Source organism: Eupeodes corollae, chromosome 3 (genome assembly GCF_945859685.1).
Source record: "Eupeodes corollae chromosome 3, idEupCoro1.1, whole genome shotgun sequence".
Classification (NCBI taxonomy): domain Eukaryota; kingdom Metazoa; phylum Arthropoda; class Insecta; order Diptera; family Syrphidae; genus Eupeodes; species Eupeodes corollae.
In genome coordinates this window covers 70135602-70255456 of record NC_079149.1, presented here as the reverse complement: position 1 = coordinate 70255456, position 119855 = coordinate 70135602, and the positions used below count along the sequence as shown (strand labels likewise).

The 119855-nt window shown below is 32.5% G+C and overlaps 4 protein-coding genes and 1 long non-coding RNA gene across 8 annotated transcripts; 1 reads left to right on the top strand and 4 right to left on the bottom strand.

Moving 5' to 3' along the window:
- Window positions 1–243: 243 nt before the first annotated feature.
- LOC129949396 (tyrosine-protein kinase receptor) lies at window positions 244–32914 on the bottom strand. Its single transcript, XM_056060831.1, has 13 exons — window positions 32098–32914; window positions 17956–18985; window positions 16793–17003; window positions 16241–16726; window positions 9556–10045; window positions 9301–9488; window positions 9059–9236; window positions 8698–8998; window positions 7894–8629; window positions 7626–7833; window positions 6956–7559; window positions 6677–6877; window positions 244–6398 (listed from the first exon to the last, which is right to left on the bottom strand). Exons 2-13 carry the CDS (start codon window positions 18688–18690, stop codon window positions 5517–5519), a joined length of 5220 nt encoding a protein of 1739 aa, XP_055916806.1. The 5' UTR covers window positions 18691–18985; window positions 32098–32914; the 3' UTR covers window positions 244–5516.
- A 16769-nt stretch (window positions 32915–49683) lies between these two features.
- LOC129952049 (uncharacterized) lies at window positions 49684–50416 on the bottom strand. Its single transcript, XR_008782262.1, has 3 exons — window positions 50212–50416; window positions 49968–50151; window positions 49684–49912 (listed from the first exon to the last, which is right to left on the bottom strand). It is a non-coding gene; the product is annotated as an uncharacterized LOC129952049 (long non-coding RNA).
- Window positions 50417–51934: 1518 nt separating this feature from the next.
- On the bottom strand, window positions 51935–77509 carry LOC129949373 (serine-enriched protein). 4 transcript variants are annotated; one of them, XM_056060797.1, is made up of 10 exons: window positions 77349–77509; window positions 76829–77089; window positions 76343–76521; window positions 76110–76268; window positions 75007–75045; window positions 67123–67240; window positions 66719–67050; window positions 66508–66648; window positions 66302–66351; window positions 51935–66133 (listed from the first exon to the last, which is right to left on the bottom strand). In XM_056060797.1, the coding sequence occupies exons 2-10, from the start codon at window positions 76869–76871 to the stop codon at window positions 63343–63345; spliced, it is 3852 nt and encodes a 1283-aa protein (XP_055916772.1). In that variant the 5' UTR covers window positions 76872–77089; window positions 77349–77509; the 3' UTR covers window positions 51935–63342. The 4 variants fall into 4 exon arrangements, with proteins under 4 accessions (XP_055916772.1, XP_055916768.1, XP_055916770.1 ...); XM_056060793.1 differs by lacking the exon at window positions 75007–75045 and having other exon boundaries at window positions 66035–66351; XM_056060795.1 differs by lacking the exons at window positions 76829–77089; window positions 77349–77509 and adding an exon at window positions 76688–76822 and having other exon boundaries at window positions 66035–66351.
- A 9466-nt stretch (window positions 77510–86975) lies between these two features.
- On the top strand, window positions 86976–100982 carry LOC129949815 (uncharacterized). The gene is made up of 9 exons (XM_056061474.1): window positions 86976–87094; window positions 87159–87477; window positions 87610–87729; window positions 87799–87878; window positions 90704–90869; window positions 90926–91025; window positions 100313–100402; window positions 100459–100617; window positions 100800–100982. The coding sequence occupies exons 1-9, from the start codon at window positions 87022–87024 to the stop codon at window positions 100848–100850; spliced, it is 1158 nt and encodes a 385-aa protein (XP_055917449.1). The 5' UTR covers window positions 86976–87021; the 3' UTR covers window positions 100851–100982.
- Window positions 100873–119101, bottom strand: LOC129949814 (putative fatty acyl-CoA reductase CG8306). Its single transcript, XM_056061472.1, has 9 exons — window positions 118730–119101; window positions 107916–108360; window positions 107709–107854; window positions 107531–107640; window positions 107266–107458; window positions 101767–101904; window positions 101579–101698; window positions 101254–101511; window positions 100873–101198 (listed from the first exon to the last, which is right to left on the bottom strand). Exons 1-9 carry the CDS (start codon window positions 118735–118737, stop codon window positions 101060–101062), a joined length of 1557 nt encoding a protein of 518 aa, XP_055917447.1. The 5' UTR covers window positions 118738–119101; the 3' UTR covers window positions 100873–101059.
- Between the last annotated feature and the right edge of the window lie 754 nt (window positions 119102–119855).

The window sequence follows — 119855 nt, the reverse complement described above, 5'->3', positions numbered from 1 at the left end:
AACTTGCCTTACTTTCAAGTCCGTAATGTCGCTTGAACCTGCCCATTTAAATACTTTATTTGATATAACAATGGGCGGGATCAGACAATATAAGAGACATCATTTGCAGTCAACTGCATTCTTTGAAAGTAGTTTTTGATAAAGGCAAATAGTTAGTTTTTCAAGTGTCATACATTTAAAAACTTGGAACTTTACATCACTAGACTCTTTCTTCAGTTCTTAAGAAACATTACTGTCGGCAAGGTACGCCCTAATTGCAGTTTGTATTTTGTATTGCAAGGAAATATTATTAATTTCTAATCAAACAATTTTACAAAAAAAAACATTGAATGGAATTGTCCAGGAAATATGTACATAATTATAGAGTAATAAAGTTAAGCTCTCAGTTAAATTAAAAAAAAAACATGATAAACTGTCATTTTGACATAATTATACTTGACTTGTTAGTTATAAGGACATTTTTCTTGAGTTACTTTCCATTCAAATTTCCAATAAAGTTGCCTAAATTGGAAAGCAATTTTTTGGCAGTTGGCAAATCAGTCTCTTATGTCATCTGAACCTACCCCATAACAACAGTTAACAAAAGATAGTACATAGTTTGAAAAAGAATAGATCTCTTCTCTTGATAAGGAAAATATTTATTGCCACGTGGGATTTGTGTAGCACGTAGTTTTCTCCTAAACATATTTTTTATTAATTCAGAGGAAATAACAAACCAGAATTAGCTGCAACTTTTGAAAATTTGTGAAAATTCAATTAATAAAAATTGAACACACTAATTACAAGTATTATTGTATGTGCACATATGTAAATAGCCAGTATGCAACTTGAACTTCACTTCTCTTCCCAGATCTCAGGAAAGCTCTTTCAAATTGGTGGTTTGAGCATGGAACTTGCTTTTGATAATCAATATTTTCAATCTTCGAGATCCAATTGTTTAGTTTTTGTATTTGAAGCATCTTGTGTTTAGGGGCTTAAGTAGAACGAACCAAATTCTTTGAGTTCAATGTTACAAAACAAATAAAGTTCGGTGAAGCTTGTGAACAGTGGACTTTCGTAAAATTAAAAAAAAATCTTCCTTATTTGTTTCTTTGTTTCTAATGTACTTAATAATATTTATTTTGTTTGAGCTTTTTTCTTCTTGTACTACCATCATCGTTCATTAAAAAAAAACAAAATTTAAGTTTTCTTACCTTACCATTGAATTATTTAATAATAAGGGTATAGGTAAGCAAATACAATATAATCTTATAAACACTATAAAACTATGTTTTATGTTTGTTTCTTAAATGTAATGCATACTTATTATGTTATTTTGTTTTTACAATTATTTTTTTTTGATTTTAATATTAAATAAAAATATTACACATTTTTTTTCTTTTATTTTACACAACAGATATTGACATTCACAATCAAAATATTATCTATTATTATATAGGTATTATTTTTAACTGAAATTGATTTATTTATTTCATACTTAATCTTAAAGATATATATATACTTTGAGTACATATATATATATACATATATATATAAATATATACATATATATGCATATATAATATACAATGTGTTAGCTCGTTCAAATATTTGTATACATTGCTCTTGTTCATTTGTACCACAAACAAGTCTGTTGAATTTGGATATTTTAGAAATACTAAAACAAAATTTTCTACCAAATTATGTTTAACGTAAAGAATAAATTCAAACATTTGTGTTTTGATTTACAAATTTTTTTTGTAAGAAGTAAAAATAAACATACATTTTTCTTACCATTAAATGTCTTTACTCTACAAAGTTGGGATTCATTCAAAGAGTCAAATGGTTACAACATATTTCATTTCTACACTATTAAAATTGAAAGCGGTTATTCAAGTAAAAAAGTAAGGTTTTTAATAAATAAAATCAATTCCCGCAAATAAAAAATAAAAATAGATTTTATGTAAAAATAAAAATCACTACCAACACCTAAAATTATTTGAAAAGTTAACTCTATAAAAAAGCTTATCAATGGTCGATTCAGACACCATAAGTAACTTCATTTGAAGTCAACTGCTTTTTAACATAAAGTTTGATCAAGGCAAATTTCAAGTGTCATAAAATTCAAAGTCGGAACTTTACTTAACTTATGAACGAATTATTATGATGAGCTTTCATTGGACATTATAATTAGATTAATGTCCAGATAGCCCTTATGACTGAACCGTCCGTTCCGATATTGTCATTTCAAATAGACATAATTAATATCACATATCTGTGAGAAAATTAATTCACAATGTACATTATAGGGTGAATCGATTCGATATGAAACAAAAAAATCGTAAAAAGAAATCGGTCGCGGTTCAAAAGTTGTATACAATTACCAAATCCAAAATATTTTTCAAATTGAACAATTTTTAATACTGCCCCAAGTCACTTGAAATTTAAACAGACAATATTAAAACAAAATTACAGAAAATGTGCCTTATTCCGCTTAATATTATTTTATTTGAATCCTATAACAAGCAAACTGTCAATATTTTGCGTTACAAGCTATCACTACACTGGACTTAAACCGTTTAAAAAAATTCAAATAGAACGCAGTAGCAATACATTTCCCCATTTAAAATAGTCAAACATATTATGCTTCATTCCTTTCAAATTTGTTGTATTGTGTTGTGCTTTTGTTATGTCCGGTTTTTGGTAATGCACAAGATTTTAGATCTAATGTCTTGCCGACTTAAGAAGATATTATACCATGTTACTTGTGTGTTAGTTGCAATAAACACAATCAATTTAAAAATTTGGCTACCGACACTTGTGAGGAGATCTCCGAAAAATTATTAAAGCTCTGGCAGACAGCTTCGATCCCGTTCAGTTATAAGAAAGATAAAGTAGTACCACGAAAGTTACAAGAATTTACTTAAGACTTATAAATCAAGAAAAGCTTTGGATTCATATCAGAAGAACATTCGGGTTTTTAAGGACGATGCAAAATCTTTATTAGATATACATATGTAGCTGCTTGTAAGTGTGATGATTTTTTAGCATGTAAATGTGAAAAACAGCTAAAGTTCCAATATTGTAGATACCTTTTTCATAGACCAACGAACCAGGCGTAAAATGGGCACTGGGAGCTTAGATGCTAAATTAAAACTTGAACTAAGAACACGAATTGACCCGAAAAAGAAATTATGAGAGTAGAAACCAAACAAATCTCCATGAACCTAAATTCCCAGCTTACTGAAAACGAGTTTACTTCTGAAGAGGAATCAGAATATCAAATTCAAGAAGAGATTTTATCACATATGGAGCCGTCAACATCTTCGGCAGGTCCAAAGAAACTTTCAAAGTCATCGATGTCTACTGTCGGTCATGCTCTTGATAGATACGGTATTTCAGACAAGGCTGCAGCAGCAATCGTTTCTGCAACACTTCAAGACATTGGTCTTATTACGAAGGAAGACACCGACAATGTAGTAGACCGAAACAAAATAATAATAATATGTATAATAAAATAATAATAATAGGGAAAGGGGTATTCTAGCCAAGAAACCTCTGTTAATAAAAGAATTATTTGGAGTATACTTCGATGAACGAAAGGACAAAACACTTTCCATGGCTGATTCTTCCAGACGGAAAATGCTTTCCGAGGAGCATATAAGTCTGGTCAAAGAGCCAAACTCAGAATATATGGGACAAATTTCCTTATCAAACGGAAAAGCATTTACCGTAAGTCATGAAATAAAATATGTCAAATGCTAAAGATCTGAGCACCGATCTATTAATTGTAGTCATTGCAACGAATGTCTTTCCAAAAACAACCCCGGATCAAAACACTTGCATAAAACTGTACTTCTGTCGAAATATATGCCAGAACACTTGTAAGCTGTGATTGATCCTGTAGTTCCAAGGAATGGCTTTTTTGAAAATCCTGAAAACATTCTTCTTACGATGTTGGCAGACGAAAGGAAATCAATAAACTTGTTAGCCTTGCGAAGGATTTTGAAATGAAAAGATGCTTTATATTCTGGTTCAAGAATATTTAAAGTTCCGGAATTTAACTTCAATTCTAAGGACTACATTGACATCATTGCTTGGAAGGAGTTGAACGTTACATCATAAAAGAATGTATAAAAATACCAGACAAAATTTATTCAATGATGTTGTCTATTCTAAATTAATTTCCCTGTCACATTCAAGCTACAGAAAGGTGTATCAAAATTGTTACAGAGGCCTCAGCTGCAGTATGCGGTACAACCAGAAGAGATGGGTTCATCAGAACTACACTTGAATCCTGCAGAATAATGCCTATTTTTATTTCAAAAAAAGATTATAAAATTGCTCAATCCTTATTTTAATAACTTTGAAAGAAAATATTTAAATAAGAATGTTGTTTGTTTCTTTCTTTAAAGCGTATTAAAACATGAATAAAAAATGAAATAAATGTTTTCCTTTATTCCTTCACATAAAATTCAACTTTTCAGGAGGCTTGGAGAGGTATACAATTTTTTTTTTTCGAAAAGTTTAATTATTTCATTTTGTTTTGATGGTAACAACTTTCTATCAATGGCCGAAATCGAAAATAAAAAAGAAATCGATCCACTTTTGTACATATCAGCTAAGTTTCCAAAATCAAGTGCAAAGAAATCGAAATGCAAATTGAAAATCTAGAGAAATTGTTTTCAGGGTTCTATCATTCGATCGATTTCATAACTTCAAATTCTTTTCGAAATCACTTCAAGGGAAATTAAAGCAGTTGATATTATAGCACATCAGTCAATATGTTTATATTTGTTCTGTGTTTTGTAAAAAAATAAAAAATTCGAGTGAAGTGAAATGTAGAACCATAGCTTAAGTTTGTTGGAAATGTCAGCCTTAATATTAATTACGGCACTCGTAAAAAATCCACGTAAACTTCGATCAATTTTTATAATGTCAACGGTTAAGTGGTATTTTATGGTATAGACTCTGCAAAGTGTTCATTACGATTTATCTCTTACTTCTGCCAAGTTGGCAATACGGGCCATTCAACCTATAATTTAAAAAAAAAAATACTTGTTTTTCTTCTAATATTTAGGAAATTTCATCATTTTAAGAACGTAGTTATTATGCCATCCCAACAAAATTGTTATGTTCAAGAGAACAATGGAAGAGTGGTCTTTAATAGAAATGGTCCGTTCATATACACTCTTTCCTCATCGAAATTCTATGAACAATAGTTAAAAGTTAGCGTGTTTGAATCTGAACTATTATTACTTTCCAAATAATTTGTTTTAAATAAAATAAAAAAAATTGTTTTAAATTTAAAAAATATCCATTCTACCAACTTATCATGTTATTTTTGTTTCTATGTATCTGTTACATTATATGCGCGCTTTTTATGTTTGTTAAAATTTAAATATTTTCTCTTTCTCACTCAAAAGTTGTGTATTAATTAATAAATAATTTTTTTTCAGCTTATAAACCTATCACTCACAACATTCCTCTATTAAGACTTAATTAAGTATATACGTGTGGTTAATATTCTAATTTTTTCAACAACTTATTTCGGAATGGTTGTCCTTACCCAAGTTATACCGGTCATTAAAGCCCTGTATCGTGAACGGAGGCGCAGCACTTCCATTCATGGAGTGGTTGGGCACGGTATTAGAATCGTAGTTATTTGCCGTGCTTCCAACAACAGATCCGTTCATTTTTTCTGAGGGAATCTCAGACTTAACGGAGTTGACCATTTGTATATTGGCATAGGACTGTTTGGTTGCAGCTGAATTATTAAGATGCATGCCCTTGGATAGCGCCGATGGATCAAGCGTTATCCCGTCTAGCTGGGTGAATGATAATGGTGGCTTGATTGTTGTTGGAGTAGGTTGTGGTGTGTCTAGACTTATTAATTTAGGTCCATCTGCATCATCGTCATTGCTATTGTGCGTTGCTGTTGTAGTTGACGACAGAGGAGGAGAACGATGAATATTATTATTATTTTGACTTGTGCTCTGTGAATTGAGCTGATGATTGTTGTGATTGTGGTTTGCCACTACGGATCCATCATCTGTTCCGTTTATGCTGAGCTTTGAATCATGCGACGATGAGAGCAATGGCTGATCACTCTTGGAGTTCGGCATTATAAAAGATGTTTCCCAGCAGCCGTTTTCGTCGGTATTGATTGGTGCTGATGGAGATGTTACCACAGGTGGCGTGCATGTAGCCATGCTTTCGATAAAAGTGACACCGGTTGACTCTTGTAGTAGACGATCGGCAATAGAACGAGGACCAGGTAGTGGTATGAGATAGTCCGATGAGTGCGGCACTTGCAGACAGAAGTCGTCATTTCCCGGTGGTCGCATTATAGTTTGATCATTCTCTGCCGATGGTGGTCGGAAAATGCTTGGTAAGGGTAAATTAAGCATATCTTCGTCCTGAAATAAAGTCCAATAAGTAATTAAACTTTGATATAATATTTAAAAACAATGATTTAGGTAAAGGGCACATTCTATATTTTTTATCTTTTGCTTAATTATTGGTTTGATTTCGATATATTTTATTAAACAATTCTTCGGGGTATTTATATTAAAACAAAAAAATATTAAAATGAGTTTAAAAAATAAAATATTTTTTTTTTACCCAGAGTTAAAATTGTATAAGATTGCATTCATCCTTAAGGAGACAATTCAATCAAATAAATAATCCAACATACCTGTACGCAGATGCTCAGTCTTTCCAAGATATTTGAAAATGAAGGACGTTCTTCTGGAGTTGGATTCCAGCACTCAGCCATTAGCCTATAAATTATTGCTGGACACCCTGGAGGTGCGTCTAAGCGACCACCATTAGTCACCAAGTGCATAACATCTCTATTTTGTAGTCCAGTATATGGCATCAAGCCCAAACTGAAAACCTTTATAAACACAAAAAAAAAAAAATTGTTTAAGTTATTTTCTAGATTACATTGTATTGATTTATAATAGGTGCTTACCTCCCAAAGAAGTACACCAAAAGACCAAACATCAGTTTTTGATGTAAATATTCCATCAAGAAAAGCTTCTGGTGGCATCCATTTGATTGGAAGCATAGCTTTTCCACCCTTTCTATAGTAATCACTCCGATAAATATCTCTTGCCATACCAAAATCAGCAATTTTAACTACTCGTCCAGGACCTTTACTACTGAGAAGACAATTCCTAGCTGCAATGTCACGATGTATAAAACGTTTGCTCTCCATGTACCGACATCCTTTGGCCACGTCCAATGCACAATATATCAAATCTTTCATTATCAATGGCGATGGGCGCTCTGGTTTGTTGCGTCCTTCGCGAAGGAATATTTTTAAATCACCCCCGGCCAGTAGTTCAAGAATAATAAATCGTGGGTGTCGATCAAAACAAACACCAATAAGATGAACAATGTTGGCATGATTAAATTTGGCCATAATTGCAGCTTCCATGAGGAAATCAGCTTCGGCTTGACCGGTTGACATCTCGGGCAATGTTTTGACAGCTACTGGCATCTCAACTGCATCGCCATCGCGGTGTCTATAAAGACCTTGGTACACTTCACCAAATGCACCCTGGCCTAGGGCTCTAAAGGAAAGTGAATGTTTGAGATATGTGTCTTACTTTAAAAGTATTGTGTGAAAAAAAACTTACTTCACCAAGCGCAAGCTTTCTCGAGCAACTTGCGGAAGACTCTTCACTTCAACGCTTCCATTAAGGAGACCGTCACAACCATAGTTTGGATTAAAATTAGGTAAAGCTGGATCATCGGTGTTATGACGAAGACGACTTAGTTGCAGATCCTGCTCCATGAGCATCTTATGGCGAATTGACGCCTGTTTCTTTCTCTGATATCGGTTATCTAAAAACAAAACAAACAAATTAAACCCAATTTTGAAATAGTTAATTATTGAGAGCTTACATAAAATAAGAATTAACGAGCTCAATGCAGTTCCTAACATTGCAATAAGAACTAAGAAGAGTGTTACCAAATAGTGCATTGGTATACGTTCATCAGTTTTCATTTCACAAGCAGTACTATTATCCTTCTTAAGATGCCAACCATCCGGGCAGATACACTGAGTTCGAGCTCGAAATTCATCTAGAGCAATGCACCGGTAATCACAGCCACACCCTTCGATTGCTGGGATGATAATGACTGAACCAGCACCACTATTTGCGCCTTCATAAATTATGTTCAGGCCTTTTAAACTCCGTGCTGTGTTAATGTACGAAGTTCCACCCTCTCCATTAGATTCGTTAAGATACACATCGCCACCAGCAAAACCACCTCCACCACCTCCGGTATTACAGCCTCCACCACCACCGCCAAAACCACCTTGACCATGGTTATTTACTGGGCCATTGTGGCTCTCCTGTCCTTCAGCGTAACAAGAAAGGCCTCCACGACCGCCTTGCAAGAGAGCGGCTCCATATCGAGGGCTTAGTGCTGTGTCTTCTTTTGCTCTCCAACCACCACCGGGACCGGCTGTTTTTTGACTTATGCTTTCTCCGTGTATTTGTCCTGATGCACCTGGTCTTGCTGGATTTGGTGGCTGTCCATGCTGGAAATCCTCGTCAATGTATCTTCCGATTCCAAGACCACCACCACCACCAGCAACAATCAATGGTACTGCCTCATTTTTTGCGGAGTTTAACTGTAATTTAAAACAATATAAATTAAAGCCTCTGACAAAAAAAAAATCGCTGATTGAATTCGTCTTACCAGAAACACGAAAGATCCACCACCACCTCCTCCGGCTCCATTTTCAATGACTATATTCTTCACCATATATGCTTTAGAATTAAAGCTGTATCTACTCAAATCATCGTTTATCTCACTATCAGACCGACAACCCTCATCTTTGAAATTCAACGATTTTATACAAGCGTTTTCACCTTGTTGCCCAACCAATATGTACAGCTCTTCATTTTTATGCAGTTCAAGAACTGACACAGCCATTGCACCTCGGGAAGATCCAACTCCACCTGAACCTAGCCCTCCACTAGCACCCTTAGCGATAATTCTAATAAAAGTAAAGGATTAACCACTTCAAATAAAAGATTATAATTTTGTTTGAACTTACGTGTAATGGCCTTCGTTTGGAACCTTCCATTTCTGCATTCCTTTGTATGTGCTTTGATCTTCTATAACTCGAACTTCTTTCAAAACATGTGATTTATTATGTTGTTTGTAAAACGCTTCGCATTGTGAAGCTGTCGGACCTATCATACCCCGTGTATCGCAAGTAGTAAGTTCCATATCTGAAAAAAATCGTACTTAGTAGATAGTCCTACAAATGTTTTTGAGAATATTTAAAATGTTTACAGGGCTTATATTCAAAATCTGTATGCGATGGACTTTTCATATTGTACCGCACGTCCCAATAGTCGTAACCATTTAAATGCTCCTTCGGTATATTAAGGCCAAAACATTCTGGACTCAAGGAAAAATCATCCATTGCTACATCTGAAAAAATCCTCATACCCATTCGAGCTTCAAATTGGAGATAGTATCTAGACAAGGCAAACAATGTTAATTTCATGTTACATACTATATAATATTTAAGTGCTAGTAACTTACTTTGAAGTTATATTTGGGAGAACATATTCCGATCGCAACCAATCTATGCCTTGATTTTTTGTACTCCACCAGAGGGTCGTTGTTATGTTTTCCTTCTCCTTCATTTCAACTACGGAAAGGTTTATGCTTCCAGGATTTTTACCGAACTGATGAATATAAAACCGAACAACGCAGGAATTCCGGTATGGTGAATTGGCATCACCATGAACCATAGGTGGTGGGTTAAAAGTCTTACTGATCATGATGGCATTACTAGCAAAACCTATTAGTGATCCTTTTTCTGAATTGTTTATGTGTTGATTCATATCGACTAGCATGTAATATCCGGTTGAATTGAGTAAATGCTGATAGGTGTGATCGCTATCTGGTCCAGTGTCATGTGTTGGTGATGATCCTGTGTAACGTGACCAAGCGAGGACAGTTTTACCCGAATCACGCCAACCACACCAACCGCTCTCAAAGTCACACCGCCCGCCATATGGTATTTTGTCTAAAAAATAATTATGCAATTAACTACAGTTTATAGAAATTAATTGAATATATAGGCATGCAGAGTACACTATGTAAATAATATAGTTTGGATATTTGCGTATGTACATTTCAGTGAAGGTTTTAATAAGTTGTAAATTCAAGCAATTTGTTGTTATTGGATTGAAATTTGTAAAAGTGAAATTTTTTACAACTTGTGAAACAGTGTGTCTTACTTTCTTCAGAATTGATCATTACTAAATGTTATAACAGTTTTCAAGACATTGAAAACCAATGTTATTTAAAAATAAAACATAATTTCACATTTTTTAACTTCCCTTAGGAAGTTATTGTAGTCGGTCCGATTTGGAGAATTGAAAACGTTGACATTACTCGACGTTTCCAAGTCCTCAGAATTTAAATAATTAAACATCAGTACGTTTGGCAAGCTTTTTTCGTTTTTCATATCTCAAGAACCAGTAGAGGTATTGACTTCAAATAAATTTTGTTATACAGATAATAATTCAGAAAGATGCAGAAAGAACTCTCAAAATATCTCACGAACCAATTACGCTAGCTACTTGAATTACATTTTACATTATACATCGGTGTGGTATCGAACTGATATAATTTTGAAAAACAAATCAATCAAAGGTTTTTTTATAAGTCAACAAAAAAACTTGAAAAACTTATTGTCACATAGAATATTTTACGAACAAAAAATGATTTTATCCTTAAAATAATTGTATGCGACAAAGAATAACATCTGGTAAAATATTAAGAAAAATCGAATTGACAGTTTTTTACTAAAAACAAACATTACTAAAATTTGGTAAACATTGATTTTCGACTTTGATATGTTTTTAAAAATTAAATATATTGGCTTTAAACTATATTTATCTTATAAAAAATGTTGCTTTCAATGCGCAGTAAAATAAGAGAAAAATCGAATAGAAAGATTTTTTTAGAAAACATAAAAAAAGCATTACCAAAAGCTGGTAGAAATTGATTTTTGAATGAAGAATCTTTTCTTTTTGAAAAGATTCTAGTTATTGGCTTCAAAACAATTTCATCTTACAAAAAATTTTGTTTTTAAAAATCATTGCAATTTTATAAAAATAAAACAGTCAGTGTTTTCATAGAAACTAAAATACCCAAAATTGGTAAAAATTGATATTCAATTCTCGATATCTGGTGAATAAATAACGATATTGTCTTCAAAACTTCAAATGATTGATATTCGATTATCGATATCTCGTGAATAAATGACGATATTGCCTTCAAAATGATTTCATTCTGTGCTAAATTTTATTGTGAACTTAAGATATTGTGCTTAGATCTAATCTAATATGCATTTGTTTATACAAAAATAATTCTTTTGAAGATGCTACTAAAATTGGTCAAAATTTTTAAATTAAACAGTTTCATCTTTTAGTGCGTTTTTTTGGTATTCCTTATGTAGTACAGTGAGAAATCGCCAATAAAACGATCCGCAGTAGACAGATTTTGGTATTTAAAAATTGGTACCACTGAAAGAAGATCTGTCAGAATAATAATTAAAAAAACACACACAAATAGAAGAAAGTTTTTTGAAAATCAAATGTTAAGATTAACTTACCATAAAAAACTAACTGAAACTATTAAAATAGACAATTTTCAAGAAGAAATGGTAAGAAAACATCTTTAAATTGAGATTCTATAACAAAAAGTTGATTTAACAATTGCTTCAAGGAGGGGCTTTGTTCGTAGACTACTACATTAACATGTGGTGTTGAAGGGAGCTTGAAGATCACCTCAATTCTGTATGTATCTGAATCGAGTTGAATTTGCGAAGACAAACCTGTGTGGAGGAGTTGGTTTTATAGATAACGCATTATGCGCTGTTTATTTGCATGTTTGTGTACAAAAACTATAGTTTTGTTTTAATCAAATTTAAAAAAATAAAACGCACATGAAGTAGCTAGCATATTCTTCTATATGATGCACTTTATAAGAAACATCTAAACATCATTTTCATTTTAGAAAGTGCTGTCAAACTTAATCATTTTTAATTCTTCTTGTGCAGTGGAAACAGCGTAAATATTTATTTGATCTTAACATGAGATAAACTTTTAGTGAAAACATAGAAAAACTTAATTATCTTTTCTATTCTTGCTAAGTAAGCCCAGTTGGTCTATTTTCATTAACAGAACTAAATAATATCAACCGTAACAGATTTTTTCCCCAATGAAAAACACATGATTCCAAATGCAAAACTACTCAACGAACACAGCCATCGAGATACAATTGCAATATCAATCGTACCAACATTTAAGAACGAAATCACATAAGATCCATTCGAGACTCGTATAAATGTCAAAAACCCATCCCTAGTAAGATTCTACTCTAACTTTTATCGCTAGTATTCATACTTTGGATATTTTGTTTGTTATTTTTACTACACTATGGATAGATTTTCCAATAAAATGCGTGTATTCAAAAAATGTTTGGTAATTTTTATTTTTTTTTAGAAGAATTCAACTGACAATTTTTTTTAACAAAACACGAAAATCTACAAAAACAATTAAAAACTGATAAGAAATGGTTATTTAATTAGGAGAACAAAGAAAGATATTGACCTCAAATTAATTATCTCACACAGAATATTGTAATGAATATTTTGTTAAAGGTTTAAGTAAAACAAATCGACAGGTGGGATGGGAATTTATCAATGCGGGTCCCATCCCAGCTTTTTTTATTTTACAAATAGTCTTAGTCTTTTATAATTCAAGAGCAAGCCAGTAAATTTGTTTAGTAGTTTGGGGTAGTCTACTTGATGTTCCCAATAACGTAAGTTATTGCCAGCTAACTTTGCTGGTACCCACTGACTTTTAGAGGATGTCTTGATAACGATTCTTGATAATCCACGACTCATATCACTTTGGTGTATATAAACTTCAAGCTGAGTTTGGAGTAGTTTTTAAATTGTTCAGTAAGAAAAATTTATATTGCTTCACTTTAAGTCTTAAGAGAGATACAACATTTTGCATAATTCGTTTTTACCTTGTTCTTACAAAAATATCTAATTTAGGAAAATTAAATAAAAAATGTCCTTTCTTCTAATACATTCCTAAAAATCTGAACTTTGGGGTAGAGCATCTGTTATATGAAAAGCAAACGTTTTGATGGGGTGAAGTGCTTTTTAAAAATTATTGTACATATTGCAGTTCATGCTAATTTATATAAAAAAAGATTTTTATAAATCTGTTAAACTAATATTTTTCAATGCATCATTTTATTACGATTGCGTTTTTTTGGTATTCCATATATAGTACAGTAAGAATCTGCCAACAAAACGATCCGAGCTTGAAGCTCGCCTCAATTCTTTATATACCTGGACCGAGCTGAAATGAGCTTGATTCGCCTCGATTCCGGTCGGGAATCGCAGTCGAATCAAAATTTGCGAAAAAAAATTGTGCGGAAAAGTTGGTTTTACAGGAAATGCATTATGATCTGTTTATTTGCATATTTGTTTACACAAAATATAGTTTTGTTTTAATCAAATTACAAAAAATATATATATACATGGAGTAGGTATACTTATATATATACTAATCAGTTCTTCAATGTTTAACACGAATCAAACTATCTTACTAGCACTTTACACATCGAAAACATCGGACCACTATTTGCATTTTAGAAAGTGCTGTCAAACTTAATCATTTTTAAATCTTCTTGTGCGGTGGAAACACCAAAAAGATTTATTTAATCTAAGCTGAGATAAACCTTTGGTGGAAACATAGCAAAACATAAATATCTTTTCTATTGTTTTCTCTTGCAAAATAAGCCCAGTTAGTCCACTTTCATTAACAAAACTAAATAATATCAACAGATTCCAAATGCACAACTACTCAACGAACATAGCCATCGAGATACAACATTTGAGAACGAAATTAAATAAATGTCAAAATCTCATCCATAGTAAGATTCTAATCTAACTTTTATCGGTGTTATTCATACTATGGATATTGCTGTTATTATTCGTGTAAAATCCTTCTATACTATGAATAGATTTTCCAACAAAACACGGGTTCATTTTTATTTGTTGCATCCCAATATAAATAAGCTCATTAAAGTCCAGCGGTCAGCAGGTTGTGCATCACAGGAGCACTTCGCACAACACCAACCGCAGCACTGGAAGTGCTTTTAAACCTAACACGTCTTGACATCTTCTCTAAAAAGGTGGCTGCCAACTCATGTGTAAGGCTTAGAGCCACCTCTCAATGGACCAGTAACAATACTGGACATACTACTATTCTAGACAATTTCAGATCTATTTCAGATCTATCCCAGATCGCTTAGACTATACCACCCCAAAAATGGTATTTGGTAAAAGATTCCATGTGTCTATCCCTTCAAGATCCTCCTGGGAAGAAGAGGGACCCCTGGAAGACGATGCGGTACACTTCTATACTGACGGTTCAAAGACCGATCACGGAGTTGGAAGTGGTATCTTTTCAGAACAACTGAATCTCAGTCTATCCTATAGACTTCCCAATCAATGTAGTGTATTCCAGGCAGAAGTAATGGCAATAAAAGAAGCACTATCCTGGCTCAAAGAAAACGTTATATCTTGTAAGGATATACGAATCTTCTCAGACAGCCAAGCCGCTCTTAAATCTCTCGCGTCTGTCTCCACAAACTCTCAAACAGTCCACGATTGTCAATCATCTCTGAATGAGATGACGGAACAGTTTAACATTCACCTCATTTGGGTGCCGGGCCACAGAGACATTCCGGGAAATTGCAAAGCCGATGAGCTCGCCAAAAACGGAACACTTCTGCCTTATGTTAGACAAAAACATAACATAGGAACACCACTTGCTACATGCAAATATCTTCTCAAGCAATATGCTCTAGAAACAACAAATGCTAGATGGTCACAAATTACCACCTGCCTAGCAACCAAGCAAATATGGCCACGTATTGACTTAAAATGGTTAAAAAGCTTGTTATCACTGACCAGACAAAGTATAAGCTCTACAATTGGAGTAATAACGGGACACTGCCTCATAGGAAGACATGCTCTGAGGCTAGGGGTCTACACAAATGACTTCTGTAGAAGCTGCATGGACGAGGAGGAAGAGGAAACTGTCCAACACCTTCTGTGTACATGTCCAGCACTCTCCATTAGAAGGAATTACTTCCTCGGTAATCCCTTCTCCGATAACACCAGTGAACTGGCAACGATTGACACAAAACGTCTCTCTAACTTTATTAAAAGTACAAAATGGTTTGTTTAAATTCATTACTCTCCCATGAGTAACCTCATTAGTGGTATCACAATGGACCCTTGAGGTCTACGTGTGTCAATGACATCTGGACAGCCACTCCAACCTAACCTAACCTATCTCAATATAAATATTGAAGTATATCAAATATTTGAAAAAAGGACCAACATCTTTTTCTTGTAGTTCAGTTTGTTTGTTTGAGTTATTTGGTTAAAATATCACAGGAAGTGTTTAAAGTGAAGCTTCAGAATTGTCGAAATTTAACCAAGTGAATATCTATTTTTTTAGACAATTTGTAAATATGAATTCAGAATGTCTTCTAAAATATGTGAATAGAAAGAATGTTCACAGACATATTGAGATCTTATATCTTCAGATTAATATCACACTATTTTGCAATTAATAATGCTCTAAAAGCTTTGTCAACTAATTTCTTATTATTTCTTAGCTTGTTTATCTTGTTTTGCAGGTTTAGAAATTAAAATTGCCCTTGTAAATGCATCTCAATACTTCCACCAATTTGTATGTTAAATATTGATTTAAAGAACATTATTAAAACATTGTATATAAACAAATATATGTAACATATGTACATCCATATGTACGTATCTTCCTTATGTATTTATTAACAAGAAAAAGAGATAAAATGTTTAAATTGTTGCCATTGCCACTAATCTTATTATGAACCCTCCTTCATTTATAAACCCTTTAGTCAATGATGCAACTAATGACTCTTAATAGTGCTATTTGATATCATATACATATCACGACACTTTTTGTGAGAAATATCGAAGCTTGACTAAAAGTGTTGTATCAACATGCATAATCATATCAAAGAAATGCCTATTAAAAAGGCCAAGGTTCATTGATAGCAAGCATCACATCAAGCAGCAACGTTAACTTTGAATTTATAAGCGATCGATACAAAATTCTATTAAAAAACTTACCACAATTTTGCAGTTCATCTTCAGCATCGTCACAGTCTCGATTAATGTCACAAATTCTTGGTAAGGGAATACACACGGGAACCTTATTCATCATGCACTTCACCTGTGAGGTGCTGCATTTTTCGCTTTTAGTTCCTTCTGGAAAGCAATTTACCATTCGCAAATTATCAATAGCTACATGAGCTCGCTGTGAATCGCTGAGATTAGGAACAATTTCGAATGCAATTCGAAAATCACGTGTTATGCGCCCGATACGGTATACTTGATGTTCCCAATAACGTAAGTTATTGCCAGCTAACTCTGCTGGTACCCACTGACTTTTAGAGGAGTGTAATGTCTTGATAACGATTCTTGATAATCCACGACTCATATCACTTTGGTGTATATAAACTTCAAGCTGACATTTATCCATCGTGGTGCTGAATTGTGGTGAAGTGAGATTGACTTGGACAGTGTTGGGTGAAAGACGAGCGTACAGAAAATGTCCTATTATAAATATATTTATATGTGGTTAAAATATATTTAAATAAAACCATTCAAAATGAATCCTACCATTAGCATCTCCTTTGGAATCTGCAATTGGACCAGGCATTACTCCGGTCATGTTTTTCTTTGCTAATTCAGTGCCTGTAACGATTTGAAAACCATCGCTTAAGTTTTCTGTCCAGTTCCATGCGCAAGGAGTTTCAAAGGTGCACTTGACACCCAATAAATCTTCCATTTCTGATGACTGAGTACGTTCAATTTGTGGCTCATATGCGTTCTGAAATAAATTGATAAATAAATAATTTTTGTATTATTATTACTTTATTGGTTAAGTGACAAATAATAAGCTTTCTTTTTGGATCCAATTGATGCCGCTTTTCATTTTAATCTTTTTTTCCTTCACAAGTTTTATAATTATGAATTATACTGACTTTTCTTAAATGGCAGCTTAATTTTAACTGAGCAAAAATAGTTCTTGCATTTAAGAGGCGAAAATGTTGAGGAAAAAAGAACAAGTCAATATGAAACCAAGAGTTTCAAAATTTCCATTCATTAGATAAAAAATTCATGAATGCATTTATTTTAACAGTTAAAATCCGCATTGTTAAATGTTAAATTAAAACGATGTCGTTGCTTTTTCTATGGAATTTTAAAGCTGAAAATATTCCGCTGGACATCGTTCAGTTTATGTTGTTAATTTTGGATAAAGCTACCTGAAGATTTCGAAAGATTTGCGATGATTTTTTTAAACCCATTGAATAAAAAATTTATTTTTTTCTTAGTAAAAATTTGTCTAAAATTTGTCTTGGTCTAAAAATTTGTATGTATATCCATAAGGCCTTATTTTGAATATACGATGACTTAACGGATAACCGCATACATTTGTCAAAAGTGCAAAACGCTTAGCAAGACGATGAAGCATCTTCCCATTTCCGACGATAAATTGAACCAAATGGCAAATACAATTAAATCAGCGTTTCTTGATAGTGTAAAAGTCAGTTTATTTCCGGCTTACATTGCAGAGGAAATATAATTATAAGAGTCTATCAGTCTATCATTGCACCTAGATGCAAGGTTATCATTTCATCCCCAACTCGGTGAAGACAGAAGAAGAAAAATAAGATGGTTTTACACAAAAAAGGAAAGTGCAAGGAAAGTTCCCATTTCAAAACCACAATGCCATCATTTGAAGAAAAATTAATAAAAAGTTAAAGTTGTTTTATACTCACGTATGGGGCTAATTTTATGCGTTCTTTAATCTTTTTCATTGGATTCGCATAGATTCCATCAATAGTATCGTCATTGGCGCCATTTGTCGGATCGTCACTTTGCCGTTCGGCATCTTGCTGATGTCGTTGGCTATAGGCTAAATTTAGAATTTCATTCATGGAGCTATTCTTCCTGCCCCGCAGTCTTGATGGTCTATTGTCAATAGGCGATTGCGGTGGTATTCGCGTTGTATATATTGGAGCCAGTTGATTGATTTCGGGGAACCTTCCAGGAGTACCCGCACCAGTGACACCAACACCCATAATATTTCCAACCGAAGCAACTTGTGAGTAGGACAGTTCAGGTTTCATCAATTCCTTGCGTAAAGAGTCGAATGTAGACTGCCTCTGCTGGTTCTGTGGCCGCTGCTGGTAAAGTAACTGGTCTCTACGCCTATTTCCCCTTCTCCCAGGCGGGAGTCTCGTGCTTCCCAAATTTTGCAAATCATCGAAGTTAATAAGTTGATTTACCGGAGGATGAAGCAACGTTGTCTGAGTTGTTTGCGAGTGCAGCGGTTCTCGAATGGACCCACTGTTTCGAAGCTTCTGTCCCAACGCATTTCCATTATGTGAAATTGAATTAGAAGAGTGATTAAAAAGTGGACGCTGCCCGCATATAAGATTAGGCATGAAAAACCAAACGATTATGAGATTATACAGAGGCATTATGTCATGAAATAGAACTTGGACAAACATTAAAATAAATGTTTGACACAATATGATGATGTTGGTTTCTAAATAAGATATTGTTTATTTTCACGTTGAATTGTATTGATTATTGTGATTCAGGGGAAATGTTTAAGTATTTTTTATTGAGAGATTTAAACCACCACTTTTGAATTTGCACTGGTAAAATTAATAGATGCTTTAAATTATGAAGTTTTTCAAAAGTGTCCGTATAATAACGGAAGCCTTGTTTTCACATTTTAAGTCCATATCCGATTTGTTTGATTTTAGATTGATTTCAATTTATCTCGCAGTGATTAGGTACCTGAAACAAAGAACATTTCATTTTAATCATTCTATAAATATTACACATAAAATAAAATTAAAGAAAACTATGTTAAATGGTTAGTATGTTCACAGGGATTCGCCTTGCATGATTATTACAGAATATATATGTACATATCCTCAGTTGTGTTTTTTTTATAAAATTTGTTTAGGGAAATTTAAGTTCATGTGCATCTATATAGTTTCAGTTGTTACGTGTGGACTAGTAAACAGCAGATTTCAACTAATTTGAGCCTTTGAAAGATTTGTAAGAATCAACAAAACAGCCCTAAATCTAAGCTTTCCGAAAATTGGACAATACGTTTATTTGTAAATACAATCAAGACATATAGTATTAACAGCATAAAGAAGATTAATTCGTTAACAATTTGAATGTAGATAACAAACTAAATCAGGGCTAAACAATTTTATATAGATATTACCAGCCAAACTTTGTACCGTCTAACAGTCCGTTAATAAAAAGACTAAACTTAATTTAATTGTTTTTCTTTGTTGTATTTAACGTAAAAAGAGGAATACCTGAAAAATCGTGCGATATTCGTTTCATCTTCTTAGAGTCTTGGGTCAATCCCTGCCTGTGCCACCTTAATTTAAAAAAAAATAATAATAATTTTCGCGGGTACTACCTTTTGCGAGGAATTGACAAATCCTTCAAGAACAATTCTTGTCATGAAAAAGTGCTTTCTTTAGCCGTTCGGATTCGGCCTAAAATTGTAGGTCCCTTCCATTCCTGACAACAGTACTCGCACACAGGAATGGTTGAGAGTTGTAAGTCACTAGGCCCTGGTTCACAACGGACTGTTGCGCCACTCAATTTAATTTTAATTCGTTTCATTACTTTCAGAATTTTGAAAGATTCTTGTTCACAATTATTTTTTACCCAAAAAGTTTATATAAATTTTGACAACAAATATGAAAGAATTTATTTTAAATTCACAAGCAACTAAACCAAACACACCACAATTACGTTCTCAAAAAGACAGGACACTTAAGACTACTTTAGACAAATGGTCCTAGTTCCCACCGAGTGGGGCTAAGTGGTCTTAGTTTTTTCTTTCACACTTTCTTTGTATTTAACAGAACCATTATTTGAATATTATTTATAGAAAAACATACAAATCACGATTAAAATATAGAATGTTTTCAGAAAATTGAGTAAACTACTTCAAAAATTGGTCTAGTCATTTGGGAGAAACATAGTAATTTGTATATATTCGATGTATGCTTAGACAAATAATTATTCTTTTAAGGGTACTTCTGCTCTCTCGGGATACTGTCAATTTCGCTATCGCGAGCTCTCTGCTAGAATATTGAGAGTTTTCTTGCTGAGGGCATTCTCATAATCCTGTCTACTTGATAGATTTCTTCTGCTAGCATATTATCATTTCGCCATGTATTCTTACAGGCGAAGGGTTGCATCTGCTTTAGTTATAGGAACTGTTCTTAACAAAGAAAAAAGAATTTAAAAAAATGTTGTGTCAAACATTGAGTAGATCTGCGTAACTAATTCGGTGCGAGGTCTGTTCTTTCAAGATAGCTTCAAATTGAACATTCTCAACAGTTTCGAAATTTTTGCCGTTTTTTAGTTAGTGAAATTGAAATTTCGATACAAAACGTTAGACCCATAATTTAAAAAAAAGATATTCAATTAAGGGAAGCCATACTAATACGCGAGCGTATACTGGTAACTGGTAAATGGACACCCACCTTAAGGTTGGAGAAGAAATTAGCGATAACTAGCCAGTTTGGCCAATTACATGTTGGTATGTATATCGCTAACATTCACTCGTTAGAAGAATTGACCTTTTTTTAATCATTGAAGAACGTTCTTTCGCATGACTTATGCTTCATATTGAGAAGCCCCATACTTTCAGCATTACCGTTTTTCGGGGTTACGAACACAAATCTTTATATTCATAAAAAAAATTATTTGCATTATTTATGTGATGCTAAATTATTTGGATTTTTAATTAAAATTAGTTTGAACACTTAAATTATGTCCATAGGCAACGTGTCCCATATTAACGAAATTTTTTTTATTTGAAAAAGTACTATAAAACATGACGGCAGACTTGGGCAACACATTTGTTATTGTTAAATTAATTCAGTGGCCAAATAACTTTAATATATTTATTTGAAATTTGAAGTAAGTTCCGCTTACTTATGCAACACTCAAATGCAGTCGAAACACATTTGGCTCAGTTATTAGATGAATCTATGAATTTCAAATAATATTGTTTTAATTTTCATTATTGTTTAAATGTCCGCGAACTCAAGGCGGAATAACAAGTGAGAGTCAAGCAAGAATTTTTAGAAACACAGAATATTAATTTTTCAAAACTCATTATTTTTTTTTACTAATTGTTTTATTTAGAATGAATAAACGCAGTGCGAACAATTAAGAAAGGAGGATAGGATTAGAAAGGAGATACCGTTGCACATTGGTTTTGAATATCTACACTTTGAAATAAGTGAAAAATATAGGGCGCATTCACAAAGCTAGTGGTAACGTAGTCAAAATTCAAATAGCTTTGTGAATGCAAAATTGCACTACAAATGCAAAATTGCACTGTCATATAAATGACAAATACATACAATATACATATATATGTATATAATAAGAAAAATTTGTGTTTTCAGATAATAGTTTAAACAGTTCTTTTCTTTTTAAATTCAATAAGACCAAATAGAAAATATAATAATATTGATTTATATTTGTATTTAAATCCAGAAAGATTCATTTCATTTTGAATTCTTGTGTAATTACCAAGCAGCTGATTGTGAAACGTATGCCAGTGTGCACTAACTTTGTAGTTGAAATTTTTACACTGCGTCGGAGGGGAAATTTCAACTACTTTAGTAGTTAGATTTAGCCAATCAGAATCCTTTGACTTCGTAGCCACTAGCTTTGTGAATGCGACCATTGAGTCTGGTAAAGCGTTCCACATTCGTGTAGTGCGACTAAAGAACAAATCACAATGCTCAATAGTACTTCCGAAATATGGGGATTAAGGGTGAACTCATGAGCATTCCTAGAAGTACATTATTACGGTTGAATTGTTAGAGGGTGATGATATTGATAAAAGAATAAAAGACATTTAACCTCTCGGCGGTGTTTAAGAGAAGCAAATCTCTTAGTAATAGAACCATCACCCATCATTTTCTGATTTTTATTTCAATTCTTTCCAAAAGATTCAGGAACATTATTAGAGCCCCAATACGATAATTTTACTCGAGTTTTAGACGAATTAAAGCTATGTACGTTAATTATGATTTATTAAATTCTACACGATGCTTAATAACCCATTGGACATGCTGCCAAGATCACAATTTATTGAACTTGTTTCATACGCTGCCGATGGTAGCCCATATCCGAAGAACTAGGATGAGAATCTAAAACCAAATATGAAAAGCTGAAGGTATTGTCATCAGTGAAACCATTAAAAAAGTAAGAAGTTTTTGAGCCAAAAGATAATTTATAAAAATGAGGAAGAGGGTCGTTGACAAAATTGAGCCCTGAGTCACGCCAACATTTTTTTTGTGGATATCAGATTTGAACCTAAATACTATTTGAATTAAACGTCGAAAGGTAATTTGTAACCCAACAAAGAAGAGATTCATCAATCGTTAAGAGAGCTTGATGCCAAACTCTTTGAAATGCCTTTGAAATATCAAGTGCTATAATATTACTTTCTCTAAAACAATGTTATGATTTGTTTTATTGTTCAGTAAGAAAAACGATTTGATCACCAGTGGACCTATTGCCTTTCAAGTTTCTTAGTAAAAATGCTAGTTATTGTCTAAGCCAATACAAATTCATGTTGCTGAGTCAAGTTAAGTTAATATACCGAAACAAAGAAAGATGTGATAATAATTTCATAAATACAAATTGCAATGATTAATTTTACGATTTTCTTAATTTAATTTTAAGAACAGTTACTACCTTCAAGCCATTCGTCAACTTGTTAAAAAATTTAATACATAAAGGATTTTCCAATAAGGACTTAGCATTTTTTTTTGAAAATAAAATAAAAACCATTTTAAATATATCAAAAACTTTATAAAACATTTATTAATTGAACTGAACTTCGTTCATGTGGCCATCGCAGCAGCGTTTGGTCGATTCGTTGGACTCAATTTTTGATGAATCGGCCTTTATTTCCTGTTTAATGTTGTCCCTGAGCTCTTCCACTGTCATTTGGCATAAAACCAATAACTTAACTTAGACTAAAATAGAATAGCATAGAGGCGTTAAATCGTACGGCTTCAATTCTTGAGTCAGCTTGTTCTTGTAAGGGTGTTTCTCAAAAGCCTTAAGCAAAATAAAACATAATGTGGTGTGATCTAGGGTCAATTTTTGGGAATGCGGTAAGATTAACTGATTTGTATCGTTTCGAAATCACGCATTGGCTATACAAATCGGTAATCAGACCGATTTTAATGTACGGTGTGGCAGTATGTTGGACTGCTTTAGATAATGCTATCAACTGAGATAAATGAAATAAAGTCCAACATTCAGCTTGCCTATGCTTTAGCAAATGGCTTCGCACGATCCTATCTGCCGCACTGGACACCTTACTCTACCGAACACCTCTTGACATATTTAGAAAACAAATAGCTGCAAGCTCTATTCGCCTCAAAGCTTCGTCGCAGTTCGTGCATTCGTCAATCCGTAATTCTTAGGTATTTAGAATCAATTCCAAAAGCATACAGACTACACCAACAGCAATTCGACAGAAATTTCCAGATTTCCTGGAAGATGGGTGCATCCATTTTTAAACAGATGGTTCAAAAACAATAAAAGGGGTTGGTGGAGGTGTGTACTCTGAACGACTGAAATTAAGTCTCTCATTCCGACTTCCCAATCATTGTAGCGTGCTCCAGGCGGAATTTTTGGCGATAAAAGAAGTCTTGTCCTGGCTTAAACAAACGTGATATCAACATCTGATATCGTATTTTCTCCGATAGTCAGGCTGCTATCAAATCTCCGGACTCTGTCTCTACAAACTCTATAACAGTCCATAACTGTCGATCATCTCTTATGGAGATGGCATAACAGTTTAATATTCACCTTTGCTGGGTGCCGGGCCATAGAGACTTTTCAGGTAACTGTAAGGCAGATGAACTCGCCAGGAACGGTACAGTGCAGCAGTAAACTGTTGCTAATGCAAGACGCTACGAAGAAGGCAAACACACGGTGGAACAACATCACCACGTGTCAGGTCACAAAACACATCTGGCCAACAATAGATTTAAAACGTTCAAGGTGCTTGCTCTCTAAGCAGACCGCATATAAACTCGATAAAAGGTGTCACAGGGCAGCGATATTTCTGACGCTTCGATCAATCCGTTTTCACCTCACTGACATGGCAACATCCCACAAAGAATGAAGACTCAAGAAGAAGAATTATAATAATTGGAGTTCGCTCTTAAAGTTGCCATCACTGACTGTGAATTTCGGTGGGAAATTTGTAAAATTTGCAAAAGTTTCTCATGCATATACGATACAAATTTTGTGTTTACTGAATAAATTGACAATGATAAGTGAAAGGGTACATTCACAAACTAAATTCAAAGTTGTCAAGTCCCTATGGGAACACCCGATACAAATCAACTTAAGCTATTTACCAATTTATATTGTTTTTAAAGTAGTTTACTTCACAATCTTGTTTGTGATTTGAATTTTCATTTTAAATAACATTGAAGGTATTTAAAATAAAAATTTAATGAGCATCCTTTGCATAGAAAAGTACTTCTTTTTCTTTATCCTGTTAGCATTATTTAACTTGAACAAAATAAATTGTTTATAAATGCATCCACCTTGACCAATGAGAATTTTTTTTCTTTACTTAAGCCTTAGTTATTCAACAAAATCAGCTTGTGATGTAATTTTATGTGCTTCTTCTGCGAATATAAAAGCTAACAAACAGTTTACCAATAAATTGTATATTGACTATTTAGAAAAATATATAAATTAAACCGTAGTCTTAAATTAAAGCTACTTTTTCAACTTAGTTGGCTATAAGACTATACCTAAAAGAATCCAGTAAGTTTACTAGATAGGATTTTGAGGAACTAAATGAATTGCCTTTTTAATACAGTACTGAAACCTTATTTTGAAGGAACCCCACTGTTAAACAACCAACAACGTCCATATAACATACATTTTTATACACCTGTCACCCTAGATAGCTTCTAGTTTGAACAGAAAGATATTCTATTCTGTTTTATCCACCCTCAAATAAAAAGATATGATTTTCCTCCATTCCATCTACCCTTTGAATAGTAAAACATAGCAAACAAAACTCTTCACATATCCCTAGCTAAAGCGAGCGAGGAATTTGCTTCCTCCCAAAAACATAGCCTTAAGCATCAGCAAAAAAGGACACTCTTAACATTACACTCATATACTAGAGCTTCCAAATACAACACCAACAACAACAACAACACAAATACAGGAATACAAAATATAGAGCTAAAATCATGATGATGAGGAAAGCGAATGTTGGGGAGGCTACCACCGCCGCGCCGCATCTAGAAAATATACGTGAAATTAATTACACGATTCTTTCTTTTTTTTTACAAATCTACTACATACTACATAGGTAGGTACTACAAATAGATACAACCACACATTTTGCTAACAAATGCAAGTTGAAATTAGGAAGAAATGCAAACATTCAGGACAGATGAAGAATTAAGTCCCAAAATCATTTTGTAAATTTTTTAAGGTGTTCAAGGGTTCATCAAATAATTCAGCTATGATGCTTTTCCACACACAAATATACAAACTAAAGAGATAGACCATAAATTAATAACTTTTGGATATGAATTTAATGTGTTTCCGTTGGCACAAGGACATTTTTATTCAAGTGTCTTTTATTAATTCAAAGAATCTTTTGACCATACGGGTACCTTAAAAAGATTGAAAATTACTTTTCTTCAATTGAGACTGAGGCGAGAGGCGAGGCAAGGCAAGGCGAGACACATGGATGAATTTTCTTTCGTAATATTATATTATACCGATACCGATTAACCGAACAGTTAAAAAACACACACACATTTTTTAAATGAATTCCAAAAAATATATTCACATCACAATATAGGTACGATTATGTACATTTTGAATGAATTTACCGTCACATCTTTTTCGAAAACCAACTATATTTTTTGTTTTATTATTTTAGATTCATATTTTCTGGGCGTCGTACATTTTCACATTTAACAAAATTTCTTTTACACATTTGTATAACGTTGTTGTTGTTGTTGTTGGGGATATTATTTTATTACAGGATGCTACTGCGTCAACAGGATAGGATAACATACAATGAAGTAGATATAACACTGACATTTTTGCAAATATACATACGTACGTATACAGAGACAAACTTAAAGCTGGGTATTTGATGCTAATGCTAGCCACCCAAAAACGGCAACCCCATCAACATATCTAGTAGCAGAGTACAGCATCACCCGAAAAGGACACCAATACATGGAGAGCAGGACAAAGAATGAATAGAAAAATCCTTAAAATGGATCCATTCCTTGGGACAAAATTACGTTTTTTTATTTTGAAATTTTCACCCGAAAAATGTGTTAATTTTAACTAAATTTCATAACTATGACGAACTTACTTCAAGTTTCTAATAGTTTTTTCACAATTTATGAGGTTTTGAAAATATTATCCGATAGAAAATGTGGTTCGATTTTCTTCAGAAAAAACTGCTCGAGCTTAAAAAATAGGGAGAGGAAAAAACACTGGTTTAATAATATGTAGCTACATATGGCGAATTGACGATGGCAATGGCGAAGATGAAATCAAGTCCTGTGGGGTGGATGGAGTTCTCTCATTTAAGTTTGCGTCTCCATAAAATTTCACACGAGGTGAAATTTGGAATTGTGGGATGTGAGGTTGTGATTTGTGATTGCGAGAGATTAAGAGAGAGTAAATGGGAGCGCAGCCTCCGATGAAAGAAGCTTTCCTTCTTCAGCGAAGAAATATCAAATGTGACTTTCAAGTCCAAGTTCTTTTGGGAGAAAGAATCTCCGAAGTTTAATATTTTAGCGAGGAATCACATTGAGGCAGGTATAGGAATCGGAATAGGAAGAAGTTAAAAGGGTGTATTTTGGGCAAGGGTGCGTCTCTAGTTAGTTGATGCCAGATGTACAGATGAATATTGTAGATTGAAAGGAAATATGTATTTAATTTTGTTTTTACGGAGATAGCTGAATGTATCTGGCTTTCCGTTTTTGGTGGTAATTCAGTTAGATTCTGAGGTGAATTTAATAAAAACGTTCAGTTGGATAAATTTAAAAGCTGGCATTCAAAGAGGAAAATAATTTAAAAATGGGTTAACATGCGTAGGTAAAAATGTATTTGTATATTCGATGTACTTAAAGGCCATGCGATTTAAGTATCGAATAAGGCCTTATTTAGTTGATAGAAATACTGTTCATTTCCAAGAAAAAACATTTAAGGTATTTCTTTAATAAGTTAAAAAAAATTATGATAATTATTCATTGTAATTTTAAATAAAAAAAAAAGATGTTTGGGAATGATCTCGTTACCAAATGAGATTTAGTCAGAAAATAAATAACGAAGTACAAATTTAAAGTTATATTAATGCCCAGAAACTTCAAATCGATACCCACCATCTCTTTATCGATTTTGAAGCCAGCATCTACAGAACTTTGCAGAGCAATGTCTAGTTTTGACATCGCTGTCAAACTTATTCGTTTGTGCAGAATTGCGATGGAGAATGCACGCTGCTATAATTATCAAGGTCGGAAAAGATCTCACCGATGCCTTTGATGTCAAAAAAGGTTTTAGACAAGGCTATGCACAGTCATGCGACTTCTTTTACATCGTTCTGAAAAGAATTGTATAAAACTCAACCTTCAACACTTGAGGCACAATCTTTTAAAGGTTCATCCACAATTACACGGATATGTCGATGATATTGATATAATTGGAAGATCAAAGCGTGATGTCAGTCGAGCGTTTTTGAGCATTGCGACGGAAGCGAAGAAGAAGGGTTTAGTGGTCAATGAGGGCAAGACCAAATATGTGCTGTCATCAAAAAAGGACATTGAACGATGACGTCTTGGGCAAAACGTCACCAAGGGGGGCAGCTATAACCTTGAGGTAGTTTTGGACTTTGTCTACCTAGGCACCGCTATAAATTCAGACAACGACTTAGAATAACTCTTGCAAATAGCTGCTTCTTTGGACTTAGAAGGCAATTGAGTAGTAAAGTCATCTCATGCTCATTATCTCAGTTCTCATTTATGGCGCTGAGGTCTGGTGATTGTTTGGTCGCGTCTGCATAGATTGAGAGTGGAGAAGAAGATACAACGACAAACAGTACGGGCTATACAAAGAAACTGACCTGGTTAAAATAGTAAAATTCCAACGACTTAGATGAATGGGTAATGTAGAGCGAATCAACGCTCAAGCCCGGAAGGTCTTCGATTCCCATCCCGAGGGACGGCGCAGTAGCGGAAGAACGTTACACAGCGCATGCAAGTGATAGAAAACCTTAACCAACTGCGTGCGAAACTGGAGACAGGTACTTAGGGATCGAGATGGCTGGAGACGCATGTTGGTTGAGAGCCAGGTTCACTGGGATTGTAGCGCCTTAAGTAAGTTAGTAACTTAAAGCTAAAACAAACAACAATTATACATAGGCAAGTGCTTATAATGCACAGCAGACATTTATTCCACACATATCTCAAGGAAATTAGTTTATAGATTATGTCCTTTGTTGTTATAAGAATTTTTTTTATTTTTTGTTTGTATGTGAGTCGAAATGCAAGAAATTCATATAAATTCAATAAAATCTTATCGAGGCAACTTCACGTATAGATATTGATGAATGCATACAGAGTGACAATCATTTAATTTCCTTTAACCGTAAAGCTAGTACGAGTATATCGAAATGTCAAAAATGTCTTTACTCTGGGAAATTTTCATAACATTACAATAATTTAATAGTTTAAAAATAAAAAGTGCAAAATCAACAAAAACCGAAACTTTGCATTACGGTTTTCAAAGGCATTTAAAATAAAATGAAAAAAGATGCTGGACCGCGACCCATACCGATACCTTAACATTGGCGAATTTTAAAATTTATAAATAAAGATGAAATGAATAATTACAGACCTATAAGCCTTGTATCGACAACCTACAAACTTTTCTCGAAGACAATATATGCAACAAACAAACAAGCAGTGCATAACAATCAACCACGAGAGCAAGAAATATTCAGAGAAAGCTTCTCAACTATTGATCACCTTCAGACAATCAACCACCTAATTAAAAAACAAAACGAATTCCAAAAAACGCTTTGCCTGGAACACAGTGGCATATGGAAACACTCTAAAGAATCAAAACATTTGCCCTACCCTTATCAGGATGTTCAGAAACATGTATAAGAAAAATACCACTAAAGTAAATACGGAAAAAATAGGAAAAGAACAATGTTGAATCAACTCTCGTTGTCTTGAAGACAGGATAGACTATGTTTAAACTTGACTAAAACAAAAGTAATGACTAATCATACAAAAGCGGACATCTTATTGGCAAATAGACTACGTTGAGGATTACGTGTACCTAGGACAAATTAAACCTTTTAAAAAACAAGACGAAAAAAAAAATAGTCGAATCGATATAGCATGGAAACAGTTTTGGAGCTTAAAACAAATACTGAACTCTAACCTTTTTACTGTCAACCTTAAACCTTAAACTAAAGTCGAATCTACATAATAAATTAAAGAAATGCCAAACTTAAATAGAACGAAAACTTTTAAATATACGACAAATACAAAGGATTAGCACCTAGGAAATAAGAAAAAGAACCACATATTAAGAATCGAAAACTAAAGATGGACAAAACTAGTTACAAATGGACATTAAATGATAAAAAGAAACCAAATAGACGGCCAAAAAAGGGACTGATGAAAGAAAAATATTTCGAATTGAATATTAAAACTTTTCTAATTAATTAAATGTACATAATGTACATAAATTTTTCTTGCTTTAAAATGCTAGTTTGTTTTCTGGGGAATCATTCCATGATTTCCAAAACGATAATCGTCAAAACGATTATCATTAGCGATATCGTCAATAATTTGCTTCATGTAACTTTATCACTATCGTCTCGTCAATCGTTTTCAGTATAAGATCGTTCAGTATATTTCAAATACTCTTATACTATAACTGAAATGTCAAAATTGACTCAACGACAAATAATCCTTGTTCGATAACTTGAAAATGTTATTAAATTTTTTTTACCTGTGGGAAATTTTGAAAATTCGCAAAATATATCTTGTTAATAAACATTCCAACTGTTTTGTGATGTTAATATAATTGTTAATGTAACTTTTTGTGCTTTTATTTGCTGCTGTCGACGATGAACCTATAATTTCAAAAAGAAATTGTTTGTATATCTGATATTGTGAATTAATTAATATAATTATAATTTTGAGTATCCATAGGTCAGTAACACAAAATCGGCTGCAAATGTTAATAAAATGTACGGATGAGCATTCTGTCCAAGGGTACCAAGATGAGACTCCATTTTATGCACAGGGGGACAATACTTGGCTTCCAAAATATTTGTTGTTCCCGAAACTATTTTGGATTAGTGCTCTGTGCAAGAGCGATACAAAAACCGTTGCATGTCAAACATAGAAAGAAGAAAGATCCCTTATTTCTATACTTATGTTTTGTATATACAAAAAATACATATGGGTTAGAAGAGATAGAGGGTCTGATTCATCTATTAATTTTCTTTGTAGATACTAATTATATTTTTTTGATTTTTTATATTCGTTTAGTAAGAATAACTTAACATTTTTACTCAATTAGCTTAGTTATCAATAGAAATTAATAGCAGACGATACCTGATTAGCTATAGAGCATACGCTATCGTTTTGACGATATCACTTTGAGGATTATCGTCTTACGTGAAGTGAGACTATCGTCGAAACGATATCGTCTGACGATAATCGTTTTACGGATTGACCCTTGTATTGTATCCAATAAACCAAGATCTGGAAGTCCAGGGAAGATTGATCGCCGTACTGAGAATCGATTGGTAAGAAGTATCGTTAAAGAACCTAAACAAAGTGCTCCTGTTATTATCGGTAAATTGAAATCAGCAAATACAATTCACGTTTGTTCGCAGGAAATAAGAAATTTGTTGACTAGAAATGGATTTCGATGTCGTGTAATTCGGAAGAAGCCGTTTATACAAAAAGTAAGTAAGAAAGCTAGAATGGACTAAAACTGGAAAATATAGGAAAGGATAATTCGTTTTGGGATCAAGTTCTATTTACGGACTAAAGTAAATTTAACATCTTTGGCTCAAATGGTCGTCCAATGGTTTAGAAAAAAACAAATACTGCTCTGAATAAGAAAATTTTTAAACCCGCTGTGGAGCATGGTGGCGGCAATGTAATGGTGGAGGGAAGTATGGCAGCTACCGGCATTGGAAACTTAGTTTTCATTGAGTATATCATGGATAAATATGAGAACTTATAATAAAATACTCAAGGAGAATTTTCTGTCAAGAGCTCAAAAAAAAATTTATATTCGAACAAGATAATGACCCCAAGCATACGTCGTTAAAGCAATTTCAAAAAATAAATTAAATATGCTTTTGAAAGAGATCAATACAAAAATGGAGTGTAAGGAAAATGAGAACTGCTTTAAATTTTTAGTGCTTGCTTTTGAAATATTGTTTAAATAAATATTTTATCTCAGAATCAGCAAAAAGAAAACTGCTATAATACTTTTCGACTTTGTGCACATTAAAATAGTCTAGAATATATGTTTCTATTGCATTTGTTAGAAAATGAAAGCATTTAATATATTATTGCCTAATAGGTAAGATTTAGATGTTATTTCCATTTGAAGTTTAATTTAATATTAAATTTATGCATTTCAATGTGTTAGTAGTTACTGGCAATTTCATTATTTGCATAAATATTAGGAGAGTTCCATCAGAAACAAGGCTTCTTAAAAACTTAGTGTGCACTTAAAAAAAAAGTAAACATTCTTGCATCGAAAATAAAATATTAGATATTCACCAAAATTGATTTGTATAATTTCCTGCATAAACTTTTATGCCATGAACACATATATATGTATTTGTAGTGTATCAAACTAAAAAGATAATTTTAATAATAAAATACTACATGTTATGACACTTTTTCATTGAACTTTTCTGTTTATATTAGTATGATGTTGAAGAAAGTCTATTTAAATTATCTACGACGCGGGCTAGATCTGACAACAATTATTTTCTTTTTCCAATTCGTACATCTCTTTCACTTCGTTTAGCATTAGTTAGGCTAAGGTTTATTTTCCAACAAAAAAATTGCAATTCCTTATTGCTTAATATTCAATAAATAAATCGTCAGGAAAGGTATCCATAAAATATTTACAAATTATTTTTTACACAATGCATTACCCCGTATTACACAAATATCGGACAAAATATTCAAAACGTTCCGGAGATACAAAATTTAAAAATTGTATTTAAAATTATAAAAACCAATTTACTCAGAGAGATGATCGGTATTCCAAAAACGGATCAACGTTTATAATTAAATAATTAAACATAAACGTGAAATGAGCACAACACCGAGTTTTATCAAAGCTGGTAATTATTTGGATTTTTGCTTTGGATAAATGTTTAGGACAAATATACAATTTGAAGAGTAGTCCCCCGACACAAAAGTAGAACTAAAATTGTTGGTCTTGGTTTTGTCTTGGTCTCGGTTTTCTTCAATCAGTAGTGATCGCATATAGCACTTGAGACAAATCTTCCATACGCCAATGATGAGCGCGCAGGATCATTTTTTAAATTCTTTTTCTTAAATGCGCAACATGTAAAGAGATTAAACCGAGAGATACAAGATACAAGACACAGCATCCGTCGGCTTCGTTGTCGCGTCGTCGTGCGTCCGAGCATCGAACAGACATTTCTTCTGTGAGAAATTAAAAATATACTGAGGAACTACCGTGTAGGTTAGGTACATACATATATCTATTTTTATTGATTAAATCTTTTTGCTGTTGTGGTCCCGCTCGCTCTATTTCGAGAAAGATTTTTTAAGCGTGCGCCTTCTTTTATAAAATGACAGTCACATTACGATACGACAACTACACGAGATCTCTGTAAAAATAGTTTGAATTTGGGAACGTCTTTCCATTGCTTTTCTTTTTTGTACGAGCTGTGACTGTGAGGCTTGCAGTGATTGATGGAGATGTAGTATTGTGTATGCCGATTACGAAGGCGATGCTATGAGATGTCACATATTTACATGGTATATTTTAGTTTTCATTGTTTTATTTTACTTTAATTAAAATGAGGATATTTGCATCAACGTTTTTTTATTTTTTTGCGCGATGTTTAATTTTGAATAAATAATGCTGGAGTGCGTAAATTTAACAGTTCCAATGGATTTGTGGAATATTAAGTACAGTTCTGAAGTTTGACCTTATGAATGAAGTCGTAAAACCAAACACGAGTAGAACCAAGATAAGGCATCATAGCATTTGGACTTTAAGTAAAAACAAAAAATTGGTACATTTTAAGACTAGTATACCGGTTGTATTGGATCTGGATTGCCTCAAATTTGTAGCTGATATTCTGTATGTTACACAAACTTCGTACTAACTTCATTGATTTTTTCGCACTACTTATTAATTTGTATGAATGTACTAATTATTAAACAATATGTCCTTAAAAATTTTGTCATCTCATAACATCCTTTTTAATCCACATTTTTGATTAAAACTTAACTATATATTCTCTTCTATCTTAAAAACAACTTTTTATCTTTTGATACTTGTTTTCTTTTGTCGCTGATAATCTCTTTGATTTTTTTATAAGTTTTGGTTGTTAAACTATATTTCCAACTGAAATTTAGATAACTTAATTCGATCAATATATTTTATATATGAAGTTATTACCCGTGTTTTTTGGCATTTTTTAAATAGTATATTAGAACATTCCCAAGAAAAACATCGGCAGTAGCCAGATTTTTGTATTTAAAAATTGTTAAAACTGAAAGAAGACCTGTCGGAATAAAAATAAAAAAAAAAACACAAATAAAAGAAAGTTTTGTGAAATCAAAAGTTAAAATTAACTTCAGCAAAAACAAAACTAACTAAAACTAATAAAATTGACGATTTTCAAAAAGAAATGGTAATAATTCATCTGGAAATTGAGATTCTATAAAAAAAGTTCATTTAACAATTGCTTCGTAGAGTATTACATTAACATTGTGGTGTTGAGAAGAACTTGAAGCTCGCCTCAATTCTTTATATACCTGAACCGAGATGAAATGAGCTTGATTCGACTCAATTCCGGTCGTGGATTAAAGTCAAGTCAAAATTTGTGAAGAAAAACCAGAGTGGAGGAGTTGGTTTTACATGGTCTGTTTATTTACATGTTTGTATACAAAAATATAGTTTTGTTTTAATCAAATTTAAAACAAAAAATTGATATTCAGTTCTTCATTGTTTAACACCAATCAAACTATCTCCCTTGCATTTCATTAGAAACACTATTTGCTTTTTAGAAAATGCTGTCGAGATTAATCATTTTTAAATCTTCTTATGCGATGGGAACACCAAAAAGATTTATTTAATCTAAACTGAGATAAACCTTTGGTGGAAACATAGCAAAACTTAATTATCTTTTCTTTTGTTTTCTCTTGCACAATAAGATCAGTTAGTCCATTTTTACAAACAAAACTAAATAATATCAACAGTAATAGATTGATTTTTTTCCCCAATAGAAAACACATACATAATTCCAAATGCACAACTACTCAACGAACACAGCCATCGAGATAAAAACGCAATATCAATCGTACCAACATTTGAAAACGACATCACGTAAGATCCATTCGAGACTCGTATAAATGTCAAAAACCCATCTATAGCAAGATTCTACTTTAACTTTTATCGGTAGTATTCATACTACAGATATTGTTTTTGTTGTTCGTGTAAAATCCTACTATACTATTCATATAGATTTTCCAACAAAACACGGGTATTGCAATCGGCCTGATTTGTCGAATTAAAAACGTTGTCATTTCTTGACGTTTTACTAGAATCTAAATGAAAGATTTTTTGGGAAATATATGTAAGTGTGTGTGTGTTTCCGTATGTACGTTGAGTGAGTGTTTTCTTACTATAGCAATCTAAAAAAGTGATTATTTTAGTTAACCCAAAATATCTCACGAACTAATAACGCTAGCGACTTGAATTAAGCTTTATATTACAAATTGTGACGTGACACCAAACTGATATAATTTTAAAAAGAAAAATGAATTATAGCTTTTTTATAAATAAAAAAAAAAAAAAAAACTGACAAATATTATAGTCAAATTTTTTTCTCCAAAAACTAAGAGTAATGATTTTGAAATAAGGTATTTTGATAAAAAATAATTGACAGTATTTTTTACAGAAAATAAAAATCTAAACTAAACATTACTAAAAGTTGGTAAAAAATGATTATTGACTCAAATATAAAATTGTACGATATTGGCTTCAAACTAATTTCATTTTATACAAATTATAGTTTTTGATATTTAGTAAAATTTATATAAAAATAGTACGCAAATTGATGATTTCATTCTGTGATATATTTAGAAAAATCCAATCTCTCCATTTTTTTAAATAAGAAATAAAAAATTTCAAGTCATGCTACTTAAATTGGTAAAAGTTGTTTTTTACTAAAAAGCATGTTTCAAAAAAAATGATTTTGAAATTAAACTATTTAATCATATTCACAATATTGTTGGTAGTTTTTAGTTAAAAAAAAAGAAAAATTCAACTGACAATTTGTTTATCAAAACACAAAAACTTACAAAAACAACAAACTCTGATAAGAAATTGTTTTTGACTGAAGTATTAAAAGAACAAATTATTCAAATGTTCTTAACAATATTTTTTGTGAAATATTGTTATGAACGTTTTGTTAAAGTTTTAAGCAAAACAAGTTATCAGAGTGGGTTTCATTCCATCATCTTTTTTTTTTTAAATTGGTGCAAGGAAAAGAAAAAAGTAAGTATTTATGTAAACGTTGAGATTGTAATTTGTAGGACATATGTAAAACATAATAATTAATAGCCAATTTCTCTGCTTGTTCTTGAGAAAATAGGCATCCCAAACGTTAGAGTATGAACAATTGTTCGTATTTCTCTAAAAATGATGTCCTTGAAAGGACTCTCGTCAAAATTTCCTATTCTTGAAATTAGATCGATTACAAATAACTTCCGTTAAAAAGTAAAGCAAAACACATTTACGCAAAGTTATTGTTTTTAATAGAAAAATTATTTATCAAGTAGATTTATTTTATAAAATTCAGCAGAAGAATAAAAAAGCTATGTAGTAACTAATTCAGACCTGTATATACAGGGTGATAAGTGTAAGGTGCACCAAAAGGCTAGTAGGATCATATGATGGATAGGTTATTTATTTAAAAAAATATAAGTTATTAAAAATGTTTTTCTTTAAAAATTGGAACATGGCGATTCTGCCGTCTGTCGAACGACATTTCATAACAATATACTCTTTATATGCAAGGAAGTTAACATTTAATAATAAAAAATTTATAAAGAATTTAGAAACTCTGTTTGAAACTTCAATTGCAATAAATGGTTGTAGAGCTATAGAAAACTATATTGGTGTAATTAAGAGCATATTAAAGTTTTAAACAAAACAAATCGACAGTCTGGATGGGAAGTTATCAGTGTGAGTTACTGTGAGTTTTTTTATTTATAAGCGGTTGATCCGAGATCTCCAATAAGGATTTCATAGAGCCGAGTTGGGGGTAGAAAGCTCGGTTGAAAATTAAGCCTTCGAAGCTCCTGGTTGATGTCTGCTGGTTCTCCTTTGTTAATAGGCTACAGATTTGTGAGAGATCAGTTCGATGCGTCATAGAGTTAAATTCAGGATTTGGGCACGGGTTCTAAATATATTACTTACTTACTTAAGGTGGCGCTACAGTCCTGTGTGAACTAGGGCCTCACCCAACAAACTTGGGTGAGGTCACCTTCCACTTGTGCGCTCCACCTGATCCGCGGTCTTCCTCTACTGCGCTGACCTGTGGGTGCGGATTCGAAGACTTTCCGGGCCGGAGCATTGGTTTCCATGCGCTCTACGTGACCCAGCCATCTTAGTCGTTGGACTTTTACTCTTCTTGCTAAGTCTACGTCGCTGTACAGCCCGTACAGTTCGTCGTTCCATCTTCTCCTCCACTCCCCTTCGATGCATACGGGACCGTAGATCAATCCGAGGCTTGTTGGTGCTTCGCAACTTTGAAAGCTTTTACGTGGCCAGGAAGTCACCCCGACGCACAACCCCTAACCTGGAGGGCCAGATATTAAGTATAACTCCAAGGATGGGGAGCCGGATAAAACCGCTCCTTACAGGCCTGGGCTCCGAATAAGTCGAAGAAGCCCTATAAGGTGTTCACTAAGTAGTTCAACCTTACTGGAACTGTAGACGCCACCGTTGATTCCATCTCGGGAATTCCTCCGCTGCCGTCTGGATAAGGAGAGGTGCCTTAGTGGAAACACCTCTCCCCACCTCTCTCGTTTGCTGCCCTCAACAACTTTCCACTGGGGTTGGAACCCAATCTCCAGTTGAGGTACTAGGCACCCGATGTTCACCACGTGGAGGTGAGAGTAGGAGTTGATAGACAGAGGTTGGTTTTAAGAAAAAACCTGTGGACGCTTGTGTCCTCTTGAATGCACATGTCTACCATTTGAACATCATCTAAATATATTACTAATAGATTCAAAAGGAGACTCGTTCCTGTAATAATTAGCCTACGATGTTATTTGGAGGTTGAGATTCCTATACACATTTCTTGATCCTTTTTTTGATGCTCTCGTTTTCATCAATTTTAGCGATAATCTTATTGAACATAGTGTGCCATGCACTCAAATTGGACTTTTTAAACGGGAAGGCATGTGCCTTGTCATAATGGAATTGTGAAGGCTTTTTTCATTCATCCTCATAACATTCAATATGTAATGTGAATTGGTTTTAAGATTGGTTTAAATTTAAAAAGGTGTTAGAACTGACTACATATTGATCGTTAAAGAAGGCAATCTGAACAAGTGTTTGAAGGATTTAGAGGTTCAAAGACTTCGGGGCATTAAAGGAGCGGAGGCCCCCTCGCCCCAAAATATTTTCAAAATAAAGTAAATCATTTTTTTCACTCGAATTTTTTAATAAATAATTTATTGTGAAACCAAGTAGATTCCTTAAATATTGAACAAACCCATACAAAAATATAAACGGAAAAAAGACTTATCTGAAATTAAATTTTAGGGTTAACGAACTGAACCTTTCGAGCTTTTTTCGCCGAAAAATTGTTGATGATTTCGTTGAAATCCAGTTCTCGGAGTAAATCGCTTTCAATGCACATCAGCAGAGAAAGTTTCGATAGACGGTTTTGTCCCGTCGTGGTTCGAATCCTATTTTTTATAATTTTCATTTTTGAAAATGAGCACACTCCAATTTGTTATCATCAAAACTAAATACATTCTCAATGCAGTTTTGAGGTTTGCTCTGAAATTTTGATTTTCGAGAATTTAGTAATAAAATAGTTCCGGCGATTCATCTGTTCCATAGTCCTTTTCCTTTTTGTATGAGCCAATCAAAGACACAAATTGAACCAACTCATTACCAAGACTAGGCTCTAAATCATCCGGATACACTTTCATCAATATACTTTTGCTGCAGCGTGCAAATTTTCAGCATCCATCTTCTCGATGTGATTCAGGAATCCAAATTTCGAACGTACAGCTTCATAGGCATGCAATCTTTCAGTTAGAGAAACGAATAGCTGGTCAAACACTGGGATGTATTTTGTATTTTTCCTTGGGTGACAGATTTGCGTCTTGTGCTTTCCCATAATCGAGCCGATTCAACCTCACATTTATCGTTCTGGTGCGGGTGCGTGATTGTACATACTCATCAGTATGAGATATATTTATGGCTGCTTCCTCATATTTATCAAAATCATTTCGTGTGGATTCCACGAATGATTTCAATGAGTCTAGTGCCACGCACTGCCGATTCAAGATCGATAAAATTAAATAATCATGTATGTACAAAGTACTGTAGACTGTAGGAAAAGGTAAAACAGCAAAAAAAAATCCATATCAAAGAAAAAAGATATTTAGTAGTTGGAATTTGAAACAAAAATTTCCCGAAGTCTCTTTGTGGGACCTCCGTTTGTGGAGGCCCCGGGGCTTCCGCCGCGGTTGCCCTCCCCTCAATCCGGCCCTGACAAATACCTTTGGATGGTTTCAAACTCCTTCAGTTGTAATTACCGCAGCACATGCACGATATTTGGAAGTACATATGATCGATTTTTTGGTTACAGCCAAATTAGGTTTAAAGCTACATTGCCTTTTTCTTTCGAAAACAATTAGAATATAAGACAGCAAAACACCAATTTATTTGAAATTATAAACGACCTCGATAGGAGCGTTGTTAAGTTATCAAATTTGCTTAACTCATTAAATATTAAAAAAGACATTCTTTTTGTTGGTATTTTTTTTAGTTAATTTCAATTCTTTATAATGTTAAACTGCTCACAGTTAATAACAATGACTAGAACCATCTGGAAATTCTTAGCATTATTATATTCGACAAAAAGATATGACATGATTAAATCTAAACTTATAAACTAATGTACATAATGCTTGTATCTAAAAATTATATTTTGAAATCTACATAATGTACTTATGTCTTTCAAAATTTCAATGGTTTTTTTATTTTGATATTCTATATTTCTTGTTTTATTTTGAAAATTTCTTTAGAAAATGTTTGCCCATATCAAAACAGTTATAAAAATTTTAATATGACTTAACAAATAAACAATTTCTTTTCCAAAAATAATTTGAAGAAACCCTTGGTCTTATTTCCAATACATATTTATATATGTTATATTTGTAGTATAGCGACACAAAAAGAGTATTTATTTGTCGCCACTAAGCAACCATCAATGCTCTGTTCGGTGACGCACACCAACAATTTTGTTTCTATTCTAGAAGTAATAAGATCAATACCATAAATAGACATTCAACATGCCCACACAGTATATATCAAGGTTTGTTTATTTCTTATAAGATCCTTTAGATTTTGTGCATTCGTCCTTACCTGCCGATAACTCAAGTGCATTCCATTCTTCCGACACACGCGCCGGGTCTTGGCGTCTTCACAGCAGGATACTGAAGTCGAGTCACATTAGAGATCAACAAGGATGTGTCGCAATATTTATATACGTACATATAAATAAGCAAACAGAAATCATCCTAGTGGTTAACAAGAAGACACATTTCATGGGTCGTGTTTTGGAACTACTTTTGATTTTAAATTCTGAGAATTCCAATTTATGGACCCGAGATAATTATACAGAACAGTGAAAAGTAGACTAAGAATTGGGTTTGTTATATTTTATGCAATTTGTGAATACTTTGTTAAATAAAACACTATACATGTGTATTATATTTATATGTAGCAAGTATCAACTCACGGACCATTAGGTATGCCTAACCTGCATAGGAAAAGCTTGAAAAGCTTGAACCACCAAAAGTGTTAAATTTCATTAATAAGTATTAGAGATTATTGAATTCGTTAAACAAACTAACGTTAGAACTTAAGACTAATATTACATTTATTCTTAGATTATAAATGCTTTAAGCAATTTGCAAAAAAAAAGCTAAACTGAAGTATTGAAAATTTATTTCAATTTTTTTACTTTTCAAATCATCGCTTACAGAATATATCAAAAAGTAATACTTGTTGTAAACTGAAATCAATTGGTTGAGGGGACTGTTTTTAACATAGTTCGATCTGCTTCATATAGGAAGTAAAAGAACTTGTCTTTACTCTCTGTGTTTAGAAAGCGATGTAAGATTTATGAGCGTGAGCCTATGATTGTACGGTGAAAGTTTGAGCCCATAGCACCATTTGAAGAAACGGAAGCAGTAGCGCATGAATCTTCTTTGTACTCCTTCTATTTTGTTTTTGTTTAAATGGACTGAATAAATATTACGCAGCTATATTCCAATATTGGTCTTACAAACGTAATATAAAGAAGTTTAAGAATATATGGGTCACGAAAATCATGTGAAAACCCTTTTATAAATCCGAGTATCTTATTAGTTTTATTAATAATATAGTCATAATGATTTGTAAAAGTTAATTTTGAGTCAAGAATAATACCTATGTCAGGGAAAGTAGAGAGTTTCGTCAAATAAGAACAGTTTAATTTATTTGATTTACATTTGTGTATGTTTAGAAAAGCTTATTTATGAAACACCATTCGCAAAAACTATTTAGATCATCTTGTAGGAGTAAACAGTCGTCAAGTGGGTCAATACGTTTGAAAATTTTAATATCATCAGCGTAAATTAAAACAGATGAGTGTTTTATAATAGAAGATAAGTCGTTAACGTAAAAAATAAACAGTAACGGTCCTTAGTGGCTACCTTGTGGTACGCCAGAGTTGGTATACAAATATGATGACCGCTTCTTCCTAAAAACTACGCTGTATGATCTAATTTAAAGTACGACGACACCCAACTAACAAATTTATCGTTAAAGCCTTGGGATTTTAGTTTGGAAGTTAATATTTTATGGCACAATTTATCAAAGGCCTTACTGAAGTGTGTGAAGACAAAGTCAACTTGTTTCCGTTTTTCAAACGAATCTAAACAAAAAGAACTGAAATAAAAAAGGTTAGTAACTGTTGACTTATTTTGAACAAAACCATCTTGACTGTCACAAATTATAGACTTACAATTAAACGGTATGACTTTACAAATAATGGACTCAAATAACTTAGGGATGAAGGACAGTTTTACAATGGGACGATAATTTCTAATTTCAATTTTAGTACCCTTTTTATGTATCGGTGTTATGCATGAACTCTTCCAAATTTCAGGAAAAATCGAAGATTTGAGCTATTCATTAAAAAGAATATGAAGAGGATAGAATAGATAGCAAAATATGAGAAGGTACACCATCAGGACTAGGGCTATTACAAACGTCAAGTTCGGAAGCTTTGCGAATGATTTCATCTTCAGAGATCCAAAGACTAATAGAATTCAAATAAGGGAAATTTTGTAAAATGACTCAGGCGTTTGACAGGAGTTCGCTACTTCGAAAGCATCTTTGAAAAAAATTAAAAAACATATTTGAAATTTTTTCAGAGTCATGGCTAAGTTTATTGTTGAAAGAAATGCAGTTTGGATACCCGTCAGTAATTCTTTTACTATTAACATAGCTCCAAAAGCTTTTTGGGTTGTTTTTTATTTCGGTTTAAGTATTTAAAATAAAGCCATTATAAAGAATATCTGAATAGACAATAAACATATTTCTTAGCTCATTGCATATTACCAAGTCATTATCAGCTTTTGTTTTATTATATTTAATCCAGGCCTTGTTTCTTTTATTTTTTAAGTTTTTTAGGCAAGAGTCAAACAATGGAGGATATTTAGAAATATTGCGCGGTTTTCGCAATGGTGTGGTCTCAAAAAAGTTGAAGAGAACACTGTAGAATTTATAGCACATAGCATTAAAGTCATAGTTCTCAGACAAATGATTCCAGTTCATTACATTACAGGTTAAAAAGTTCATGAAGTCTGAATTTTTTAAAGTTAAATTCAAGATTTTCCTTGGAGCAATTAGGAACATTGCATACATTTAAATTAAAAAAATAGGTCTAATGCTGGGTGATGTCGGTCTTCTTCTCTATTTTGGGTGTTTTTTTGGAAACAATTATTATTTTGCTATTAAATTATTTTCAAACTATATTTGACAATATGTTAACGCGTTCCATTTTTTAGTTCCGTTGACATGTACGATTTCTTTCACTTGGTAGATATCATAAACGGATGCACTCAGGTGAATAACCGGGAACATTCGAAGAACCCCGAAACAGCAATACACCGTGGGATAGCATAATTGGTTGACTTAAGGTTGAGGCAGAAACTGTAAGTTAGTCTTATAAGTCTGTGACTGTCAAATAAAAACTACCAAATCGTGATCGTGTATTATTTAAAGTAAGCAAGTAACGGTCTCTTAGGCTTAAGGTAATACATTTTTCGTGGACTGAAATAACACTCTTGAATGCTAGAGAGATGTTTGTGCGTGCGTGTGTACGTACAGACTAGACGTACGTAGTTAAACTAGTTAAATATCATTTTAAAATTTAAAAACATTGGCTTTAAACTATTTTTGACATTCTGTATTTTTTTTTTATAAAAATCCAATAGTCAGATTTTTCATAAAAAATAAAATCTGCAAAAAATAGTACGCAAATTTTGTGAAAATAGATATTTGGTTCTCGATATCTCGTAACAATAGAAGATATTGACTTCAAATTATTTTTTTTTAACCAAATTGTATTTATTTATATAAGAAATAAAAACTTTTAAGAAATGCTATTAAAATTTGTAAAAGTTGGTTTTCGACTAAAAATCTCGCTAATTTATTTTGAAGTCAAACTATTCCATCATATGTAAAATATTGTTTGAAATTTAAATTTTTTTTTAATAATTTAAATGACACCTTTTTTAACGAAACTCGAAAAACAGGATGAAAAGTTATTAGTGTGGGTCGGGTCGCATCGCAGCCTCTTTTTTTATTCTGGTTAGGCTTACAGAAATTTATTATTTTTGACATTACTTTCCACCTATGTGTGTATATTTTTTGTGCATTAAATATTGAATTATACTGACTGTTAAATCACTGTTTAATATTGTGTTTTTCTTTTGATCGTTAATGGAGGACGTCGCATAGTCGACCGCTTCATACATATTAGATTAAAAAGTTGTTTGTAATACACTTTTTCAGTTCATTAATACACCTATAATAAAATATTAAATTAAGAAACAAGTTGATTTTTCTTTAGTTTATAGAACAATACCAGAATTGTAAGAACTACATTTAAAGCATTATCAAAATTATGTTGTTAAAGATAGGATTTCTCGATGAGTATTTTTTAGTGGATCGGGTGTTATTAAGAGCATATTCAAAAACTCGCGATTTGTGTTGACTTTGGAATATTGTCGGGTATTTGGCATTCTAACTATGCAACTCTTATTGGATGCCTTTTTGATTTCTTCTAAAAGCTGACAATTGGGCACTATACATACAAAAAATGTATGAACACTAATCTTTGTATACCAACTATAACATTTCACTCACATGAGTTTTGTATCTTCCAAATATTGTCCATACATTATTTGTATGTTAATTTCGTAACTTGACCAATAAGCTTACTTAGTAGTTTTAGCAAAATACTAGAAAAAATTATTAAAATCGCATGTGGCTGATTTTCCAGAAATATGAACCTGTAAAATAGCAATTTTTGCCGATGATACCGCCATTTACAGTTCAAGTAAAATTGGGTATTAAATTGAAAATGATCTGCAACATTCTCTAAATAGAATTCATGATTATTTCATAACATGGAAAGTAAGTCCAAATGGTGAAAAAACACAGCCAATCTTTTTTACCAGGAAAAGAAAAGCCTGTGCCTTATCACTTAATCAGCTAAGGATAAATAACTGTGATATCCCGTGGGTTGATTCTGTCAAATATCTGGGTGTATATTTAGACAAGACATTAACTTTTCGGGACCATATTACAAATGCCCTTAGCAAAATAAGTATTGCCACTAAAATGCTATACCCACTTATGTGTAGGAAATCACCGCTGAGTAAGTTCAATAAAATTATTATCGGTAAAGTAATTTTCCAAGCTATTATTGTTTATACATGCCCAGTATGGGAAACTTGTGCAAAAATGCACTTAAAAAGGTTTCTCAGAACAAAACATTAAAAATTATGGCAAATTTACCTTGGCATTTTTCCACCCAACTTTTACACTATCAAACTGGAGTTCATCTAGTTGCAAGAAATATTGAAGCTCTCAAACAAAGATTTTATCTAAGATGTAGAGTTTCAAATAATATGTTAATACAAAATTTAGTAAGTCATTAATATCAATGTTGTAAAATCAAAACTACAATTATTTATTCCCGTTATTTTAGTGCTTCAAACATTTAGCTTAAACACCATTTAATACAAATTATAAGTTTTACAATCCTGTTTCTAGTATCTCATTAGTCAATACTACTTTATTACCTAAAATAAAGCTTTCCAATCAAAGTTAATTTTGTTGGTGAACCTTTAATTTGTGTTACTCAGCGTTGTTCTTACACATATAGTTCTGACATACTCATAAAAATAAAAATAATTTCGTTAACTTCCTTTTTGATGTTATTTCATCAACTATTTCAGAAAGAATAGTTGGTTTAAGTTGCAGACATGTTCAATTTATCTCCTCAGTAATTATTTGGATAATAGTATCTCAAGGGCGTTTGAAAATTGATTGCCCTTTAGTAAAACTCACTTTCGAATTAACGGTTTTTTAAATATCTTGTAAAATACATATTATTAACCTCCCGTAAGATGTAAATGTAATCGGTCCGATTCGTCAAATTAAATTTTTTTTATTTCTCGACGTTTAATAATATCAAAAGATGCAGAAAAGACTAAATTTTGGCTCCAAAATATTGAGAATAATAGTAATATATCAATATTTTTATTATGGTTCTAGAAATATGGAGGAAGAAAAAAGGTTCACACAAAATAGACATTTCACTAAAAACCATTAATTTATGGTCAAAATTCCAAAATGACAAATATATTATATTAATATGTATGACTATAGCTGCTATGTTTAGGAAAAAGAGTTGGTTAAAAATGTTTAAACAATATTTTAAAAATCCATATTATTCCTTTGAATTAAATGTATTTGTTTGGCAAAGGAGATGGTTATATATTTCAAAGTCGAAGCTTACCTTTAAAGTTCTACAACATCTTGGGTTTCCTAACTGGCGAATACGCTTTAAGTCGAATATTCGATTTGATGTTCAAAATTATTATGTTTAGTGTTACAACACTATAAAATTATAGTAATAATAACACTACCATTAATGTAATAATATTCATATACTCGTCTCAATGTTTCAAATTGATTTCAGGGATCTATATACAAAATATCTGAGATTAAGACTTTCTGAGGATCACAATATAGTTAATACTGTCGTTAAAGTTACTAAAATAAAACTATTTAATTTCACCGAAACCAATCGCCGTACTATTGCCTCATCTCATTAATACAAAATAAATGTCATATGATTCCGATTTTCAATCTGCTTTCCTTTGGTTTTTTTTTAGATGTTTTCTTATTTTGTCGGAAAGAGCTGAGTTTTCATTTTTACTAAAGATATCTGCAATATTGACCTCATCCTGTTTTCATATTTAGTTTCGTAAGATTATAATAAATTTTAATGTATTAATTGAATTACTGGAAAGATTAGGAAGAATAAAAGCTCTACCTTCAACTTTACCGGGATAGATCACCGTAAACGTAACGTCACGTTGCTTTAGTAGATAAATACTGCCTAAAGGATACTTCTTTTAATGCTTATATATAAAAAGCTGTAAGTAATGGGTGATTGTTTTGCTATTTTCTTTATGGCAACATAAGGCTTTGACTGCTCGGATACTTTTCGTGTTTTTGTGTCTGTCAAACATCTCAAAAAAATGCATCCTCCGTTAAGAATGTTCATTGATGATGCTTTCATTTTCTGATCAGTTTAATTGGCCTACTGAGTCAGATATTGGGATATTTGTCATCAAATTTGCCATGTTGGACAATTATCCACCAACATGCTTGCTTAAGTTTGGAACTGTGGAAAATATCGCAGCTCTATTAGACAGTGTAAAAAATAAAAAAGGTAAAATAAAACACTTAAAAAGGCAAAGAAAAGGCATTTATTAAAAAATACTAGGAAAATAAACAAAAATATATATAGTATAATATTTATAGTAGCATTGGACAACTTCAGCTGAAACGAGTGGAGCCCATCTTAAATTTTCAACATTATTCACGTTGCCGTTTATTACAGAATGCATCTGCCCTGTTTCCATTGAAAACGGCAGTAAACTTCTTCAAGACTTCCTCTGCAATGGGACCTTTTTGTTTTTTTTTTTTTAATTTTCTTCGATGTCTTTCAAAACAAGCAGCACTTCGCCAATGGATGTTCCTGGATGAGAATATTGTTAGCTTAAATAATACGTAAGTACAGACTCTCAAATATACCTGTTTTTGTAGGTCTTTGTTTATGTTATGTTTATGTTTTTTTGATCGACTTAAACCCAAAATTGACTTTAATGTACGCAAGGTATGCATTTAACGCAGGCGAGGAAGAAATACCAAGCATTTTTGGGCAGATAAACATTAATTCATAAATTCGAACATTTTCCATAATTTGTGTTTGTTTTGAAACTGTACAAGATTTTTAACTAAGGATTATCAACGGAATGAGAAAATGGCCGCATTTCTTTTAATGCTAAACCAATTATTAGACGTTTCTTAGGAAAATTTAATATAAAAGCAAACAAAAGCTGAAAATGCAACAATGGCGAAGAAAGGCAAAATAAAATACATTTACATTACAGAAAGTCGTAAGCTAATAGCAAGCGTCAAACTACGATCAGAGGCTCATCATAAGTGCATGTGTTAGTAAAAAATAATACAATTATAGCCTCACACAGGCACAAAATACAAAACAAAATTAACATTTACCTATTACAGAACAAACAAAAAAATTGGGAACGTTTACGATAGTGGAGCACTGGTTCTACAATGATTTTAATCCCACCTTTTTAAATTTAAATTTATCGATGAACAGTTTAAGCTATATAAAATGCTCATTCGACTTAGGGCTTTATTCTTCCCATAGTTATAGACAACATAGTTAGTCAATATGTATAAAATCAAATGTACGTAGGTGATACGTTCCTCCTCGGTAATTCAATTGTACACAAGAAAGAAAATAAGGTGCATCAATTTCACCATTAATGAGTTGATGAAAAAATACTAAGTCATTATTAACACGCCTTTAATGGAGAAATTGCATTTGAAGAAGTAGACTACGATGTTCATAGGGAGGCAGATCATAAGGATCTTCCCAAGGAAGACCCTTTAGGGCAAAGCGAATGCAATTATGTTTTATTTTATCATATATTTAATCAATCACCAGGGCTGTTTGTCGAAAGTCGGTTTCATCTTCCGTTTACCCCAACAAAAAAGGCAAAGTTGGTAAAACCCTATCCCTGGTGGTTGCAGTGAATTATTCGGCATCGGCGGTTCGCAGTTATTAGGTCTTTGTTATGATTTAAGAGTGAAGTCTTTCAAAATACAACTAGTGGACGAATTCAAGCCGAAAAATGTACAGAATTTTAGTGAATAGGCTCCTCATAAATGTGTCCAAACATCCACTTTTAAATGGAAAAAGCTCATTTCTGGTTGAATGAATACAATATGAACAAGCAAAATTATGCGTTTTGACGTCTCTTGACTATTTTTTGTGAAGTTATTTTGGGACTGGTGTTTAAATGGTAGACATGTGCATTCAAGAGGACTTAAGCGTCCACAGGTTTTTCTCAAAACCCACCTCTGTCTATCAACTCCTACTCTCATCTCCCCGCGGTGAACATCGGGTGCCTAGTACCTCAACTGGAGATTGGGTTCTAACCCCAGTGGAAAGTTGTTGGGAACAGCAAACAAGTGAGGGGGGATAGGTGTTTCCACTAAAGTAGTTCTCCTTATCCAGACGGCAATGGACGAATTCTCGAGATGCAATCAAAGGTGGCGTCTACAGTTCCAGTAAGGTTAATTACTTAGTGAAGACCTTATAGGGCCTAAGCCTATAAGGAGCGATTTATCCGGCTCCCCGTCCTTGGAGTTATACTTAGGATCTGGCCCTCCAGGGTAGAGATTGTGCCGTCGGGCTGACTTCCTTACCACATAAAAAAATACATTTGTTCCAAAGCACCAACAAGCTTCGGATACTAATGGATTCAATGTTGACAACCCAAGCTAACGAAATAAGGACAAGGAACTTTGGAACTATACGTGGAATGTTAGGTCCCTTAACAGACCAGGTGCAGCTAAACAATAAGCGGAAGGCCTAACTGCTTCAAGGTTACTGCCATCCAAGAAGTGCGATGGGATGGACCGTGCAAACGCAAATTAAAAGACGCGCGATCGAGGAGATAGAGGGATGTCACAAGAGGAATGAGGTTCGTAAATTTTACCAAAAGAAAAAAACCTCCCAATGGTACCAGTTACGATCCGAAGCCTGTAAATTCGATCAGGGGAACATTGTAGTAGAACCGCAGTCTGTGTTAAGAAATACCATTTCTCCAAATTATATAACGGTGATGACAATCTAAATTCCGCTGTAAGGGAGATAGAACCACTCAACCTAGGCGACGCAGATCAATACTTCCGCCTACCCTACCTAGACGAAGTGAAAATAGCTATACCTAAACTGAAGTCAAAAAAACCTGGGCCCTTATTATGAATTACGAAACGAACGGCAGAAAAAACGAAACTCGAAGAAACGAAAGTCATGGTGAAGAGCGATTATAAGATACGAAAATAGAAAGCAAAAAAAGTTGCCAGGCAAAAACGAAAAATGATAATTTTTTAAAGGAGCAACTAACTTCACTCCTATTAAAAAATGTCAAAATATAAATAAAGTCGAGGAAGTTTCAAAAATAAATGTAATTTGCATAAATTCTATAAAATGTTTTTTCACTGCGACTATTTCCTTGAAAGCGAAGATGAATCCCAAACTAACAAAGAAGAGGAAATGCGTATAAAAAGAAGAGTTTTAAGAGATTCATCGAACCCAATGAGCCTTCCAAGTTCAACGTAAGTAAGCAAATTTCCACGCATTTTGCCCTTAAGATTGTACCCAAAATCTTTATATACCTAACGAAGAACAGAATTAATCATAAACGCAAAGTTTTGTTTTAAGGAAACCTACACTTTTCCAACCATCCATTGGTTTCTCTGGAGGACCGCATGCATTTAGCTTATCAGTCAAAGCCTTCCAAATAATTTTGGATTTGGCTTTGGCTTGGCTCGTCGGCAAGTAATTTTTTGCTATGTTTGGATTGGTTTCCATAAAAGCTACCAGCAAATCCAACTGCTTAGAATTATTTGTAGGTCTAGAGGTTAGAAATAACTTATTTGTATGTTTTTGACAATTTTATTTATTATTTACTTACATTTTTTCACTTAACAAAACAAAAACCAACCAAACAAAAACAAAATGACATTTGACAAAACGAAAGCTGAACGAGAGCTGAAGGCACTCGTAAATAAAAATACGAGTATCGTCATTTTTACGATTCTCGTTTTTCTTAATCGCAATTTGACGATTTAGTGCCACTACAATCGTTTTTTCTAATCGCAATTTAACGAATAAGCGTTATTTTGAGCGAGTTTCGTTTTTCATAATAACCCCCCTGCTGGAGCTGACGGCATCGTTGCCGAACTATTTAAAGCAGCAGGCGATGGCTTGGTAGAGAGCATTCATCAATTCATCTGCAATAGATTGTCCGATTCATAAAAAAGGAGACCTTCTAAATTGCGCTAACTACAGAGCCATCAGTCTCCTTAAAATTGCACATAAGATCGTTTCTGCCGTATTATGTGAACGTCTGAAACCGTTCGTCAACAACCTAATAGGCCCTTATCAGTGTGGCTTCAAACCAGGAAAGTCCACTATCGACCAAATATTCACACTACGGCAGATCTTGGAAAAAACCCAGGAACTTCAAATCGATACCCATCATCTCATCGATTTTAAAGCTGCGTATGACAGCATCTATAGGGAAGAGCTCTACAGAGCAATGTCTAGTTTTGGCATCCTTATCAAACTTATCCGTTTGTGCAGAATGACGATGGAGAATGCACGGTGCTCTATCAAGGTCGGAAAAGATCTTACCGATGCATTTGATGTCAAAAAAGGTTTTAGGCAAGGCGATGGACTGTCATGCATTTTCTTCAATATCGTTCTGAAAAGAACTGTGCAAAACTCAACTGTCAACACTAGAGAAACAATCTTCAAAGGTCCATCCAATAACTCGAATACGCAGATGATATTGACATAATTGGAAGATCAAAGCGTGATGTCAGTGGAGCGTTTTTGAGCAATGCGACGGAAGCGAAGAAGATGGGTTTAGTGGTCAATGATATTGAACAACGACTTCCTGGACAGACGTAACTTTGAGCTAGTCAAGGACTTCGTCTACCTAGGCATCGCTATAAACACAGACAACGTCAGCAGCGCTGAAATCAAACTAAGAATAACTTTTGCAAATCGCTGCTTCTTTGGACTTAGAAGGCAAGTGAGAAGTAAGAAGTTCCAGCCCGGAAGGTTTTCAAATCCAATTCGGAGGCACGGTGCAGTAGCGGAAGACCGCGACTCAGGTGGCGCGCTCAGGTGGGTGAAGACCTCAACCAACTTTGCGTTCGAAACTGGAGCTAGGCACTGATCTGGCTGGAGACGCATGTTGGTTGAGGCCCATGTCCGCCCGGGCTGTAGCGCCACCTTAAGTAAGTTAGTAAGTATGTTGAGACTCGTATCTATAGCGATTGATGCATATGAAACCAACATTTAAGCAATTGTGTTAAAAAAGGTATTCTTAAATTGGACTAAAGGGATACCATCAATTCAAATAAATATTTCATACTTTTCCAGAATTGTATGTTTTTTTTTTTTTAAACTTCCGATAGCTCTTAAGAATCATTCATTATTATAGTCGGATGTTTTCAGAAAAATTATATTTAATCAGCTAAAACCTTTGACTAATGAATTATTGTTTGACTTTAAATTAGTCGTAGTAAAACAAGTGAGATATTCAATTTCAAGTTATAAAACCGCCATGCGAATGTTTAACTTTTATTTTGAACATTGATATTCCTCTTTAAATATAAAAACATCTGTTGCATTTTCAGTGCATACCACATTTTATTTCATAAAATTTAATTACAATAAAAACATTTTTTAACCTCACATTCAAAATTCTAATCATCTATCATTCATAAAAACATTTATTCAACATTGATATATATTTTTGTCTTTTTCGTAACTATGTTTTTTGCTTATTTAAATAACAAATGTATTTGACATGTTTGTATGTTGTTTTTTTTTGTTTTTGAACAATTATTATTTTTTTATATTTCTGATGAAAAATTATTGATTTGGTTTTAAAAATACATCAATATTTAACTTTGTTTTTTTTTTTGTAATATATAAAGTCAAATTTTCATATTTAATTTAAATTGATTGAAAAACACATTTCCGTAACCTAAAGAATAAAATCGTTACACAAAACTTTGAAAATATTTATCTTTTCACTATAGGTACTTTTTGTATGATAAGACCCTTTTTACCTGATCATTTATTACTACATATATTTTTAATTTTTTAACATTTTCTTTACCATAATTATTGATTCTCAATTCCTTGTAAATATAAGTATTAAGATAATTCTTTTTTGAAGTTTCAAATTCAATTCATGATTGTGAGTGATTTTTATTTTAAATACAAAACCAAGAGAGACAAGACCTTTAAAGAAGGAAAAAATAAAATAAAACCTAAAAAACTTAATAGCTTTACGATACTGACCACCAAAATTTGTTTTTCAGATCTATTTTACTATAGAAAACTCAGAAACATTAGTTATTGCACGATATGCACTAGCCGATAACATAAAATTAAATAAATTGTTGGGGATTGTCAATTTTGACGAACACGCACAGAATAAGCGTATATAAACTTTATCCAGCAGTTAAGGCTTTTGGGTCATTCTATTTAAAAAGGTCTAATCGAAAAAGCCACAACATTTTGATTTTTCCAAAATTTGTGTAAATCATCTATAAATTTTTTATCCAGCTAGATTTAATATTTGGATGCGCCATTTAATTTTTTTTAGTTTTTTTTATTAAATCTTTAATGTTAAAGATATCTAAACGTTTGAGGTGTCATTTCAAAGATAATGAGCAATCATTGTTTTGTCCAAAAATATTTAAAATGAAGCTGAAGCTCATTAACATTGGTTTATCGATATTTCAAAAAGTTTTATAAAATATTTACAACAACAGTTTTTGTCAGGGCCGGATTTAAAGCTCCAGAAGCCTCGGGGCAATAAAGGAGCGGAAGCCTGTACATCCCAAATTATTTTTAAAATAGAGTTAACCATTCTTTTTCACTCGAATTTTTCAATAAATAATTTATTGTGAAACCAAGTACCTAGATTCCTTTAGCTTAATGCAATTTAGAATGTAGCTATGAAATTTTTATTTTCGAGAATTTGGAAGTAAAATAGTTCCAGTGATTGATCTTTTTCAAAGTCCTTTTCCTTTTTGTATGAGTCAATCAAAGACACAAATTGAACCAACTCATTACCAAGACTAGGCTCTAAATCATCCGGATACACATACATCGCAATTTTGAGGTGCTGTGGAACCTTTTTTCGTCCAATATTCGATTATATAATTTGTTATATTAGCAGGTAAAAGACCGATGTCATTTTCGAGACCACAAACTCCTCCGAGGTTGCAGGCAAGTATCACCTAACTCATCCATTAAGCTATTGGGGTACTCCCTCAAGATGGGTAGTGAATAGGAAGTGCTTCTTATCGGGGCCATTTTAGATTTTGATATTTCACTAACTGCCTATTGTGGGGGCCCCCCGTTTGTGAAGGCTTGCCCTCCCCTCAATCCGGCCCTGGTTTTTTGTAAAAGTTTGAACTCAATACTTTTGTTCTCAAGAAACTTAGGTCGAACACAACTTTTTATCAGTTTTTGTTGGTTTTCGTTTTTGTAAAAAGAAATTGTAATTTCGATTTTTTCTAAACAAAAAATTACTAAAACTTAACAATATTTGCATACAAATAAGTTTAATTTCAATATCTGTTTTCGTTCCCGAGATATTCTAGTACAAAATTAATTGCTACTATTTTTATTATCAATATTTGAAGGTTTCTATTTCTCACAAAGAAATGCCGTTGGATTTTTTTAAAGAAAAAGATATTTACTTTACATTAAGAAAAATATATTGCAAATAATAAAATAAAAAGTCAAAACCTTCATTTATTCTCGAGATATTCGAGTAGAAAATAAAACTTTGCAATTTTGTTGTTAATTTTTTGAGATTTTTATTATTTATAAGAAAAATATTAATAGGAATTTATAAATTCACTTTGATTTTGGTTAAAATTTTAACTGATGTCGAAAACCTTTTCTTAAATGCATATAATTATTTTGGGGTTTTTTGATTACCGCAAAGTAAAGATGTCTAAAACATTAAAGATTACAAATTATGGTTTTAAAATTTATCAAGGGATGATAGGTAGAATAGGGAAAAATTAAATCGAGCTGAACTACATTCTTTGTGACCTAAGGATATTTTCCACATAGTTTAAAACAAAAATACTGATACAGAAATGTAAAGGAATGTTAGACGTTTTCGTATGGAATGTCCAATTTTGATGTTTCTTTGATTATAAAACATACTTTGTCTTTAATTAAATGGTTCCTTTATAGTATAATATGGAATAAACAAACTTTTACTTTATATTATACCTTCACGTAAAAATAAATTTTTAAGTAGTTTTAATTTTGTTTCAGATAGTTTAAATTGAGATTTTGTTTTATTTCAGGATACAATCATTTTTGAGATATCTGAAGTTCTATATAAAGATATTTTACAAAAGATTATAGGTTTGCTTAAAAACACCTGATGGTATAATCGTTAGTAAGGAATATAAGAGTTTTTCTAAATTCTGGTCTTGAAAACAGAACATTTTCTGAAAATAAAATCAAGAGATATAATGTTTCATTAGACTTGTCAAAATAATACAATCCTTACATAGTTACTTTGTTGATTGTCTTATTATGTTTGTAACAGCTATAAAAACATAATCTGACAAATTGTAACTATAAGGAAATATATTTTCAATTTTAATAATAATTCGCTCTGAACTACGTAATTCAAAAACTTATATGTTTGTATAATTTTAAGTGTGTATGTTTTTTTTGTAAATTAAAACACATTGCTAGCAACAATAAGCAGCTAGTATCTTTGGCTATCAACAAAAAATTTACAATAAGAAATGAGAAATAGCAAAGAAAAACTATGAAAATAAAACACACATATTTCTTGCCATCGTAAATTAAAAAAAAGAAATAACTATTTAGATCGTGAAGGAATGGTGGTGGTGTAGGTTTCAACATGCCTACATCAAAGAAAAAAGCGTTTAAACAGCATTGCACAGCGGTGTCAGCGTCATAGAAAAATCACTGAATGACAAGAAATACACCCTTGCAACGTTCTTGGATACTAAGGGAGCCTTCAATAACGTGAAGAACGAAACAGTGAAGCAGCCTTGGACCACCACAAAGTTGAAAAGGCAATAACAGAGTGGATAATGTGTATGCCCAGAAAGAGACAAATTAACTCTGAGTGAGAATAACCACATCCAGGGGCACTCCGCAGGGTGGAGTTCTCTCACCCCTACTTTGGGTTCTTGCCATGAACGGCATACTCTATAAATTGAAATCAAGTGGAGTAAGGATAATAGCCTAAGCTGATGATCTTGCATCACTTACTACTGGCAAGTTCCTACCCACTATCAGTTTTACAAACACCGAATACGCCCTCTCGTTGGTAAGCAAATGGGCTGACTTAAACAGAACTAGTGCTATTTACTAACAAGCGCAAAATACCTGATTTTAAAATACCTTCAATTGAAGGCTGCCCTCTTAAAATCTCTGATCACGCAAAGTATCTTGGTGTGATCTTAGATAAAAGACTAAACTGGGGCCTGAACACCAAAGATAAATTCAAAAAGACATCGATTGCCTTTTACTCCTGCAAAAGAATTTTCGGGAAAACCTAGGGACCAAACCCTAAAATTATGAGATGGATGTATTCGGCACTAATTAGACCAATACTATCCTATGGTAATTTGGTATGGTGGAAAGCTTTAGAAAAGAGCACGAACCTGAAAACTTTGACAAAAACTCAAAGACTTGCGTGCACTACCATTACGGAAGCAATGAGATCCACTCCACCAGCGGGACTGGAAGTTATACTCAATCTATCCCCTAGACCTCCTTGTTGAAGAATCTGCGGCCAAAAATGCCCTGAGACTTAGTCAAACTAAATTCTGTGTAAACAGTTCCATAGGGCATGCCCAGATCCTTCATAAAGTTATGGATCCTTCATAAAGTTATGGGTACTACAACAGACTATAAAATACCCGAACTTGATTTTCATTAATCATTTCACGCTGCCATCCCAAGTAGAGAGGAATGGGTAGAATAATATACCATACTTCAGTGAGTCGTCAATAGCTATCTATACTGATGGCTCTAAAATGGACACTGGTGTAGGGGCAGGCTTCTATTCTGAATCTCTCAAGTTAACCTCCTCGGTTAGGCTTCCAAACTACAAGCGGAGGTACTGGTAGTGACAGCAGCTGCTAAAAAGGTATCAATGATGGCGATACCACCTTTTGCATTGATAGCCAAACGGCAATAAAAGCGATTACTGCAACTGAGGTAAAATCAAAGCTTGTTTTATGCTGCCACGAAGAGCTTAAGGTTCTTGGAGCACAGCATTACATTAGACTCTGCTGGGTCCCAGGCCACACCGATATACTAGGCAACGAGAGAGCCGACGAAGTAGCAAGATTAGGGTCAATGCTTGACGTAAGCCAAGCTCAGCTAGTTAGCACCCCTATCTGTTATTTAAAACAGAAAATTTTAAAAAGAATAACTATCAAGGCCGATGAGAGGTGAAACCTTCTTGACACCTGCGGCACTACAAGAAAGATCTGGCCTGACTGATGAGAATCGGTTTAGATGATCTATGCACAGGATGCGATGACGAGGATGTGCATGAAGACACTCCACACTTTCTGTGTCACTGTCCCGAGCTCTCACATCAAAGGAAGAAACTGCTTGGCAACTATTTCTTCGGGGGTTTAGAAGAACTCTCTAGTACGCCAGGTACTAACATTCTGAACTTCGTCAACGCCTCTAAATGGCTTGACTAACTGAACACATAGGTTTTTCTTATTAGCTTGATGGATCTTATTGATCTAAGTGTGACAATAAAGACATCAACTGCCAGCCCCTCAACCTAACCTAACCTATACCTATACTACAACAATTTTTTTTTAAATATTACGATTAGTCCATGTCAATAATATATAAAGGGAGATCATAGCACTTGAGTGGCTTATTTGAAAAGCAGAAAGCCTGTATAAATTCTGCGAAGTTTTATTCAATTCATTCTCTATTATGATTTAAGATTCGTCTTACGAAAATAGTACGTTGGTATTGAGATTGAGGGAATAATAAAGTGAGAAATATGTTCAAATATTCCAAAAGCATTTACTTCAAAAACCGGTAGCTGATATAGTTAACCAAAACAAATTGAAAAACTAGAATAAAGTTGATGTATTTTCTTGTTATTTTAACTTAAGGCCGGCCGTCTGCTTAATTAAGCTAATACAATATGTTTGTCTTAACGAGCTCAGAACAATTTAGAATAGAGACTCTGATTTTAAATTATCAATACATATTTAATAATTAAAAATTGCCTACGTCAAAATCAATTCAAAAAGTATTATTACTTTTTTTTAACCTCGCTATAATTTATAAAACAAATTGTTTGGATTCGTCTGTAAGGCGAAATTTGTACAAGGTATGTGATCATGATCTTCAAATCCTAAAAATGCATGCAAACGACTTTCCTTTTTTCTGTCAATCATTAACTAAACACTTGCTTTATAATTTAGGTACAAGGTAATAATGATAAATAATGTGTTTTAGTCTATTAGTTTCAATAACTTTTATCAAAGAAAAAAAAATTACTAAAAAGTTTTTTAATTTATAAAAAAGTAAGTTTTTAAGTAAACTTCACTGTGCATTAAATGTAAAATACTTTGTTTAAATCATCCATTTATTTTCTTTATATAAATATTTCTTAAGTAAAATGTATTTGTTTAATGTTTGTAGAAGGAATTAATTTGTTGTGTTTCTATTTAATATTTAAATAGCTAAATAAGGAATTGTTTGGACAATTGGAAAACTTCATTCCCTTACTCTTTTACTTGTTTATGATAGTTTAAGATTGCCCTGTTGAAAAATTTAACATTAAAAACAAAATTGCATGCAAAAATTAATTTCTTTTACCTTTCTATAATATTTTAAGACATAGTTTAGTTAGAATTTCAAAAACAAACAATTTTGTTTTACTTATTTAAGTAAGTAATTACAATTATGATTTTACATAATATACAATTTATCTGAGCCATTTTAATTTGGTTATCTTAAATTTAATTTTTGTTTGTTTTGTTAGTAAAATAATGTTAATTTAATAAAAATACTTATATTCGATTAGTTTATGGTTCATTACTAACGGTATAAATATTACCACGGCCCCTAATCCAGCTTTTTTAATAAAAAATATTTGTATGTGTTTTCATGTATTTAATGTATGTATAATAATATGAATTATTTTCTTAAAAATTCAAAATAATATAATTTTTTTAAATATATTAATTTTATGTATTATTTTATTTATTATTGCAGAAATATACGTAAACAGAAAATTAAATACATTCAATTAATGAAAAGCTTAAAACAATCACATTCAATACAATATTAATATTTAATAATATAGTTACATTGTTAATCTAAAATCCAGCACATTCACATCTATAAAAGTATTGCCATTAAAAGCAATTTTATACAAAACATTTAACTCATTTAAAGGCAGATTTGTGTTAATTTATTTGTTATTTATAATTAACTACGTCTCTTACCTTTTTGTTATGAAACAAATTATTGTATTAATGCTATGGATTTATTTTTTTGTTTTGCGGAATTTAATTTTTTTACATTTTTTTGTAAATTTAAATTCATGTATCGAAACAGTCAAGGAAACGGTATTCAAGTTAAAAAAAATTCATGAAGTCACTTTGCCAAATGATGATACTTTTATTTTCTAAAATTAATGGAAAACCTTTAAAAGTGTTTGTAAAATAATAATTCTATATATTAAACTAGGAGATATTAGTAAGAATACCTTGTGGTTAAAAGTTTTGCATAAGAAGAAAGCTATTTAACGAGCATTTATTTAAAGTATATAAAATAAACTATCTAAAGTATCACATTGTTAGGGATAAATGTATTATACAAAGTTTAATTATACCACTGAGTAGATTAACTACCAAATGAAATAAATAAAATTTAAATAACTCCACAAAATGTTTATTCAAGTAAAGAGTTTTGTCTTTCAAATTAATCACATCAATGTGTTATTGCGAAGTTATATAAAAAAAAATGCATAACTAGACTAACGATTTCAGCTTTTCGAATTTGAAGATATGTTTTATTATGATAAATGTATGGGACTTCAGTAGAAGAAGAAGTTAAATGAAAATGTAATTTTTTTCTTGGTAATTATGTAATCCACTTTGTATAATACTTTTTATTAACTTTAAAAGATTCATATTTGTCAAGAATTTCATTTATTGTTCATATGAGAAAAGAACTAAAGATTTTTATTATTATATTATTATTTTTAAAAGTATGCAAATAAGATAGTTTTGACGTAACTGGAAGAATTTGGGATACGTACAACAACAGTCATATAAAACAAAAAATTAATATAACAGTTTGCGTTGAAAAAAGGAACAGCTATTTATTCGAAGTGTTAAAATGTTACGAAAACAACTGGATTGTGCTTTTACATGATTTGAATCACTTTTTTATCAGAAGCCTTTATTTGTGGTTTTTATTATTTGAATCGTTTTCATAAATTGAAAAACTTCAACCGTCACTTATGAATTTAATAATATTTTCCACGTCACAAACATCAGGCAACCATTGATCACCAATGATATAACAACAATTAACTTCAAGACAAATTTTCTCACAATTTGTGGTAAAACTACAAGATAATAGGACATTGTAGGCAAGTTTTTGCAGATTTAGAAGATCTTACAATCGTATTTTAGCTTTAAGACTGAACTTGACTATGCAGCTTTTGTTGGTTAGTTATCGATGATAATTGATATCGATCATAGCATACATATTTAAGTTTGATTTTTTATTGATGATGGCTACTGTTCTGCGTTGGACTTACTTTGAAAGAAATTTACACCTTGTGAAAATTGTAAATATGTCGTAAGCTATTTTTCATTCTAAAATGATATTTTTTTGATTTATTATTCTCAAGATGAACTGATTTTAATTCATGCTACGAAATCATTATAACTTAAATTCCAAGAATTGAAAATTCCAAAAAAAAGCAAAATCCAAACCAAAATTGTTGAAAACTCGAATTTGCAAATTTACCAAATAATGGTACGAAACTTGCACACATCTCTCATTTATTTTAATTTTTCGTTCATTTAAGTTTGAAAATATAAAAAAGGTACAAATCAAAGAACAATAGAAACTTTCAAAACCGTTACTTAAGGTAATCCTGGGCCCTACTATGTAACTCGATTCTACAATGAAATTAGTCGAATTCGAAAAATTGTGTATCTATTTTACTACTTTCGAACCAACGAGTTCGAATAGTTCTAGTAGTGCCAACTATATTCTATGAACTTTTGAATAAACGAGGAACTACGTAACTCGAAAGTTGAATTCAAAACGAGGCAAAATCGAAAATAATCACTCTACATCAAATGTGTTTGCGAGCGAAGTTTTGTCTGTCAAAGCGTCAAATTTGCTCACTCACAGCCGGGCGAATCAGTTGAATTTGAGTTCCATCTACCACCCTAAAAAATCGGGATTTTTACCAAAAATAGCGTTTGGACTTCCGTTTCTCTTCCTCATTCATTTCAAAATTAATCATTGGCGGGCACATGACTCTTTCGATTGAAGTGAAAACTTAGGCAAGTATTTTTGCTGTGCAAGTCCAGCGTTCTTGTCACCACCGAAACTTCAATGCTGTTGATAACTTAATGATTAGTCTTCTGCTATTAGTCATATCGGATGATATGGTGTTAAGTAAGAAAATCCGTCTTTAGAAAAACGATAGTTCTTAAAAAAACTAAAACAAAAGTAAATATTGTTCAATTTGCCAATTAAACCAAATTCCAATTTTTGTAATAATTATTCTTGTCCAAAAATTGTATGTTTCATTATTATTTTTTAAAACTGTCAAACAACTCGATACTCGTTCGAAAGTAGAAGATTTTTTGATAAAAAATCGATATAACCGGTATCCGATACTACTTTCATACGTAGTACGATTTGAAAGTAGAATCGGAAATGAGTTTCGAATAGAATCAAAAGTAAAATCGAGTAACATAGTAGGGCCCTTGTAAATAATAAAACATGATATTATTTACCTTTGTGAACTTATGTAGAAAATACCTTCCATTTTATGCTTAAATCAATGTGTAACGGTTCAATGGGCCAATGTATCTGATTTCAATCGGCCTTGAAACGGTCACTATCCAATAAAATAATCTCTCAGCTGGTATTTCCTATGTCTAAAAACAAAACCTATTACCGAGATTTTGTTTTGACTCACTGTGCAACTTTTTTGTAAATACCTGTATACAATTTTTTGCTTGCGACTTTAAGACAAGTATTGCATTCGTTAATAATTTGGAACTCGAGATTTAAATCAAACATGATATTACGATGGAAGAGAAGTCGAAGAAAGTCCCTCTGTCTGTCTTCGCCCCTACAACTAATACCGTTAGGTCGATTTAGTTAAAGCTTGGAAATCAAGGTTTATAGTAGATTTGCGTTAGAGATTCTTTTCACTTTTTTAAGATTAAAATTAACAACTGTTGTTCAAAAATAGAAAATTCGAACATATTCAAAAACGAACCGATAGATTTGTGGTTAATTTTCTCAATTTTTTTTTCTTAACTTGGCTTCTTTTTAAAAAATAAAAACATGTTGAAATTCGAACAAACTTTTTTAAAGGTAAATTTGTAAACAGAGTCTTTAGATACAGGAGCAAACTCGTGCGATCCAGTTGTATACTTCATTTTATTGAGCAGTACCTTCAAGTATTAAAAATTGAAGTCTAAGGTGAGTATGTGCAATGCACAACATTTTTTGTGTTGGCGAACAATTGAGACGCTAGTTTTTATGTATGGAGATGTTTCAATCTAATTTTATTAAGGGATATTATGTTATTGATTGAGTGCAATATTTGAAAAACAGATATTTTTGCAAATAAAGTTTCGGTGCTTTTATATTTTAATTGAAATTAATTTAAATACATTAAAAAAGTTAACATAAATACTGGTTTCTTATAAATGTATTTTATTTTTGAAGGAAATTTATTAAAAAAAAAAAAACAGTTATTGATATATCGTAGTTATGCTATACTTTTAGATGTTATATATGTTGTTAAAAAGGAGGTTCCCTCCTTGAATTTGTTTTAGAAGCTGTAGTACGTAGCACTGTGAAAATGGAAAAAGTTTACAGCTCTACAACAGAAGCTACATGTAAAGTAATAAGGAAGAGGTCAAGGACTAAAAAAACTTAACATTTCCGCTAGAAATTTATTTATGTTATAGGTTATAGGAAAAGTTCAACGATTAGTTCTAGTTGCAATTATTAAAATATATTAAAGAGAAAGGCAGGACATTGAGCTAAGATTTAATTATATGTAGGTATAAAATGTATAATAAATACTTTATAAATAAATATTAATCACAAAAACTATACTATAGGTAGGTAAATTTCGCATTAGATAATTTCGTATTAAAATCTAAATATGTAGCTATACGACTCCCCAAAATGAGAGTGTTCTTAAATTACATAGACCATAAAGAAATACTTTTGTTAGAACATTAACTAGTCCGAAAAACCGGACAGTTATAATAAATAACAACTTGGTTTACACAGCTAAAACTGTACATTTAGAATTTAAAACATTTTCAAATATCTAGATACCTGGAAAAAGACACACTTATTACATGCACACAACAAATATACATGTAAAAATATTGAAGAAACCTGTTTATCCTATTATTCCAATTCCATGTTAAACACGACGTTTCTAGAAAACAATCAATTTCTAAGAATTCGAGAAAAAACTAAAAACCCATGAAGATGAATTAAAACTTAGAATGACGTTTGTTCAAAAAATAGATATTTCAACATTAGTTATTCAACTCATTTTGCGATTCCCATTATTTATTCTTAGCTCATAGGAAGCTTAAGAATAAAATATATTTTGTATTTATATGCATGGTAAAATAAAATAAAGAATAAATTGTGTTGAATTCTGTAGATACGTATGCTTGACACAGAAAGGGAATGATAATTATATGCCATAGCTAGCAACTTTTTAAAAGCTCTTCCCTGCATCGGAAAGACGTTTTCTACGACTTTCACACCGCCTATACCTATCTAAAGTCCTCCCTCTTCCTCTCTCAGGACAAAGAGCTTCAGGAGAGCTATCGACTTTCTTAAGAACTATTCTAAATGTAAAAGTATGTTTAGGAGACGCGCTGGCAGCACGTCTTGGTGAAGGCGGTTCAAATTCACTACCACTCGAAAAGCCTCCACACCCTATTGATTGACTTGCTGGAACTGCTGTTATAGGACTGGGTGCTGTTACAATTGTCGAGGGCCTTGGTTCAAATATGGAAGCACATCTCTTATCTGTGCACAGGAACGTTTTGCCTTCCTCCTCTTTTGTTGCTTTGATTGTCAATGGAAAGTGTTGTTTTGAGGGATCGGCGTATGGCGATCGGGGGTCATGAGGGTGAGGATAGGAGGAACTAGAATCGTAACTGTCACGAGAGCTATAGTTTGATGATGTCTGATTGGATAGAGGGCTGCGAGCTCGTGAAAATCCCCCTATAGGTGACACATGAAGTTCCCTTGACCGGGAATAATCTATTCTATGCTTCTTGGTCATGGGAAAATGTGGGGATCGAACTGGTGTATGGTCAGAAGGGACATAATCAAAATGAGTTTCAAGAGAGGATTTGCGACCGGATGAACCGGTTCGTTGAAAGGTATCAGCATCAACCAACTCAATGGATGACTTACGAAGATCATTGTTCGATTTTTTCTCATCAATAACCTTACCATCAATGTCAACAATTTCAAAACTTGAAGTTTGATCTTCATAGCTAGTGGACTGATAGCGGGATATATCAAAGCTTGTGTCCCTTGAGGAATATCTTTCTTCAAAACTTGACTCACGGTTACGGTCTCCGTGCACCATTTCAAAACTGTCTCCACCTGAATCAAGTCGATGCAAGTGAATGAGATCAGTATCTGTATCACCGCTGGGGCTTCGAAGATTTTCAAGAAATGGAGATCTTGGAGGATCAAAAGATGATCGCCTTGAAGGTGGCTCAAACTCAATTGTAGGCAACTGGAGTGGTAAGGGACCCGGAATAACTAAGTCATCGTCAATCGATGCTCCAGTGGTTATATTATTAATTTTATCTTCTTGGAGTCTTGCAACAATTTCAGAAGCAGCTGCTGTTGCATCAGACTCACGCTTAAGTTCTTGCAAATTAACATATATAGGCTCACCAGAGTATACTTTAAGGTGCTGTTCTATCTCTACCCTAAATTCTTCCATGTTTATGTCATTTGAGTCTTCTTGTTCCTCACTAATACGAGGCTCCATTGGTTCTCTACTTTCGGAACGACGAGGGGGCTGTGTACCGTCATTTGACAAAGTCACTACTTTAAGTGATTTGGCGACTTCTTCCATGAATTTTTCACTAATATCTTCTTGATTGCCAATACAATCTTCAGATGTTCCTTTTTTTATTTGTTCGTGCCTAATATACGATTCACCTACCTTTTCAAAATAAACATTGGCCAGTTCGAAGGGCTCAGCTTGAATGGGAGATCCAGTTTTACATACCTTCTGATCTAGTTTTGTTTCACTGCTGTCTGTTGCTGAATCTCCACTGGATTTTCTTGCTGTTTCTTTTGATGTTGCTGATTTCTTGTCATCGTTGGCGGCAGATCGACGTAGTTTGAGCGACATTTTTGTGTAGTGTGCCAGTTTCAAAGACATTTTCGGTTCAAATCCAACTTCGGACATTTGTTTGACAACAGCGCTCTTTGCGGCAGTACTCGAAGCCGCAGGGCTTGCAGAGAATGTGCTCTGTCTTATAAGAGGACCACTTGAAGAACCCGTCTCCGCTCTTGTAAATGCATTGGCAAAACGTGTTCGCGTTGATATATGCTTTGATGGCTTCCGTACAAAAGCTAGTATTTCCTTCATGACGCTTGTTTTTTCTTTTTTATCAGTTGTTTCTTTATTTTTGTCCTTTTCTATATCCTTCTCTCTTTGTCGTTCGTGTTCCCGAGCCGCTTCTGCTGCAGCAGCGGCATTTGATTCTGCAGTTCGTTGCACAAGTTTGCAGGTTTCCGTTGGGTTGGAAACAGTTATTGGAGGAATGTGCATTGGTGTGATAGGGCTTCTTTTCTCTCCAAAATAAATGGGGGTGAATAGACCTAGAGAGGGCCTTTTGATTGAGGAAGTTAAACCAAACGCTGCACGCGTTACATCTTCAGGAGTTATAGCTTCGTCAAAAGTCTTCATATTATCTTGGACGTGAACCGTTGAAGTTGGACTGCGCCTGTTGTAATTATCTCCCGGCGCCCCAATTGGACTACGTCTTTCCTGAGTATGAATACTAAATGTTGGGCTCCTTCGATCAGTTGTAGTTGTAGGACTACGGGCGGGACTGCGTGAATCAAAAGAAATAGATTGCAAATCATTGGGGCTCTTTAATCGGTCAGTGGACAAGAGAAGTGGACTTCGTCTGCCTTGTGGACTTCTATCATTAACATGCCCCACTGGACTACGACGGCCTTGACTAAGCACTAAAGATCCAGTCATACTATTCTTGCGCCGATGGGAAGCACGTAAAGTTCCTTGCCTGGATAATGTTGTTGGAGTTTTCTGTGAAACACTACTTGGGCTCTTTGAATCAGGTTGTGGGAGAATGGGACTTCTTTTGATGCTAGTATTCAAGGTCAAAGTCCCAGCGTGAAGAGTGTTGGGACTACGTCGCTCTGATGGGCTGCGTCTCGTGCGGAAGCTCTGGGATTTGGCCTTGCGAATCTTTGGCAAATGATTTTTCGAACGGTGTGAGGAGGACGCAGAAGAGTTGGAGGGACCGTTCAACCTATGCTAGTTATTTTTATGCGGGCCACTGTTCGGATCGCTGCTGCCGCTTGAGCTCAAAGTTGTATTGGAACCGTATGGATCTAAGGAGCTCTGTACTGACATCGATCTGCCTTGATTTTGCCGGGCTCTTCTCACTCGGCTAGAGTTTGGAGACAATTTGCCGGGATCGACACTTTCTGGGTCTGCCTGCAATTATTAGAATCAGAAACGGGGGGACACAGGGGATCGACGTAGGATGTTTGTTGTTGTTGGTTTTCGTTCAAATTTAGTTTTGTATTTTTTAAGCGCAAAATGTCGAGTAAATAGAAAAAAAAATCGATCCGGTTGGTTCGAATAACATACCTGATAAGCCAAAGCATTCATAATAATGGAATATGGTACGAGTCCCAGAGGATGGATTTCCCGCATCAGCACGTTAGCAGGAATCTTGTGAAATTGAATGTACTCAAGAAAATTACCAAGTATTTCCTTAATGTCAACATTCTGTTATATAAAAAGTTATCAATAATTTTTACGTGTTTATGAACATATATTAATTTAAGGTAAGTCTCACCGGGTTATTATCGAAATATTTCTTGCTCCACATGAGGGCTGCTTGGAACTTAGTGAATTCATCAGCTCGAAGTTCATCACGTGCCAATATCAAACGGACGACATGTTGAGGAAGGAGAGTAAAGCTGCCCAAGTTTAAAACTTCATTGCCGTGTTCATCAACGAACTCGAGCACTTTTTGAACCAATGTTTTGGTACACTTATATTGGATATATCGCTCAGCGGATGCTAAAAGTGCACAGACTGTGTCAACATTTATACAACATTGCACAAATCCAGCACATGCTCTACGTAACTCCTCCAACCCATAATAATCAGCAGCGTTCATAACACCTGTGAAATATTGGGAATTAATACAATTTTAAAGACAAATAATGTAGACAGTAGTATTTTCTAATATCAAACCTAGCAAAGTTCTTGGTTGCAGAGTAACACATCCAGTATGAATGTACTCGATTAACTGACGAAATACATCGGGTTCAAATTCTTCAATGATAAGAGTTTGATGTTGCTGGCCCGATGGCTGAAAGTTATTTTGAAACAAAATTGATTAATCCTTTTTGTTTTTTTTTTTAATAATTTTCAAGGTGCAGCTAAATCAAAGTGTGGCGTCAAAGTCAACTTTAAATGGCGATAGATCAAGATTCTTTTATTTTATTTTGCTTTTTTTGAAGTAGCTATTGATAGTTTATCGATACTTTTAAGGAAACAACTTACAAAAGCAACAAATATTCATAGCAAAACAATAACAGTATACACTTTTTGATTCATTAACGGCTTAAGTAGCTGAGAAAAGTATTTCTATTTTCCTAAATATTAAAAACAGACACAGAAACTGTTAAATGACAACATCGAAGTGAGCTTATAAGTATTTCTTAAAGATCAACAAAAACAATTAATAACCCCTTGCAAAGTTAACGAAACATTTCAATAAAGCGTTATGGAAAGTATTAAGCTCAAATTAACCATTATTATCTAGTCGTTTAAGAAAAAGTTAAGTTTCTTGTTTTTATTAAAATTATTGCAGTTGCTGCGCTATACTTTAAAAGTATTGATATCAGAAAGAACTTAGTTCAATGATAATGAACATAGTTTAAAGATTTTTGATTTATTTCTAAAAATAGACGACAAACATTTTATCGTCTGAACTAAAATATTATTGAGTTATCACAACATAGACTGCAAGTTATTTGTTTTTACTTTGTACCATCTAAAATTGACCTCATTTCATCTTTGTTTGACTGAAGTCAATATTCAATTGAACTTAAGATTTTTAATAAGCAGTTGGCACTATAAATTAAGATACATAAAGCTATAAAGAAGGCAAAAAGTAAAAATAGTCTTTCAAATAACTATTGTTAGTTTTCTGTTCACTTAAAACCTAATTTGTAATTATTTTTTAGTACTTCTTTGTTATTTTAACTGAAAATAAATACAAATTTTAATTGATGTTTCCACATATAATATGATGTTCAGCAAACATATGTACATACATCGAGAATTTATTGCATTAATAAGTAATATGATTTTATATCTTCGAATTGTGAAATACATTGATAAGGATATTGATATTTAGTTCATGTTTTTTTTTAGAATATGAGCTATATCATTATAATATATACCTACACTTTATGAGCCTCATATCTCAAAGTCTTTTTGAAAATACGTACAGATGGATTTTCAAAATAAACTGTTACAAAAAATGGCAACATTTTATTTAGCAAACTTTATGATTATGCGTTATTTCGGTATCTACAGTAAAAACTTTAAACATGAATATAATCGTTATCAGAATTATTTGCACATAAAATGAAAAGTTCCTGACACAAACACAATAAGAACGAATTACATAATAGTTGTATGTTTTAAATCCGAAAAAAAAACAAATATAAAATAGAAGTGACATGAAAAACTAAATTCTAGTCTGAAAGGAAAGCTAAAAAACAACATGCAACCAAAAAATATTGTAGATAGTAGGCAAAAATGCAAATTTTGGTCGACTTGTGTACTAAGTACATCAGAAAAATTTAAAAAAAAATCTTAGTTTAAAAATAATATTTATGCAAAATACGTATTATATGTCAAGTAAATTGACATTTAACACCTTAACTGTCCCCATACAAAATGACTTAAAACCAACTATAGGTCCATTATTATTTCAAAACATCAACAGTACGTCCCATTTATCATATTTGATGCACACAATTAGTTTTTTCCTCGTGCCACCTACGCCTACGTGCCTTTATCATTTTTTGATACATTAACAGAACTCGTCTTCACTGTCCCCGTGTAAATATATTTAGAAACGCTCATACGTCCGGTACTTTAAAAAAAAAATTAAGTTAGACATAGACATCGACATAGAATATGTTGGATATATACTAAATTGGCCAGTACTGTTAAAAACATTTTGTAACTTTGTGGTCATTTTTGATATACATGAACGCATGCTTACTAATTTTGCGTATCAAATATGATACATGGGACGTATAAGTGATTATTAGTTTAGTTAGTATTATGTGAAACCCCTTGAGATGAGTACCGAATGGTTATCGTGGATAATTATTATAATGATATGAAAAACCGACTACGCAAAAAATGAGTCGATCTGCCATTACACGTCACTAAAGCTAAATTGAACAAATCTGAAACGATTGCTTGACAAAAGGATGGATGTATCCTACTGTCTTAAATAAGCGTGATATTCGATAATGAAAAAGAGGCTGGGATGCGACCCACAATGATAACTTCCCATAACGTCTGTCAATTTGTCTTGCGTAAAAGTTTCTAGATGTTGGGTTTAAAAACTTGTCAGTTGAATTATTCTTCAACATTTTAAAATTACCAACAATATTTTTCATATAAAGAAATAGGTGAGTTTTAATCGATTTTTAGTCGAAAACAAATTTTTACCAATTTTAGTAGCATTTCTTAATTTTTTACAAATTGGATGAATAAAATTATATTGAGAAATATCAAGAACCAAACAAAATACGCGTACTATTTTTTGTAGATTTTATTTCTTTTTTATATAACAAACGGACTGTTGAATATCGAAATTTGACAATACTTTCTGTCAAATAAAAAAAGTTTGAAGACAACATTTTTAATTTTTGTAAAGGTATATGTATACAAAGTAAATTTTGACCAAGTTTTAGTATTTTTTTTTTATTTTTATTTTTTGTAAAAAAAAATTTCAATTGATTTTTTCTCAAAATTTTACTGAATGTTGACGGCAATATTTTATTAAAGATATAAGTAGTTTAAAGCTAATATCTCAAAGTTCTGAAAAGACATTTGAGTCGAAAATCAATGCTTTCTGTGAAATATAAAAGTTTGAAGACAATATTTTTAATTATTGAAAAGCTATTTAAGTCGAAATACATTTTTTACCACCTTTTATTAATTTTTTTGTTTAGGTTTTTATTTTTTTTTTAAATGTCAATTCGATTTTTCTCAAAATTTGTCAGAATGTTGAAAACAATATTTCTTACAAGTTAAAATCTGTTGGTATTTTGTCGAAAATCAATTTTTACCAACTATGGTTAAATTTTCTTTTTCTTTTAAGTTTTTATTTTCTGTAAGGAAACTGTTAATTCGATTTTTCTCAAACTTTTACTGAATATAGACAACAATTATTTTGGGTGGAAATTCAATTTTTACCACTTTTTATTAGTTTTTTTGTTTAGGTTTTTATTTTTGGTAAGAAAACTGAGAATTCGATTTTTCTCAAAAATGTTCAGAATGTTGAAAACAATATTTCTTATAAGTTAAAATTAGTTTCAAGCCATAATCTCAAAATTTTGAAAATTTATTTGAGTCGAAATTCAATTTTTACCAACTTTGAGCATTGTTTTTTAGGTTTTATTTTTTGTAAAAAAAATATCAACTTGATTTTCTCAAAATTTTACCAGATGTTAGAAACGTCATTTTTCGTTGTACAAAATTGGTTAGGAGACAAAATAACTTTTTAATTGTTAAATTTTCGAGGTGACTCAATGGTTCGATAGATATTTATGTTTAACCAAAATTTTCACCTTTTTTTAAAAATGCTATGGTAAAAAAAACACCCACGCAATTTTCTTTATCTTTCTGCATTATTATTGTTAGAAAAATGTATACTGTCAACCCTAAATAAATTTTCATTTTCTTTGATGCTTTACTCGGTTCAATAAATCTATACTTACGATGAACACTGCTCCTTTTTTGACTGCTATTTGCTCTGCTTAATAATGGTTATGGGCCCTGTCCATGCCGTTTTTACAGTATAAAATATTGCTAAGTCGAATTTGTCAAGCTAAATACCAAACATTTTAATAAAATAATTTGTTCAATATTTTAAGAAGTACGTTTTGTCGGATAGTTAATTTAATTGAAAAAGAAACAAAATGTCCGGATCGCTGATGCAAGCTCGGCGGTGATAATTTTATATCTTGGTCTGTCCAGGTGAGGAGTTCGCTGAAAAACCAATCAGGAGGTCTGTCGTTGTGTCTAAAACCTTCGGAGTTGATACACATAAAAGGATGTAAGACATCTAAGGATGCTTGTGAAAAATTAAATATAACATACAATGGTAATGGTCCAGAGCGAAAGGTAAAGTTAATTAAACAGTTGGTACGATTTCAATTTAAAATAGCGCACAAATGAGTTTTGTTCCATAATAGATGCCTTAAATGAAATTGAGATTCAAATTCCTAACAATCTCTTGAGCATTTTATTACTGTGTAGTTTCCTAGATGAAATGGAGAGCTTCTTTATTGCTATAGAAAGCCGTGATGATCTGCCTTCGGTGAGTCAACTAAAAATAAAAATCATGGAGGAGGAATATCGTCGCTGGGATAAAAACGAGTCCAATGAAAAGTTGTTTGCAGTTAAGCAAAAGACCAAATATCCTAAATTTGGACAACAAACGTCGGAAAGTAGCGTAAAACGAGGAAGAAGAAACATCGAATGCTATAGTTGTGACATGCGAGGGCATGTTAAATCTGAATGTCGAAATAAAAGCTCTAGAAAAACGCATGCAGTTGTTCTCAGTGCACATTTTCAGATAAAGAATGAAAGTATCAATCAGTGGATTCTTGATAGCGGTGGATCATCGCATATGTGCATATGTCTTATATGTACCCGAACTTAATTCCAATATTTTATCCGTGAGCAAAATAATAAGAAATGGAATTGTTGTACAGTTTACCGACAATAAAGCTTGTGTTAAAACTAAAGAAAATAATCTTATTTTTAAAGCTTACTTGCAGGGCGGAATATAACTTGCGAAGGTGAAGGCTGAAAAACAAATGATTTTAACTGCATCCCAGAAAGCTGCTTTAACCATAAGCGGTTCGGGCAACTTAATATGAGCGATCTATATAATTTATCCCAGAGGTATATTCTTCGGGGTATAAGCGTTTGTAATACAAATGACTTTGCATGTATTACGTGTGGATTATGTTAAATATGTACTAAACCATTCAATAATTATAATTAATTATTTACTTCCATTGTTCTGAGGTGATACACACAGACATATGTGGTCCCATGAGGATTTCATCGCAAAGTGGTTCAGTCTACTTTATCACCTTCAAAGATGATTTCTCAAGATTCACCACCACGTTTTTCCTAAAGCGAAAGTCCGATGCTCTGAAAGTATTCAAGGGGTTCGTGGCAAGCTCCGAGAACCAAACAGTGATAATGGCTGGTGATGGTGCTGTTGTGGATGGTGTTGCTGCCGAGAACGTTGATGTGCGAGACGTTGTTGAAGGAGAATAGAGTGATATATGCGAAGAAGAACCAATTGCAGAGGTGGTTAACAAGAAGGGAAGGAAGACCGAGAATTTTGCGAACAGGAAAACCCGGAAGACCAAAAAAAGTCTCAGCGTCGTCAAGCTCTCGAGAAGTTGTGAATACAATTATTTCAGTAATTCCTGATCCCATAACTGTTCGAAAAGCCTTACAAGGTAAAAATGCAGCGAAATGGAAAGAAGCCATGCGAGAAGAATATAACTCTTTGGTCGCTAACAAAACGTGTGATCTTGTTTGTAAGCCTAGCAACAAAAATATCATCGGATGTAAATGGGTATTTGCAACGAAGCGAAATGCAGATGGAGATGTTTAAAAATATGAGGCACGCTTGTTAGCCCAAGGTTGTTTTCAGAAACGCAATGAAGATTTTTTTCGAAATATACGCACCAGTTGTTCAACATTCGACAATACGGCTAATTTTGGTATTAGCTGTGCAGTATAAACTTCTTATTATCCACATTGATATTGCTGCTGCTTACCTCAATGGACAATTAGAAGAGAAGGTGTGTATGCGACAGCCAGGTATTTTTGTGGACCAGACTCATCCAGGAAAAGTGTGCAAACTAAAAAAGTCTTTGTACGGACTCAAGCCAGCTGGGAGAGACTGGAATACTAAAATGAACGAGGGATTATTAGCCGTAAGTTTTGTAAGATGTAAGACAGACACTTGTGTCTATGTCCTGCAAAATAAAAATGAATAAAATATAATCGTATTATACGTCGATGATTTGATAGTAGCGTGTTCATCAGAAAGTACAATGAAAGATATTATTGAAAAATTCAATATGCACGTAGAAGCTGTTAATCGTGCACCAATCGAACTTTATCTGGGACTGGAAATAGAAAGAGAAGGTCTAAAGGGAAATATAACCATTCATCAGAAACGATATATAAAAGATTTGCTGACTCACTGGGGAATGGCAAACTGCAAACCTGCATCCACACCTCTTGCATATGGAATTGTGTTGGAAAAGTGTACGAAGGCAGATTGTAACGTGAAAATAACCAAGGAGTATCAATCACTTATGGGTGCACTTAATTACTTGGCCACTATATCTAGGCCTGATATCACTCATGTTGTTCTGAAGCTATCACAGTTTAGTTCACATCCTCATCAGGAACATTTTGTGGCAGCTAAACACATTCTCCGTTATTTACGAGACGACGCAAAGGTTTGTTTAACTTATTCTAATAACAATGTTTTGGTTTGTTATAGAGTTGCTGACTGGGGTTCCGATGTAACTGATCAAAAGTACGTTGTTTACTTTGCTAGTGGTCCAGTCGGTTGGGAATCCAAAAAACAAAACGTTATTGCATTAAGTACAATGGAAGCGGAGTACATCGCTATATTGTGCCAAGGAACGGAGGAAGTCATATTTCAGCGAAGCTTGCTCCAAGAAATGGGATTTACGCCGCAAACAGATGATCCAACTACAATATACAGCAACAACCAGGGAGCTAGTTTCTTCGCTACAAATGCGGTTACACATAAACGCAGTAAACACATAGTTATAAAATATCACTATTTAAAAGATAAATGTTCACGTAATGAAATATTAATTAATTATATTCCAACAAATGATAACGTAGCTGATATTTTTACTAAATGTTTAAATAAAGTAAAACACAAGAATTTTAAAATGAAATTGTTTAAGAACTAATTTGAATTTTGGTTGAGACAAACCCTAATTAAGTTATCATTTTCTTTGATGCTTTACATTCTTCTTTATAAAAGTTCGGTTCAATAAATCTATACTTACGATTAACACGGTTTCTGGCTTGACTGTTATTTGCTTAACAATTGTCTGTATAACAAAATTTATTTGAAGCCGATATCTGTACTCGTTCTCGAGCTATGGACGAAGAAAAAACGTCGCGAACTTACAGACGTACGTATCAAAAATGATACATGGAACTTGCGGCACGAGAATCAAATAATTCTATATAATATATCAAAAATGATTAATGGGATTTATTGACGATGTATTTTATTTCTAACACAAAATGATGATCCTATGAATATTTCTATATGAATTTGTATGGGGACAGATAAATGTTCACGTAATGAATTCAAAATGTATCAATTGAGGCGGCATGTAAAATAATTTAATTTGTGTGTCAAAGGGAAAGTTAAGGTGCAAACAAAGTGTTCTGTTCCTATCAACTATTGAACTACGCGTCATTGCAAAATCCCAACATCAACACAACTTTATTGGAAAACAAATTAATAGGTAATTTCGTACACTTTCGCAAATCAATATGTTCTCGAAATTGGAAAGTTTATTATTGTTTATTAATATTATCCAGTTCAATATTTTGTACTATGTGATATCTTTTGTAAGTAAATTATAAATTTTTATAACAATGCAAGAAATGAGTGCTATTATAGTAATAAGCAAAGCATACCACATATATATCCACACAAATGTATCATTCAACTAATAAACAATAAGTAACTTATAAAAAGTTAGCATTAAGCTTTATTGCGATTACCTCTGGAATTGGTGCCAACTGTTGGCTGAAAACACTCCTCTATATAACATGAAACATACATAATTTTCAATACAACAAATATATACAGGTTAATAAGTTAAATAAATTATTTAATAATAATAATTAAAAATTAATTAATAATAAGCGAATTTTTTTAAATATAATAAATGTAAATTTATATTATATGCATAAAAATACAGTATAAAAAACAATTGCAGTTATACTCTAAATTGGTGGATAAAAAATGGGTGTTTCCTTAAAAAATGCTTGTTTTATGTACATTAAAGAAAACTTGCTGAAATTATTATTTTTTGGAATACGAATTGTTTCTACACTTTTTTAAATGCACTCACTTTGGAATACCGAAATAAGAACGAAGTGGGTGCTTAAATGTGTTCGTCTGAAGGTTCTTCGTGCAGTATTAAAAAAAAACTAAGCGTTTGGAGCTAAGATTTTATATAAGCGCAACCATTTTGAAAATTACAAAAACCTACGATAATGTCCCTGTGCCATTAATATTTAATTTTAAAAAAACGACGCAATTGTAAATTTATTTAATTAAAAATTTTCAAGTGTTTGTATATTTCAGACACAAAGATGTAAATTTTGATAACTCTACATCATAAATGGCAAACAATGATGAAAATGAACAGCATATAAGAACACAACTTGATTCTCCTAAAAATTATTTCATAGTACTTTTAAATCATTTTTGCAAGCCTTATATTATCACAGTAACATTTTTTAATGAAAAATTAATAAAAGGTTTAATTAAACGTTTTATTTAGTTTCAAATTCTCTACGTCTCCCCAACCACTGCTCTGTGTACCAACTACTCTAATTAAATCAACTAGAAATATTTTCAGTTACAGCGTTGCCAAAACCAAGAGCTTCGTTATTACTTGTCATCTTTTTGGTTTGGAATTTTCATCGAATAAAAAATACGATTTAGCCTATCAATATCTTAGCAAATAAAACGCTTGACGGCAAATTTTAAGGCAGTTTTAAAAACTCCAAATAAATCTGGTTAAATTATTCCACTACAGAATTCATACATTTTTCAAAATCAACAATGAAATCTATATTGCATTTTATATCCTTACCTGTTGATTCGCATTCTGCAAGTTGAGTAGTGGTTCCGAAGATCTTTTTAAAAATAAGCGTAACTTATTTTCTTTTGTAGATGTCTCACGTTTTCTCTGCGGTGAGGGAGCGGAATACAGCATTTTGGCGAATACCCTTGAGCGAGATGCCAAAACCGCCTTGCGTTGTTGAAAAAAATGTATGTAAAAAAGCTTGCAACTGCAACTGGATGTGATTGTTTATAATATAATACCTTTACTGCACAAACAGGCTCACGGGTATCACCAACCAGAAACGTGACGTCACAAAGCTCTGGCATTGATGCTAGGAACTTCATATCCTCAGCCAGGCCAGTTTTATTTTCGAAGGTTGACAAATCTGGCTCGGCTTCAGCCATGCCTGACAATGTCAATACTTCGGGCATCGGTGCTTCTAAAAAACAAATAATTTTGTTTTACTAAAATGTATTTAAATCAATTCAAACTTTTTGTGTAATTACTCTACTAAACAAGACCAAACATTTAATGTATTGCAATTAGATAATGCATTAAGAATAAGAATATTGCATCACATGCTCGAGGAATTAAGGGAAGGTTACCTTTTCTGGAAAATTGTCCTTGAATTTAGAAAGTCCTTGCACTTTAATTTATGCGTATATGACGTGGAAGCCAAAGCTTATCAAACTGTGTTTTCAAAGATTTTGAAACTATACACAAAACCACTACAAGTTTTTACTTACCTGTTGAAATATTGGAATTTGTTTTATTCTTTGCTGCGGTCATACATTAGGAAAAGTATTATAATATTTTACGAGTAATAAAAAAATCAATAAAATTATGTTGGACGACTTTTTTTTTTGGATTAAGAAGTTTTCAAAAATTTTAAATGCATTCTACAGTTAAGTTTTTGAAGAAACGTACGTTTTATGACAAACATTATTTTAAAAAGGGGGAATGTCAGAGCAGATAGCGCATTCACACACAGTCACGAACGGGAATCACTGGAAATAACAACAGAGATGTAATATGCATACTTAATTGGTGTGAAGGATATTTTAAAAGATTTTCTTACTATACACAAAAGTTTGCAAAAATAATTAAAAAAAAGAAAATTTAATGCGAAATTTGGAAAAAAAATTGCGAAAAAAAAACTAAAATCATAGGGAAAACACTTGAAAATTCTCAAAATATGGTTGAAAAAATGTTAACAAAGGATAATCTCGAGAAAAAAGGGAATTGCTTAGATTGATTTTGTTTTACTTTTATTTTTCAACTTTACGACACAAACGACTTTTGGTGGGGTATTTGTGCTTATATCCTTTTTCTTGCTTGTTAAAAGTAACTTAAGACAACTTTTTAACTTATTATGTTTTTTTGTATAATTAATTTAAAAAAACAAAGCCAACACTTATGCTTTCACTTCAAAGGACTTTTCAATTCTAATTGGAAAGAAAATTTAATTTGTGTATACCTAATATCCTTTGGTTTTGAGGTAAGTGAGGAGTGCGCATGCAACAGTTCGCTTGATATGAATCGATAAACTTTAAAAAAACATATGACATTGGAATTGGACTTTAGAAAAGCTCATTTTGGAATGTGGACGCTTCTCGCAAAATCTTTGTTTACATTTTTATGATTTCCAGTTTCAATAATATGTATTAGTAAGAAAAAAATAAAAATGGATTAAGATGAATTGCATTTGCGCAGTAACTATGAAGTCAATCTTCAACAGGTTTAGGCAGTGAAAGCTTCACTTTTGTATTCAATGTCAAGGTGTTAGGGTTCAGCTTTAGTTTTAATTATTATGAACAGGGCAGGACTTTTGACTATAACATTAAAAATTCTAACAAAGATTTGTATTCTTAAAACGCTAGTATGAACTATTTCGTAATATTTGAGTTTTTTTGGTTTAGTATATCATACATACATACATACATAAAATGTTTGAAAAACTTAACACTCGAAACTCAATTATATGGGTGTTACAATTTTGTTTCAGCGGAAAGAGCCTTTCAAGATTTGTATCGAAAGCAGTACAGTCTTGTATACACTAGAGCCTCACCCCCAAACGGCGCAAACGGCGATGTTTTGGTAGATTCGAAGGCTTTCTGACCTCGAGCATTGGTTTAAAGTCAGTACATACACGACCGCAGATCATTTGAAGAACTTCTCCCAAAACAACCCAAGGAGCTTTTATCCTCTTATTTCCTAGTCGACGATTCTGCACCCTAAATCAGGATAGTGTGGTCTGTAGAAATACTCAATCGCTTTCATAGCCCAAAGAAATAGCGGTGAGCGAGAAATTCGAAGGCCGATTGTGTTCAGTCAAAGTTGAGCATAAATTTGAGATTCATAGTTCGATTTTGTCAACTTCGGATACAAATTTAAGCTCAGTAGCAAACTTTCTAATAGACATAAGACTTAATTACTTAGTTACTTAAGGTGGCGATGTAAGGCCCTGTGTGAACTAGGGCCTTACCTAACAAACTTCTCCATCTAGCTCGGACCTTAGCTAGATGTCTCCAGTTTCGCGCTCCAAGTTGGGTGAGGTCACTTTCCACTTAAGCGAGCCATCTGATCCGCGGTCTTCCTCGACTGCGCTTTTCTGTGGGTGTGGATTCGAAGACTTTTTCCCTTCTGGATAAGTCTACGGCGCTGTACAACCCGTATAGCTCGTCGTTCCACTCCCCTTCAATGCATACGGGTCCGTAGATCACACGAAGAACTTTTCTCTCGAACCGACCCAAGGTGCTTTCATCCACTTTTGTTAAAGTCCATGCTTCTGCACCGTATAGCAGGACGGCGATAATAAGGGTCTTATATAGCGACACTTTGGTCCCTCGAGGGAGGACTTTACCACTCAATTGCTTTCTTAGCCCAAAGAAACAATGTTATTCTTCGTTTGATCTTAGCGCTGGTGTTGTTTTCATCGTTTACAGCGGAGCCTAGGTAGACTAAATCCTTAACTACCTTAAAGTTACGTCTGTCGATAGTGACGTTTTGATCAAGACGTCGCTCGGTGTTGTAGGTCCTTTCTTGATGACAGCATGTACTTTGTTTTGCCCTCATTAACCGTTAAAACTATTTTTGCCGCCTTTGCCTCAATGCTCACAAAATCCCCATTGACATCACACTGAGTTCATCCGATAATGTCAATGTCATCAGCATATGCTAGTAATTGGACAGACTTTGGAAAGATAGTGCCTCTAGTGTTGACGTGTGAGTTTTACACTATTCTTTCAAGTACGCATCACCTTGTCTAAATTTTTTTTTGACTTCGAAAGCGGTCTTGAAATCGATGAAAAGATGGTGGGTGTCGATTGGTGTTCTTGGATTTTTTCCAGTATCTGCCGTAATGTAATAATTGATTGACTGTGGACTTTCCTGGTCTAAAACTTCACTGGTAAGGACCTATCAGGTTGTTGACGATGGGCTTTAGACGTCCACATATTACGGCAGAGAAGATTTTCTAGGCGATGTTAAGTAGACTGATTCCTCTATAGTTGGTACAGGTTAGAGGGTCTCCTTTTTTTAGATAGACATAAGAACATTATTTTTTTTTTTTAAGTTTCGAAGTGAAGTTGAAATGTAGTTATTTTGTTATTTTAATTGGTTAATCGGTTCCCAAAATTTGTATTTGAGTGACACGTCCGATTACTTCCATAACCGTTGAAACTTACAAGACGAAATAATCATTAACATTTAAGAAATCGGTATGTGAATTCGAAAATAGTTCTTTGTTGCTCTCTCTCTCTCTAATGACTACAATTTTGAACCGTATATTGTCTACAATACTTTAATATCCCCCAATCGATAAAAGGTAACCTAATGACTTTTTCGACCCTACATTTTTGGTCTAAGTCCTTTACTTTCTCAAAGTTAAATATGTCGATGGTGACGGTTTGAGGCGGCTGGCGTCAGTACGCTTTGAAGGTTCTTTTTTGATGAAAAGGTTTAGTAAAGATTGTAAGTAAACGTATTAAATTTATATATCTACATCTATTCAAATAAACTCATTTTCTAGTTTTCAGGCAATCAAATACGTTTAAAAGGCTTTTTCCTTTTATTCCAAACTACCAAAAAGAAAATAACAAAAATCTGTTAAACTTAAAACCATTTCTGCGATCTTTAAGTTCTCAAAATACGTTTTGTTTTATTTGTGCCACTAATTTTTTATTTTGTCCTTATTTTGTAATACATTTATGAGAATTCAAACGGTTCAGAAAATGTTCTTGCGTTTGTGTTTGCGTTTTGTTCTTGTTTTCAAATAAATAAATATTATAAAAACAAAATACTGCACATATTTATTGCGACAGACCATAGTTCAACATAATTCCAATAGTAAGATTGCATCTAGAATAGACAAACGAGCAATAGCTCTCAACTTCGCGCTACTAATGGTAACAAAAACAAATACAATTTTTACATCGTCATCTTTTGCTCTATATACGAAAAAGTTTTTTTGTAAATTAAAAACAAATTTTAAAACTACATATTTGACATGAAGTTGAGTCCCTTTTTTTTTAAATATTTTGAACTTTTTGCAAAAAAAATAGTAAGTTAAACGCTAGTTATAAATATTTGCCTACATTAAACTTGCTTCAACAAGATTTATAGTCTATGCTTTACCTTACTTACTTACTTACTTTTGTAATTAGCATTATAAGTATACGATAGTTTTACCTTTTAAATACTAAAGTACTTTGTGAATGTTTTAACATTCAAACATTTATTTATTGGGTATATTTAAGTAAATATAAAAAATACCTTATTTAAAAATATTCAAAGAATACGGTTTCGCTGGAAATTGGTGTTGAACACATAATGGAAGCAGTGACATTTTCAAATTCATTTATGCCTTCGAAATTTGTATCTTTATTTGATAATATCTTAATTTTTCCATATTATATACACTGCCAACCACTAGGATCAGGCCACACACTTTGAAATCAATTTTCGCTTTTTATAGCTGGTGGAAGTATTGTACTCGGAAACGTTAACTGCCTATGAATAGATACTTATTTTACCATTACAAATTGAAAAATTAAATTAGAAACGAGTGTTAGAATTTGTTCCTTAAATTGAATACATTTTTATGACTTTTTTATTGATAATCTGAAATTGGCAATTGATATGTATGTTCCTAAAGTTGAAATTTAAACAAATTCCAAGCCGCCATCGTTCAAAAAAAAGCTAAGTAACTTAAGCAATAGAAAAAAAAGGCTTATAAACGCAGAAAATAAAGATGAACAACAAAATATGTATATCCAAATAGAACGAGAATTCGATGTTCTTAACAAAAATAAAGATGAACTACAAAATATGTATATTCAAACAAATGTTTACTTCAAATTATATTTTAACAATTGAATCTAACCTAAAAAATAAAATAAAAAGTAATTCAATACATCAAGAGTAAAAAAAAATCGATTGGTATTCCCAGGTGTATGAATTACCTTGGGTCAACATTTTCAAATGTATCAAATATTTGTGATTCCTTCGCACACTATTTTAAATCTAGTTACGCTAATTCGAATATAAGTTCAGCATGGACAGCCTAATTTTTGACTTTTGAATGTAAGACAGATATTGGTTGTTCAGAATTAAATATTTCCGAAATTGAGGATGGTCTCTTGAGTTTAAATGATGACAATAAACCAGGTCTAGGAGAAATTCCACCTATTGTTCTTAAAAAATGAGCTGCTTCTCTAGCTGAACAGCTTTTCCTAATTTTGAATAGCTCTTTAAAGATCGGCGAATTTCTCCCATCATGGAAGAAATGATTTTTAAACCCTATTCACAAATCAGGGTCTAAAGTGCAAATATCCAACCACCGTCCGATTTGTAAATTTTCGTGTGTTCCAAAACTTTTCGAGAAATTGATCTATGAAAAACTAATATTTTTAGTTAGGTAACACATTACACCGCTACAACATGGTTTCGTTGCAGGAAGATCATCAACGACTAATCTTTCCATTTTCTCAAATTTAATTTTAAATAATCTCGAAGAAGTACATCAAATTAATGTAACTTATACCAATTTTTCAGGGCATTTTATAGTCACTCAATTCAATTAAGAAATTACACAACTTTGGATTACATTCTAAGTTTTTAAAATGGTTGGAATCTTATTTTAAGAGTCGCGTTCAATTTTTTTGCATTGACGAAGTTCTCTCAAAACCAATTTTGGTTTCATCTGGTGTGCCCCAAGTCAGCCATTTTGGACCCCTTCTTTCCCTAATTTTTATAAATGACTTACCTAGTGTTTTCCACAATTCTAGTCAATTTCTTTTTGCCGATGACTTAAAGTTTTTTGTATGCATAAAATCTATTAATGACTGTCATCTCTTAGAAGACGATACTTCGAAATTTTCCTAATGGTGCACGAAAAACCAATTATATTTAAATGTCGCTAACTTTCAATATATTTCCTTTTGCCGCAACTTTTCTGAAATCATCTTTGATTATAAAATTAAGAATTAAGTTCTAGAAAGAGTAAGGGAGAAGAAAGATCTTGGTGTAGTTTTTGACCCTAAACGTAACCTTGTTAAGCACATTGAATTTAGTGTAAGCAAAGTAAATTCCATGCTTGGTTTTATCAAACGCAATAGCATAGACTTTAAAGACACTTTTATTCGCAAATCGCTTTTTACCTCATATGTAAGACCATTCTTGGAATACTGTTTTGTAATCTGGAACCCTTTTTATAACATTCAATCTAAAAAAATTGAAATTGTCCAAACAAATGCCAACTTTTAGCTATTCAATCACTTGAAAATAGACGTAAAATGATTTCTGGACTAACTTTCCAGTCAAAATTCTGTTAGAGTTGTCTTAATTGAAATATAATTTTTTGGCAGCTGCCAATCAAATCCTAGAAATTTGCCTAACTTTCAAGTTCCTTATGTCGCCTGAACAGGCCGATTGTCTATTTGGATGAAAACAAAAGTCAAGCCATGGCGGCACCGTTGCGTTGGTTACAATTTTATCTACGATCTCAGTAAGGATGAGGTTATTTTGGAAAGTCTTCGACTTGAAATTATAATCTACAATAATTAGCAAATCTTATACTGGAAATCTCCATGATCCTAATCCTCACTACTTTAGTTAGTTTTCACATCATTCACAATAACTGAAGAAATGGTATTTGCCAAAATCGTAAGCCTCAAAGAAAACTTTAGCCCTGGTCCTGATGGATGGCGTCCCATTAGTTGTTCTAAAAAAATGCATTATCTGTCAAAGCTTCTAACTGCACTCTTTGAACTCTCTCTTTCCCTAGGTGTGTTTCCTCATATATGGAAAGATTCAATTATATTTCCCATTCATAAACAAGACAATAAAACTGAAATTATGCATTTTTGTATATTATTTTTGAAAGCCTAGTTTATGATTCCGTTTATTTCCATTGCAAGCCCTTATTCTCCCGCATGCAACATGGTTTTCTTAAAGGTTGATCCACTGCGACTAACTTCATTGAATTTAGTTTTGTCAGCCCTTGAGAATGGTAATGAAGTTGATGTTGCATACGCTGTTTGCAGGAAAGCCTTTCATAAAATATCCCATAAGATAATTTATCTTAAACTTAGAGCCCTATTGTTTCCGTCTATATTTATAAACTCGATAGGCTCCTACATTGCGAATAGAACTTATAGATTCCCACAAGGTAGTCACCTTGGCCCCCTTCTCTTCGTCTTATTTGTTAACGATGTCTGTCTTAAATTAAAAAACTCAGATATCCTAATGTTTGCGGATGATTCGTAAATTTTTAAGATTATCTCAACTCCATCTGATTCCTTACATCATCGATTTAGAGCCATGTCTAGTTTTGGCATCCCCGCCAAACTCGTCCGTTTATGCAGTATGACCATGGAGAATCCACGCTGCTCCATATAGGTTGAAAACAACTTAACAGAAGCTTTCGATGCCAAAAAATTGCGAATAGAACGTATAGATTCCCACAAGGTAGTCACCTTGGCCCCCTTCTCTTCGTCTTATTTGTTAACGATGTCTGTCTTAAATTAAAAAACTCAGATATCCTAATGTTTGCGGATGATGCGTAAATTTTTAAGATTATCTCAACTCCATCTGATTCCTTACTTTTACAAAATGATCCTAATATCTTTTTTGTTTGGCACATGCATAATTTCCTTAAATGTAAACAATTGACCTTTTCGCGCAAACAAATCCCATTTCATACTTCCTTAATAACGCCGTACAACGTAGTCGATTCTATTAGATATCTTGGTATTATGTGACAAACACTTGATTTTCTAATCCCATTTTGACCAATTTTTAAAAAAACTTATAGATCTCTCGGTTTTATTAAGAGATGGTCAAAAGAATTTTGTAACCCTTACGTAACTAAAGCGCTTTTCATTTCCCTAGTCCGTCCTCATCTTGAATAAGCCAAGTTTGGTCTCCCTTTTATGAAAACCTTTCACTCAGAATTGAAAATGTTCAAAGACGTTTCGTTCGATTTGTCTTACGTGACCTTCCCTGGAATAATACATCCAACTTGCCTCATTATGCCCATCGATTAAAACTGATAGGTTTGCAACCCTTATTATATTAGACGCAAATACGCTGATATTATGAAAAAAAAATGTTAAGCTAAGTTAAGTTATGTTAATTTAAGTTAAGTTACGTCATACCTTGTATTAAGCTGAATAAATAGAAATGAACGGTAACAACTATAAATGTTTGCTGGAACGTTCATTTCCGAAAAATGAAAAATCATTTTTGATTTTATGCCTTGAATTTTCTATGAAGACAATGCATCCACATATGGAACGTGGAGCTTTTGCCATTGCCCCCATATTCACAGCACTTTAACATGATTAAAAACGTTTGGCCATGGCTTTCTCATAAAGTTTAGAAAGATGGCAGACAATTTGAAGACAAGGACACCTTAATCGAAGCATTTCGTGATTCCTAGTTCAAATTTCCTGTGATTATTATTCTATTCTATTAATGGCAGACGAAATCATTCTTAATGTACAAAAACGTTATAAATAAAAAGTTTTGTTTAACCATAAACTTCATTCATTTGTTTCGATTTTTTCTCAAATTTTGCATTTGGCCCCATCTTATTGACGCATTTTTGTATACCCTTTTGAAGTGGTTTATTTTTTGATCTTGGGGAATTCCAACACTTGTTTCCGAATCACGCTTTGATTAAATTGATAATGGTAAACAATATTATAAATGTAACAAAAGAATAAACTACAATAACTATAGAGGAATTAGTCTACTTAACATCGCCTACAAAATCTTCTCTGACGTAATATGGGAACGTCTAAAGCTCATCGTCAATAACCTGATAGGTCCTTATCAGTGTGGTTTTACACCAGGAAAGTCCACAGTCGATCAAATATTCACATTACGGCATATCCTAGAAAAAAAAAAAACAAAAGAACACCAAATCGACATCCACCATCTTCTCATCGATTTCAAGGCCGCATATGACAGCATCTACAGGAACGAGCTGTGTAGAGCCATGTATAGTTTTGGCATCCCCGCCAAACTCGTCCGTTTATGCAGTATGACCATGGAGAATTCACGCTGCTCCATATAGGTTGAAAACAACTTAACAGAAGCTTTCGATGCCAAAAAAGTTTTTAGACAAGGTGATGCGCTGTCATGCGATTTTTTTTAACATCGTACTTGGAAGAATAGTGAAAAACTCACACGTCAACACTAGAGGCACTATCTTTCAAAAGTCTGTCCAATTACTAGCATATGCAGATGACATTGACATAATTGGAAGAACTCAGCGTGATGTCAATGGGTCTTTTGTGAGTATTGAAGCAGAAACGGCAAAAATGAGTTTAACGTTCAATGAAGGCAAAACAAAGTACATACTGTCGTCAAGAAAGGACCTACAACACCGACGTCTTGGTCAAAATGTCACCATCGACAGACGTAACTTTCAGGTCGTCAAGGACTTCGTCTTCGTGGAGTAGAAGATGGAACGACGAGCTATACGGGCTGTACAGCTACGTTGACTTAGCCGGAAGGGTAAAAGTCCAACGACTAAGATGGCTGGGTCACGCAGAGCGCATGGAAACCAATGCTCCGGCCCGGAAAGTCTTCGAATCCACACCCACAGGACAGCGCAGTAAAGGAAGACCGCGGATCAGGTGGCGCGCTTAAGTGGAAAGGGACCTCACCCAACTTGGAGCGCGAAACTGGAGACATCTAGCTATGTACCGAACTAGATAGAGAAGTTTTTCGGGTGAGGCCCTAGTTCACACAGGACTGTAGCGCCACCTTTAGTAAGTAAGTGATAAAAGAGTTACGCTATTTTTTATTATAAAGTTTTGATACTCGTCCACTTTTCATAAGTTTTGTTTCACTTTTTCTAACAATATTTGTATTCAAATTTACTTTTAATCGGTTGACTTAAGAAACAAATTTTTAATTTAGTATAACTAAGTTTTTCACTTTTAAGTGTAATGAATCGCAAGTACTAAGGAAATCTATCCAAACTTCGCACTCAAATTTTATTTTATTCATTGAATCGGCGGGGTTCTATGTTGTCGGATAGACTGATCTTATTATCAAATCACAAGTTGACTGAAAAGTCCTTTTCAATGCACAATACACTTTTGACTTGTATTCTTATGTTTGGTTCATCTTACATCAGACACACACAACCCTTATAGTTGTTAATTGTAGAGGTCTATAAAATAATTATTACTCTATCTTATGTCTAATTCCATACAATTTCAAATGTTTTCATACATTCTTTATAGCTATTCAAACAAATAAGCTCACTTGCATTCCGCATTCATATACATACATACATATATTTTTATTAATTTAATGTTCCTTATTTTAATTACATATACCCAACCCATATAGTATTGGTTATTGAATATTTTTTCAGATATAAATGCAATGTTGAAACCGCACCCTTCCATACCACTAGAAAATGACGAAGAAGCCAAACACAGTTTCTTGGGTTCCAATTTACAACATTGTTTCATGGATTTTATTTAGTTCAAGTAATTTAGAAATATACATCTTCTTAACTTTTATTTTAAAATAATAATCAATCTTCTATTACAGTGCTTAATTATTTTTCAAATAGTTTTTGTGATAAAAAATGGAAGAGTGTGTTGATGGGATCTATTTTTTCATTTCAAATGTTCATTGGTGTATTGTGCTTGGCTGGGATTTTTTTGCCAAATAAATATGACTTAGAAGATTTAATTTCTTGTTTAATAATATTTTTCACAGAAGCAAGTATAGGGTTAAAAGCAATAACTTTGATTTACCACAGCGCATCACTCAAAAAGCTAAGTGAGATTATTATGAAAGAAACTAGTCGCACCGACTTGAAACCCTGGGAGCTTAAGTTGGCCAAAAACTACAAAAAATATTCAGAGTAAATAAACTTACTAAATTTTACTTTAGTATATTTTTTACTTATATAATACGAGTATATTTACATTAATACCTATGTAAAATACTTATGTTTTAAATTTAACAAAGTTTTTAATACTCTTTTTGTTTCAAGGTGGATTCTTATTAAAGTTTTAATATTGTATGATTTAACGATGGTTAGTTTTATTGGAGCACCTTTGTTTTCTAAAAAGGAATACATGATGCCAATTTTAATGGAATTTCCAGCAACTAAGTAATCTGTCTAATAAAATAAATATGTAACTCTATTTTAGGTACTCACTTATTTTTTCTCCTCTTTTAGTTCTTCTACAAGTCTTGGTTTTGGTATAAATTATGCTTTTGGAGCCTACAGCGTATTTTATGGCACTACAGTTGAAATGGGTAAGGTTTGTTTTGGTCAAATTTTGTATTAATGTTTCAATTTCGTTAGTGTCAAGTTTTTAAAGATTTTAAGAAAGAAATACATTACTTTTTATCGGTTTTTAAAATGATAAACAACAATATTATGCCGTAACAACAAATTATTTTGTCTATGTTCATAAAAATTACATTTTTAGAATTGCAATAAATGATAAGACCTTAGCTCTGTTTCAGTTCGACCAAACCCTTCGACCATAAAAGTGTTGCAAAAATAATTTAAATCGTGTTCTTGATCTTGTTTTTGTCAATAGAGAATTAAATATATCAGTTGATAAATCACTTTATCCTATTTTTCCTAACTCAGTTCACCATTTAGGTATTTGAAAAGCACAAATTATAATAAATTTAAATACGCAAAAGCTAACTACACAGACATTGCGAGTTATTTTTCGGGTATTCCGTGGCGCTTACATTATAATTCTATGGATTTGTTTGATTTTTATAATTTCTTCATTGATTATTTGAAAGCGACAATTGATATGCATGTCCCAAAAGTAAAAATTAATACAAATTAACACAAAGCCTCCTTGGTAAAAAAACAATGCTTATACAAAAGGATACGCACTTGTAAAAATAATATCGATTTAAAAATAATTACATTCGGGTAGCTTGAAAATTCGATTTTCTTAACAAATTTCTATATAAAAATTACATTTTATCGATTGAATCAAACATAAAAACTAATGGAAAATGTTTTTGGTCATTCATTAATAGTAAAAAAATGTCAAATGGTATTCATAGCAGTATGAACTGTCTTGGTTCTACATTTACGGATCTTTCAAATGTTTGTAATTCGTTTGCTTACTTCGAATCAAATTATTATACTACCACTAATCTTTCTATCTTTTCCAATTTCGTTTTAAATAAACTCGAAGAACTCACTTATTATTTTTTTCCTAGGCAAAATCAAAAGAAACTCTCGAATTCCCTCCTTTCCTTTTTAAGGTTATATCCTAAGGTCTCCTGTGGCCGTAAATTCCTGAGACAGCTCACCTAAATGAAAAAAAACAACACCACCAAGTAATTAAATCTTTAATAAATTCAATCATAAAAACTATTCACTTGCACTTCCCTAAACACAGGACAAAACCAGACAATAACAAGTAGGTATTCCACACAAAAAAGAAAGCCCCATGTTGGGCGCCAATTTGTTGCAAATTTGTTCACCTACTTGACATACCGACTGACGTTTCTCATAAAATGTCAAATTAATTTTCGCGGCACATCGGGTACTGCAATTCGAATTAATTTAATCTGAATATAATACAAATAAATACAGAAAGAGTTTAAAATCGTGTAGTGAATATTGGATTCGAAAATCCAATAGCGTTTAAATTATATTTGTATATTCAATCAGTCGGGTCGGTGGAAAAATTTGCAACAGGCTGCCAAATTGGTGTTATCTATACTGATTTTGCGAGGGTTTTTAATAGAGTTAGTCATACTATTTTGATTGAAAAACTGAAACAATATGGTTTTCACTCAAATATGTTGAAATGGTTGGAGTCATATCTAAGGGGTCGTGTACAATTTCTTTGTACTGATCAAGTGCTCTCTAGTCCAATTATTGTTACTTCGGGTATCCCGCAAGGAAGCCATCTTGGTCCCCTTCTTTTTTTAATATTCATCAACGATCTGGCTGATATCTTCTTAAATTCTAGTACACTTTTATTTGCAGATGATTTAAAGTTTTTCAGATGCATACATTCTTTAAATGATTGTATTCTTTTCCAAAATGATCTCCAAAAGTTAACAGAATGGTGTACAACTAACAAATTATTCTTGAACGTTAATAAATGTTAATTTTGTTCCTTTTGTCGCAATGTTTCGAAAATTTCTTTTGATTACAAAGTTAATAACTTTGTTCTTGAAAGAGTTTTGGAGAGTTTTTGGTGTATTGTTTGATTCATATAGAATATATTGTAGCTAAAACTAATTCAAGCTAGGTTTTATTAAACGTAATTCAAAAGACTTCAAGGACCCTTTTGTCCTTAAATCTCTATTTAACTCCTAGAATACTGTTGTGTGATTTGGAATCCTTACTATAATATTTATTCAAATAGAATTGAAATGATCCAAAAAAATGTACAAGGTTTATAATTCAGAAATTAGGTTGGAACATCGAAATCCCGTCGTACTCGACTAGATGTAAACTTCTTGGAACCCACTCACTTGAAAATAGAAGGAAAATGTTTTCAGTAATGTTTATAAGTGACATTTTGTCGCATCATATCAAATGCCCTTTCCTTTTATCGTTGATAGATTTGTATGCTCCCTCGCGCAAATAAGAGAACGTAAACTATGCTTGTAATGAACCTTTAACTCGCTGTGTTAGAGAAACTAATTTCATTTCAAGTCATATTGATTTTAATTTTCATATAAACTTTGAAAAATAATATACTTTTGTTCTTTTCGAATTAATGAATCAAACCAAGTTTATATAATTGTTATTTTAAACACTTAATGTTATATATTATTACGCCTATTTTGTTTGTTGTTATAAATGATTATTTATTCCTCGACCTTTTGTAATCTAATTGTAGATGTTAAGATCTCTAATTGATGTGAATAAATAAATAAATAAATAAATAAAAGTAAAATATCCTAGTAAATTTTGTCTGTAGAAAAGTGATTAAATCATTTCTTTTTTTTTTTAAATACTAAAGTGTAATGTAATGTTGTCTTTTTAAGAAAATAACAGTATTTTTTTTATAATTGTACTCGTAAATTAAAATATTTTGCAAATATATACTTTTTTAAGAACTAAGATTTTTCTTTCGTTACAGGTTTCGACATCCCAGCATTTTTGCAAGCATGTTTCATATCTTATCAACTCGATAAATGTATTCATTTTTGCAAAATGATTGGAGACTTTGATTCACCATACAATACTCATGACAAACAATCAAAACTCTTAAGGAAATGTGTAAAGCTTCATGCTACGATTTTTAAGTAAATATAATCCATTTCTTTTAAAATGAATTTAATATGCAAACCTATAATTTCAGATTCATTAATGAAGTATCTACCATAAATACTTTTGTTGTGGCTTTAACTGTTATTACCATTGTGCCCCTACTAACAGTTCTATTGTATTCAATTCTAATGGTAAATTTTAATTTACTAAATTTCAATAATTTATTAAATGAACTCTTGAAAGAAAAACCCTTGCATGTTACACCTTTGTAAATGAAAACAAAGCTAAAACAAATGCATTAAATATATTGGGCAGAATATTGCAGACCGGTCAATTTAGACATTCAAAGTTACCGAAATTCCCACCAAACTGAAAATCGGAAAGATTGTTTAAAATATCATTTAAACAAAATTTGAAATCTTTCCCCGGTAAGGAAAAAAATGTATTCAAGGTCAAATGTAAAGAAAATGAGTTTTTCGCAATTTTAAGCTAAACGGTAAATTTTATTACAAAAATATTTCAATCAAAAATTGTAGATCATAAAATTATCTACAAAAAATTAATTAATATTTTTTCTATGAGCCACAGTTTTTGAGATAAAACGATTTAAAAAATCGCCACCTATGAGGTAGTGTACTTAGCGCGTTTTTTATGGTTTCCCCAGTAGGCCTATTCCACGGGTCAGTTTTGATCCTTTTTAAATTGAAACTATTGAAAATAATCGATATTAGCAGAGATTGAAAAGATAAAAGCAATTTAAGAAAAAAAAGTAGTGAAATTTAATCATCCGAGTCGTAGCTTTCAAAATCTTCTTCTTGATCTTCTTGTTCTCAGGGCCGTCTTTACCCTTTTTGGGGCCCTGGGCACTTTTCGAAAATGGGGCCCCTTTATGATTATATAAAATGTTATGTTATGTAATAAAGGCATACGGAAAAAATCACATAGCTTTGAATTGATATTTATTCTTTTTGTTTTTGAAACAAATACATTTTTTTTAATTCATTAAAAAGATAATTAGTTAATGCAACATTTAAAACATAAACATAAACAAAGTAAAAATAAAAACAAAAAATATCATCTTTAAAATCTATGTCTCTAAGAATGTCGCTTTCTTAACATCAGCGACAAACATGTTAATTTTTCTTGAATCATTGTAGCTCTGAGATCGTTTTTGAATCTTTTTAATTTAGAGAAGGAACGTTCCACACTGCAATTGGTCAACATCATACTGAAGAAAATACTTAGTGTAATTTCAACATTTGAAAATTCATATTCAATTTTATTAGTTTTTAAAAAACTATAAAGCTCTACAATGTTGTCAGTTTTTTCATTTTCGTGTCAACTAATTTTCAAGTAGTCTTTTAAATACAGGCATTCAGCATGTAGTTCATCTCCGTACACATCTTCGGTGTAAAATTTAGCAAAAGATTTGCAGTTCTCTTTAAGTCTTCTGTATTCAGATTTTTTAATCGAAAAATAAGTCAAAACGTTGGCCAATCTTTGTCTATTTCAAATGAACGCTTATTGTGTCGACATTGGGAAGAAGGGTTTCAATTTTAAATCTTTCTTTCCCAGTCAGAATTACTGAGGGTCCAGAGCCGTCAAAAAAAGTATGGCGTGAGCTTCTGCACCTAATCCTTTCCGAAAGGTCCTTATATTTGGAATCCGGGTTTTTTGTCTGGCTGATGAATCAAAGACCTGAGCCCAATTATAGATTCATCTATTGCACTCAGCAAATTTATTGTAACATCCAGGGTAATATTTTGGTTTTGAAGTAAAGTACTTATTTTATTAATTATTTGCAATACAGAGTTCCAAAGTTCTGTAAGTATGGTAAATTCAAGCTTGGACATTTTTTTGCCAAGACTAAATGCTTCCTCTCTAGCCTCTCGTGACTGTCCTAAATCGCTCGCTGTAGACATCAAAGCTTTTTCAATTTCTTGATGACCTTAATGTAAGGCGCTTACTGCATCAAAAAGAAAGACTTTCTTAAACTTTTGTTGGACCTAAATGAGCAGTCAACACACTCCATCGGTGAGAAGATACCGAAAAGAAGTTATACAATTCTTGAATAATGTCAAAGAATTTGGTTGCTTCTGAGACACACCCAGCGGCATGCACTCCTACCAAGTTTAATGAGTGCCCTGCATATGGTATAAAAGTGGCAAATTTACATTTTTCTTTTATTCTTGCCTGCAGACCAGAAAACCTTCCTGAAATCTGTTATCAAAATGTCATGATCCTCCAAAAACTTCAGTATGGTTTCCGCTAAATAATCAGATCTATGTTCGTTAATTGGAAGCTAAGTTTGGACACTAGGCATCAAAGCGCATTGAAATTTCTGTGTAAAACTGCATTTTGAAAATAAACAATGAATACGTAAAAATTAAGAGAATTATTAAGAGCAGCTCTGTTCTGAATTTCCATACAAACTAACATCATAAATTGGTGTATCATTAGAAATTCCTAAATCATAATAGAATAGTTAATTCCGAATTAAATAAATAATGACGACCTATTGCGAGCCTCACTTTTTTGGATTTCCGAAAAAATAAAAATTTTATATGTAATTTGACATATTTTCTGGACGGAAATCTATAAAAGTGAAACTCACAATAAGTCTGAACACATACGAATACAATGAGGTTTGTTATTCATAAATGAAAATGTTTCTTGTATTATAATTTCACATTGTAGCTGCATTAATTGAGATTTCATGTTTGTGTCCACAGTCCGTTAAATCCACGGCACTTTATTGCTGAAAAATTAAATGGAAAGTCTATTTGTCTAAAATATGCAATTACTATGGGAAATTGTTAAAGATTCTATGGTCATTGGTAATGCCGAATTTTATTCATGAAATCATAATGTGAAACCATTTTTTGACTATGTAAGTCCCCTTTTCAGTAAGATGTATGTATGTAGATAAGTGCAGGGATTAATGTATTGATTATTAATTACTTGCAGACGTTTCTCCTGCAATTGAAGTGAAATACGATGTCAGTTTTAGTAATTTTTCAATTAATTCTTTCTGTTGCTTAGATTTCTTCTTTTTCTCGGATCCACATATGTATACATATAATTTCGCAGGGAATGTGATTTATATTGTTCAGCAAGGAAAGTACGAGTTCTGATCATTCATTATGCATCTAAAAGTGTATCGAAATATTTTTTTTTCTTGAAAATAGACCAATAGAGGTTAAGTAATGTTTCAGCAATGTGGGGGCCCCTGGTGATGGTGGGGCCCTGGGCCTGGGCCCAGTGGGCCCAGTGGTAAAGAGGGGTCTGCTTGTTCTTGTTCGTCTTGTTCTTCTTATTCTTTTTCATCTTCACTGCGTTACATTTGATCTGCTGTTGTTGATTCAATATTAGAGCACAACCGGCCTTGACAATGTGTACATGCCGGATAACAAAACAGTCCGAATTTTTCGCAACCACATTTAGCACTGCATCCCTTTTTGCAGTTGCAAAAAATCGAGTTCAGCAGTTTTTCCGGCGCAGGTTGAAGTAAAGTGTGCTTACTTACTTACTCAAGGTGGCGCTAAAGTCCGGGGCGGACCTGGGCCTCAACCAACATGCGTCTCCAACCAGCTCCAGTTTTGCAAACCAAGTTGGTTGAGGTCTAAATTGTTGACCAACTTCCAACCCCAGTCTTTAGGGTCTAGCTAATAACCAAGCCACACTTTAACTTGGTAATATACCCTAAAAAGATGTTGATGAGCAGCAACTGCGGTTGGAGGAAGACAAGCTAATTGTACTTCTTTTTTACTTTTGGTGTTGTTAACGAAATATGCATATCTGTACTTGTATGTCAACGTACATAATGTACATATTTATCTAATATAACGTTGAATGTTTCTTCACTGTCCCATACAACGCGATGTAGTAAGTACCGCCGTCAATGATATACAGTTGTGTTCATAAAAATAGAAGTGCTCTCCAAATAAAACAAAAAGGCCTTCAATATCAACGTTATAAAATGTTTCATTAAACTTTTAATAACAAACAAAAATATTTTATTCAAAATAACAGAAAATAAGTATTATCGATTTTTACCGTTAGTTTCGTCCACAGTAAAAAACCGTTTTTTTAAATATATGGCTGTTCTTAAAAATAGCAGTGCATGACAAAGTACTAGATCTATTTTATAAGAAGTAAGAAAAACTGTAATGAGTTATATAAAAGTAAACAAATAATGTTAGCTTGCAATTAGTACTTTGTTGAATAACCATTGTTTTTTATGACTGCTTCGCATCTACGTGGCATCGAGTCCACTAAAACCTGACACATCTCGATTGGTATTGCGTTCCACGAATCACGCACTGCTTCCCGCTATTCTTTCGAATTCTTGGGTTTTAATTTATGAACTGCGTTCTTAACATCCCTCCACAAATTTTCGAAGGGGTTAAGGTCGGGGGATTGAGCCGGCCACTCCATAACGGATAACTTTTTCTGCGCAACCCATGATTTTGCATTTTTTGGCGTATGCTTTGGGCCATAGTCTTGTTGGTATACCCAAACCAACGGCAATTCCTCTTCAGCATAGAGTAACATAACCTCCTCGATCATTTTCACATTCTCGGTTGCATCAATTATACCCCCGATGGGATAAATAGGACCGATCCTGTAGTATGAGAAACTAACCCATGTCATAATTTTTCCTCCACCATGCTTCTCTGTTTTTATAGTGTACCGTGAATCGTTTGCTGCATTATGGGGTCTTCTCACATACTTATTCTCGACGACTCTTGGAACCAAAAAGGACGACTTTGTTTTCATCGCTCCACAGAACATTGCTCTATTGCTCTTTTGCCCATTCTCTATGCACTTTGGCAAACTTCATTGTCTGTGCCAAGAATGGTACCTTACGTGGACTACGGGCTGGTAACTTCGCTTCAAAAGACGTCTTCGTATTGTGACAGCGCTAACAGACAGGTGAAGTCCATTTCTTATTTTCCAAGAGCCTATGGTAGGGATCTGTTTTTCTAGCTGAACAATTTTTCTGTCAGTTCTTTCAGTAGTCATCCTTTTTGGGCCTCGCGTTTTCGGTGTAGGATGTCTTGAATATTTTGGTAGGTCTTTCCCTCCAAACGCAGTTTTCGAATAAATTTTCGAATTTCTTCGGTGCAAGGTCTTGACCGTCCCATTGTTAATTTTTGAGCTAATATTTATTAATTTTGTATATGCTAGTATGTTACAAATAAAAAAATGTATTTTTAACACTTTTTACTTATAAAATCAAGAGCACTGCAATTTTTATGAACACTCTATATCCAGAGAGTTTGAAATAATGCGTGTTCACTGGGAGAAGTAGAGTATAACTTCAAGCTTAAATTCTCTGATATGGAAACGAAAGACCGTTAGATGCAAGTAACATATTAATTTTTTTTTTGTAAGAATTTTCTTTATTTAAATAATTGGTAATCTAATAAAATGTGACCAGGACTGCTATTTTTATGAACACAACTGTATGTCGCATTTATGTTGTTAATACCAAAGTCTACCGTTTCGAAACAATCGTAAATTGCAGACATCTGTGTTTGTGAATGTTAGTCTTAGAATCAAGCCCAACTTCACGAGCTTTATAACAATCACCAACGACACCACTCGCAATAGAAACAATTTTGCTAACGTCTGGAAAAGGATCATGCGTTGAGAACCACTCTAAGAGCTTCGTACATCTTCAGCATCTTTTTTCGTTCGTGAATCACTTGCATCAACAAGCTGCTCGGTTGTATCCATCCTAACGTTAGCGAGATCTTCTAATTTTTCACAAACGGTATACATAGCATGCATACTATAAACCCATTTACTTATGACACTCTCTTTTGTACTTCTCCTTCGACTAATACCTACATCTGTCTTCATGGCTTTTATCATAGACTGCTCGATTAACATGTCTGTTGAAGTTCCACAACTTAATTTGTCAGAACATCTAACTGTGAAAAATCCCTCTGAAAATCTTTCTTAAACTTCAGGATCTATCGAATTTTGTAACTGTTGCATATTCTGCAAGTAAAGGTGTGCAGACTTACCATAAGGAAAATGTCCTGATGCGTGAAAGTAAGGAAGCATTTCCTTGACGCAGTTTAAGTGAGCTTTTCAATCCCCATTACGCTCAGCTCTTAGGAACTCTTGGCCGATTGCTCTGAGAAAGTACATCAGTAGATGAAATCTTCCGAGTCTAAGGATGATTTTTGATACTTCAGAGCCCTCAGATGCGGCTGATACAATTTCTCGAGCTTTACCGTACAGGGGCTGGTCGAAAGTCACGATGCATACCGTTTTGTATTTTCTAATGCACAAAGTAAAGTCGTATAGATAGTATTATAGATACTGGCTGGATGGTGAATAAACTGTGAAAATGAAATTTGAGATTTAGAGTAATTTATATGATTATTTGTTAAACGGTCCATAAAACCATTCCAACCGGGTAAGGACTCATTTTTCCATTTCCCATAAAACCATACTGCATCAACTTTTTTGAGGAAAGATACTGTTTCAGTTCCATAAGCGAAATCTGTAACATTTATAATCCTGATCTGTATCGGCACATGAGCTTTTGCTTTGAAATCTTTTCCTGAAAGAGCTTTTTATTCGTGGCATAGGCTCTTCTAGTAAAACTAAGTTTTTAGGAGTAACAATTTGAATAATATCCATTATGTGGAGTGTATTATTGCCGTCAAGCGTATTTACATTAATATCAGCATTGTCTGCAACGTATTGAATGAGTGTGCCACTTTCTGGTGATAGGACATGAGGAGGACGATGAAAAATTTTTGCTGCCTCATACATTATTGTTTCATTATAGGATGTCATAAACCAAATGACGAAAAGATTTGTATAAGACGTTTTGAACCGAACCTTCGATGAAAAAAAGTGCGAGGCCTAATTGTTATAACTTATGTATATTTTATATTAGAAGTGTAAGTTACAATTTGACCTTGAATAAATTTTTTTCCTTACAGGGGAAAAATGGGGAACTTTCAAATTTTGTTTTTAATGATATTTCAAACAATCTTACCGATTTTCAGCTTGGTGGGAATTTAGGTAACTTTACTCTTATTTTTTGGCCTAGTTTGGCAAATTTTTAAACAGTCTTCGTTTAGGAAATAAAACCGGTTCTAGTTGATACAGTTGAGAGCATTTGTCTTACCTTTTCTGCATTTTAAACCTTTTTAACAACCCTTCTAACTAATAAACGTTTTTAACGTGACTTAGCTCATTTGTATGGTTTTTGGTGGGCTGTGGTAGTAAGAATTCATTTGGAGATCGAGAGGTCCCCGGTTCAAATCCGAAAGTTCCCTTTGAGAATGTTTTTTTTTTTTTAATATTCCTTTTATATATTTTTTTAGCTAATTCGATTTTCAAGCTATAACGGTCGATTTTGTGGACAGATTTGATTTGCCGCGACATAGTAGATAAACGGTATGTTTTTATTGAGCTGTAGGCCGAATGAAAGTTTGTCCAAATGTAGTTTATTGTTTGGTGCAGTAGTCTATTGAATCTGGGGTGGTGTTGTTTTCTCGTGGTAATAGTCAATAGGCAGCTTTTGTGAATGTTTATTTTCACTCTAAAAATTATATTCAAATAACATTTATCTTTAAATTTTTGTTATGGAACTACGAAAGTCAAATGGATGAAGTACACTTTAAAAAAGATTAAGAAGCATTTCGCTGCAGTGCTTTAGCGTCAAAGTATACATTAAATCGTTTAAAATCAAAACTCATTTTTAGAGTCGACTGAGAATTTAAGGGGGTCATCCCGTGTGACGGGCTGTATTTTAAGGATTTTTTAGGATTTTTGTTTACAACCAGTAAATAGATACAACTTTATTAAGTTTATTATCATTTATTAACATAGTTCAACATTCTAAATATAAAATTTGAATTAAAAATATTGTAAAGAACACGAGTTACACCGGTGTGAACAACTCCACCTCAAAAAAATAGGCTCGCACATCCTCCACGATTCCGGCTGATTGGCTTATTGAAAACAAAAAAAAAAGTAAACGGCGTTTTAATCTGTGAGCCTAAATGGATGGAATGAACTATCATCAAATGAATATACCAAAAATTGGACTTTTGGGAGACATTTGAAAAAAGGCGAGAATTTTGTGTTTTTTTTTGTTTTTACTATACAAAAATTGAATTTTTTGGAATTTTTGCTTGCCGATAATTCATTCCATGTGTTTACATGTGCTAAATCTTACCTATCAAATTTCAAGTCATTCGGTCAAGCCGTTTTTGAGATACAATGGAAGAAAGTTTGAAAAACACAGTTTTGAGAAAAACTCGTTTCAAGTTCTCTTAACTATGAAAATATCAACTAACCGTTCAATAGGCGATGCCTGGTCCACAGAGTATTCTTTTCTCTTCTTCTTTCAAAGCAGATTGTTCAGCTCTTGAATCAATTCTGGCTTGTTTAACGGCTTACTCACTTACGCGCCGCTCAGAACGTGAGATTCGCTTTTCAACACGTTTCTCAACATAAGTATGGGCTTCGCGGTCTATAGGACATCTGTGACCCTAAATCCATTTGAAAGTTTTACTGTCACCATCGCCGATGTGCATATTATGTAAGATACTTTACCCCATATTTTGTCATGGATCTGCTGTATCTTGAAAACGACATCGAATTTTTAAAAATTCCTTTACTACCATATTCTAGACATATTAAACTAGCAATTTATGAAAAAAATCGATTTTTTGAATCCATCACTTGGGATGACCCTTTTAAAATGATTTAGAATAGATTTCTTCTGTTAAAAATTTTACGCCTATATATTTTGATTTGAAAATCTATTTTCTAATGCATTTATATTTAAAATTGACAACAAAAATTATAATAGACTGTTAATTTCATAATCAACTTGCAATATTAAAAATAAATATTCGCCTCTAATATACATAGATGACAAAATGAAAAGTCTTGCCAATTTACTTACAAATTACATTTTAATACAATTTCTGATAGCATAAGGTTTTGTTCCTGGTAATCAAATGGCACTTTTCAATCGGTTTAATAGTCTTAACTCAAATTCGACTTTAAACTTACTTTACTTATATTCAGTTAAAAAGGCGACGTATCACCAGATGTCATAGAAAAATTTAGAGACGAGATTTGAATTCAGAATAAAAAGTATTGTTTTGAATAATTGATTAGTGTAATATAATAATAAAAATATGAAAATGTTCTTAGGTTTAGATTGCAATTTTACTATAAAAATATGCATATACTCAAAAATTTTATAATTTAAAAAAAACTCGCTAATTTGTTTTTGAAATTTTTCTCTTTAAAATAAAATCGATAGAATGAAAGAAAAAAAAACAAATCAAATTCATAGTTAACTATGTAGTAACAAAAACCATGATTGTGATACATAACATGCAAAGCACAATAATTTTCTTTGTATAAGGAGTATGAGTTTATTTATTGCGAATACGAAATATAATATTTCAATTTATAAATAATTTAGGGTACAATAAGTGGAGCTCCTTTTATGATGGCAGCATGTGCTTATCACTTGTTCATGTATTGTTTTCTTGGAGAAATTGTGTCCAACAAGGTAGGCATTTATTAGTTCTATGTAAAAAAAATCTTCCATATTTGTATATCTTTAAGTGCATTGAGGCCAGTAATGCGATTTACTCAAGCAAATGGTATAAAATTGAGAAACCAGAAGACAAACGAACAATTATGATCTTTTTAACGATATCGCAGTGTAATATGGGATTTTCAGCTGGTGGATTATACAAGTTATCATTAGCAACTTTTACAGAGGTATGGTTCTTAAAATATTTTGTTTGCAATTATTATTTCCAACAAAAGTATTAAATTCTCCTATTTAACTTCTTCGTCCTTTCTCCTGTTAATCAATCATGTCAAACATCCAAGAAACATTTTGTTGCAAACACTTTTTGCACATTAAAATATTATAATATATTTTTCTCCATTCATTTCAGTTGACTAGGAGAGTATACGGAGCATGTGCGTTTTTACAGAAAGTTCTTTAAAGGACAATATATTCAAAACATATTTAGTTTTAATAAGTTTTATTGGATGTTAAAAAACTACAATTATTTTGCATTCCAAACCGCTTAAATTATACGAGTACATCATATTTAATAAATATTATCCAAAGTTAACTATGTAGTTGTTTTATTTTTACTTCTTTTTTACGAAACTTTACCACCATTTTTTTCGAATACTTCACAAAAGTAATCTACAAAATGCCAAACAGGGCATAAACAACCGGGAGTAAGAGGGCGGCCTTAGCATTGGACAGTCCAAATGCAAATCCTATTAGCTTCCAAACTCCTAAATAGAATAAACACTGCAAGAGCACATGAAGACCCAACAAACTGAAAATAAATGTATATTAAACATTGAAAAATATTTTAGTTTGTCAACTTATACATCTTTTCCTTCTTTCGGGCAGCTTCAAGATTCTTTGGAGATTCTTTGTTCAAATATTGACGAACACCCAAGAGCATATTGTGGAAGTAGTCTTCCCATTTAAGCTCGCCAATGTCAATAAAGAATACTTCTTGGTCCTTAGGATCAAGACCTTTGGCTAATTGTAATGTTTTCTTGTTGTCATAATGCCATTCGGTGAAAATAAAACGTTCCAGGGTGTTGAGCGAATTCCAAACATTTGTGTGAAGTCGAACTAATCTGTAGAAAAATCAAATTTAACAATATGACATTTATTGAATCAATGAATGGAAATTTGATTGTATACATAGGTCTTCCGCCACCAAGTTTTGTAACGAAATCCAAAATATATCCGGGCAAAAAATGGAAAAATATAGCAGCTATCCTGAAGAGGAAGAGGCTTTTCACAAGCTTTAAATTGGGATACCTTTATAATTAAAAAAAACACACATTTTAATGAAATTGTTTGCTTTAGAATAAAATGAAACAACTTACCAAACAGCAGATTTTAATGGATACTTGTGCATATACATATTCATCTTATCAGCTAATGACTCGAAACGGAACGGTTTGTAAGTACTTGAGGTACAATGGAAAATTTGTAAATCACCTGGTGTTCCACTATTTTTAACTCTGAAAGAAAGGCATAGTAAATATAGTTAAGCATACTCTTCAATATTTTTGGGTTATGATTGGTTTTAAATGTATATAAGAGTTGGATAGCTCAGTTTTACAAATATTATAATTTGTTTTGTTTAAAAATATTTGATTTAGAAGTAATTTCTACAGATTTATTATTGTTTGGAACTTATTTTTGATCATCAATAATTTTATTCTGATATATAAAATTGCCATGTCACAGTCTTAGTTGCCATACTCCTCCGAAACGGCTAAACGAATTTCTATGAAATTTTTCATTTACATTCGGTAGGTATGAGAATAGGTTTTATCTATTTTTTATATTCCTAAGTGATATGGTTTAATTGCATCAACATCGTACACGGTGCAACGACCTTACGATAGTATTCAGTGACGCTATGTACAATGAAGCATTGATTGCTATTGAGGATCTTTGCATTATCATTGCCAACTTACCACTCAGTGAATTTGATCGAGGACTACAATACAATACTGTAGAAATGGCAGCGATTGTCGCTCGCAATGTCCCACTAAACTAATGAATGAAGAACAAAGGACAAATTTATGACTGCATCAGGACAAGATGGATTCTTTTTTTTGTATGCACCAGGTGGGCCTCCCAAAAAATTCCTTATTTCACTAATTCTTGCTAAAATACGATAAAATAATGGTACCGCATTGTCTGTTACATCTTCTAAGATTGAGATGGAAGTAGAACAGCTCATTTAGTATTTAAGCTGCCACAAAATATTCAAAATAACCCAGACGCGGTGTGCAATATAAAAAATCAAGTGTCCATAGGCACAGTGCTGAGTGCTGAAACAGTGTAAAATTATCATCTGGGATGAATGCACTATGGCACACAAATATTCGGTTGAGGCGTTGAACAGGACATTGAAAGATATAAAAAACAACGACAGACTATTTGGCAGCAATTTGTTACTCCTTTCAGGTGATTTCAGGCAAAGACTTCCCGGATTTCAACGAATTGAATCTCAAGATGCAACATTAGTTATCAGGAGATTTGGTGTCATACAAATCTATTAATATACAATATTCAACCGCATAATTTACAACTAAAGGTTGGATCTCCGGTAATCTTCTTCGTAATTAGAACCCACTACGTTTCTGCAACAGCACGCAATTAGTAATTAAAAAGTTAATGAAAAATGTTATCGAAGCTATAAAATTCCGAGGTGAAAATAAATATATTATTGCCCCGAATCCTTATTATACCCACAAATGTGCCAATGCAATTCAAACGCCTTCAATTTTTAATTAGATTGGCATTTGCAATGACTATCAATAAGTCTCAAGGCCAAACGATATCTATCTGCGGCTTAGATTTAAGCATTTCATGTTTTCCACACGTTTCTTGAATGGACAAACCATACAGTTTGTTTTTATTGGGGAAAGATGGGATCACAAAAAATATTGTACACTCGGTTGCATTTAGGAAGTGATATTGTATTTTTGGTAGTATTGTCATAATTAGCGATATGTATAAAAGTTAAAAAAATAATTATAATAAATTTAAAAAAATGGTTTTGTGATTTGTTATATTAATATTTTGTCACCGTATACAGTGCTCTATATTATTTCAAGCAAAATATTCTCTAGAAATTATTTATATGACAAAACAACGTTTGTCGGGTCAGCTAGTACTTATATACAATACAAAAGCAAACTTTTTTTGTTACTAAAACAGTGATAATCATTAGTTATACAAATGCTGCTAAAATAATAATAACACAATAGAAAAACAATACAATAACGAATGTATTCGTATTCTAATTTTTTTTAATATTATATTTAAAAACATGTAATATTTAAAAACAAAACCCAACTCTAAAAATGAAAAACTTGGCTTAGGGATGTCTTTAATAATGCTATTGAATATTAAAAAAAGGGAACCAATTAGATGGTACTTTTCCATTTTTTTTTTTGAAGATACATTTTCTTTCTTACTTGTTGTATAATTTGTTCTTAATTATTTAACAAAAATTTAAAAAAAATTGTAGCTTGGTAATGAGGATGACGAAGTCTCAGAGTGGATTACATCTGAGCACCGAAGGCTTAAAACCATCTCTCCTTTATTCTACCTCCCTATAGAAGCATTCCACTCTAAATCAGATGTACGATTTAGATAGGCCAAAGAGGGAGGCTTTATTTATAGTTTAAATCGAAAAATGTTCATGCATGTGCTGGGATACGAACCCAAACACGCATGAACTAGGTAGATACCGAACTCGCTACGAGTTCAACCAGCATTTGATTCAAAAACGCCATTTCTTTTGACGTATTTAGAGACGTATGTATATTAGCATAAATGTGTGTGTAGCATGCGTTGAACAACAAATCAAGTGCATACTTTAGGGCAGTACATATTTTGAAAATGGCAGTTAGAACAAATTATAATTTAAATTACAAATTTTAATGTTAATCAACCCGTGTTTTTTTGGGAAATCTATCCATAGTAAAGTAGGATTTTATACGAATAACAAAAACAATATCTGTGAGTGAGAATAACACCGATAAAAGTTAGAGTAGAATCTCACTATGGATAGGTTTTTGACATTTATTCGAGCCTCAAATGGATCTTATGTGAATACGTCCTCAAATGTTAATGTAGTAGTCTACGAACAAACCCCCTTTTTGAAGTTTTTTATTATTATTTTGACAGATCTTCTTTCAGTTGTACCAATTTTTAAATACAAAAATCTGGCCACTGCGGATCGTATATAAAAAATGCTTACATATGGGTTAGAATAGATAGAAGGTCCCATTCATCTCTTAATTTTCTTCGTTACCGAATTCATTGTATTTTTCTTTGAGTTTTTATTTACATTTTGTAACAAAACTAAACTACACCGAAACTTTTTTATTTCAATTCGCTTAGTTATCAATGGAAATTAATAGCAGACGATACGTACTTAGCTACAATTATCGTCTTACGTGAAGTGAGACTATCGTCGAAACACTATCGTCTAATGATTATCGTTTTACGGAATGAGCACCCAGGGTTGAAATTACCATTAAACGAAAAATGCTTCGAAATTTCGCTTTATTCTGATTTATCACTTTAAAAAAAGACGGGAGGCATACATTTAGAAGTGATGGCCATGTCATCACATGGATAAAGTGATTCAACTCAATTTAATTCTATTGAACAATTTTTAATAACAGTTTTTGTTATTTTATGATAATATTCCAATTCTTTCTTTTTCTTTTTGTCGAAAGTCGCTATCGGTTACAAAAATATTTTTTTGAAAGGGACTTGAACGTAAGGCAAGTTTCTGTTATCTGTTCTGCCAGCATTCCATTAAGGCAACTTTATAAGAAAGATGATTGCAAAAGTTAGTCAAGAAAAATCTTTCTTATTATGAAGTCAAGTCTACTTATGTCAAAATGTCAGCGGATCATGTTTTTAATTCAACTTAAATCTGAACCTAATATATCTATGATTTATTTATTAAATGCACGATCTTGATTAAAGATTTTGAGTAAAAAAATTCCTTAAGGACGTTTTCTTTACAGTACAATTGACAAAGTTGTTATCTTATAAGTGTTTTTTTTTGTATGAGTGCACACTCATGGGGATATTAATATCATTATTATGCAGATGCACAATTTGAGCACAAAGAAAGTGAGAGTGGGTTTGAAAGGAGTTGTCGGTGCACATTGGTTGTGAATTCTTGAATATTGCAATAACTGGGAAAGTCAGTTTGGTAAGACATTCCACATTCGCGTAGTACGGCTAAAGAACGAATCTTTGTATTTGACAGTGCGACAGAAGTTGGACTCGTGGAGGGAATACTGACAAGCAGGGCCCGGATTTCTATTCAAAGGCATATTTTTTTTGACAGCCTTAGAAGCAAAAGAATCAGATAGTTTTTCATATTAAGAAATTTGCTTTGAAATGGCATTAAATCGTTTCGATTAAAATTTATCTACGAGTAAAAGATATTTTTTTTGGTTTCCATTGATGAAACCATTGATATATAGATTGATGGTCGTTTTGTTGCAAATGTAGTTGTAGGTATCTTACATAAAGATGAGGATATAAGCAAAACAAAATATTTAGCCAATGTTATTGTGCTACAGAAAACAAACCACGCTACAATCGCTCGAGTTTTTGACGAATCTGTTAACCTTTTTGGAGAACATATCGAAAAAAATAAAACCCTTCTTATTTAACAGATGAAGCTCCTTATTTGGTAAAAGCAGCTCACATACTGATTTTTTTCCAAAAATAATTCATGACATATGCGTGGCTCATGGACCTGTTTCACAGCTCGAACTATATGTTCCTCGGTGAGACTTTAGATAAATTAGAGAGGAAACTTACTCAAAAACCAAATAAATTTAATGGACGAAGCAATTTCGAAAATACGTGCTGTAGAATCGTCAATGGGTCAATCAATTTGCAAATGAATGGAAAACGTCCTTAAAAAAGACGAAGGATATACACAAATTAAAAAATCTTCACATCACTAAATTGGGATGAAGATCGTCAATCTTCAGATTGTTTCCTTTAAGGTCGTTTTCTATGCGAAAAAGTTTTTTGAGACCAAATCCCAGAGCTTTCATTTTAGAAAAACTTCATGATCATATTTTAAGCGCATATTTCTTGTATTTTAAACCAATGGCAAGAAACGATAAAAAAGGTAAAACGAAAAAAGAAGATAATGTAATGGAACTAACGATGATATCATCACCAAATTTAAATAGAACAGAGCCATGTTCTCAGCCTTGACCTTGGAATAAAGGGACGCTTGTGCAATCGGTTTTTAATTCGAGGTTGGGGAAGGTTATGTATGTTATTTTTGTAGTTATTAACTTTATTTTCAAAAAGGCCAATGGCTTTTGTATGTATTATATTTATGTTATCCTCATATTTATAAATGGAAATTCTTTTTTCTTAGGGTTAACCAAGGGTCTCCACCAAAATTTGGCTCTGTCGGAATTTTTGTTATTTGACCATTATTTTTAAGTCTAAATTGACCAGACTATTGCGATTTTGCGCTGATGCTATCAAATTTTGTATGCTATTGACATACATAATATTATATATATATAATATATATATAATTCATATTGATGAATTATATGCAAATCCTTTCTCTAAATTCCGATATTCACGACATAATCACCATATACAAAAGATTGGGGTTTGGCGCTTAATTAATGTTGTTTTAATTATATTTTTTGCTCAAGTCAATTTGTGCAGTTATTTTCTGTCGTGAAAGGCCGACGTAATGCATATATAAGATAATAAGTAATAAGAGTGTGTAAATTACACTTTTTATCGGTAAAGTATTATAAAAGTTTAATTTATGGACGTAATTTACATACTTGAGACTATTGACATAGTATCCAGTGACCAGTATCTGGTTGACTACAACATCAACAGGGATGTAGTCCATAATCAATGATGGATCTAGAGGCAAACGGCGAATAACACCTTTTGACGCACCCATGAAAAATCCTTGGGGCCCATTTTTCGAAATTGTCCAACCGGGAACAGGTTGCTTCCATGCAGCCGTAACTAAAATTGTAAAAATGTACGTTTTTTATTAAACAAAATAAAATAACTATCAAATATTTACAAGGCACTTACTCATGCTCGGTCTAACGATGCCACATGGAAAGCTCTTAGCGGATTTGTCAACCTCATGTTCAGCCAAATGTTTTGTAAAAGTATAAGTATTAGGATGATCCTTTAAAAGCCTATATATAAACATAAATTAAATTTAATATACCCATATACATATATATTTTTTATTTCTTTTAATTACTTTGGTTCCAGTTCTTTCAAAGCTTCATCGCTTAATGTTTGTGCCAAATGAATTATCTTTTCTGGATCGTCTGGAGCCGGATAAAGAATTTCTTCAGTATCAAGTAGGAACGAATTCACAAAAGCACTAGATACGTGAACAAGAGCCTAAAATAAAAACACACAATTTTAACTTTTATTGGTTTGAGAACAATAAGAAAGAACTTACCTCCAGTTTTGGAAGTTTTTTGCACAATTCCATAACACGACGGGTACCTAACAAATTAATGTTTGTGGTCTCTTTTAAAGATTGAAAGAAGTCTAGCGTGGCGGCAGAGTGGAAGACGACACTGACGTTTTGAGCTAAAAGCTCCTGATCTTCTTTGGATATTCCAAGATTTTCTTCTCCAACATCTCCACTTATTGGCACTAATTTTGAAAACAAAGAGCTGGCGTCACCTTCATTCAGTTTATCAAAAACTGAATTTTTTTCCAAATCCTTAAGTCGTTGTTCAATTGACTTTCCTTTTTTTGGGCGCATTAATAAGTATAGTTTACCAATGTTTGGCAAATCTCGAAGGATTTTTTCAATCAGGCAAACTCCAACAAATCCAGTGGCACCGGTGATAAAAACATTACGTCCAGCATAAAAGCTTGTAATGGGAGATGTTAATCTGCAAATAGAAGGTGAATTTTGAATGTCTTAATACGTTATTATTATTTATAACATATTGTAGGGAAAATGTTTCAATTGATACAAATGACATGCTGGTCCCAAAATTGTAAAAGATATTTACTTATCTCTCGATTGGCACAAAGACTAAAATGTGTTAAATCAATGTACGAATTTAATGAAGCTAAATTATTTACTTCAATTGAAATTATGTAAATATCTAATATACTCAGGAAAATGGAAACAATTTATACATATACATAATAAGCCCCCATCAAATCTCGAGTCCATAAGGTTGTCAGGAATTATCACATTTAGGCGAAAGGTGCTAACAGAGAAGCAGTTAAGTGTTTTGTTTAATTTCCCTGTTTCGTAACAATTTCAAATCTGCGGTATCCTTAACCGGGTAAAAACATACAACAAAAAACTGAATTGACTGGAGGGAATTGATATGTTTTGACTTTTAAAAGGTTTATCATTCTTCACATACACCTTTTTTGGATATAATAATTTCAAAACCTTTTAATTGAACTACAAACAAAACTTATCGTAAAAAACATAAGTACAAATATAAAGGAGTACATAGGTACATAGTAGCTGAGAATTTGAACAAAATGTAAAGCTTATACTCGCGAAGACGTTTAAATATTTTATGCAATGCTTTTTGACTAAAAAATTAATTGAATACAAAACATTGGAGTAAAGCAGGGTTGTGTTCTAAGAACTCTTTTGTTGATTCTATTTCTTGACGACCTGAATGATGTGCTTTGTGGTGGAATTTTGTGGGCTGGAAGGAGAATTAAAGTGCTCAATGATGCTCATGTATGCTGATGATATTGTTCTCTTATCGGGCATGACTCAAGGACTTAGTCGCATGATTTTGGACCTTGAAGAATACTGCGCAAAATGAAATCTCACGGTGAATTTGAGTAAGTCCAAAATAATGATATTTCGAAAGCCCGGTGGATGATATGCCCAAAATGAAAAGTGGAAATTCACTGGTGAAGATATTGAAATTGTCAAATTTATCTCTGAAAAGTCATCTTTCCAAAAAGCTGAAGCTAGCTAAAACAGCACTGAACTCTACATGAAAATCCTGCATCAATTCGAGTACACTCAGTTTAAGTGCAAAGTATAAACTTTTTGATGCGACTTCTAAATCAGTCATGTTTTACGCTGCTCAGGTTTGGGGTTACGAACAAAGTGAAGAAGTTGAAAAATTACTTAGATTTTTTCTCAAGAGATTCTTCAAACTCCCTTCGAACTGTCCAAACTATATGCTTTTATTAGAAACGGGACTGTCGCCATTATTTACTGCAACCTTGAAGCTTTACTTTGATTATATAACGAAAGCAATGTCGCAGCCATCTAACCGTCTGACTAGGCTTGTTGTAACTCTCTCTATCTCTTTCAAATCTTTGCTTTACAAAAAGTGACAAATTTTGGCAAGAAGATACAACCTGGATCTAAATGTTACGTTTGCTAATATGGATGCTTGGAGAGAGAATTTGTATGTTGTCATAAGGAGACTGGATGAGAAACTGAGAGAGGAGTTTAAAGAACAAGCGCAGTCATCTCTTTATAGACGATATTACTGCACACTTAATTACTGTAAGGAAGCTGCTAGCTACAGAGCCAAAATAATAGCAGAAGAATTTTAAAAAAGTTTTCCAAAAACAAAAAATACCCAACCTATGTACTAAATATTTATTTAAAAACAAAAATTGTTTTAAAAAAAAACGTATTGTTATAAATTGTTTAAAAAAATATTATTTCACTTGCCATCTGAGGTGACGGCCAAGGCCATACCTAAAAAGTATTTTACGCTAAATAATTAACGTTAAATTTGTAATCAAAATTACTTTAACAGAAATAAATCAATCTGAAATCAATCTGGTCTACAAAACATTTGGGAAACATTGTGGTCGGATTTCGATTAAATTTGTACCCTATACAAAATGAGTTGCAACACAATCTTTAGTGCAATAAAAAATATATTCTTCAAATCATACGCATAAAGCATACGATTAAAACGCAGAAGATACATATAAATATGTAATACTAATAACACTCAAATTTATGTGCCCACGAACTATACTCAAATGCCCATAGTTATGTTTTTTCAGTGGGCAGAGTTGTGGGTATGTACTACATAAATAATGGTATGGGTTGAATAAAGGTGGGTTTACCCTGAAGAACACGATTAATGAAAGGTTACGATTTCCGCGTGTTAATTTTCATTAAAGTTCGATGACAAAGTTCATCAAGTGCGCCTTTTTCGTATTTAAGTAAGAAATTGCCAGCAAAACGATTCGCAGTAGCCAGATATTTGTATTTAAATATTGGTACAACTTTACAAATTTAGCAAAAAAAAAGGACAATTTTCAAGAAAAAATGGTAAGAAAACATCTGAAAATTGAGATTCTATAAAACAAAGTTTATTTAACAATTGCAGCTTTTGCGTGAATTGATCGAGTCCAGTGCCAGCGCGAATGAAATCATCCCAGGAATGTTTTTTGAAGTGCATACTAGTCTCGAAGACTCAACAGATGATAATAAACATGCCACTGTGGATTTCTTCATAATGGCCAGTGAAGAAGATATCAATCCCACTTCAGATTGCGGCGTTCAACAATAGAGCGTCTGATAAGTAAGCTTTGCTATTCTATATTCCATTGAGATTTAACTTAATCATTATTTTTTTCCTGCATCTAATTCTCAGCATTATTTATCTCTTCATGCAATTAATAGTGGAGGACGAATTAAAATAGGGTGCATACACTTGGTACATCAGCAACTCTGTAACTTTTCGACAATTAGCAAACCTTTTCGCTGTAACAAAGTCTTCCTCATGGGTTGTGGTTAATCGCGTTTGCAAGTAGCTGGAATCGAAAGGACAGTACTACATACATTTTAAACCATTTAAACTTTCGGATTTTAAGATAAAGAAGAAAAAGTAAAAACCATATCACACCTTAAAAGAGTCCCTTCAAATTGATTGTTCAATATCTTAATGAAATTTCTTGAAATTTTCCACACCAACCATTATTTTGATTCATTGGAAGTTTATTGACGTCAATCACATTAATCGGACGCAAATCTTTTTTAATATATATCTTGAGAAAGTTTCATAAAACAAACCTGCGTATTTTTTTTATTACATTTTCAGAATTCACCGATGTGTATGTAAAAATGGTTTATTATATGGTCCTGAAAAGGATAATTCCATGTTAGTTGAAAAATATGTTAGATATGCGTTAACGACTGTTAAAACTCCAAAAGCGTTATTCTAAAAACGCTTATTTTGAATTTTGGGGCCACGGTCATGAGATTGTACACTTTTCTACAATTTTTACACAACCTTGTTGGCGCCAAATTTTAAACAACCTATTGTTAAGGGTTTAACAATTTGCTAAATATTTAGCAATTTACTAATATACCTAGTCCAAAAATTAAAACCCCTCTTTTCGTTTTGTTATCTTGTAAATTGATAATTGCCCTATATTAGAGAAGGGCAGTTCGTGAAAATAAACAAAGCGATTACGGACCTCTTAATTGGAATTCCCAACTTTTACTTGGACCATTATATCCACTGTTCTTATAAGAATAATTGTACAGATGTCATATGGATTTAAGAAATTGGTAAAAGTTAAGGTTGTCATTCCGTGATTTTTACTTTAGCAGATTGTTAAAAGAAAGTACGATGTTAAAATCGTTTTAAATTATTCAAATCATCTGGCTTCAACATTTTACTAATGCGCCATGTCTCTGTTCACGAATCGTTCTATCTTATTTCACATAATCATAGGTACCGAACTTATTAGCAATTTATGTCAATACTCAGAAAAAGTAGACACCACCACTAGCTGCAGCGTTGCCACAAAGTGCACGATCGTTTTTATATTTAAGTACCAATATAAGTAGATTCAACAAATCAATGTCACTTGAAATTTACTTACAACTAGTATATAGAACTTTAGTACTTAGAGCTTTAGAGTGAAAGTTGAAGACAGATTCTTAAAAACTATCAGTGATATTAAAACATTTCAAACGACAACATTTTGGGCACAATGTTTTCTAGGGGCGTTACTTTTTTTTTAAATTTTATAACATATTTTTTTTTTAATAAATATTTAAACTTTTGAGTTTTCAAGTATGATACTTAAGCAAAAAACTTATAGTTTCAAATTTGTTTACCAACATGCAAAAAAAAGTAAATGTGAAAAATGAATTCTCTAAATTCTGGGTCCGATTTTTTTAAAAATTTATTAACCAACTTTTTGTTAAGCTCAGAAACAAAAATAAAAACGATAAAACACAAAAAAGTTTATTTAAGTTATGTGCTTTTTTTGTATTGAGCTATGCTTAGAAGAAATAAACCATGATAATCATTATATCGAATGAGATATATGACCGTTTCAATTAAGAGGAATATAAAATCGCAATTGTAAGGATTTGCATACAAATTGATTACTAAACCTTTCACACACTTTTCCATCTGCTGTAAGGCAGATTCTTTCAACAACATAAAAACAAATAATCGAAATACTTCATCATATGCAAGTAGCTCACTCGTTAATGAGCTATAAAGATTTTGTACAATTCAACTCGAATAATTGTGCCAATTTTGTGAGATATTAACCTGAAATTATTTCTTTAAAGATTTTAAATAAATTAAATAAATAAAAACAGTAAACACAGATATTAATCAATTGACATTAAATTTTGTATGAACGTGTTTTTATATGAAATACGTGGTACAACTTTTGTCCCATAACTTCGTAAAAATGTTGAAAAAGTACGCACTACATTTTGGTGCACGGCAACGCTGCTGGTTCGGAACTTATTAGCACTTTATGTTGATACCTAGAAAAAAGTAGACATCATCACGCATCTTTCCTTGTATCAGATATGAGAATATAATATGCATGTGCTTGTGCATGTGTAATTAATCGCTCCATACCACACAGTGGAAGATACGAAAAAAATTAATTATTAAGTAAACAAAAAAACTAGTTTTCTTAGCTTTTTTCCTCGTGTGATTGTAGAGGTAGACGAGAGACGACTCAATCATAGATGTGATTTGCAGAAGAAACGTATCGCATCCATTAACGACTTTATAACGAGTTTTGTACAACACATGTTATGAACAAATTTTAGTTTTATGGAAATTATTTAAGCAAATCCATAGAAAAGCAAAAAGTAGGTAACAATGAAATACATATATAATTTTACATAATTATGTATATCAGTCGTACTTTGTACGATTTGTAGCGAACGCTAATTTTCTGATTTGATTTGTAAGCATAATATACAGGTTCTTATAAATTTTTGATTAAAATTAATATGTAGAGAGACATTTTTGTAGCTATCTAAGGAGGTTAGCTTTCTCCAAAATTAACAATATACTTTATACTTAACTTGGTATACATTAACAGAAAACTTGTCATTTTTTTGTTTAAAAAATGATAGTATAGAAATCTGGATAGTATACGGTGCAGAAGCATGGACTATGACAAAAGCGCATGAAAGCACCTTGGGTCGGTTCGAGAGAAAAGTTCTTCGTGTGATCTACGGTCCCGTATGCATGATGTATGATGAAACTACGAACTGTACGGGCTGTATAGCGACGTAGACTTAGCCAGAAGGGTAAAAGTCCAACGACTAAGATGGCTGGGTCACGTAGAGCGCATGGAATAAATGATCCGGCCCGGAAAGTCTTCGAATCCTCACCCACAGGACAGCGCAGTAGAGGAAGACCGCGAATCAGGTGGCGCGCACAAGTGGAAAGTGACCATACCCAACTTGGAGACATCTAGCTAGGGACCGAGCTAGATGGAGAAGTTTGTGGGGTGAGGCTCTAGTTGACACTGGACTGCGCCATATTAAAAAGAAGAAGAAACCTAGAATTTATGTAGATAAAACGATATACTTATGTGCATTACCATGGGCGGGTTCAGACAACATAGAGGACTTCAACTGCTTTCTTTGAACGTAAATTTTCATCAAGGCAACTAGTTTGTAGGTAAAGTGTCATAAACTTCAAATTCGGAAGTCGCCAACCTTTAATTCCAGTTGATCATTCAAAAACTACTAAAACATAATTGTCTACAAAATACTTCTCAGGCAAGCTAAAAGTCCATCGCTTCTGGTATTTTGTTTTCAAATACATAAATTACTTAGTTCTTTACCAATTTGATAAGGAACGCTTTTACATAACACATAATTGGCATTGTGCAGAAAATAAATAAATCAAAGAGTAATAAAGTTCAGCTTTAAGTTGAATGAAAAATTATGATTAGCTGTCATTTTGACATATGTACTAAGTGGAATTGGACACTTTCAGGCAACATAAAGACTTGAAAGTAAGGCAAGTTTCTAGTTTCTGATTGGTCAGTTGCAAAAAAGGCAAACTTTTTGGAAAGTTAGTCAAGCAAGTTTTCCTAACTATCAAGTCAAGTCTACAGCTGATCGAAATTACAGCTTATCATGTTTTTTCATTTAATTGAGCTTTATTACGCTGTGGTTTATTTGTTTTCTGCACAGTTTGACTTAATGTTTTGTATAAAAGGGTTAATTGTCAAATTGGAATAGAAATAAGTTATATTTCCTTACAATACAAAATACCAAAAAGGTGCTTTGTAGACAACGATGTTTTTTGTACTTTTTTACGATCAACTGAAGGTAGGGGTTAGTGAAGTAAAGTATATTTATTTTGAAGTTATTGACGTCTGGAAAATAGCCTTCATATAAATTTAGGTTGAAAGAATGGAGTTAACTGCAAATTAAGTCTTTCAAGAAAACTCATTTTATCTTGTTAAAAGATAGTTTTATTGTTAAAAGAGATACGATATTAAAACCTTAAGTTAATATGACATTTCTTCTTGTTGTTGTTGATCAGGTCTAAATAATTAGAAAGTCAAAATTATAATAACATAATTTCCTACCTTACATACTTTTAGGATTCCATGTGCAAGAATTTTCTTTGAATTTCTAAATTTAATAATTTTTATAAAATTAAAACCAATCCTTGTCTAAATAGGACATTTGGGAACATTCATGTTATGAATGCAAGTACATTTGCAAACATTTGTACATACATTAAGTAAATAAACTAGATAGTGCAACAGCTTGTTGAGAATGAGCCTAGTGACTTACAACTCTCAACTATTCATGTGTGCGAGTTATGTATGTACAAGGGTTGCTATTTATATTTTTAGCCTAGGGAAAAGTAAGTGTTGCCAGGCGCCCTCTGACATTTTTAAGAGAAAGTTTGACATTTTTAACCATAAACTTCTATAGAACATGTTTTATTTGAGAGCGATTTGTATTGTTGACAGTAACTTGATCTCGGGCAAGAAATAGAAGTAACTCGTGAACATTTTCGTACGTTTATTCTTCATAACATTCCACGTGGATTATCAAGACAAAAGTGCAGCAATGAACTTAATTCTTCGGTTTGTTCGCGTTGGATCCCGCATAATCTGACAAACTCTCAATAGAAGGTTCGTGTCGACTGGTGTAAGGAAATGGTGAAAAAATACGGTTAAGGTGCATCAAGGCTGTGTATAATATCTACACAGGTGACGAAACATGAATCTATGTGTAAAAGCCCGAAACAAAGCAATCAATTGTATGGGTTCCAAGATGAGCCCAATCCAGCAAAAGTTGTTCGCGGAAGAAGCACATCGAAGCAAATGGTTGCCTGTTTCTTGGGCATTGCCGGTCACGTGGCGACAGTAGCGTTAAAGCAAGACCAATGACTACATAGTCAAAATTCAACTAGCTATGTGAATGCAAAATTGAGCTACAAAGCTATTCAACCCGGAACTGTCATATTAATGACAAATACAAATACATATATGAAATAAGAAACAAATGTGTTTTCAGAACTTTAAATAGTAAATAGAAAATATAATATGATTGATTTATCTTTGTATTTAAATACTGAAAGATTATTTGCATTTTTAATTGTTGTGCCCTTACGGAGCAGCTGATTGTGAAACGTCAAAACCAGTGCGCACTAACTTTGTAGCCGAAATTTTTACACTACGTCGGAGGGGAAATTATAACTAGTTTTGTAGTAAGATTTATCCAATCAGAATCTCTTGACTACGTAGCCACTAGCTTTGTAAATGTGACCAATGTCTTTAAATTGAATCTCGCTTTAAAACTTGTCTATCACACCAGGTGTTTAAAATGTGCCCCTTTAAAAACCCTAAAGACAACCAAAAGCGATGTTTTTGAAGCTGATGTAAAACACAAGCTACCTATACCTTAAGAATAAATTGTAGGTACCTAGGTATGATGATTTCGCAAAGTACAAATGTTTATCTTCCAAAGTTCAAGTCATTTTAGTATATTACTTAGTTTCTGGAAATTTTTAATAGTTATTAGTTTCCATTTGACCCTAAATGGAGTTGAGAAATACGTTTTGGAATTAATTTTAGTTGTTATTTCGAGTCAAACTTTAAACTGTCTGCTCAAGTTTTAAATAGGTATATAGGTACGGTGACCATCCGTTATTATAATGAACAGTTTATTATTTGAAGAAAATATTCATTATGAATTATTTTGTGTCGGAAAAAATAAAAAAGTTCATTATTTGCTGATTTTTATATTACTTTTTCTTTAAGGAAAGCCTAAGCAAACAAAGAATTATTGCATTGTTGAAAAATCCTTCTTTCCAAAAATAAATCAAGAGCAAGGATTACACTCTTTTCTGGGACAAAGAGGAGTTAAGTTTAATGTATATTATGAAAAAGAGAAGCAATATTTCATTTAATGACACTGATGTTTTCGAAGAGTTTTCATGTGTAAAACGGTATGTTTCTTCAGAAAAAATTGTTGAATGGAGAAAGGTGGGTCGAAATTTTCAAGTTTTTCAATAAAAAAATGATACAGTATGAAAACATTTCAAAAATCTCAGAGATTTGTTTATGCCTTCCTGGGTCTAATGCCCCTTACAGAGAGTTTTCTCAAATTTAAACAATTTATGGACAAAAGAAAAAACAATATGAAAATTAAAACAATCAGGTCTATTTTAATTTGAAAATGCAACCATGAATTAAATTGCACCGAATTTAAGAATTATTCAAAGCAAAGCCAGAATTGATTAAAAAAATTATTCTTCAGAAAAGTACCTACTAATTTTAACAATATTAATATTTTGTAATTCAATGTCAAAGTTTTTTGACTAGCGAATATGATAAAAGGAATTAAGGGTGTTGTTTATTTTTGTTTGTTAATAAGTTAGAGACTTAAAGAATCTGTGTTGTTTTTATGTTTGTTTTGTTGATTATCGATGAAAGTTCTTTTTTTTTAATATTCCTAACTATACTATATTTATAACATATACCTAATTATACTATATATATTAATTATATTTATTCACTAGTACTCAATGAAATATAAAAAAAAGTTGAAAATTGGTCAACATTTTTTTCAAATTTTGGGCACTGTTCATTATTTTGTCCCGGAAATTATGGTCACCGTATATATAAGTAGGTACCCATTTTAAAAATTATTCTTATTTTTTGATGCGGTAAACACAAATTTTTTACAAAAACAAATAGATATTAGGTTTAAATCGTTTTGCCTTTTTCTGTTAAAACCCGTTACAACATATATAATTCAATATTTCTTTAAGACAGGTACATTTGAATCAGGTGAAATCTATAAAAATTATGCAGGAAGTACCTATTGGTTTGGAAAACTTCATAGATTTAGATAGCCTCAAAAAGGCTAATACAATGCTTATACCTAAATACATGATAAAAGTCGGATTTGAATTCAGACCAACAAACCTTAGCGAAAAAGTGCAATTTTATCGCCAACAAAAAAAAGCCTTGTAGACCAAAGATTTAGCGATACGAAGAAAAAACAAACCTCGTCAATGACGTTTATTTATTTGCTTTCATTATAAGAATTTATTATTGACCCTTGCTTAAGAAATTACATACAAATGGATGCAAATTATTATTAACTAGGCGCTCAAAAGCCAGTTTATTAACAACTTTACCCTTTGCACTATATAACTAATTTCTACTCTAAAAAAAACTTAATGATTCTTGGAATACATATTAAAGAAAGTATAGGTATACCAATCTGATGATAATATATGTATAAAGGTTAAGAAATTTAGAAAATATTAAATATGCAACCACTTTCATTCTAATATGTATGCGCATATCAAATATTCCAAAATTAATTTGCTTATTAAACTTTTGATTCAAGCCAATGTTGACGTACATACATACATACGTAGGGAATTATTTCCATATGGAATGAATCATTTCATAAAGCATCAACTTTTTCTTAGTTCCAAGTAGGTATACACTTTGATATCCAACCAAGCAGAGATTACTTACTCAGGCATAATGAAATTCCGAAAGACGAGTTGCTGATCTAATTAACAAAACAACTGTTTATCCAAAATAAAACATACAAGACTTCCAGATTTTTACGAAATAAAAACGAACGGAATATGTTTACAATTTCTTTTTATCACTGCGATTGCGTTTATGGACACTTGACACAAACAAATGTAAACTCTGAGAAAAGTAAGCCGTCGGCGATGAACGAGAGCTAAAAGAGGACGCGTCAGATATCACCGAATACAAAAGTTCAACTGAACTAACTAAACTAAAACGTCTAAAACTAACTAAACCAACTTCTTAACTAAGGTAAAATTGTTAAATTAATCCCAAAAAGCTGGGCTGGGAGGGATTGGCACTTGGATTGTTGATTTTTATTATAGAATTGAGCATTCAGGTGATCGTTTCTTTTTTATCTGGTTGAAGTTAAACGCTAAGGAATGGCGGCGATGGAATAATGGAAAAAAAAACATTGAAAGCTGTACAGTTAAATCCACTTATCTTCGCTTTGCTTACGAACGAAAAGAATTATTTTTAACGAGACGGTTACCTCTCAATAAATTAAATTGATTTGTGACTGCATTTTTAGAACTGCTATCATTACTTTGAATTAAATTACAATTTTTTGTTTGAATTGCAGATATTTCATTGAACGGATTTTTATTCTACTTATTTATGACGTTTCTCAACGCTTCTTCGTTGAAACGTCAAAAATATCGTTAATGTTGATAGTGTGAAGAATGTAACCAATACGCATCACCCGCTATTTAAAAATGTTGTCATTTAACAAAATATGATACGTTGTATTATTTTATTGTTTTTACTTTAAAAAAGGTGTACAACATGTCTTATCGACCCAAACATAAATACAAACATTCATCCTTCATGGAGTGCAAAAAAGTTTTCCAAAAATCTTCTGAAACTGTCTTTCACAGCCACAGGTAATTGTACATTATAATTATTTTATCGTTAAAGGCCTAATTTTTATTTTCTATTAGCAATAAGGAATGATTGAAAATACTCTACATTCACACCTTAATCAGATAAGAAATTGAGACGAACCGACGAATTAATAAAATAAGGATAGCTTCTCTTTTCTTACTCATGATTCGTTGATTAT

What these genes read in the sequence shown, in the direction of transcription:
- LOC129949396 (XM_056060831.1), bottom strand. Translation starts at nt 18,690, where the DNA reads ATGTTTGTCCAAGTTCTATTTCATGACATAATGCCTCTGTATAATCTC. An exon ending in TTCCAAAGGAGATGCTAATG is followed by an intron (nt 16,727 to 16,792) that starts GTAGGATTCATT and finishes TATTTATAATAG; the next exon opens with GACATTTTCTGTACGCTCGT. An exon ending in CTCGTTAATTCTTATTTTAT is followed by an intron (nt 7,834 to 7,893) that starts GTAAGCTCTCAA and finishes TTTTGTTTTTAG; the next exon opens with ATAACCGATATCAGAGAAAG.
- LOC129949814 (XM_056061472.1), bottom strand. An exon ending in CCATTAAAATCTGCTGTTTG is followed by an intron (nt 101,699 to 101,766) that starts GTAAGTTGTTTC and finishes TTAATTATAAAG; the next exon opens with GTATCCCAATTTAAAGCTTG. An exon ending in GCCCGAAAGAAGGAAAAGAT is followed by an intron (nt 101,199 to 101,253) that starts GTATAAGTTGAC and finishes ATTTATTTTCAG; the next exon opens with TTTGTTGGGTCTTCATGTGC.
- LOC129949373 (XM_056060797.1), bottom strand. Translation starts at nt 76,871, where the DNA reads ATGACCGCAGCAAAGAATAAAACAAATTCCAATATTTCAACAG. An exon ending in AGCCTGTTTGTGCAGTAAAG is followed by an intron (nt 76,269 to 76,342) that starts GTATTATATTAT and finishes CAACAACGCAAG; the next exon opens with GCGGTTTTGGCATCTCGCTC. An exon ending in TTGTCTCCAAACTCTAGCCG is followed by an intron (nt 66,134 to 66,301) that starts AGTGAGAAGAGC and finishes CTCTTCTGCGTC; the next exon opens with CTCCTCACACCGTTCGAAAA.
- LOC129949815 (XM_056061474.1), top strand. Translation starts at nt 87,022, where the DNA reads ATGACGAAGAAGCCAAACACAGTTTCTTGGGTTCCAATTTACAACATT. An exon ending in ATGGATTTTATTTAGTTCAA is followed by an intron (nt 87,095 to 87,158) that starts GTAATTTAGAAA and finishes CTTCTATTACAG; the next exon opens with TGCTTAATTATTTTTCAAAT. An exon ending in CTTCATGCTACGATTTTTAA is followed by an intron (nt 90,870 to 90,925) that starts GTAAATATAATC and finishes CTATAATTTCAG; the next exon opens with ATTCATTAATGAAGTATCTA.